The 144179-nt window shown below is 30.7% G+C and overlaps 14 protein-coding genes, 1 long non-coding RNA gene, 1 other non-coding gene and 1 pseudogene across 25 annotated transcripts in view; 3 read left to right on the top strand and 14 right to left on the bottom strand.

Moving 5' to 3' along the window:
* The window catches only part of LOC114390980 (spermidine hydroxycinnamoyl transferase-like), a 1798-nt gene extending 529 nt beyond the window's left edge, over positions 1 to 1269 (bottom strand). The window contains exon 1 of the mRNA XM_028351950.1: positions 1 to 1269. This exon is cut by the window's left edge and continues 529 nt beyond it. Coding sequence (XP_028207751.1) covers positions 1 to 1212 — 1212 coding nt within the window. The 5' untranslated portion in view covers positions 1213 to 1269.
* Positions 1270 to 2050: 781 nt separating this feature from the next.
* LOC114390976 (beta-glucosidase BoGH3B-like) lies at positions 2051 to 6202 on the bottom strand. Its single transcript, XM_028351943.1, has 10 exons — positions 6078 to 6202; positions 5576 to 5818; positions 5289 to 5493; positions 4440 to 4530; positions 4221 to 4366; positions 3604 to 3847; positions 3401 to 3505; positions 3115 to 3297; positions 2803 to 3007; positions 2051 to 2691 (listed from the first exon to the last, which is right to left on the bottom strand). Exons 2-10 carry the CDS (start codon positions 5808 to 5810, stop codon positions 2195 to 2197), a joined length of 1911 nt encoding a protein of 636 aa, XP_028207744.1. The 5' UTR covers positions 5811 to 5818; positions 6078 to 6202; the 3' UTR covers positions 2051 to 2194.
* A 3370-nt stretch (positions 6203 to 9572) lies between these two features.
* Positions 9573 to 14128, bottom strand: LOC114389097 (beta-glucosidase BoGH3B-like). Of its 5 annotated transcripts, XM_028349689.1 has the most exons (12): positions 14066 to 14084; positions 13813 to 13911; positions 13675 to 13714; positions 13221 to 13463; positions 12918 to 13122; positions 12258 to 12348; positions 12038 to 12183; positions 11106 to 11349; positions 10913 to 11017; positions 10639 to 10821; positions 10318 to 10522; positions 9573 to 10168 (listed from the first exon to the last, which is right to left on the bottom strand). In XM_028349689.1, the coding sequence occupies exons 4-12, from the start codon at positions 13438 to 13440 to the stop codon at positions 9672 to 9674; spliced, it is 1896 nt and encodes a 631-aa protein (XP_028205490.1). In that variant the 5' UTR covers positions 13441 to 13463; positions 13675 to 13714; positions 13813 to 13911; positions 14066 to 14084; the 3' UTR covers positions 9573 to 9671. The 5 variants fall into 5 exon arrangements, with proteins under 5 accessions (XP_028205490.1, XP_028205492.1, XP_028205491.1 ...); XM_028349691.1 differs by lacking the exon at positions 13813 to 13911 and having other exon boundaries at positions 14066 to 14128; XM_028349690.1 differs by lacking the exon at positions 14066 to 14084 and having other exon boundaries at positions 13813 to 13929.
* A 6371-nt stretch (positions 14129 to 20499) lies between these two features.
* On the bottom strand, positions 20500 to 23283 carry LOC114389703. The gene is made up of 2 exons (XR_003661798.1): positions 21304 to 23283; positions 20500 to 20718 (listed from the first exon to the last, which is right to left on the bottom strand). It is a non-coding gene; the product is annotated as an uncharacterized LOC114389703 (long non-coding RNA).
* A 9456-nt stretch (positions 23284 to 32739) lies between these two features.
* Positions 32740 to 41959, bottom strand: LOC114389047. Of its 3 annotated transcripts, none has more exons than XM_028349637.1 (11): positions 41787 to 41959; positions 40164 to 40860; positions 39377 to 39554; positions 39055 to 39283; positions 38131 to 38270; positions 37565 to 37854; positions 36795 to 37007; positions 36194 to 36685; positions 34964 to 35620; positions 33771 to 34313; positions 32740 to 33612 (listed from the first exon to the last, which is right to left on the bottom strand). In XM_028349637.1, the coding sequence occupies exons 2-11, from the start codon at positions 40437 to 40439 to the stop codon at positions 33388 to 33390; spliced, it is 3243 nt and encodes a 1080-aa protein (XP_028205438.1). In that variant the 5' UTR covers positions 40440 to 40860; positions 41787 to 41959; the 3' UTR covers positions 32740 to 33387. The 3 variants fall into 3 exon arrangements, with proteins under 3 accessions (XP_028205438.1, XP_028205440.1, XP_028205439.1); XM_028349639.1 differs by having other exon boundaries at positions 41792 to 41959; XM_028349638.1 differs by lacking the exon at positions 41787 to 41959 and adding an exon at positions 41610 to 41736.
* A 10000-nt stretch (positions 41960 to 51959) lies between these two features.
* On the bottom strand, positions 51960 to 55994 carry LOC114391208 (binding partner of ACD11 1-like). 2 transcript variants are annotated; one of them, XM_028352247.1, is made up of 8 exons: positions 55761 to 55994; positions 55526 to 55629; positions 54961 to 55036; positions 54037 to 54108; positions 53883 to 53957; positions 53128 to 53468; positions 52761 to 52884; positions 51960 to 52417 (listed from the first exon to the last, which is right to left on the bottom strand). In XM_028352247.1, the coding sequence occupies exons 1-8, from the start codon at positions 55764 to 55766 to the stop codon at positions 52394 to 52396; spliced, it is 822 nt and encodes a 273-aa protein (XP_028208048.1). In that variant the 5' UTR covers positions 55767 to 55994; the 3' UTR covers positions 51960 to 52393. The 2 variants fall into 2 exon arrangements, with proteins under 2 accessions (XP_028208048.1, XP_028208047.1); XM_028352246.1 differs by having other exon boundaries at positions 55752 to 55993.
* Positions 55995 to 59503: 3509 nt separating this feature from the next.
* LOC114391076 lies at positions 59504 to 62993 on the bottom strand (annotated as a pseudogene).
* A 4323-nt stretch (positions 62994 to 67316) lies between these two features.
* Positions 67317 to 68732, top strand: LOC114390297 (inactive protein RESTRICTED TEV MOVEMENT 2-like). The gene is made up of 2 exons (XM_028351005.1): positions 67317 to 67651; positions 68102 to 68732. The coding sequence occupies exons 1-2, from the start codon at positions 67549 to 67551 to the stop codon at positions 68590 to 68592; spliced, it is 594 nt and encodes a 197-aa protein (XP_028206806.1). The 5' UTR covers positions 67317 to 67548; the 3' UTR covers positions 68593 to 68732.
* Positions 68733 to 70732: 2000 nt separating this feature from the next.
* Positions 70733 to 72074, bottom strand: LOC114389093 (mavicyanin-like). The gene is made up of 2 exons (XM_028349684.1): positions 71789 to 72074; positions 70733 to 71170 (listed from the first exon to the last, which is right to left on the bottom strand). Exons 1-2 carry the CDS (start codon positions 71952 to 71954, stop codon positions 70869 to 70871), a joined length of 468 nt encoding a protein of 155 aa, XP_028205485.1. The 5' UTR covers positions 71955 to 72074; the 3' UTR covers positions 70733 to 70868.
* A 3095-nt stretch (positions 72075 to 75169) lies between these two features.
* Positions 75170 to 82989, top strand: LOC114391033 (nucleolar MIF4G domain-containing protein 1-like). The gene is made up of 13 exons (XM_028352031.1): positions 75170 to 75373; positions 75477 to 75571; positions 75671 to 76502; positions 76590 to 76657; positions 77391 to 77473; positions 78161 to 78260; positions 78419 to 78504; positions 78592 to 78674; positions 79779 to 79906; positions 79992 to 80093; positions 80805 to 81098; positions 81182 to 81304; positions 82357 to 82989. The coding sequence occupies exons 1-13, from the start codon at positions 75370 to 75372 to the stop codon at positions 82738 to 82740; spliced, it is 2382 nt and encodes a 793-aa protein (XP_028207832.1). The 5' UTR covers positions 75170 to 75369; the 3' UTR covers positions 82741 to 82989.
* Positions 82990 to 85318: 2329 nt separating this feature from the next.
* Positions 85319 to 85390, bottom strand: TRNAG-UCC. The gene has a single exon. It is a non-coding gene; the product is annotated as a tRNA-Gly (tRNA).
* Positions 85391 to 86425: 1035 nt separating this feature from the next.
* Positions 86426 to 91627, bottom strand: LOC114390651 (5-methyltetrahydropteroyltriglutamate--homocysteine methyltransferase 1). The gene is made up of 12 exons (XM_028351466.1): positions 91470 to 91627; positions 90218 to 90573; positions 90033 to 90120; positions 89573 to 89700; positions 89094 to 89485; positions 88837 to 89000; positions 88365 to 88445; positions 88103 to 88269; positions 87911 to 88016; positions 87493 to 87743; positions 87186 to 87387; positions 86426 to 87085 (listed from the first exon to the last, which is right to left on the bottom strand). Exons 2-12 carry the CDS (start codon positions 90565 to 90567, stop codon positions 86723 to 86725), a joined length of 2292 nt encoding a protein of 763 aa, XP_028207267.1. The 5' UTR covers positions 90568 to 90573; positions 91470 to 91627; the 3' UTR covers positions 86426 to 86722.
* Positions 91628 to 113485: 21858 nt separating this feature from the next.
* LOC114389654 (ankyrin-3-like) lies at positions 113486 to 115825 on the bottom strand. Its single transcript, XM_028350380.1, has one exon. The coding sequence runs from the start codon at positions 115196 to 115198 to the stop codon at positions 113648 to 113650; it is 1551 nt and encodes a 516-aa protein (XP_028206181.1). The 5' UTR covers positions 115199 to 115825; the 3' UTR covers positions 113486 to 113647.
* A 6089-nt stretch (positions 115826 to 121914) lies between these two features.
* LOC114390956 (protein SRC1-like) lies at positions 121915 to 123286 on the bottom strand. Its single transcript, XM_028351904.1, has 2 exons — positions 122734 to 123286; positions 121915 to 122121 (listed from the first exon to the last, which is right to left on the bottom strand). The coding sequence occupies exon 1, from the start codon at positions 123008 to 123010 to the stop codon at positions 122756 to 122758; it is 255 nt and encodes an 84-aa protein (XP_028207705.1). The 5' UTR covers positions 123011 to 123286; the 3' UTR covers positions 121915 to 122121; positions 122734 to 122755.
* A 257-nt stretch (positions 123287 to 123543) lies between these two features.
* Positions 123544 to 124761, bottom strand: LOC114390955 (protein SRC1-like). 2 transcript variants are annotated; one of them, XR_003662040.1, is made up of 3 exons: positions 124317 to 124761; positions 123684 to 123766; positions 123544 to 123649 (listed from the first exon to the last, which is right to left on the bottom strand). XR_003662040.1 is itself a non-coding variant. In XM_028351903.1 (2 exons), exon 1 carries the CDS (start codon positions 124692 to 124694, stop codon positions 124356 to 124358), a length of 339 nt encoding a protein of 112 aa, XP_028207704.1. In that variant the 5' UTR covers positions 124695 to 124761; the 3' UTR covers positions 123544 to 123766; positions 124317 to 124355. The 2 variants fall into 2 exon arrangements, 1 of the variants encoding a protein (XP_028207704.1); XM_028351903.1 differs by having other exon boundaries at positions 123544 to 123766.
* Positions 124762 to 127442: 2681 nt separating this feature from the next.
* On the bottom strand, positions 127443 to 133938 carry LOC114389574. 2 transcript variants are annotated; one of them, XM_028350272.1, is made up of 10 exons: positions 133781 to 133938; positions 133204 to 133429; positions 132576 to 132677; positions 132098 to 132267; positions 130828 to 130961; positions 130543 to 130720; positions 129447 to 130002; positions 128992 to 129104; positions 128621 to 128873; positions 127443 to 127841 (listed from the first exon to the last, which is right to left on the bottom strand). In XM_028350272.1, the coding sequence occupies exons 1-10, from the start codon at positions 133840 to 133842 to the stop codon at positions 127617 to 127619; spliced, it is 2019 nt and encodes a 672-aa protein (XP_028206073.1). In that variant the 5' UTR covers positions 133843 to 133938; the 3' UTR covers positions 127443 to 127616. The 2 variants fall into 2 exon arrangements, with proteins under 2 accessions (XP_028206073.1, XP_028206074.1); XM_028350273.1 differs by lacking the exon at positions 133781 to 133938 and having other exon boundaries at positions 132576 to 132699; positions 133204 to 133293.
* Positions 133939 to 138090: 4152 nt separating this feature from the next.
* Positions 138091 to 142104, top strand: LOC114390737 (U5 small nuclear ribonucleoprotein 40 kDa protein-like). Its single transcript, XM_028351606.1, has 2 exons — positions 138091 to 138223; positions 140688 to 142104. Exon 2 carries the CDS (start codon positions 140754 to 140756, stop codon positions 141789 to 141791), a length of 1038 nt encoding a protein of 345 aa, XP_028207407.1. The 5' UTR covers positions 138091 to 138223; positions 140688 to 140753; the 3' UTR covers positions 141792 to 142104.
* Positions 142105 to 144179: the final 2075 nt, after the last annotated feature.

Genomic DNA, 144179 nt, shown 5'->3' with positions numbered 1-144179 from the left:
TTTCCCCCACCCAAAATCCGTCTCAAAATACTTAAAATTCGTCCAACCAACCATATACAAATTAGGATCTCCCTTAAACTTCCCTTTCCCATCACCAGAACCATAAAACGTGTCCCTGAACAAATCGAAGTCCTCCACACTTGCTATGTAATCAAGCGCAGACCTCACATACTCATCACTCATCTTCCCAATCGCTTCCCTCACTTTCCCCACAGCATAGCTCAGAGGCTTGTGCATGATCTCATCAAAGGAACAAGTTGGTGTCACCGTGGGAAACGTTGCATTCCCAAAATAAGCCGTGGGGAGAGAAGGCCTTAAACGGTTTCTACAGTTAACCAAAGTGGTCAACCTCGTTGGTTGACCCAAATCACCACCCGCGTAACGCACCTTGCAAACACACCTCCACAAGTGACCAGTTATAACCTCAAAACTAGTATAAGGTCGTACGGAACCATTACCGTTATTAATACCATACCCACTTCCAAAGTCACTAGCTTTCTTCTTCAGTTTCTCAACTTGACCCTTTGTGAGTTCCAATATGGTCGAACCAAGTTGTTCTTCCATCTGGGTATGCTGTTGTGTCAAAAGGGGTGGTGGCAAAAACTCAGGGTGTTCAAAACGTGGTGGTTTATTGAGTTTAAATGAATCTAACTTGGTTCGATCAAGCAAAGGAATCAAGCTGGAATCTAAGTTCTCTCCTTTAGCAAGCTTGGCCCACGAGTTAACGAAGCTGCTAGCCGAATTTCCATCGAGGAGAGCGCGACAGAGGGAGAGACCGAGCGTGATGAAGCCGTTGGGGAACCTCGTGACCTGCGCCACCAGCAAGGGGACATCCTCAATGGGGACATCATCGTAGTTGATTTTGGGGACAGCGTGGACGGGAGCGAAATCGCGAAAATATTTGAAACTGAATTGACTTGAACATGTGGCTTCTATGAGGACAGCTCCACTGGCGTTGCAGAGGAGCTGGAAGCGGCCGCCGGGGATGCGGCGGAGGCGGCCAGCGAAGGGGTAGTAGTGAGTGAGTGCTTTACTGAGGGAGGCTGAGAGAGTGTGGATGAGATGATGGTGGGTGATGCTGGTGTTGCTGTAGAGGTAGAGCTGAGATCCGTGGTTTGGGAGCTTGATTTGGTCGCAGAGGGAGAGTGAGAGGGTTGAAGATGGCGTGGGCTCGGAGGGAACCACCAGGTGGGAACAGTGGATGGTTACCATTTTCAATTTGCTTCTTCTTTTTAGTGCCTCTGTCTGTAGTACTGATTTATAAGGTACACTGCTTATAGGTTGCGTATTTTAACTCAACTTTGAAAACCCTAAGATGAGTTTGACTGTATTTTTGTTATTTAGTTTTCAAAAATATTTTATTAATTAAATTTCAAAAATTGAGTTTTAGAAAGCACAAGTGAAGGATTAAAATGCAAAAGTATTAGGAAAAACTATAAGCAATATACGTGCATGAATTTAATTATAAAAAATAGTATAACAAATTAATATAATTTCACTCTAAAACATATTAGTTTGATTTTTATTATTTTCTTTTTTAGTTTATGATATTACATGTTTTGTTTTATTTAATTTATTTTACTATTATTATTTAGTTTATGTATTGAATATGTTTTAATTGATTTATTATTTTTGTTTGATTGTTGCTAAGTCTATTATTATAATTTATTGAGCTGAATTCTTGAGTTCAAGAACTCATTTTTAAGAGTTTTCCATATTGGAAGTTGAGATCTAGAAGAACTTCCAAGAATTCTTATTTTTCAAAAAAATATTGATTTTTAATGTTTGTTTTTCCAACAAATTTCAAATGTAAAAATCACAAAAAATAATCTATGAATCCAAATTAAAATATATCACTAAAGAAAAAAATGAAGAAAGTTTTTGCATCTTATGTGGCATTCTCACAAAAAGTGATTCAAGAACTCAAAATGAATTCTTCTGAAACTCTTAGGTGTGTTGCAATAGCTATGACAATCTGGATTGAAGGATAGTAAAATAGCAAATTGATAAAAAAAAAAAAAAAAAAGTTAGAAATGCTGCAAAAGTTATATAATTAAGGTAAATTGGTAACATTTGTTATTAAAAATGTTGCAAAAAATATGATAAATTAGTAACATTTTACCACATGTTTAGTAAAGAGGTCCTACCCTCATTGTTTATAGTTTTACATAAAAAGTATACATCAAAATGATAGCTACGAGGAGAAAAGGGCCTTAGAAGGTTTGGTAGAAAGGCCAAACCCAAACGGGAAGAGGGGATCATAGTGAGGATCTCCAGCATTCATTGGCAGTTGATCAACAGTTTTGAACCATGTCCTTGGAAGCTTTCCTGTGAAACCATAGTCACCAAATAAAACATCAGCAACACCTTGGCCTTCACTACCTGGAAGCCATGCAGCAACTAGTGCATCTATTGAACCAACATATGGTTCAATAACTACAGGACGACCAGAAATAATGATAACCACACATTTTATTGCTCCACAGACATTTGTTATGATCTCAGGACCAGGTTCTGGGATTGTCAAGTTCATGCTGTCACCATGCATTTCAGCATAAGGGTGCTCTCCTACTACAACTATGGCATAGGAAAATTCATTGGATTTGACAAATTCTACATCTGGGTTCTCCTTGTAGACCACTGTGGTTTCAGGATCAACAGTGTCTTTAACAGCAGCGAGAATTGTAGTCCCTGGTCATACAAAGGTTCACAAGAATAATAAGAACAAGAATTGCAATTTATAATTGACAATGATAGAGATATAATTAGATAAAAAAAAAAAATATATATATATATATATACCTTTGAGAAGATTGTTCCCACTGACTCCTTGCCATTCTATGGTCCAGCCACCACACTGATATCCTAGATTATCAGCATGGCTTCCAGCCACAAGTATTTTTGGCGCCTTTTTAGGAAGAGGCAGTAAAGGCTTGTCAGCAGATTCACCATTTTTCAGAAGGACCATTGATTTCCTTACTGCTTCCCTAGCCAAATTTCTGTGTTCCTGTTAAGAAAAAATGGTAAACATTGAAGAGTTACAAGGTGATCCCTATATCAATTTGTGAACTTGGGGAAGCTAAAGGAAACACTTGAGGAAACAAAATAGCCAACCTGGATTCCCAAATATTTGGCCAAACTGTAATCAGCAAAAGGATTCTCAAAAATACCCATCATGAACTTAACCCACAGAATTCTTCTCACCGCATCATCAATTCGACTCATGGGAATGTGCTTATTTTTCACCAACATGGTTAGAACATCTATGAATTCTGTGTAATGCTTTGGAACCATGAACTGCAAAACCAAGCAAAGTGTGTGATAAATGATAATATTAAATGTGCACTCATTGGATATACATCAATTCAGGCTATATCATGTACTTTTGGCCTAAACTAACCATGTCAATGCCAGCAGAAACTCCTGCTTCAATTGAATAAGTGATGTTTGCACGAGGTGGAGAGGTGATCCTATCAATACCCTCGAAATCTGAAATGACAAAGCCCTGATGAGATCCAAGAAAAGGCAAGGGGTTATTTAAAAATTTGCACATATAATGATAAACAGGTTTCAATGCTATATTCAACAAACAAATCATTTTACCTTGAAATGGAGAGTATTCTTGAGGTAGCCAGTAATAAGATCATGGTGAGCATGCATTTTAACTCCATTCCAACTGGAGTAAGAGGCCATAATGGTTGCCACACCCTTGCTGATTGAGCTTAAGTAGCCTGGCATGTGAATTTTCATCAATCCATCTCTATCTATAACAGTGTTGTGCTCATCAATCCCATTGGTTGTTCCACCATCACCCACGTAGTGCTTAGCACAACCTATAACTTTTTCTCTGTCCAGCAATACATGAGTATTTCAGAAACTAAATACTAACTACAAAATCAACAGAATACATAGGAATTTTATCCTGTCCTGAAGCATAGTAACTTTGTTTCTGAAGGTTAAAGTTAGATGTTAGAATTAGAACAAGTAAGTATTAGGGCATGGAGAAGATTTGTGAAAGCTTATTTATATATTTATCCAAGACCATTCAGATGCAAGCCACTTCAAGCAAAACCAATGACTAAAAGAATAACTCTTGTTCTATGGACCGTTTAACAATTCTATAGAATTAAGAGCAAGAATATCAACTACCAAGGTTCAAAACTAACTGATACTGGAACAATCATATCAAAATAAAGTTATTCAGTTTTCAAAATTCTTACTTTCCAGCAATAAAAGGGACACCCTTTGGTGAATCATTAGGGATGTCCCCTTGCAATCCTGGTATGATTTCAGTCATAGCTTGAACTAGTTCAGGATCTTCACTGTAGCTTTCATAACACCGACCCCATCTTGGATCTCTACAGACCTACAAAGATTATAAGCCTACGCTAAAAGATCTCTATAAGTTAAGAGCAAAAAATTTGGTCGTAATTACTTACTGCTATACAAGGTGAATAAACATATTGAATTCCTGTTGCTCTAACTTCAAGGGCAGTTGCAGCTCCAATTCTCCTAACTAATTCAGGGTCCCTAACCAGCAAAATGAAAATATCCAATATTACCCTTTGTAACAGTAAATGTATCGAGAATAACAATAGGATAATTTGTGCAAAGGGAAACCAGATAAAGCATATATTCAGTTTAGGACAATAACATACCAGGGTAAAGCATTTTTTGGGTACAAACCAGATAAAATAATTACATTCAGTTTCCAGACTAGGATGTGCAAGTCTGATACAAATCTATGCATGCCTGAGTTGCTTTAGAATCTGTGGTAATTAATGCCTGAATTGGTTCATGATCATGGTCCAAACTTCAAATTATAGGTCTACATAATATAATTTTTAAAAACAAATGGCTAAGACATATGGAATGCTGCTAAAGTCAATGGACTTTTATTTTTTCACATTCACTATCTTTTATGACAAATGTTAACCAGTGTCCTTGGAACATTGGTTAAGAAACTAAAAGGACAAAAAACATTACTGGGATGAGCAAATTACGCTGTCCATAACTTTTTTTATACTCCTATGTTCTCTACAATAAATATTTTCTCCTTTTAGTTTCTTAACCAATGTCCTAAGGGCACTAATTAGCAAGACCCTTCTTTTATATTCATTCTGCATCCCTTCTCTTCTACTATCTCTGTCTTTTTTTTTTTTTTATCATTTCTCACTTTTTCTCTCTTAACATTTTTCTTCTCTTCCAATTGCTCTCTTCCTTTTCAGCCATCTCATCTCACACACCTTACGACACAAAACATTATTGATATCAAATTATCAATATACCTGGTAGCTCCAAGGCCAATATTGTGAGGAAAAATAGTAGCATTGTGAATCGTGTTGTGTCCATGAACGGCATCAATCCCATAAAACATTGGAATTCCGAGCCGGGTTGATAAAGCACCCTTCTGAAATTCATTCACCATATCAATCCAGGTTTCAGCAGAAGCCTGTGGAGCCGGAATACTCCCTCCCTCACTCAATACACTCCCTACTCAGAAGAAAAAATAATTTCCATTATTAGCCAATTGAGTAAACATAACCACAAACAAAGAAAAGGGTCTGGTGATTACCAATAAAATACTTCTTAAGCAAATCAGCAGGCACATACTTGCGCTCAACCTGCAACATTTGGCCAATTTTCTCCTCAAGAGTCATCCTCCTAACAAGATCCTCAACCCGAGTATCAATTGACAGTTTAGGGTTCTTGTACTTCATGTATTTTGCATCCAACAACCCTGACCAGTTAACTAGTAGCCATAGCCCCACCAACAAGATGGAGATTTTAGCCATTCCCTCCAGATCCATTGAAGGGCCTGAGACAAATTCAACAGAATATGTAAAAGTCAATGTCCATAAAAACTTAAGTCCACTTTGCACATAACTCAAATGCATCAAATTAACCCTTCAATAATGAAGAACACGCAACCCAAATCTCTAGCGCAGAAACTAATAGGTACACAGTACACTACACACTCTTCATTAAGGCTAACAGAAAGCCAGCAATTCATTACTTTGAGACACATTTAAAAATTAAAATATCCTATGGCTAAACTTTTTTAAGTTGTATCGTACCTTGGGTTAGAAAGGGAAGTTTGCCTCAGGTGTCACAGCAGAAGAAGATGAAGCATCACCCTGCAACACATATATGCTTTACTAAAAGCACTTTTATTCTATTCTAGTTGAATAAGACTATTCACAGTCCAAGATTCCAATTTCCAAATCAAGATTAAACAATACGACATTTATTATTAAAGCATGAAATGATGAGTAAGATGAAATTATATATATATATATATATATATATATATATATATATATATATATATATTTAATTTTATGTTAAATATTTGATCATCCGTTTAGAATTATTTTTAGGATAAAATAGTTTTAAGTAATTTTTACATTACATAGAAAAAATGATAAATAGTTATTTTTGTTCTTCAATATGTAATTCCCTCATAAATGCGTCTCTAAAAGATGAAAATGCAAAATTTAATCCACAAAAGTAAAAAAAGTACAACAAATATACTCAGACGTTAATAATAGACTGAGACTAATTATTATTATTATGTGTTTGTAATTTATTACTCATATTCGTTTAATACTTATGGAATATATTTTTTAAATTACCTTTTAATATATATATTTTTATTATTTTGATTTTCTTGTCAAACCTTAATCTTTGATGTTAAAAAAACTTTATCTTATATCTTATAATTTTATCAAATTTTTATTAAATTTTTCACTTTTAATCTTTAAAATTATTTCATATCCCAATTCCAACTTAAGTACCTTTATATTTAGATTGAAGATAATACCTCAAGAGTTTTGAGTAGAAAAAATACAATGCTGGACCAAATTTATTTATTTATTTATTTTAAAAAAAGAATTTAATCAACTATTTTTTTTTTTGAAAAAAAAAGTCTCACAAAATTTAAACTAGATAAAGTTAAAATAAAATTATAAATCTTTTTTCTTTAATCAATAATATATATATATATATATATATATATATATATATATATATCAAATATGAAAGAATCCTTTACATAAACCTTATGTATTTTTACTCGAGAGAACATTTATTATACATAATATGAATGAAATGAAAACAGTTACTAACAAATAAAGAACCCAAATATATCTAAATAAAGAAAATACAATAATGTCCAAACCAATACAGAGGTTAACTTACAAAAAAAGAAATTAATACAGAGATATATACAATTCATTATTAACGTCTGGATGTATTTGTTGCACTTTTTATATTTTCGGGAACTAAATTTTGCATTTTCATCTTTCAACAACCCATTTGTCAGCGGAGTGGAAAGACGAAAAGTAAAAAGATTAAAGATGACTATGTTGACAAATTTGTCCCTTCGTCCCACTAGGCTATTCTATTAACGGTGACGGACATAAGTTAATGATTGAATATATTTGTCGCACTTTCTACACTTTGAGAGACTAAAAATTATATTTTCATCTTTTAGGGACCCATTTGTCAGAGAATATTTATACATTGAGGAACAAAAGTGGTTATTTATCCTAAAAAATTGTAATGAATTTTATTACTAACTTATTTTCAAAATAAAATATTGAAGTATGTATAAATCACTTTAAAATTACTTTTAACCAAAATTTATTGTTATAAAATAAATTTTATTCAAAAGTGAATTTTAACAAATTTTATTCTAATATCAACCTTTACAAGCATAGGGAAGTTATTTGTGACATTCGTGAGCTTTTGCTGCTGGGTTCACAACTCACAAGGAAGCTAATTTTGTTGCTGACATTTTAACTAAGTGGTGCCTTAGCTATCAGGATTGAGATAGGGAGTGGCAGTAGCCTCCTCCGGCTGTTTTAGAGGCTTTGCTTGGTGACTCAGTTGTGTTAATTAATTGAAATTTTCTTATAATATTTAAAATAAAGAAAAATATTTTTTTATATGAGACCATAAGAAACACATTGATTAAGAAATTAAAAATATTTTTTTAATTAGAGAGTGATCACACTTTTTCATAATTTTTAACACAATTTTTTAACCAATATTTTGAAAACTTTAGTTATCAACCAATAAATCATTGATTCAAATGGTGTTCATCTTAAATTTTTTTCGTAAGATCTCGAATTAAAAAATAAACATAAAATAATAATTGAGAAAAGGTATCATACTAATAGATTTTTCAAAAAAATTAGTTATTAAAAAAAACTAATCTATACCCTTGTAACAATTTTACGGATAAAAAAAACTTTGATCATCAAAACGACAAATCTACTCCTTTTTTTTTTTTATAGGGAATAAGATTTAATTTAAAATCTTATATATACTTGCTAAATTTCTCTATCAATATACTAACTTTAGTGGGTTAGTTGGGAAGGTGGACTAAGTGGACCCTAATAGGTTAGGAAAGTATTATTGCATTTATTATACAGGTAAAACTATATTTATATGAAAGATTGATAAATTATTTTCTTGTTATGCAAAATATCAAATAACTTTTTACTGTAATTACTCGGGGAAATTCACGTTTGGATATATTGTTTCTTTTAGCCAGAGAAGTAAGCTCATGAAAGAGTATAAATCAATATGTGATTGCTACCCCACCAGGGAAGCTGAATTCGTGGCGTGGATTTGAGTCTACAATTCAAGCATGGTGTTACAAAATTTTACCTTGGGCTTTCGAATTGTAGATAGTATGGTCAGGTTGCTAACTGCTAAGGATTTAATACTTTGAGTTGTAGTGTTGGAAGGATATTAAAGATTCAAATTACAGGAACAAGATGTGCCTTTGGAAGGATATTAAAGACTCAAATTACAGGTACAAGAAAGATACTCATTTTTCTCTTTGAAATGAAGCCACAAGAAAATCGCATCAAAGAAAGAAAGTGAAAGACACACTTCGTGTAAGGTTTAAGATGAAGTGAAAAAGCCAAATTAAGAGAACATATCTACATCATCATAAATACAAAGAAAGAAAGTCCAACAGGGGAACAAACTTTCAAGGAAATAATTAAAGATCAAAGTGTCATCAGGGATTCAGATAAGTTCTTGAAACCCTCTTGATAGATAACGAGGATCAACGAGAATGATGATATCTAAGATCCCAAGTGCTTTACAGTGTAATTTTAATTATTGTTGAACCTTAATAAATCTATATAGACAAGATTTGTCAAGACATGATAATAAGAAAAAAAACTTAAATATGATTTTCATCAATATACTTTTTGAGTTTACTATTTAAAAAATATTTTATTATCTCTAACATTCAGAGTTTACTTCTTTTGATACCTATTATTAGTTTAAATTTATTAAGTGATGATATAAATCATTTATTAACTAATCATATCATCACTTAATCAATAATACAACACGTTATCAGTTAACGAATCACAATTAAGAATAGGTATCAAAAATAAAAATTAAAAAATATCAGATAATAAAATAAAAAAAATATTTTTAGATAATAAATTAAAAAGATAATATATTATAAATATGAAAAATATATTTAAGAATAAAAAAGAGAACGGAAACAATTTTAGCTGAAGGAAGAAAAAAAATCCCAAACATAAAAAATATGTTTGCAACCTCACTATTTTATTGTTTTCATTTGTACATTAAATATATATATATATAGAGAGAGAGAGAGAGAGAGATGAAGATGATAACTACTCAGAATAAAAGCCCTTAGTTGGTTTGGTAGAAAGACCAAACCCAAATGGGAAGAGAGGATCATAGTGAGGATCTTCAACATTCATTGGGAGTTGATCAACAGTTTTGAACCATGTCCTTGGAAGCTTTCCTGTGAAACCATAGTCACCAAATAAAACATCAGCAACACCTTGGCCTTCACTACCTGGAAGCCATGCAGCAACTAGTGCATCTATTGAACCAACATATGGTTCAATAACGACAGGACGGCCAGAAATAATGATAACCACACATTTTATTGCTCCACAGACATTTGTTATGGTCTCAGGACCATGGTCTGGGATTGTCAAGTTCATGTTATCACCATGCATTTCAGCATACGGATGCTCTCCTACTACAACTATAGCATAGGAAAATCCGTTGGATTTTACAAATTCTGCATCAGGGTTGTCCTTGTAGACCACTGTGGTATCAGGATCAACAGTGTTTTTAACAGCAGCGAGAATTGTAGTCCCTGGGAATACAAAGGTTCACAAGAATAATAAGAAAATAAAGTTGCAATATATTACCTCTCGTCTTATTTATAAGAAACAAGTTGTGGTGTAAAATATATAATTGATACTGATATTGAGATATAATTAGAAAAGAAAAAAAAATATTTACCTTTGAGAAGATTGTTTCCACTAACTCCTTGCCATTTTATGGTCCAGCCACCACACTGATATCCTAAATTATCAGCATGGCTTCCAGCCACAAGTATTTTAGGCACCTTTTTAGGAAGTGGCAATAAAGGCTTGTCAGCAGATTCACCATTTTTCAGAAGGACCATTGATTTCCTTACAGCTTCCCTTGCCAATTGTCTATGTTTCTGTTAAGAATTTTGGGAAACATTGAAGAGTCACAGGGTGATCCCTATACCTAATTGTGAACTAAGGGAAGTTAAAGGAAATAGTTAAGGAACACAAAATACTGAAATTAGCTAACCTGGATCCCCAAATATCTGACCAAACTGTAATCAGCAAAAGGGGTCTCAAAAATACCCATCATGAACTTAACCCACAAAATTCTTCTCACCGCATCATCAATCCGACTCATAGGAATGAACTTGTTTTTCACCAACATTGTTAAATCTTCTATGAATTCTATGTAAAGCTTTGGATTCATGAACTGAAAAACCAAGCAAAGTGTGTAACAATATTAAAATTGTCCTTATTGGAACTATATATACATCAATTCAGGTACTTTTTGCCTAAATTACCATGTCAATGCCAGCAGAAACTCCTGCTTCAATTGAATAAGTGAAGTTTGCATGAGGTGGTGAGGTGATCCTATCAATACCCTCAAAATCTGAAATAACAAAGCCCTGGTGTAATCCAGGAAAAGTTAAGGGGTTATTTTAAATTGTGTCCATAGAATGATAAAGATTATATTCAACAAACAAATTATTTTACCTTGAAATGGAGAGTATTCTTGAGGTAGCCAGTAATAAGGTCCTGGTTAGCATGCATTTTTTCCCCGTTCCAACTGGAGTAAGAGACCATAATGGATGCCACACCCTTGCTGATTGAGTTGAAGTAGCCTGGCATGTGAATTCTCATCAATCCATCTCTATCTATAACAGTGTTGTTCTCATCAATCCCATTGATTGTTCCACCATCACCCACATAGTGCTTAGCACAAGCAAGAACTTTTTCTCTGTCCCACAACATGAGTATTTCAGAAACAAAATACTAACAGAACCAAAATCAATAGGATAACTCAAAATCAATAGCATGGCACGGCCAAACCTAAGCAGCATATTCATTTAGGTACAAAGTCTTTCATCCTTTGCTTTAGGGAAAAACTGTCTATTCCATTTTAACCCTTTGGCCTATTGCATCCTAGAGGCTTGTGTAAAAATAAGGAATGAAACAAAAATGAATAATAGGAGCAAAAAAGACAATCAAATTTACATATTCTTGTTCTGAAGCATAGCAACTTTGTTTCTAAAGGTTGAAGTTCCATGTTAGAACAGGTACAGCATTGGGATATGGAGAAATTTGTAGTCACAGTGGTGTTAGTTTTGTTCCAATTTTTATATTGTGGGGAAATTGCAAATAAATGAAGCCAATGTGGCTGCAATTGCGATCGTGATGTGGTCATGAAGACTCCAAAAACCTTGACGTCGCAACTGCAATCACGTTTGCAAACTGTTATTTAAAACCTTGCCCAAAACCATTTAGGTGCAAGTCACTTCAAGCAAAACCAATGACTAAAAGAATAACACTTTTCTTTTCTTTGGACCGTTTAACAATTCAACAGAATTAAGAGCAAGAATATCAACTACCAAGGTTTAAAACTAACTTATACTGAAACAACAATCTCAAAATTAAGTTATACTTACTTTCCAGTGATAAAAGGGACACCCTTTGGTAAATTGTCAGGGATTTCCCCTTGCAATCCTGGTATGATTTCAGTCATAGCTTGAACTAGTTTAGGATCTTCACTGTAGCTTTCGTAACAGCGACCCCATCTTGGATCTCTACATACCTAGAAAAAGTATAAGCCTGCGCTTAATGATCTCTATTAGTTGAGATCATAAAAATTTGGTTGTAATTACTCACTGCAATACAAGGTGCATAAGTATATTGAATTCCTGTTGCTCTAATTTCAAGGGCAGTTGCAGCTCCAATCCTCTTAACTAGTTCAGGGTCCCTAACCAGCAAAATAAGAATATCCATTATTATCTCTATAACATGAAATGTGTTAATTACAATAAGAATAGAATATTTGTGCTAAGGAAAAATCCTGAATGACTTACATATCTAAACTGTCCATCTATTAAAAAAATTATGACAATAACATACCAGAGGAAAGCAGGTTTTTGGGTATAAACCAGACAAAACAATTATATTCAGTTTCTACATTAGGCCGAATTAGGCCGTGCAAGTCCAATACTAACTTATGCATGTCCGAGTTACTTTACAATCTGTGATGACTAATGTCTGAATTGTTTCACATCATGGCTTAAATAACATAATCAGGAATAGGTCTACATTTTGTTTTAAGAAAAGCTAAGGCATATGAGTGCCTCTAATGTCAATGGGATTTTGATTTTTTTCGCACTCACTTTCTCTTATAGTCCTATATTAATTTTACATCTCTTCTCTCTTTCTATTTTTATTCTTCCATTTTATTTTTCACATCTATCAAATTTTCTCTCCCTTTCACCTATTTCACACCCCTTTAAGGGTGTGAGACAAACATGATTGACATCAATATACCTGGTGGCTCCAAGACCAATATTGTGAGGAAAAATAGTTGCTTTGTAAATAGTGTTGTGGCCATGAACAGCATCAATCCCATAAAACATTGGAATTCCAAGCCTGGTTGATACAGCACCCTTCTGAAATTCATTCACCATGTCAATCCAGGTTTCAGCAGAAGCCTGTGGAGCTGGAACACTCCCTCCCTCACTCATTACACTCCCTACTCAAAAGACAAACAATTTTTTTTTTCATTATTGACCAATTGAATGAATACACAATAGAAAAAAGGAGAAAGGAAAAAAAAAGTCTTATGGTTACCAATAAAATACTTCTTAACCAAATCAGCAGATGCATATTTTCGTTCAATCTGCAACATTTGGCCAATTTTCTCCTCAAGAGTCATCCTGCTAACAAGATCCTCAACGCGTGTGTCAATCGACTGTTTAGGGTCTTTGTATTTCATGTATTCTGCATCCAACAACCCTGTCGAGCTTCCTAGTACCCAAAGCCCCACCAACAAAATGGAGATTTTAGCCATTTCCTTCACACCTCCACTAGGCACTGAAAAACAAATTCAACACAATACGCAAAAGTCAATGTCCATAATAACTTGCTCCATTTTGCACATAATTCAAATGCACCACATTAACCCTTCAATAATGAAGAACACAATCTCAGCAATGCATTGCTTTGAGACTCATAGTCCGAGGCTTACAGAGAAACATTATAAAACTAATTATCTAAGCTGTATCATCTTATTCATTATTCATACCTTGAGTCTATGTGGACAGGGAAGCTTGTCCAAGATGTCACTGCATAAAATGAAGCAACAACCATCACTGAAAAGACATTTATTGTGAAAGCATGGAAAGAGGAATTTGTGGCACAGGTATAGAAACTGGATCATTACTATTAACGTATACATAAAGAAATCTTCCAACAAATACTCCATATGGGACCAACAAGCCCTTCTTAGGTATGGTCACTAAATGTGACAATGAACTCGTCTCTATAGTCACAAATTCGAAATGAAAAAAAAAAAAAAAAAAACTGATTAAAAGGAGAGAATTTTATTAAATATGATCAATCAGACAACACATATTAGTCGTTAACAAATAAAAAAATAAAACAGAAAAAGAGGAGGATGAATTTCAGCATGTTACCTTGAAGCAACAACTTTGTCAGGAGGCACTGGCTAGTGTCAGCAAACACTTGTATTATTAAAATAACACAAATATTAAATATATAATAGGCCGGCCAACACAAAACATATTTATAGGGAATTGTTTATGTTGTTGCGTGTTTTATAGGTAAACTATAATATACACGAAAGATAACAAAATTATTCTATGGTTATGCAAAAATACTAAATAATATTTTATCGTATTAAACGGTGAAAAGGACGACTTTCTTGTTACGGAATCGGTTAAAACTTATTAGGCTGGAGAACTCACGTGGTCAATTCATGATTCATGAATATAGTTTTGAAATTTTTAAAGATAATTTGTGCATGCATAAAGAATAGTACTTTTTGCGTAAGATATTGTAAAATTATACATTTCCACTCAGTAGCGAATCCACCTTAACAGGTGAGTAATTACCCCCACAATTTTTTTTATTTAAATATATTTTATTATTTTTTAGCTTCCATAAAAACATTGATATTTTTTGACAAATTTTAAAATATATAGAATTTGATTCTAATTTTCCATTAAGCAAGAGGTTAAGTTTAAGTATTGTGAATTGGAAAAAAAAAAACTTGATTGACAGAAAAAATTCCTAAATATATGATCGGTAAAAGTTTTCAACGAAAACTCATCGTTAATATACACCATCCCACTCAATTTGATGATAACTTGATGGATCAACTTAAATAATTCGATCACATGATGATTACTTCTTTTTTTTCATGCTCGGGTTAGCTGTGCTGGATCTAGCTCTCCACCTGATATTGTGCAAGCCCATAACTCGATATCTGATTGTAATTTTCAACTTTGAAGAATTGAAGCTTGTTTGACAATGAAATTATTTTCCTTATTATTACTATATTATTGATTGAAATCTATTGTGCAAATTTCTTAAATTATTTTATGACTGCATTTCTTAAATTTTATGACTAAACTTTTTTAAACATTAAATTTTTATTACATTTTAGGAAAACAAGTAAAAATGTTTGAGAGCTAATTGGCCCACACAACTTATAACCTGCAGAGGTGTTAGTCCGAAATATGACCAACTGTGTTTTGACGGCCCGAATATCACATTAAACTGTTTTTAAAGCTCTAATTTTACAAACGGTAAATTTTTTCAATTTTTACCTTAAAATTACAATAAAGAATTTTGATAGAAACCATTACAATTTACAATGCATAGATAGAAACCATTACAATTTACAATGCATAGATAAGATAGTTCAACAAGTTATTTGAAGACATGCATGGAAAGATAATCATTTTATACAATTTTGTACATGGGAATCTTATGTAAAATAATTTGAATATGTGGAAAGATTATCATGACATGTCAACCTTATGTAACTTCCATGACTTTTCTTATATACGTGTTTACAGAACGCACGTTTTTTTTTCTCTGCTTTGGAAAAAATAAAAGAAACAAAACAAAACCAGCTAAGCTCATAAATCATTGGTATACGTGATATTAAACTAGATTTTCTTAAAAATAAAAAACATAATTTGGAGGAAACATTAGCCTACAAGTTCTCCAACGAATTATTATTGATCAATAAAATTGATCCATACTTTTCACCAGAATATAAAAAAAAAAGTAACAGAAAAATTTCAGCCTAATTAAATTGCCACATAAGATAAGAGTCATAAGAACTTGAGTCCAGGAAGAGGATTAGGCTAGAGTCTAGACCCATAATTCTTTGTCTGAGTTTTCGGTGGATAATTGCACACTTTGTCTAGAATATAAGCCCATGTTGGATTGTTGTTGGCCTAGGAGTGAGCAAGATAGTGACGATCACGTGGAAGATCAAATAACTAAATATATATTTGGTAAATTTCTTATTCATTATATAATATTTTTAAATTAAAATAAATTTTAAAATATAAATTTATATATTATCAATATTAAATAATGATAAAATTATGTATTTTAAAAAGAAGAAAAATTCAACAAGAGATGTTCTTATAATTAAAATTGAAGATTTTATTTATTTATTTATTTTTGGTTTGATCTACACTATTTAGGTTTGATGAGGGTAGAACTATCAAGGACGACAGCGTTTTCCCCCTGTCAAGTTTTAATGCTGCCGTATTTTCAAGATTCAAAAGCGAATAATAATTTAAAGATTTTAATTAATTGAATAGTAATAAATTAAAGAAATAAGACATTAGAAGTTAAGTAAATTTATTCAGAAAAAATTAAGAAAATTTGAATATATATATATATATATATATATACTGATTATTAATTTGATATGTTATATAAAAAATTAAATTTGCAGATAAAACAATTATACCAATAACAAAAATAGTGAGATTTACTATATTTTAAAAAATGATAAAATGAAAAATGTGATATGCTTCAAGTTCAAGTAGGAAAAAAAAATTACGTGATGCATTGAGAGAAATTAGTTTAAAAAATATTAAGTACTCAAATTTAATATATAAGAGTTAAGTTAGTTAATAAATTACAAAACTACTTGTTTTGTATGAAAAATTCTATGTATTATTTTTTCGTAAAAAAAAAAAAAAGCATTGCATAAAAGATACGATAAAAAAAGAACTTATAATACAGACGTAAATTAACCACATAATTGAACACAACATTATGTCAAAAATGTTTACGAAAGAGAAATATGAGACCGTAACGTAGAGCGTAGACACTCTTCTCAAGTTTCTCCCATGCCTGTGGAAGAGTTGTTTGTATTTGATATATAAGGCAATTGATTCTTTATTTAATAAATAAATATAATAATATTTTAACAAATAATTTAAAAATGTCTACACTCAATTATAAAAAAAACATTTGACTTAAATTCTTTAGTCAAACAATTAATTCAAGCATACTCGTCATAAAATATAATAAAATGTTCTTTTCAAATTTGAACTATATACATAAATTAGCTAGTCAAGTAAGTTATTTGAAGATATGAAAAGTGGTTATCATTAAGTAAATGGCAACCTAGCTTATGTAATTCGAATACAGGAAAAACAATGAAGATTATCGCATCATGACATGTCAACCTTGTGTAATTAGAATACAGGGAAAGATTATCATGACATGTTAACCTTGTGTAACTTCCATGACTTCTCTAACATCTTGAATTCAAACTAAACTAAAAAAAACTTTTGAATCCCGAATCTTATTAATAAACATTAAAAAAATTCTAATAAAATGAACCCAGAACGCTGCAAAAGGGTTTTGAAGAGATAATCAATATTTATATGAGAAAAGATTATGTATTGTGATTCAATCACAATTATGAAAATTTTGTTGATATTTAAAATAATTACCATAAAAGTGATATAAATAAACAAAATTGATAACTAAATGACAGTGTAAAATCATGCATAATTATCAAACTTTATTTTGTATCTGAGCTTGTGTAAAGACTATCTTGGTGCATTAACTAAATGCATGTTTGTTCTATGTCGATACATCACTCTGCTTAATATCTTCCTTGAGTCGCATCTCTATAGTTGATTTTAGTAATCACATCATCTTTAGCGTAGGTAGAGCAAGTCTCATCACATGTGTAACAATGAGAAAGAGGTTGATCTGGATTACTGTCTCACTCTCTTCATTTCGATGGATCCTAGGAAGGATATTGGAATATTCTCTCCAAATAGAATCATAGACATAAAGTATTAATTCACTCTTAAATATTTTCTAGAACTTGGCATTTGTTTTGTTATTGTCTAATCCCTTAGACGCAGATACAATGTTATCATCTCTCAGCATAGTTTTTAAACTTAGTATTTATTTACATGAAATCAACATTATTAAGAATCTTGATTCATGACTCAACAGTTAGCGTAAATAAGGGCCTTGAGTAATATCTCTTTCTCTCAAGTCTTTCAATCTTTAATCTCCTTACCACCCTATGTACCATCCTAAACCACTTGAATACAACATTACGCAGAACAGTCGTGGCATCTCACTATTAATTTTGGTGTCTCATTCTCTCTAATCTCACAGTGGATCTTTGTTGTTTCACGACATGTGGAGCAATGATGAAGACATTTAATTATTTTCTAAAACATAACTATTCATATTATTGTTATATTTATAGGTTTGGTGTGGGACTTTGTTTGTGTGGAACTCATGGAACTTTTACACAAGCTAGAACCTTCATCTTTCCTGGTTTACTAGAACCGCGTGAGGCTGAAGATGGGAATTGCTAGAAGCGCTCAAGAGGACAAATTCCATGAACCTTGCGAATGTCACCTACGAGCTAGAGTGTAAATCAGTGGTGGATGAGATAAGACACAATTCAATAGGCTCTCTAGATTTTCATTGTATTTTATCAAAGTGTAGAGTTGTTCTTTTAACTACTACAAACTCATTGGTTAGTCTCTCTAGGAGGTAAGCCAATCACGTGGCTCATTCTCTAGTTAGGGCAGCCCAATTACATGCTCGCATCCAAACTTTTTTATTGTATTCCAAATTATATTCTATCCCTTATTATGAATGAAATGCATAACTTGATTTTTATAAAATAAAATAAAAAGGTTTTTCAAAATTAAAACTGTTAAAATTCTATTTGGAATCTTTGTCAGAAGATAAATTAAATAATTTTTCTTTGATATCTATTTCTTTTAAAGATTCTTGATTATGAATGTATTATATATTAATGATTTTCTAAGAGAAATACAAGAAGTATAATATTCAAATAATTTTGAGGGCATCACTTTTTCGCTTAGTTCTAGTCACCAAAAATCTCAGGCCGACTATCTAAAAAATAATAAAAGGAAAACTTAAAAGAATGAAATGTGGAGTAATATGTAGGGGTGTTGAGTAAATTTAAAGAATTTAGCATGCATTATAGGAATTTTAAAGTACTAAATCATATTAAAGCACTAAAGCATATTAAACAAAAACCTAAAACTCAGAAGGGTAAAAGTTGAAATTGCAAAGAATTTTATTATAGCTTTCTTCATGTTACAAGATATTCGTAACTTTCACAGCCTATAATTATGTATACTTGTTTCTAATAATAGAAATTATAAATTAATTAAAATAAAAGGGAAAATAAAGAATCTGTAAGGGAAAAAAATAATATTTGGGGACTATATACAGTGTTATATAGGAGTCACAGACGTTTCAAAAAAATTCATATGAATATAAATTTAAAATTAATAAAACAATATGCAGTGTTAGCATAACTTTTACAAATTACAACCCTTATTTACCATATAAGATTTTAATTATTGAAAAACATAACTTTTTAATCCTTATATTTTCATTGAATTTTATTTTTAATCTTTTAACTTTTATATTGTGTAATTTAATCTCTGAACTTTATAAAAAAATTATAAAAAAAAATTATGGACTAAAAATAAGATCCAACAAAAATATAAAAAAAAAACATATTTTATCCTTCTAATTATTAAACATATTGCTAGACATGGAGAACAGATTTGGATCCTCCTTTTGCTCATTAATATAAGGGTGTCCTTTTATGAGAAAGAAAAACATGAATTTTATTGTGGAGACTCATAACTTGTATATCGACTTAATTTCCTATTCACCCAGTCTATTAAAATACTTTTTCTATTAAATATTGTTACGTATATTTTTTTTCTCTCGAAAGTGACTTAAATATTTATGCTACTCTTTGTAACAGAAATTAATATGTACTATTTTAATTTTTTTTCTAAACGTTAAAATTTGTTTTTCTTGTAATAATATATATATATGTATGTAAACCTGTTTAATTTTTAATATTTTCTTCTTTCATTTTCTATTTTAAATTTTAGTTGAAGCTTAAAAAATCGTAGGTGATACTAAATGTACACTAATTCTTTATATAAAATTAATTTATGTTCGTAGTTTAGTGCCCTTTCTTGTTAGTAAATAAAACAAAATTCATATTCATGCTGGAAGAACCTCAGACATAAAATATACTGCTATTATATTAAAACTTATTAGTTTCGTATCCAAATTCATGTATCAACCTAAGCCAATAATTTACATCATGACAATAACGATGATGTACTTTATAATAGTATAAGGCGATAGATAGATTTTATTCTCACATCGTTTTCTTTCTGGCATGCAAAATTTCCAAGAGTTTGTTATGTGAAAAATTAAGAAAAGAAAAATATGTTTCCATACATACACCAAGAAAAGAAGAGTAAAGACAGGTTGATAAAAGTAGAAAACGAAGAATACTTTAAGTTCTACCAAGCTATTCAATTTATTTAACTGTGTAGAACATCAAATAAAACTTAATGTGCCACTTTCATGTGGTCTATCTTAAAAGTGACTTGCGTTTTTTACTCACTTCACGCCATAACTTTGCGATATAGTTCTTTGTCACGTGGTGTAGCTTTTGCCTCGCACTTAAAGAACAAGTTTTCGCAACCTAATGTTATATTCATATATACCAAGAAAGAAACACATAGAATTCAGTAAAATATTAATTTATCCATATCAAGCATGCATATAAGTTGCTAACCTTTGCCATAAAACAAATGTAATAGTATACTACACTATATTATATTATAATACATTATATTATATATATATATATATATTAGTATGATATATTCCAAGGAATCGGAATATCTCTCACAAACATAGAGCGCGCGTGAAGATAGTGAGATTCCGTGTACCCTATATACCCCTATGCAAAAATAAAATGAAATAAAATAAGTCCTAACATATATATATATAGATATTTTATAACAAAATATCTAATATAACAACGAGATAATTAAATTTAAATCGTTTAAATATATATCAAAGATTGAAATTTAATGCAAAAAAATTATATGACTTTTTAAAAAAATTCATATAATTTTTTAAGTAATTAAATGATATTAAATCTTAATCATTTATATTTAATTATACAATTTAAATTTAATTATTTTCCTTTTATATGAATTAACTTCCTCTGGTATATGATATCTCCTCATACATAAATATATACTACTAATGCTTCTAACTATAACTAACTTAGTTCCTACTCCTAGTAAACACTTCGGATCAATTGTTATTTGTTAACATAGAGTAATGTATGAAGATAAGTAAGTGTGTATGTATGTATGATGTTAATTTGATACCAGGATCTATATCTAATTAAGGCAAAATGAACATGTACATGAGTACATGTCTATTTAAGATAAGCTTTTAATTTCTCTGGCTACGGTTAATGGGAGAAAAGCAGGGGCAATATTGAACGATGGAGGGAATATCGAAATAAACTCACTTGTCTTGTTTGAGCAGCAGGATCGTACCAATAATTCCGCAAAGTGGATGTCAACCTTTTATGATATCATTCATCATATGAAAATGAGCTTCATTGATACAAAAGATGAACATGTGCTAGAAAGTCACAAAAAACTGGCTAGCTAGGGTTTCTTAGAATATATAGGTAGTAGTAGCTATGGTATAAGCATCTCTCAACGTGATAAAGACAAAGATGGCGGCGCCGTTGGGCGTGGGAGATGTATCAATCAACTAATAATATTGGATTACATATAATAAATTTGGTATTAGCCAGAAACTTATTAAGAAAACATGGAATATGGTGTGCTAATAGTTTCTATAGATTGAGATTCTCGGTGTTCATAATTTGCGGCTGATTTTCAGAAGCTGTATAAATAGTGAAGTGATTATTTCTTACTTGGATTTGATCACTCTCTTCCAGTTCAAATATGCGAGACGACAAAAAATAACAACATTTTCCAAATCATCAACTCTTAACGAAACTGGATTTATTATACTCAAATTAACTTGACCAGATTTAGCTAGAACAAATCCCATTCTAGCTGATCTAATGTTCGGTGTCATAAATGCATAAGTATTCTTCTTTTGTTGTTGCAAGCTCCTTACAAATACATAAGATTAAATATTGAAAATACATTAAATTTAAGTACTCCATCCTCATTCAAAGAGCAATAATAATAATAAATGAAAATAAACTGAATGTCACAATATCTGGATAAATTCTTTTTGGCTAGGTAGAACATAAAAGGACATAGAAAGCAGGAATTTATCTATTTAGATCTGATAGATAGACACATATGTGATTTTGGATCGGAGGGGAAAAAAGGATTACCTTTGTCTTGTTGTGGTTGATTGCTTCTACAAGGAAAGCTAGGTGTGAGGAATGAAGCCTGGTCCGAGATCAGTCCCATCCAATGCATGAATTAAGAGATGATAATAATAACAGTATATGTATGAAGGTAAGTAATTAAATCAAGAAGGAAAGGGAAATTGAAGAAGATATATATATATATATATATATATATATATATATATATATATATATATATATATATATATATATATGATGTGATGATCTTGGATCAAACCTCATTCCAAACACCCCCTTTCCTTCTCAGATCATGACAAATCTCTCTCTCTCTGACAACAAGCAAAGTTAAAATTAAATGAATGAAACTGAGACAATGATTTCGGATCAAACTTCATTCCAAACACCCTACTTTCCTTCTTCAATAACGATCGAGTCTGTTTTTCACAAGATGATTCAAATTCAACAAGTTAAAAAAGCAAATAAGCCTCACAAGAAATCTAAGCTCCAAACACCTAGCTAATTAAGTGCTTTAAATATTTGTCTCACTAAAGAATAGGAATGAATATAAGAGAAGAAAGGTTATATATAAATACTAAATAAAGGAATGATATATATATTGGGAGATAGAACTTAATTAGGTTGCTTCTTCCAACCATGTTATATATATATATATATATGAGTGAGGCTCTTGAATTCCTAGCAGGCTCCATCTTGTGTGTGTGCCTACCTATCTAGCTTTCTCAAGGTTCAAGAAGCAACAAAGGCCTGTAAGCACTCAAGTTCCCAATCAGTACACCACTAAATAATAAATGGAAAAGAGGGGACAGACAAGGGGATGGAGTAGATGGAACAAGAGAGAGAGAGAGAGAAAAGAGGTAAGTTAAAAAAGGAAGAAAGATGAAAGACAGGTCATTATAAGAATACAATAATGAAAAGGGTGGTGGGATTTTGGAGGGATGGAAGTTGTCTTGTTCTGAGGGCAGTAGCTTTATGACAAAGGAGGGAGTGACTAGAGATTGCTTAGAGCTGAGACTTTTACAGGCTCTCTCTCTCTATCTGGAAAAGGAGAGAGGGATGCACTGAAAATAACGAGGGGAGAGGACCAAAAGAAAAAGCATGGGAAGAAAGGGGACATGGGCCTCCACAAGGGATTATCAAATTAAAGTTGGGGTGGGTCGTTGGAGTCACGTATATATGATATGAAAAATGGAAAAGGGGTGTGTGCAACTACTGCTAATAAAATTGATTTGGTTTTCAAGAAAAAAAAACCTTATATTTAAAAAGAATGTAAAATTAATTTTTAATTTTAATTTAAGAATTTTGTTATTGAGTAATTTATAAATATTCTTATAAGTATTTTTTAGTCTTAGGATTTCTGATCATGATAAGTTTTCGGAATTTAACTTTCCTACATTTTTTGTACCATAAAAAATAGAGATATCCAGCTAAATTGTTCTAGCTTAATGAGCAATAGTATTTAGGTTTGAATTTTAGATATGTAGTTACTTAAATATTAAAAAAATATATTATTTACAATAATTTTATCTAACTTGAAAATAAGATTATCTCTAATAAAAATTTGGCTCATCCAAAATAAAGAAAAAAAAAACAATAGAAAGATCTACATCTTGAAGGAAAAGTGTGTCACCGCCACTGATCTTTGCTTTTAAGTACATACATGCCACTGTTATTTTTTCCTTTTCAATGAATGAATGAATGGAGTACATGTTACTGTTATCCTCACAACTAGTTCGCATATTCCAAAAATATTATTCTTTACTGATCAATTTTATTGATATTGATCATCTGCATTGTCAAATTGTACAGAAGTTGTGTGATATTTTAATAGATCTTTTACGCAAATAAACAGTGGAGATGGAGTAATGTATAAACTAATCCTGGAGGATGGAGTGAATATTAAAAAAATTACGCACACTAAAATATTAAATTAGTAAAAGTTATCTAAAAAGATTACATCGTATTCATTTTTAGAGTATATATACACAAGTGTGTGTATGCATGTGCATGTGTATATATATGCATTCATATTTAAGGAGTCTTTAATATATATGTTGATATATTTAACAATATGATCAAATAATTTCTTATACTTTTAAAATTTGTCCTATTTGATTTATTGAAAAATATAGTATGATCTCTAGTAAAAAAATAAAAATAGGAGCAGTGTTCATCAATATTGTTTTAATACCTTTTATTTATATATGTGAGCCAAATAAAATCATAACAATACGAGAAATATTAACCCTTATACAACGCATACAATCAGACCATTCAGATCGAGTCTCTCAGTCTCAGGTAGCTCCACATCTAATATTTTCAGGGTTATTACACCAAGTAAGAAAGGAAAGAGATTTGCTCAAATGAAAAGAAAACCACGCCCAAGATTTAATCATAATCAAATTCAGTAGTCCTAAAAGATCATATGGCTGGTTTCTAAATACCACCACATTACTTAAAAATCAAAGATAGACCAAATAATTTGGATACCGAAATAAAGTCCGACATATATATTTAGCCTTTTTTCCTGTGTGCTGCAAGTAGTGTTGCTGTTCTTGAATAGAGGCTGATATATAGAACAGAATAAAACTCAAGGCAAGCATGAACTTTACTGCAGACCAAGTGGAAACATTAATTAAGGAAAAAAAATGCACTGTTTTTTCTAACATTAGAACAAAACACAAAAACACAGACTTGCTCTTGTCCCAAATTAATATTGACCTTAATAAATATTAAATAGTAATTCTATATCATTATTATTTAGGGGACAACTATTTAAGGTTGTCATTTAGGGAAAAATGGAGTTGTTAGGCCAAATGGAATCTTTATTGAAGTTTAGAAAAATTTAGTAGAATAAGATATCATTTGACTTACTATGTTATTTAACGAGATTTTGAGATATAAGAAAATGTTAGATTTTTTTTGGTACAAGTAACAGTAATATTTTAGTCCCTATATTTAAGAACAAATTAAAGAGAGATTCAAAATTTTGTTAATTATAGAAGTTTATAAAACTTATGGATCAGACTATATATGAAACTATAGAAAAAAGATAGTCGAACAAAACTTGGTTTTGTATCGAGAAGTTTACTACAAAAGTAATTAAAAAAGAAAATAAATTATTAGTCTCAATGTAAAATTGTAAAGAATCAAAGATGTAGAGATGTTTCAGAATCTTGTAGAAGATCAATCAAAAGTCTAACTATGGTAGTTAAAAAATATAAATACTAAAAATTAAAACTTTTGAAATATTTTTTTACGAGTTCTTCTATTAAAACCTACCATTTAAAAATTGTTAATTTAGTAAATATAGGTCATTATGTAATGGTCTATATATGTACTAAACCTAACGGGGTTACCAAAAAAAAAATATGTACTAAACCAATTGCATAAAACAATAGGGGGAATCAACGTTAAGGTCTGATACTCGAATTCTTTCAGTAAAATTTTGGACTCAAAACACTTCATATCTATAACATATTAACAAGAGAGTGAGAATTCACAAAAAGAGAGAGAGAGAGAACAACCCGAGTCTAAAATGTCATTTACATTTTTTTTGTCTCTTGCCAAATTTTTTACTTACCCACACAAACTTATTTGTGGTCATCAAGGAATCCTATAGCAAAATATGACTTACACTAATGAGGATTGGTTTTAACAAAAGGAGCTAGACTCCTGTAAGATGACAAACAAAGGGTCAAATTTTCTTTAGAATAAATTTTTACATCTATGTTAGACCATGTCTCAAGCATATATTAATTGATTAACTCCGAAAGAAGATATATGTGAGAAACCATGAACATATACAACTTTAAAGATATTGCATATTTTAATTTTATTAAAAAAACATTTCATATAGATGTTAATCATGTTATATCCATAACATACGGTGAAAAGATAAACAAAGAAAATAATTATGTGTGGCTATATTTTTCTAAAAAGAAATTATCTTCTAAAAATTTAATCCACCGGTGCATTTTTTTTCTAAAAAAAAATAACTAATGGCTCTAAAAAGGATTAATCCATTATATTTTTACAAGATAATTTCTTCTTTTTTTAATATTTTTTCATTGTTGCCAGCCTATCAGAAGTATTGCTTCTTAAATTGAAAGATCTTAAAGGATTCAAAATTGAGCATCAAATCAAAATTACAATTTGTGGGGGTGATGACGTGGACTAAAAGTTTAAAACTATCAATTAGGTACTATTGGATGAGGATCATGAGGTTTCTAATTTTTCTTTTTTCTGCGTCGTAACGTGTTCAACAATTATCCAAATGCATCATGGCCTCTAGGAAGCAAGTTGGGAGAAGCAAGTAACTTCCTCCCAATTCATTGCATTTAGCAAGATCCTGCTGTACTATATCTATTATTGCTCGTTTTATCGTAATAAAATTATTAAATTTAAATGCAAGCGTTATTTTAAACATTAATTTTTACACGTTTTCACATAAAAATGAATTAGTTATAAGAGTTTTGAAATTTTAGTAAGATAATCTAAAAATTAGATGTATACTAAAAAAGACAATACTACTCCTTTCTTCCATCCTTAAATGTAAGATTTTTTTTATTTTTTTATCTTCTTGTAAGACTCATTTTAATATTACAACTCGTGTTACATCAATAATTATTAAGTAATAACAAGTAAAACATGAAAAAAAGGATAAATACAAAGCTAATTATAATTATTAATCTAATATGAGTTGTAATCTAAAGAGTCTTGCAAAAAGGTTAAACAATTTTTAAAAAAAAAATCTTATATTTAGAGATGAACAAAAGAAGTCCTATTATTTTTTTAGTATACATCTAATTTTTAGATTATCTAACTAATAATTCTCAAGTTAACAAGAGACCTTTTAAAAAAAATTGAAAACTCTAAAGCTAATGAATAGTTAAAAAGTAAAATCGTGAGACTAAAAAATAAAACACATTTAAGTCACTTTTTATCATTTGGTATAGATTCTTTATCAAACTAGCAATATGTTTCAAAATTATAATTATAACTTTTTTTGAAAAAAATTATATAGTTACAACTTACAAACTACTAACAATACTTTATCAAGCAAAAATAAATCATATTAATGTTAAACTAGTGATCACAACATTACTACTCACTACCAATAGTCTCATTGACTAGATGAACATGATTAGGGATGATATTGAATAGAGTCTGAATAAATATATGTATCTATCATATTCACGCGGGAATAATAACTTTAATTTTTATTTTTGTACTCATTTGATACCTATATATTTATGCCCACAATTATTACTTACACTTTCCTCAGGTAAACAAATCAATAAAAAATATCAATTAAAAATTATTATAAGTAAATTTAGAATTCATTCTTAAATCATTTAAATATAAACCATAACATTAAAAGCAACAAAGCATAACCTTCGGTCATTCAAACACATGTCATAATTAAACAACGTTATAAACGTAACCATCTAACATTAAATAATAAAAAACTACATATTCACTTACTTATAACAAATTAAAGAAGAAATTTATCAAATAAAATTAAATATGGAGTCTTGTAATTTGAAGCAGTACTAAAAAAATGTTAAACATTCTTTTATCATAGTCTTGTAAATCTGACCGAGTTTAGGCACTTGCAGGGAAATTGAAAGTGTGGGATTTGACAAATTAAGCAAGACAAAAAAAATTGCTAGCTGTGGGACTGAGTGACAAATTGGAAAGGTTGCGCCCTAAAGTGAATATTTTGAAGGGAGAAATGTTATTTACAGAAGATGGAAAAAGTGTATAACAAATTTTATAATTGGGAGAGAAAAGACAACGAATAATAAGATATAATAAATTATGTAATAAAAAAGAGAAAAAAGTGTTATTGGGAGAGACGTTATTTACAGAAGATGGAAAAAAGTGTATAACAAAATTTATAATTGGGAGTGAAAAAAAGAGAGAAAAGACAAAGAATAATAAGATATAATAAATGATGTAATAACAAAAATAAACACAAAATATTTTGCATAAATTGTTGCTTGATGAATAACAATTCTTTTCCCTCTCAAAAAAAAAAAAACAATTCTTTTGAACGTGATCATTAATAGTACACATTCAAAAGGAAAAAAAAAAACAAATTCCTCCTATTTGATAATTTTTTCATTTATTTTGAGAAATTATAGTTTCTTTTTTTTAATTATTTCAGAAACTCATAAAAAATAAGTAATTATTTCTTTAAAATTAGTTAAAAAATTTAATAAGCTCAAACATTCCTTGAATTAGTCATTGGAAAAGTTCACAATGCTTAGAGGGCGAATGCTTAGATTATATATAGTTAATTTACATTTTTCAAGCAATATTAGTTTAGAGACTGCAAAGTATATTTCATCAACAAATAGTGTTCAGTTGGCAAAGTCACCCCAAAACTTTGAGTTGGATTTTAATATGATTTTGAGTTGTATACTTCATACTTATAGTATGATAATAAAAAAAGACTGTAATTCAATCCCAATATTGGAAGTAGAAGGCACTATGCACATGAATCCGGTATGGTCGAACACCTCTTGTTATCTTCCAAAGGAAAACATAATAAACCCATATTGAGATTGATCATGTGGTTATTCAGGGATATGTTTTTAGAATCTTTAGCTTATGCTTTAGATGTCAATTTATCAAGGTTATGTTAAATATAAAAAGATGCATATAATATCTCAAGTTAAGAAAAATGAAATATACAGATATGTAACCCATTTTGGAACGGATTAGATGGTTTGATGGGTCTGATTTATCCTAGAACTTGGTAAATTATGGTGTGAAAACCGAATTCAAAGTCACAAATTACAATACTTTGGAAAAGTCAAAATTGGTCAAAACCAAAGTTGATTCTACTGGTTTCAGTGCTTTGTTTAATATAGATCGATAATCACTCAATAATACGTTACTTCTACTTTTCATGGATAAAGTTTAAGGTGACGAGGTGCTTTCTTAGTTTTAAAATCAAGGCAAAAAAGTTAGCTAACTACTTATTATTGAGATCTTGTATTCGATCTAAAGTCAAGTAGATCATAATAAAAAGTCATCTTCCCTTGACTAATATCCCAATATGGTGTGAAAGCTCACTAAATTATACCAAAATGTAATTACCTAACCATAAGACCATACTGAAACCTCCCACGAAATCCTAGTTAATGATTAATCTCAGCAAGACTCGTACCAAATATTCGACTCGTGGAACTCCCATTATTATACTATTATTGAAGTGTAAACCTTTATCTTCAACAATTAGAAGCATGGCATTAGACATCATCATTTGCGCACTAGTAAATTACAACTGAGTTGATCCATATAGGTGCATGATTGCTTCTAGTGTGATTGTTTAACCACTCAACCCTGTTTAGTTAGCATTGCATATAAAGAGTTCTTGAATGGCAAAGCTTTTCACCAACCAAATTAACCAAACCCGGCTTATAATTCAAAATTTGTATTATGAAGTTGTCAAATTTATCCTATATTTTAAGATGACTAGTTGGCATTGTCATGAAACTTGATCCGATCGAGGTACTGGATCAATAGGTCAATGGTCTAATTGGTGGATTAATAATTAGTTCGATTTGACCTGATATATATTAAAAATTTAAAATATATGTATCTATTATATATAAATATATAACTAACATTATTTAATAAAGAAAAGTGCATCCATACTTTAAAATTCAAAATAACAATTGATATTAATGAGACATTAAAAAGACATCGTAGAGGTAATTCATTTTTTTGTAAAACCCACGGAATTGGACCAATCCAATCAAGATCCAGTGACCTGACCCGTCAAATTTGATCAGATTATCCTGAATCAATTGTATGACTGATCCAATAATAAAATCGACTCGATTAAATCATTGGATCTCGGTTGAACCAATTTAACCGGTCAAGCCGAACCAAATTTCATAACATTGGTTACAAATATTAATTATATCAGTTAGATACAATTAAAAATTTAACCACATTTTTATTTGTGGTATGTTAAACAACTCTTTTAATTTCATATGTTTAATGTTTTTCCTTCATTAATACTGATGACCTTTGTGACAATATAGGATTTTCCTTTCTCCACAAATGGGATTATTATTTAGTAAACAAACTTGTTAGGCTTACAAGAAAGGTAATAATTCTAATCATAGATAAGATGATCTCATTAATTATTATTAATTAAACAAGAGTTTGTTTTATTTTTTAATCATATTATTAATATAAAATATTAATTTTATCAATGATTAATTTTTATTAAAAAATATGATCAATCATTTTTAATAAAATAAATTTAATTTGTTTTTATTCACAAAATTTAAATACCAAACATTTCTTAAAAGACCTAGTTCTTTGGCACACAATCCAAGATGATACTTTCTTCAATTTTGGCATTACAAACATTAACTATTGTCAGTGTAGGTGAAGTGGTTGAACATAATTGCAGATGGAAAGGACAAGAATAGTGAAGAAGTGGGTTTTCTCCCATGATTGTGCACATTTCCTATGTCATAAACAATCTTCTTGTCCTTTCTCATCTTGGTAGTTTCTTTTAAAACACTTTCATGCCGCGTCGGGAAACGTCACATCATCTACATCAAATAATTGGTATCTGTTCCCAGACACACTAAAAATTTCACAATGTTCATGGGGTTATCACATCATAATTTTTAGTGGATTTTTCACCTTTTGCTTTGTCTCGTTGAGACCTCCTTCCTCAAATTGCCACTTGCCCCCACTACATCTCCAATCACCCTTTATTTTCTTTTTCTCTTCATTGTCATTTTTGTTTCTTAATTTTCTTCTGACAAAATGTATGCTTTCTATGCAAAAGGAAAATAGAGCAAACGAGCAGCAAGCAATTTCTCATTGATCACAGGCTATTGATTGTTCATGTCTCCCCTCTTGTTTGGCTATAAAGACACAAAAGCTAGGATAATCTGTAACTGCATGTAAACATATCAATGAAAAGAATCATGCCACATTTGCCTGAAATTTAATTTATATAAACTCCTTATTGACATTAGTTGAGCATCAAATTGGTCTAATTATTTCAATGTTTACAATTAACCACTTGATAATGTAGTTAAAAGTTTTAGTAGTTTATAAATTTTCTATTTGGTACATTTAACCAATAAATACCTAAATCTATATAAATAGCAACTTTAATCTGAGAAAGAAATGTTTACCCTCAATACATCCACAACTAAGAACGAAAAGTAACACGTCCATGCCAGATCATTTGAAACAAATTTGTATTCGTATTGAATAGACTTAAATATTGGTATTCTCTATAGTTCTTATGGTGGATGTATAACAATTAACAAGAATCTTTCCGAGATCCTCTGAAAGAAAACAAGAGTGTTGGTGTGGTGGGAAAATTAACCATCTAGGTCCCACCAACAATTTATGTCCTATCACAGCGACAATCACATGATTTTCTGTGTAATATGTTTTTTTATAAGTATATAAAAAATTAAAAATAAACTTCTATTGCGTTGAATGAAGTGAAGAATCCAACGCAAGGGGAAATTAATTCACCAATCTTTATATAAAATACGTGTCACATAAGAATCAAGCCTGCTGAACTGTTTTTGTCTTGGCATAAGCATTTCAAAATGCTTGTAACTTTTACTAAAATTTTGGACATATAAACATTCGTATAAAAGGTGAAAACATTCACCGTATATGTACCTTATTAAAAAGTTGAGGAATGCTCTTTTCTCCTGGCAGAGTTTATGAAATTTAACAATAGTATTGTTGAATTTGATTAATGATAGGTTATATGATGCCGTAGAGTAAAAATTGTAGGGAAATGGTTTACATGGTAGAACTTCAACTGAAAGTATGCGCCGTCCAATTATAGCTTCTAAAGCTAAAATAGTTACCCTTGAATGTAAAAGGCTTTGGTAAGGGGATTGAAAGAAAATTTGAACTTTTGAAATAGAGGAGATATAATATGCCCAAAAAAAGAGTAAATACTAATTCGCAATAGGCTTTTACTCTATTGTTCAATAGAAAACGTAATAATAAATTTATTGACTTTATAACTTATATTTTAAAAATCATACCAATCATAATTTTTAACTAGTTAATAGTATTAAAAAAGCATAAAAATACTTATGAAAAAAAATACAATTATGAATAAATAATAAATATACCAACAGCACAAAAATGTAATGTTGCGTTGTTATCTAATTATACCGAGCATATTTTATTATTGATTGATTAATGATATAAATCCTTGATATACATTAATAATAATATATATCTGTTGAAATTTATTGCCCACAAGAATATTAAAAAAAAAAACATTGAGGAGCGTTTATTTCACAAAATAATATTATATTCTCAATAACTAAAAATGTTATTTGTTGGTATATTTAAAAATGCGTTTAGTTCTGTGAAAAAATAAAATACATGTTTAATTACATTTTAATATTCCTAAAATTATTTTTTAAACTGAAAAAGAATTTAAATTTAAAAGAAAAATAGAAGTTTGTACATTCGTTGGAAAATAATTTTCCATATTTCTATATAAAAAAAATATCACTTTCAGTTGTTAAAAAAAATTCAAACTAGACCCCATCCGAATCACCCTGATTTCAAACTTTCAATAATAATACAAAATATGGGTAATCTTTTCCTTTTCAACAACCCTTCATCCCACTATCTTTTCCTGCGGCCTAAAGTCTGCTGCTAAACCAAACCAAGGGAAAAGAGCATAAACCTTTGTTTAAAATAAATAAATGAACTTGACTTGCAAAGCTAAAAGGTTGATAGAGTCTACTAAGATTGATGCAATACCCCTAAGTATGGGACCATACAAAGGCCTTATTTGGAAAGAAGTTCCCTCTTATTCTGACATTCTTGAGCCTTGAAGCAACTTGAGTCAGGGAAATCTGTAACCGTGGCTGTCCTAGACATCAGGTTCAGGATCATTATTGACCAGTCTCTAACTTGAGACGGTTAAAAATGAGTACATAAAATAAATCTTGGGTCATGTACAGTGATAGTTTGGAAACACAGAAAATGGAAAAAGACCCAGATACTAAGAAACTAAAACTACAATTTTGATATGGAAAGAAAGGATGTACACTGCAACTATCTGTACAGATTAATTCAGTCATTGTACTAATAAGGAAAGTGAAAAAAGGATGAGAAAAAATGGTAATGCTCAAGGTAGAGGAGAACAGGAAAGAGCCCCTCTTGCTACTTTATTAGATAAATTATTAGATGGCATCAAGATTGCTTTCTGACAATCTTGACACTGCTATAGAAGCGCTTGAGATCTTTCATAGCCTTTTCCTCAATTTGAATAGAACGAATTGAGGACGGTGTTTCCACCTCAGGCTTGAACCAGCGACTCACACCGGTTGTTTCGGACGGCGAGCCTTGACAGGTAGGGATGGAAAATCCAGCTGTTGTAGTCTTTGGACTGTGCGAAAGGCTTTGTTGTTTCTTTCCCTGAATTTAAAACAACATCCTCAAATTGAACAACAGAAGTTACATAATACCAATAATGAGCTATCTATCACCCACTGATTCAAAGCAGACATTATTACACAATTACAACAGTTATATGAGGATAATAAGAACATGAAATGAAGCCTTAAATCACAAACCTGTTGCATTTGGATGTGCCTTAACGATGGCCGAGAAGGTTGGGGAGGAGTTCCGGAAGCAGCCCAAGGAGGGGTGCTTATTTCTCCATCAGATACCTGGGAACTTCGAGACGAGGTAACAGGTATTGGGCTGGAAGGAAGAAATGAACTCAACTTTATTTTGCCCCCACTGCCAAAATCAGAAAGATCTTCAACCTTATCTTTGCTCCCAGCCGGTTTGTTTACCTTTATTTTGCTTTGTTCATCCTGGATTTCACGAAGAGAAGCAGAACCCTTCGTGAACTTCGCCCCACCCCATGCAGGACCCTCGTGTTTTGGTGTTGGTGTTGGTGGAGGGGGAGCCACCTCCTTCGGGGCTTCATCAAGAGCGCCGCTCAGAAACATAGAAAGCCCACCCTTCTTGCTCCTCTTCTTCTTTGAAGCCTTTGGTGATGGACCCTTGGCTTTCAACAACTCTAAAGCATCTTTCTTCTGCACAACAAAAGCTAAATCTTTTCCACCCTCATCTGCGCTGATCTGTTCACACACGGCATCCTCTTCCACCTATCAAAAAAATTTCAGAATTTTAAGCAATACAAGGAACTATGCAACTAAGTCTTGTTGATAAAAGAAAGGAAAAGACAAAAAAACTACTTCGAGACTTATTCTTCAAAATATAATAATATTCATGTTAAGATGTTGGTGGTGTTGCTTCAATGTACAATCTCTTTAACAAGTGGGATTTCCTTGGAAGGGACAACTAGTTAAATCATATTTGTTAATGAAACGGACAACGACTTCTATATAAACATATCTTGAACAAACAACAATATGAAATTGCATATACACTCTTCTTAAATGAAAGCTCTACAGGCCTGAAAATAGGGCTCAAATCTAATAATGTTTTACTAAATGAATTACCCAAACCAGGAACTTTATAAGCAAACCCATAAAGACTATGGAGCAATCTGTGAATTAGCAGTACTTCAGACTGCATATCTAAGATTTTCATCAATGGCAAATACTCTCAATAAGGGTCCAATCCAAAACTATGCGTGATCAGTCTATAACTGGCTTTATCTAGTCTAGTACAGATTACTTCATGCTGGAATCCTTTAAACAGGAAAATATAAGCAAGAAAAGAAATTAAATGAAAATATGATTTTTCAACCAATATTTTCAAATATTAAGAACAGCACATCGAAGAAACTAACCTTTGAATCAGGAATCCCCATGATGTCAATGTCCAACAGGTCCTCAGATTTGGGAATGGCTTCACTTTTAGAGTAAACAGATTCTATTTCTGTCTGCTCTATGTTTGAATTGCCACTCTTTCTCCTTTGTTTTTTCGATAGTTTACCCTTCTTACTACCTTTCCCTTCTGGTAACATAGAAGATGATTCTTTATACCGTGATGTCTCAACAGGAACACCTAGCTCTGCAAGTGAGCTCTCAAGTGCTGACTTAGATTGAAGCTTTGCAATCTGCTGGTCATCAAGAAGATGCCCATTAGACTGCTTATCTTCAAGCATCTCAATCTGCTGCAACTTCTTCCTTATAGCTCGGACTACTTTGGAGATTTCTTTATTAGGATCATCCTTTGGCTGTAGAAAAGAATCTAGCCTGAGGACTTTCTCCAATTTCATGGGTTTGTCACGAGTCCTCTGAAACTCTATCTCACTATCATCCTCTTCACTGTTGATGATGGCAGGGAAAGTAGCAGTTGGAGTAGGGAGCCGACGGTGACTCCATGGCTCAGATGATCTCTGGTCGAACAACCTCTCGAGGTTAGCCAGAATATCTAGTGAGGCACTTGCTACAGTATGTGATGATACTGCAAATATAAAATCAAGGTTGCGCATGACAATCTCCTGTAACCAGTGAATAATAACAGCTTTAGTATAATAAACCACTGTACCATGTAAGGGATATATATCCAACTAAATATATCAGCAAAGATAAATAAAATTATAAGGACGATTGCCTGATGGTAGAATAATACGATCATTGTAATCTATCATGAAGATAATACTAAAGCTAATGTTAAATCTATCATGAAGAAAACTAGAACAAAAACACTTGTTCATTGTATGGAATACAAAAAATGAAAATATATATATATATATTATTTTTTCATAAAATACAGCATAGGAGGGGAAAAAAACTCTTGATAGTGGAGGTCCAAATAAAAAAAAAAAAGATGCAAGAAATCCTTTCATATTCAAAATACACAGCAACTTTTTCCCTTATTTCTATATTTTAGTGATTCATACAAATATATAGTGGAAGTACTTTCATGTGTATGTTTACATGTGATGGATGACATATCACAAAAATTAAGAAGAAATAAATTATATAATGAATCTGAACAAGAAACAAAAGAGCACAGCTCCTACTTGATACATTATAATTCAAATACTTTGAACAGTAGTCAAAACCAGTACCTCACAATATTTCTTCAAATCATCAGCTCCAAGAGAATCAGCAATCTCAAGCAGTTGTACAGCATTTCGTGGCTCTACTAGACACTCGGCAGCTACTTTTTCACAAAGGCTTTTTAAGCTGGGTATAGATCTCTGGCTTAAAGTATCATTTTGCACATTAGATATTATGTTACTGGAATCGATATCTTCAAATAAAATGTCTTCATTTAACTCTTCCACATCATCCTTGTTATTCAGCTTGGATTTCTGAGAATTCTCAATCATGTTGGGAGGGTAGACAGGATGATACAGTGAAGCCACAATAAGTAAATGTGTTTCACCAACTGAAACTGATGTAGCCTTCTTTACACCATGCAACCGAGTTGCAACAAGGGGCTTATCCTTACCTTTCTTCCCATCCCACATGTAAACATCACCTGTAGCTGTAACTGCTGCAGTCCAGTACTTTCCAGCTGATATGCTCACCATATTCCTTCCACACATAGCATACAACTGTTAAAAAAAAATAAACAAAAAGGGGGGAAGTGTTTTTAATCAACATGTTTTGTCTCGGGAAAAATAAAATACATGTGAAGAGAAAAATTCAGAGCATAATAAGAACCTGTTGGCATCTAAGATCAGGATCAGAAGAGACCCAATAAAATAATGCACCATCATCTGTAAGAGCCATGCTGTGTACCATTCCAGCAGCTATAGAAACCACATTAAGTCGTTCCTTGCGGTGAAATTTTAAAGGAGTGCTTCCACTTTTCTTTAAGTTTCTACTAACTACTACACGTTTTGGAGTAACAAGTCGATGACCCCAGGTAAATACCTGCAAAATATGGAAAATTTGAACTTAAAGATGAAAACTAGAAAGTACTTTTATTTCCAAAAAAAATGGAAAATAAAGTACTAACAAGTTGAAGACCCCAGGTATATGCTCGTGATAAAACTAATAATGGAAAAAATGCTATGTTTCATATCCATGTACCTTAAAAAATAAAGCAGTTGAACTTGAACATAATTTTAGGAAAGAACAATAATACTATAATAGAACTCAAACTTAGGTCTTATCCCCCTCTGTAAAATGTATATATTCCAAAACTATGTAATACAGGAGCAGTAGAAAAGAAAAATAATTAAAATTGCAGTTAGCTTTTATAATTTCAAGATATTTTAATTCATTTTGTGGCTTCAGTTTATGAGTAAAATTTTAGTCCAGATTTATGCATAGTGTTTAGGTGTGCCTTATTTGCAAGGCCCAAGGAATCTTCATGCCCTTTGGTTAGCCTTTAACTGAGGCTCAAATATGAAGATGGTAACTAGAGTTTCTTAAAATTAAAAGAACTTGAACTTTTAACAAAATGACAATAATCTGCAATTAGTTACCTCTCCGTCAGATCCTAATACAATTGTGTGATATTTTGCAGCAGAAACTCTGGTCAAAGTCTTCCCCTTCAAGGATTCAACCACATGTGGGGTGTAATTAGATGCTGAGTTTGAGGTGCCATAACCAAGCTGACCCTCCCTGTTGCAACCCCAAGTAAAAACTTCGCCCAAATCAGAAACTACAGCAGTGTGTTTGTTTGCGGCAGCAACAGCAACAATTCTTGACCTCAAAGAAGATACTCTACGAGGTGTGGGTTGTGTATCAACGGAAGGGTATCCAAGCTGTCCCTCTGCACAACAATGAAACAAGAAAATAGACATGCCAATTATGTGTCATTCTCATTTTTCAAAAAATGCAGAATAAAGCATAAAGAAAAACTAATTCTTTCTCAATTAATCAGTGATGATTGGTAGAAACTAGAAAACCATAAGTATACTTGATAAAACAAAAAGTAGGGAAGGGATGCAGGGGAAAAGATTATTTGATTGCAATTTAGTTAAGTAGTTTACAGTAACAACTCACAAGACTCACAACTTATACAAACATGAATATCGTCAAGTTTTACCTCTATTGGATCCCCAGGTGAACACTTCCCCACCCTGGGTAGAAATAACCGTATGATGCTTAGCTGCAGCAATTGCCATCACTCTGCGGGAACCCAGACCAGAAGTCACCTGGCGGGGAGTGATGACAGCAGCTTGGCCACTGCAATGAGTATAACAAACTCTGATTGACAATTGTCCAAAAGCATGAACAGATGACAATGATAACCCCCCCCCCCCCTTCCTTTCTCATCCAAAAAAAGTTCAAGAAAGCAATTTTGTACAAATGAAACTACTGTTAAAACACTAGCAAGCAGTTCAACTGAAAAAAGTTCCCATTTGCTATTTCTGTGAAATTTCTAACCCGACAAGTTAATAAAAATCACTATTTTGAAAAAATAAAAAAGCTGGCTTTTGCTACTAATTTGTCCTTTTAAAAGAAAGCTGAGTAACTGCTTCTTTTTGACAGGTATAATGCCACAGTAAACCAATTTAGGTTCCCAGAAAACACCATTAAAAATTAGTTCAACACCATGAACAAAATGTTTGAGACTAGGTACTTAAAATGTAACCATGCACAAAAATTTTCTACATCAGAAGCAATCAATACAATTATGAGCTTTATTGAGGGTTTTTTTATATTTTAAATGAGCATTTAGTTAGACCGTCAATTGGATTCTCATCCAAGGAATTCTAAAAAAGGAAAGTGAAGAAACCCAAGGAACTGTTTGGTTTGAGTAAACATTAGTTTTCATAGTAATTACAAAAATATCACCTTATTTTCACAATCTCAAATTTTTAAGAATTAGTACAGAAAATGGTGAAAAGGCAAACACAATGTTTTTCAAACCAAATTCTCTATATTCAATCTTCATAATCAATAAATATAATACCAATAAATATAAAAATCATGTTAATATGGATTCACACAGAAACAGACCACATACCTGTGTATATCAAAATCAGGATGCCCTAGACGGCCACCCCTCCCAAATCCCCAAGTATACACTTCTCCACGAGCAGTGAGTGCCACACTATGGAATTTCCCAGCAGAAATTAGTTTTATGAATGAACCACCAAGTGAATCAACTTTGCATGGTAACTTCTGAATATGCGCATTTCCAGTTCCAAGCTGATAATTTGCACCACTGCCCCAACTAAAAACCTCAGTAGCCACTAAAGATGAACCAAGAGTCAGAATGTCATCCTATATAATCACTTTGTACTGGTGACAACAATACAATGCATTCCAAGTACAGAAATATATACCTGAACTGTGTTCATCTCCAAGAACCTGAAATACAGAGCCAGATAAGAGATCTACAGGTATTCGAGATTTAGAGTCCTCCAGTGTAATAGAGGCACCATGCTGAAGAAGAATGCTTGCCGCGGCAAGATAACCAAAATGCAGAGCCCTGTGAAGGCTACTCCATCCTGACTCTCCATCCTAAAAAACAACACAAGTTTCAGAATTAATGGATTCAAAGAGATAAAGCACTAGTTAATGAATATTATTAATTGGCATCGTATAACATTGATTCCACTAATTCACCATAAAATAATAAATAACAAGAATAAAATTATAAGGACATTTCATTTCCTTACTAGTTAGGGTTGAAGGTTTTATGACAAGAAGATTATTTTCATCACTAAGTTTTGCATCTCAAAAAATCAAGGAGATATCCATCACATCAATGCAATAAAAGTTAAACATTAGAAAACTCAAAATATTAACCATGAACTGCCTTCCTAGGGAAGTTAAAAATTCATCTTAATTTATGTAGAGATATTTCCACCATTTTCTGAATTCAGCTAAGGACAGATCATGGCAAAGTAGTTCAACAATCATCTAACAACCATTCACCATTTGATGTGCAGAGGTGATTAGTATAAACATAGAGTGATCATCACAAGGTATAACAAATAAACAACCATCCCTATGGTCTTGACTCTTGAGAACAAAATACAAATGAAGTAGCAGAACCAATGCCTCAAATGGATAAGGGTAAGCAAATAAATGCCCAACTAGAAAATGCAGAAAAGAGAATTGTCATACTCGGGCATCAGGATCTGCACCAGCAGCAAGAAGCCTCCCTACAATGGGAATGTGGTTTCTCCAAGTTGCAATATGAAGGGGAGTCAGCCCAAAAGTGTTTCTCAAATTGATATTGCCCCCACTCTTCTTCAATGATGCCAAGGCCAGCTCTACATCGCTTAGAGATCCTTCTCTAACAACATGCCACAGATCCTTCTGAGATCCAGTACATGAAATCTTGCGACCTGTTGTCTGCAAATTCGGCTTTTGTACTTGAGGGGAAAGAGCTACTTCCATTATTACGAAATGTGAACTCCAAGTATCTTTAGCTATCTTTAACAATATTATTATTATGATTATGATTATGATATCATAGATCAGAAATATGACTCCAATGGCTCAGCAGTTATATTACATTAATCCACCACCGGATAACATCAAGACCTGGATTCTCAAAAACTATTTCATCTCCAGACTACACTGGAACATCTAACAAAAATATCCCTGAACCTTTAGTCCATCAGTTGATTCTCACTGATCCATGGTAATGTAAAATAGTAATGAAAACATCAACTAGAGATATCCACTTATACAAGGAATTGTCCCTTTGCTAATCTACCACCAACATCAACATCATTGCAGCCACCATCTTTACCATATTGTCAACTGGCAGCAACCATTGGTAAATCCCAGTATGGTTCACGGGCTACAGAGAAATCTGTCATAAACAGAAACCCTGATATAGGTAAGAAAAACATTACAGGGAAAATAATAATTTTGGGGGAAGAAAGACATAAAAGCATGCACATGCAACTAAAGTCTACACAGTTTCAGTCTCTCAAACCATACAAGCTGCTAAGAACCAACAAAACACAAATCAAACAGGTCTTGAAAAGAAATCAGACACTAAATTGACCCTGTGAAGTGTATAAAAAGGCATGACGCCAAAATGTACTATAAATATAACTTCACAACAAAATCACACCATCACAACAAGGTCAAAATGTAACGAATTCTAAATTGAAACCAGTGAGATTGGTGGAAATACAAGATCCATCGGTTCAGCAGTTCACAAAACTAAAAACCATCATCTAGATTATTAGAATTGAAACAACAAAAATTCAGACATTGATGCAACCCCTTGGCGAGGAAAAAGATACATATTTTGAAAGGAAAATAGCGAAGAATGCAAAAAAAAAAAATGCCATGAATCTATACAATTGATCTATGCACTCAAAACCTAATTCATCACTCTCCCACCCAACCACCATTTCCAAACTCAATAATTAGTCCAAAAAAAAAATTGAATCAATAAATGACAACAATCTCAAAAGAAAAAACCACCAAAGAGTACATCTCGAAAATCACAACAAGATCAAGACAAAGTGAAAAAACACAGCCTTTCAACGAAAATCAATGGACACCCAAAACCATAACAACGACAACAACAATGTAACACCAACCCACATAAAACATTTCGCTGGATCACCCAAACCATAGCCAGAAAAACATTTCCCACAGTGAAAAATGAAAAATGAAAAATTGAAGAGACCCAGATGGCAAAACATCGAGTAAAGTCAAGAACAGAAACAGAAGTGAAGAAAAAACGGTATAAAAGAATGCAAAGGTGAAAGGTCATCTTACCTTACCCGATGACGTGGTGAGAAACGAACCCAAAACTGAGCAAAGAATATATAAGAAGAGAAAGTACGCCACAATAGTTAAGCAGAAAAGAGTTATAAATGGTGACGATTTTTCGTTACCAAAAGAGTATCGAAACCCAGAATATACCCTTCTCTCTCACCAGACCAAAAAATGGCACAATAAAAATTTTATTTTATTTTATCTTTAAAAAAAATGATTTCTTTTTCTTTCGTTATGTGAGAGAGGAGGGAAGACAGGGAGAGAGGAGAACTAAGAAACGGTCCCATCTAGGAGGGGTAGTTTCGGAATTGCGGGTGGTCTTTACGCTTGGACAGAAAGGCCCATGACTCGCGAGTCGCCAGACTTTGGTTCCAAACCACTTCTTCCGCTAAACAAGTGTTCCAATATGACACGTGGCTGATTCTTCATCTGACGCGTGGTTAGAAGACCTGGGCTGTAGGACCACACAAGAAAAAATAATTTTTTTCGTTTTTACATAAAATAAAGGAAATTTTTCTTTTACAGAAACGAGTCATGAATCATGTATGAATAAAAGAATAAATCATGAATAGGAAAAACGAGAGACATGCATCCTTTTTTTTTTTATCGGGTGCATGCTACTTTAAATCGATTTAATTATAAAATATATTTATGGAAATAATTTAATTACAAATTATCATATGCATATATAATAAAATTATTATATATTATGATAATAATTATTATTATTTTAAAATTAAACTTTATTAAACTTTTAATTTTTATAAGAGATTAAAAATATAATTAAATTATAATATATATATATATATATATATATATATATATATCAAATCACACATCAATATTAAGTTAACATATATATATCAAATCACACATCAATATTAAGTTAACATATATATATATATATATGACCTTCATAAAATTTATTAGATGTTTAACAAAAAGAAACTGATAAAAAGACTAAAATTTCACAATTATAATATTTTTTAAAAATTTAATTTACAAAACTAAAATATAAAAATAAAAATATAATTATTGCATTAAAAATGTACAAATTAATAAATATTATTTTTAGGTATTTAATCTTATTTTATTATTTCAGTTTACAATAACTGTTTTAAAGGAATTAATTAAAAATTTAACAAAAATTAATGAAAATCATAAGAAGAGTATATACAATTCATAGTAAAAATGCATTAATAATTTTTTTATATAAATCTGACTTTTTATTTCCTAATTTATGTCTTAAAATATTTATTAGCACTCTCCTTTAATAAACACTAAAAAATATTCTCAAACTATTGTTAAAAATGCAAATAATATTTATAAAATATATTTAATTAATTCTTTTTTAAAAATATTAATTTTGTATATTTGAACATATTTTATGATATATGTAAATATTTTTTTAAAAAAAAATAAATATATAAATATTATTAGGACATTTGTTATCATGTCATTAATTATAAACATATATATAATACAGTTATAAAAAAATATACATATATAATATTAATATTAAGCCAAATTCTCATATGTTTTTAGGGTTAATCTTGTAGTCAAGGTTACTCTTATAGTCACTAGTGAATCCACATATGAATGAAGAAGTATATTAGTACTTTCTCACTTTTAAAAGATTACATATAAATATTTGAATCCCTTGTTCATAATTTTTTACTTATTTTGTAATAATAATTATTAATTTTATTTTTTAAATAAATTGTCTAGATATCTTGCTTTCGGGAAGGGGAAAAAATATATACTGTGATGACACATTATTTTTTTTTGTATATTAAGGCTAAAATACTTTTTTTGTCCCTATAAAATTATCAAAATTTGAATTATTTCATTTAAAATTTTGGTCCTATAAAATTATAATGTGTTACTTTTTGACTCAAAGCAAAGATTGGGTGATTCTGAACCTATGTGTTTGATATCTATCCATTAAAATCTGGACATGTGTATTTCAATTTTGATCCCAACCATTATCATCCTCCCTATTGACCCCAACCACTCTCCATCTCACTCCCAATCATGCCTTTATTGTCGTCGTTAGAGAAGACAAATATGTGACCCATCATCACATGCATGCATCACCTCCCAACCCCATTATGTACCTTCATGTCATCATCATTACCTCTGACACCACCACCATCAACCAAAACCCCAAATCACAAAGGTTTCAAACAATCTTGTTCTCTTCAAGACCTAATCTCTTCACCTTTGTTGCCATGGGCTTCTCAAAGAAGTGAAAAATTGAAAAGAACGGTGTGGTATGCAAAGAAACCAGATATGAACATGAGAAATGACATTGTATATTCAAATCTGAACATGAGAAACGAAAAGAGCATGAGAAAAGACCCAAGAACCACATGCAAAAAGTCCAGAAGCAAAATTGTGAGCTACTCTGTAATTTCAACAAGGAACCAAATTGAAATTTTGGCTAAAACATCACCAACTTTCTCCATTTCGAGGCTCATCTAAAATGGAGAACTTAGGCCATAATTTGACTATTCTTTCTTCATGGTTTTTCTCTCTAAATTACAAGTCATTCTTGTCACCAAACACCAATCTTGAAGAGCCATTCTCTTGGCATTTTTTTGTTGAAGACAAAAACCTATTGGGCATTGCTGAAGATTCACACAATTATCTAAAGGTTGCACTCAAATTAAAGACTACCACCCATTGTAAAAGATGAACAAGAAACAATCATTGTTGAAGACTACCTCTATTAAAGTTCGTCAATCTCTCTTATTTTAATGTCTTTTATTATGGGATAAAGTCGATGATAATTTAGTTGTATGACAAGATGTTTGGCGGTGTTTGTCTTGTTGGGTTTGTAGTTGAGAGTTTGTCTTTGTCCCTAACAAGAGGTTGAATGAGAGATTCATAATTAAGTACTAAAGTGAAAAAAATACCACAAGAATGGGGTTGAATTTGGGTTTTGTAAACTTTTAAATCCTTTTCGAAAGATAACAAGTTTCTGATATAAGTTTAGACTGAATAATTGTTCTAAGCTCATAAAGAAAATGTAAGTAGTCCGGGAAAAAAGGTTTAGTTTAGAACTCTTGTTTCAAAAAGATTGTTTGTTTGAAAAGACTTCAACAAAAAATTTAGTTTTAGGTGTTTTTGTGAAAACTTTTTTTGTCTTAAGGATTTACAAAAATTAGTTAACAATTAGTTACTAAAACTAGTTCAAAGAGAGAGAAGAAAGTGCACAATGGATTTTTACATTAGTTCACCCTAACCTTAGGTTACGTCCAGCCCTTACCCTTAAAAATGATATTTCATTGACACAATCAATCATTGTTAGACCAATAACACCATTGGATTTTAACTAGACTTCCAACCTAGCCTCAACTAGATCAACAACACCATTGGATTTTAACAATGCATTCACTACTAAACTTTCAACACCAAAAGGATTTTTGTGTTTTGGGACTGCATAAACACAAATTTTCACCTCGCAAAGGGTTTCCACTCAATCAAATACATTTTCTCATTTCTATCTTGGACCTATTATAGATTACAAGCTCAATAAAGAAATAGGTCACTTTCAACAAAGAGGGTTGAAACAAAAAATACATATTTCTCACACATATATCAAACTCAAGTTTTTATAACTGGAATGTTTCAACTTGTCTTCAAGATGCTTTTCAATATCCTCTTAAAGCCCCAAAGATGACTGTTGAAGTGAAGCTCACTCAATTAACATGCTTGTGGAGCAAGTAGACAAACTTGACTGTTGTCATGACAAGACAACTTAAAGAGCCATTCCAAGGTGGTCATTACGAGGTTCATTCTGAGGAACTTTTTTATGAGCATTTTGAGGTATCATTAGAATATTCATTTTGATATTTGTTGAGAAAAATCTATACTTGTAGTAGATTCCTTTTATAATAATTATTAATTGATATATTTTTTAGAAGTAGAAAATTTTCATCAATCCTTAACACATTTTCCCAGCACACAACATTCTAAAGTTGATTGCTCCATAAAATCAATGTGAAGATACAATTGTTGGTGTGTTAGTGTTCTGTCCAAGGTTAGATTGTGTAGTATCTTCAATTTTGTACTATGATGACATCATACTTCTTATAGACAAATTTAACTTTCAATAAGTTTGCATCTTCCAATGTTGTTAGCATTCACTTTTCTGGTGTACCCTCAATGTGTGTGGTAGCATATGAAAAACATGATTTGTCCTTGAGATGCATTATGAACCATTTTGGACTCCATTATGAGGTTCAATACTTTAGAATCAAACTCTTCAACATTATGATGTTCATAAGTCTTTTTTACGTAAGACATTGTTGTTCAGTACTTTGTCAAAAACCCAAGTACTTAGAGGGAAACATTATTCATCATGTAGATGGACTTTAAGAAATCTTTTGAGTTCTCAACTCTTTATAGTTGTTCTAAGACAATTTTTTTAGCTACATTCTAAGCACCTAAGAATGAATGAACATATTTGTTTCTTAAAACATTTAACACAAATACTTAAGGAGAATGTTAGTCATCACCAAAACTCATCACCCTTATCATTTTTACATTATTAATGGTTTGTCATAATTAAAACTAGAGATGTGCATTTAACAAGTACAAGAGAGTAATTTAGCAAACCGAGCCTTGTATTTTTGTGTGTTTAGTTTGTGGCAATTTTAATCGCTAGAAATCATATTTTGATTATTGTATTTTTTTTTAATTTTTTAAATAATTTGTGACAGTTTTTAACTTTCATAAATTATATTTTTAAATTTAAATTAAAAAAATGTAAGTTCATATAGATTTAGAACCATCCAAACTTAATTTGGAGACAAAAGAACAGCACATTATAATTTTTTTTATAGGAATGAAAAACAGATAAAAAATAAACTTTCATATATTTATAAGGAAGAAAAAAACCTATTTTAGCCGTATACCAAAGTCCACTTTTCTTTTGGCAGGCTAAGAACTGCTGAAACCACGGAAAGGTTGAAACTTTGATAGCCAATGAAAGATCAATTCATTACGGTGAGAATTATTTTAGAAAATTAAATGTGAATTATCTCCCTTCATTTTCTTTCATTTGCAATCCGTATGCCTATATTCAAAGAAAATTAATGTATGTTTGGTAATTTGGTCATGGGATGCAACAGTTATTGTGCGTCTGGATTTTTCTTTAGATATTTAATATTGAATGAAGCAAAGTAAAATAGAATAAAATAAAGGAAAGATGTTATTATATTATTTGAATATTAATTGTAGAATTAAATAAAATTCATGTTTTAATGTTGTGTTTGTACATTAAATAATTTTTTTGGTACATATTCATATTTAATGTTTAAAAGAAAAATATAACTAATGTTTAAAAAAAAAACAGAATAGAATGACATAATATAAATTATAATTTTATTGTTCCAAAAAAATATTATATTTGTACTTGTTCACTTTCTACATTAACTTTATTTTTATTTACACATTATTATTTTTGGTCATATGATAGATTACAATGTATCATATATCAAATACTTGAATAAAAAAACAATGTATCATATGTCATTTCCATATGTTTCTGCTGTTGTTTTTAATAGGAATCATTAAGGAGGTGATACTATATAGTGACATATTAAAGATGAAATGTTTTATAAAACTCAAGAAAATGATATGCGCAAAGTATTAATTGAAAAAATGGTACAGTCACTCCATTTTGATAGAAAAATAAAGAAAAATCAATTGGCAATGGAATTATTTTACAAGCAATGTTTTGTTTTTTGGCTACGTTTTACAAGTAATACTTTAAGTGCAGAACAAGTAGTTGAATAGATTGCAAAAGACGTTGTGAAAAGACAACAAATATGTAAGGATATGAATTAAAAGGGATAAAAATGTAACGAGATAAAATACTAAAATTAAGATGGAGCAAAATAAGACTTTTTTATTATATAAAAGCAAAATAAGACTTAGATGTGATAGAATGAGTTGAAGCTTTGAGATTATTATTAGATGAGTTTGTTTAAATTTATTTTTTTTTGAAAAAATACTTTTTTAATAAAATAAATATTTTTTATTTTCTTAATAAGTTCGTCTAATAAACTGATTCTGCGTAAAAAAATTATTATTTTTATTTATTCAGAGAAGTAAATCTGCTTATTAAAAAGCATTATTTTTAAGTTTACATAAACCATCCTATTATCATTGCATCCCTATCACAATGGCATATTTAAATAACGAAAGTTGAAACAAACAAAAACACACACACACACACATATATATATATATATATATTTATTGATATCTCACATTTAACGTATGTTTGACATGAATATAGTTATTGCTTCAAAGTGTTGGTCGATCACAACTAAAGAAAATACCCTTGGCATTGTTGAAAAAAAGAAAGCTACCAAATTATTATCTTTCCAGGAACACACATATGAATTAATTAACATACGTACACTCATTTTTTTTTTTTAAAAATGTGTTAACAAGTTATAATTATAGTTATCTTAAAATATATCTAAAGTATAATTTACTAACATACTCTTCTAAAAAATGAGTGTATGTTGGCAAGTATTTGTGGAGATTTACTAACACACATTTAAAATGAATGTGTTAACAAGATATATAACTACAATTTTCTTAAATATGCCCTCTTAATTCCTCATATATATATATATATATATATATATATATATATATATATTTTTTTTTTTTTCATATGTTCATAAAACATAAAATAAATCTTAAAAAAGTAAAATTCAAATAAAATTAAGGTTTAAGACATCACTTGTGTGATTCTGACATTTTAGAAGGTCCACTTATATAAGCCATAAATTCATGAAATAGATACTCTATTTAAAGTATATTTAAAATGGATACTTGGATTTATTTTATGTATGGGATTGATTGGTCTCACATGCATTCCACATGGTTCTCCAACTTCACTGATTTTATTTTTTTTCCTTTTGTTTCTATACATATTTCGCGTTGGCAAATGTATTGAAAGCCAAAAAGAATCCTTTCGGCTTCTTCTTTAATAAATTAAGGGCCTATGGGTACTGAACACAATTGATAGGTACTTTCTCAACTTGAATTTCCCCTTTTTTTACAAAGTAAAGAAAAATGAAAACTTGTTCCTTACCTAATTTGAGATAAACTATTAAATTTATGTTTAATTAATCTGTCTATATCTTGTGGTTGAAACTAAAGTGCACATGTATTCTTGCTTGTTTTATTATAAATAATAATGCAACTGGAATGCGTTTATTCTATAAGAATTAATGTATGATGACAGTCTATTTATTGAAGGATGTAGAGAGCACACTAACTCACTAAGTCAAGAACACAAAAAGAAATTAAAATAGCCAATAGTTTAGTTCAAGTAAAGTAAAATTGTTTTATTCTATTCCAATTCCAATATTGAATCCAATTCAATCGTTTTACAACCGCGTTGATAATTATCTTTAAATTGCTCACTTTACCTTCTATCAGTTGGTTCCATTCGCATACACACAGTAGATAGATACTCTTTTAAAGATGTAAAAGCATTAATTTGAGGAGTCATGTAGTCCATTTTCTGAGTAAAAAACAAAAAGTTGAAGTATGATTTCCCAAAATAATTAAAATTGGAAACGTAAATTTTATTGCTTTTATCTGAAAAGAAGTAGAATGGTAAATGGTAAGTGAATTTTTCTTGAGCCAACTCCCCATTTCCAAATCAGATCAAGAAGGAAAAGGAGAACTATCATAATCAACTTTCAGGAACTGGGCCATTGAATTGTTGTGGTCTGTTTTGAAAGGCACGGTATACTTTTCCATTTACACATTCTTCATATACCGTTACTGAACACCAAGTACATTGTGTAGGATTTTAAATTTGAGTCCTAGATACCTAGTTATGTTAAATATTTGGAAAAAAAATTATTGTTTATAATAATTTTATCCTATTCAAATAAAACTCTTTTTAATAAAAAAAACAATTGTGGTCTAGAAAAAAAAAGTCTTTTATTGAATGGTGAAGAATATATACTACACTCAATTAGAACAGTTATTTATATTTTTTTTTTTTGTTTCATAAGACAGTTATGTTTATACAACTCAACTACTTACCCTCTCCTTTCTTTCCTATAAAAAAAAAACATTTTTGTTTGGGCTGACATGTGCCCGTGTATAAGTGTCCTTTTAGCTATCTACCCAAATCAGGTTGATGCCCTCCAAATAGATTTTGATTGGTAACATTTTCAAAATTAATTCCTCTTAAATCAATCCCTTCAAAACTAATATTACTAAAATCTAAAACAAAGAATCCTGTAATGTATTTTTATAAAAAAAAAAAAATGGTTTGAATTGACTGGTTAAACCGGTTCAATTGATAACCACTGGTTATATTACAGAACCGGTATAATTCAATGTGACTTGACTGATTTTCCTGTTAACTGATCCGAATGAATTAGTGACCCAAGAACTTTATAAATGAATCAATATTGTGAATATTGTAGATTTTTTTAATGTATAAAATGGACTCTTTTTTTTTTAAAAAAAAAATGAATTTTTTAATAATTTTTTAAGTAAGAAACTATAGGTTATAAATGTTGATTTTTTTTAATATATATCAGTTCATTCAATTGGCCCAATAAGTCATTGCCCTTAACCCAATTGATCACGGAACTGAACTCATAGTATCCACAGTTAACTTTTCATGTTTCACACATTTATAATCAATAGATTTTTTTTTCCACTAAAGAAAACATCTTTACGGACACACATTTAAAAATTATACTCATTAGATGAAGATTGATCAACTCAAATTTTAAATGTTTTCAAATCCAATTTATTGAGATATAAGTTATAACTACTTATTATTATTTTAAACTTTAAACGTAAATTAATATTATAAGTCACGCCTATGTGTAATCATTAGACTAATATATTTGACAAATTACACTAGATTTTTTTTTCTTTTCTTAACAGTACTACACTCCTAGGAATACAGTATTATACGACCAAAATGACCTTTTGCTTGCTTTGTTTCGTTTTGAATTATAAAATATTTTTTAGAAATTTATTTATTAATTTTTATAAGACTTTTTTTTAATATCTATATGCATTAATTATTTTTTCCTATATATCCTATTAAATTATTATCTTTTCAAACATTAATCATAAACAATTGAGTAGATAAAAAAATAAGAAAAGAATAATTTTCAAATAATAATACAATTAATTGATAGATTTAATGTGATTAATTAATCTAATTACTTTTCTTTAAGAGACATAAATTAGTTGAAAAAAATCTTATAATTAAAAAAAAATGAATACAAAAATTAGGATCGGATGATCTCCAAATCAATAACATTGTTATAAACATTGATTTACTATTCCTAAGTTGTAAGAAATTAACATAAAATTGACTTAATAGTTGAAGGGAAAAAAAGAAAAAAAAATTAGTGAATTTAAATCTCTTTCACTAAAAAAAAATTAACAAATTAAGAATTAATATTAGAGGACCACAATAATAATAATAATAATAATAATAAGAAGCTATTGCTACAGCTGTGTCTTATCATAATTCCTGATGTTGACTAATGGGACATATATAAACCAATTGACCTCTTGACCTATCCTATTAGGCGCCTCCAGATGAGGCTGAAGACCAGTAGCCATCAATATGAGCCGAGTTATTAGGTGCATAAAAAAAACCTCATTAATTAGATACTTTTACTCTTGCTCATGTAATAAGATGCAGTCAATCCAAGTCCTGTGCACAAGAATTTTTGTTTTTACAGAATGTGAACACTTTGGAGCACCCAAATGCGATGTAACATGTTTAAAGAAATGTATTTTATTAGAGATATTGACAGAGAAAGACCTTTGACAAAAGATAAAAATGAGGACATAGCTAGCACGTGAAACGACAATTGATGACTGCACAAATTCAAAAAATTTATCCAATAGTTCAAAACTATAGTATTATTCAAATTTTTGTCTGTATGCTGAGGAGTAAGGAACACTTTGATTAGCCGACAAGACCGCCACCATATTGATCAAAAGTGAAGTGCACTAATATAAATTCATCAAATTATTACGCCTGCTAGGATCCTAATAATTGTGATTATTAGAGCATGGTCAAAAGTATATGCTTGACTTGTTATTTTTCATCCATGTTACAGTTTGAAACACACAAATTAGACCGAATTGGAGCTAACACAACACAATTCTTTACAATTTCAATCAATAGCATCAGCTAAGAAATGAAATTTTGTAGTCTGCAAGATGATAATTTCCCACAGAAATCTTTGGAACAATATGTCAAGTTATACATGCACAACAATTTTTCTGAACTTTGACAAAAGAAATGCAGTAGCATCACACCTATAAATTTCCTTTTCACAAAAGGGAAAAAAAGAAGAAACCAAAATCACTCTTGCTAAATTATATGGAAGTAACAACTAAAACACCAGAGTGACAAAAGAATACAAAAAATAGGATTAAATTGAATCACCGCACTTGCCACATGCATCTAACCGTTGGAGAGGAAGCAAGCAGCACATGCTCAGAAAGACCAAATAGTTTCAAACACGTGTTCTGAATGTCCTGATGAAGTGACTTTGATTACCAAAAATTGTGGCCTATGCAGCAGCCACTGACGGTTCCTGCATCAATAAATGAAACCATGTTACCAACTCATAATATGTTTCTCTTCCACTCATTATATGTTTTCCTTAACAAAATAAAAAATTATAGGTTTAAAATTTGGAATAAACTTAGATATAGTTCTTTAGGTACTTAGTGTTAGTGTTGTTTTCCAAATCAGAATTAGAGTTTCACCTAAGTAATCTATATAGTAAAGGTTTGCATTAAAGATTAACATAAATTATTGCAATGAAACTCCTTTTCTAATTGGAAAACAACACCAAAAACAATTACGGAACTATATCTAAGTTTTTCCTTAAAATTTCTTGTCTTTATGACTGACATTGCAAGAGCATATCAAACCTTTGATGTCAAGTTTGAAACAGCCAAATGAAATTTTTCTCTAGTTTTAGAACTTGCAACATGTCCAGCCTTTGCCACCTTGCTAAAAGCACCATTGAACCATGCTGTTCCAGCAGTCACATATCTGCAGCAGACAAGGACATACCATTAGCAAGCATATCTTTTATAATCATCATCCAAATAACATACAACCTTAGGGTCCAATTAAGTCATAAGGATCATCATGCATATTTAATTTCTCCCCAACACGTAGTTAATCCAGGTAATAGACTTTGTATTTCCCTGTTGGATCTTACCACAAATCATAACAATTTCATGGAGAAATCCAAGTGCAGAAATGGAGATCATGTATTGTATTCAACCATACCTGCTTGTTTTGACAGCTGATCCAGTGTCATTTATCTTCCTCTCAGCTGCAATTATTGCTGCCATTGTTTTATCTGACACCTGAAGCCTCTGATCCACAGACTTGACTTTCTGGTTCATTGCAGCGATGCCTACTGTCAATTTCTCCGTCAGTCCAACTCTCTTGTCAAAAGAAATGACCTTTGCAGATGCATTGGCAGTCAATTGATGCTTTTCATCAAATGCTTTAGCTTTGTTCACTGCATCTTGTCTTATTGCTGAACCTTTCGCCAGCATATTTGTAACTGCATCTTGTGCTCTACTAAGGTAGATTCTTCTATTGGTGGGGCTGGCTATCCCCTCCTGAAAGAGAAATAGTATAGCAGACCATGAGCTCAATCAGAAAAACAAAATGTGAACAGTTTATAATTGTTGCCTAGCTACAAAATCAAAAGAATGCACTGCTTAAGATTATAAGCATGTGATGCAGGATTGACACAATGGCAAGAAGCCCCAAAAAGTAGTTAAGATTGTTATTGACATAACTTGCTTAAAACAAAATATCATGATTGAAACTTTCTTTTTTAACAGTTTTCAGAATTGCAATGCTAAAGTAATAATCCAATATATTCAAAACACACTCAAATTTACTAACAAAGCCATGGGTATAATAAAAATAATTTCAACTACTTTTTAGCCAACTGAAAATTCCCATGAAGAACAGCTCATCAAGAGAAATGGATCATGCAAATTCTTAATCTGGATTTTGGGTTTTACCTCAATATTTGAGGAGACGTTCTCAGAATTCTCAGAAGGAACAACATTTATAGCATTTTCCACCACTCTTACTTCCTGCATTAATTGCTTCTGATAAGCTCTAAATTTTACATCAATATGTGTACCATGATATAAGAGTTCTTGCTATACTTACCTGCATCTCACGATTTGGTACATAGTTCTCAGCTGGAGTTATCTTCACAACCTGGTCTACTATTGTTGCTCCCTGAGAAAAAGACAACAAAAGTTTTACTCCCACAAGCCAAAAAGTGCAAAGGCTTAAATAAGATCTATAAGTTCTCAATTCAATATCAAGACCAAAATGTTATCATGTCAAAGGATAACAAGCCAGAGAGGGAACGGAATTGACTCAAACATTAGTAAAGATATCCAAATAGACATTGCTAGAGAAATATAGACCTTTCTGATGTGAAAAAAGATTAGGCTCTGTAATTTGTAATTCTAATTGCAACAAAACAGTACTTTCAAATTAAAATGCTATGATGCTAACTTAAAGCCTAATTCTAATATATTAAAAAATACAACAGAACTTCTACATACTTGCAATCTACTTAACATAAGTTATATAATGGCATCTTGATTCTCAAGGATTTCAATGTTAAGGTTTCCTTCAGGAGTTGAAGCCTATCTCACTTGCACCAGAATCTGATACACATCATTCATCAGAAGTCAAGTCAAGTCACTTTCCTTCCCTTTCTTTGAAGTGAGCTGCATTAAGTGAAAGATATATCCTTAAGAAACCTAGTTACTCCATAGTACCAATGTACCATGTAAGTCATGTTTTCTTTTTTCTTAACTACCTATAGCAAGATGTGCAATCCTACAACACATCTCAGTACCTAGTACCTACCGTGGCAACATGAAAAGTTACTCAAATCCACAATGTGCACCATTCAGAAACCATAATATTCTCAACGATCTGTTTGTGCTTCTCAGCACATCCAAGTCCAATTCCAAACAACAAGGGACCATCAAAATTGAACATAAAACAAACAGAACCAACTTATATCCTTCCAGAGCTCCATTAACAAAATCATAAAAGGAAAAGAGGTATTACCGATAATAATAATGCAATTTCAAGTGCTTTGGGATCTTTAAATGTCACATATGCAGTCTTTGATTTCCCATCTTCACTGCAACAAACAGACACACAAAATGCAATCATATTGAATTTGACTTCTCTCAGCAAAAAGGAAAAGGAAAAATACACAAGAGTTCAAATCCTAAAGCAGAAGACTTCAAGTTTATCTTCAATTACTTTGCTTGACTAAGATAAGGTAAAAAAAAAAAAAGGAAAGTAGATTAATGCACCGTGAGTCCGTGACAGCACAATTTCCACTAACAGCTGAACTTATTAAAAAATTATACCCTGACCTGTCCTTCTTTGTTTTATTTTGATTTAATTAATACAACTTCAAAAAAAATCATTAAAATTTAAAACCAAAATTAAGAACACCCCATATTTCTTCTCAGTATTTTCCAACGCCCACCCCCTTTTTTCCGTTCTGAGCACCCTTCAATCAAAGTTGTGAAGATTGGAACTTACAAAAACTGAATCCAAGCAACAAAAACATGTACCCCCGCCCCCCAAAAAAATGCATTTTGGCATAGAAAGTACCCACCTCAGGATCTCAACATGCTCGATTTCTCCAGAAAAGGAGAAGAACTCGTGAATCTCTCTTACACCAGCTAGATCTGAAAGCTGCTTAACTTGAACAGTCCTCGTCTGAAATAATCAACAGAGAGAGAGAGACCCAGAAACAGAAAATCAAATAATGCTCCAATTACAACGAGAAAAGGGTAAAAAGATGGAGTCTTGAATTCAAAGAAGAAGTGAGAGCTTATTACCTCAGTTACCTGCATTGCGATTTACTCAGTGGAAACTGTATCTGTTCTGAGAGCAGAGTTGTTGAAGAGAGAGAGAGAGAAAGAAAGGGGCCACGCGTGCTATGTTCTTCAGAGTGATGTATGTTGTGTCACCGAACAGAATAGAGTTGCATTGAAGAAGAAGAAGAAGAATAAGAAAACAAAGATAAAGAAATAACAGAGGAATGTGTGGTGTTAGAATGTAATAATGTCCTCAGGTACCTCGTAAAGACCAGGAACAATGCAGTGATTCTCACGTAAATTCCACAATTGCCCCTTTTAAAGTTTCGGATATTTTTTTTCTTTCTTTTAATAAAATAAAAAAGATACTGGATCTATGAATTAAAATTGGAAGAGCCTAAATTAAAGGTATTTTTATTTCGAAGCAACATTCTTCTTCTTTATTTGGTGCATTTAAATTCTTTTCTTTGTATTGGAATTTGTAAAATATTTTCTAAACTTTAATTGAAAAATAATTTCTTGATTAAAAACTGGTTTTGAATATATATAAAAAGTAATAATCCTTATTTAGGCTCATTTTTTGGGGTGATTTTTAGTTATAAGTTTAAAAGGTTATAAAAACAAAAAAAAAATAGAAAAAAATTACAACTTTCAAAAATCTTAAAAATATAATTTTTGTCAAGAGATTGGACGTGAAAATAGTAAAAATTATTAAATTTGATTGGTGTATGAAATATTTTTTTATCAAAATAAAAATAAAGTGTTTTTTGTACAAATAATACGTATGGCTGATTAAATATATCATCAATAAAAAAATTTCAACAAACAATAAACAGCACAAGGAATCTAGTCCACCAAGTGGCTGCTTATAGACCAAATAACCAACACCATTAAATCATTGCAATAATGCTACTGTAGAACAAGAAAGCATTCGTTGTAGTCATATATATTGGCCTATTGGCCACTATTACCTATTAAGATAGTAGCAAAAAACACTATGTTAACACCATCAATGTCCTTGTCTAGAAGAAAAAATCAATAATAGAGTCGTGCGAGTTGGGAAGTCATAGAGAATGATGTTATACATACGAAAAATGTTAATAACCACACCTTTTTAATATTTATTAAGTGAAATTTTATGATAATCTCTTTAATAAAGAGTGATATAAGATTGTATTTAATAATAAAAAGTTCTAAAAACTTTAAATATGTGTATGTTTATTGTAATAACTCACATAATTTTTTATGTGCTCAAATAATTAATTTTTTTTTCACAATTCTTTTATTAAAATCAATTCTATTACAGACAAAGTTAAATACTAAAGGTAGACATCTCTTTAATCGAAAATTCTAACCTTAATTCATATGTTAACTAGAAGTGTTTAAATCTAAATTGATCTAAAATAAAAATAAAAAACTACTAAAAAAAATCAAAAATTGAAACAAATTTATTTTTTTGGATTTGTTTGAATAATTTTTGTTTCTCATACGATTGATTTGATTTGGATTGCATATTTGTGTTTTTGGAACCTAATCAAATCACAACTCTTATAGTGTTTTTTAATGTTATGTATATTAAATTTATCTAGTATATACCATTTTCTTTTTTAGACATTTTTTGAGATATATTTAGTTGTACCGGTTATTATGTTCTCAAAATTTTATCAATTTAGTCAATTAATTATAATTTATATTGATTTAATTGTGTTCTTTTTACATTTTATCAAAATTAAGCAACTATAAATATATAGTAAAAAGTTCTTATATTTATATTTTTTTTAAATATATATTATTTCAATTTTGACGTATATCAAAGAATGAGACTACTTTAAGTTAATATAAAATTTAACAAAGAGACTAATCGCTATTGAGATAATGAGATTAATTTAAGGAGTTAACTTTCATAATAAATATTTTTTTAAAAAAAAATTAAACTCTTGACCATATTTTTAAATAACAAGACTAATAGTTTTTATTTGAAGAATATGAAAATTTTAAATTTTGGAGCATTATTATATATGTTTAAAAGTTTAAACTAGTTTAAATTTGAACATTATTTAATAATCAAGTATTCACTTTTAAAAAATCATAATTTTCTTTTAATTTTAATTATTTAAATAAAATCTAATAGTGTATATTTATAATTCTCATTTGTTAACCATAAATATTGTTGTTTGTTATGTGTGTGCCAACTCATTGTGCCACCTTCTTTGATTATCACGGGACCCTAGGAATAAACCGTTTATTGTTCACAGACTTTGTAATTATTTTATTATAAGAAATAGATCAAAGTAAAAATCAGTTCCGGCAAACCGGCTTATATAATGCTAGGCCAGGGGTTTGTAAATACTAAATAGACATTTTATTATGTGAAACACTTTCAAGTATTGATTAAATTTTTTTATAAAAATATATTTATTGTGGAGATTATAAAAAAACATAAAAAAATTCATGAATAATATAATTTTATATAAAAACATTTTCACTATTACTAAATTAACCAATATCTCAACAAACATTTTCCTCTTATATTTATATTTTCTTCTCTCTAAAAGTTAAGTAGTATTTACATTTCATTAACTATTTTATATATCTATACAAATAATACGAAGAGAATTGACTAATATTATTTTAAAAGTAATTGTTAAATGATTTTTTTATATTTATGGTATAATAAATATTATTTTAAATATTTTTTATCATATGTCTAAAAATATACATCTTTGAAAAATTCTTGAATTAATTATACTTAATAATGAGTACCTCGTCCCTGCCATAATAGTTATTTCTAAGTATTTAAGGCAAGTCATAATTTGAGGTCTTTATTCAAATAGTACAATTTAAGTGATAACACATGTTGAATTTGTAAAAAAGATCCTTACATAATACATCTTGAGAAGAGTAAGAAACTTTAAGTATAATTAAGTCACGCACACTTTAAGTATAATTAAGTCACGCACAGAAGATTAATTTCATAATCATGCCAAAGGATTGAAGTTTGTAGTAATACCTAATGACAAGTGATGGAAAAAAAATAGGTTATCCTTTTGACTTTTCAATCCAAGTCCCTTTGACAAAACAAATTCATAAAATATTTTATTTATTTATATCCTTTTTAATTTAATGTTTTTGGACTAATTATTGAGATAAAATAAAGTTAAATCTAGGTTAAAAAAACTAAAAAATAGACTTTGTTTTTGTTTTATCTAAATAAAAATTGGATGCTCAGACACAACCTATGTTGTACATAGCATTTCTAAATGGGATTAATATAAAACTCGCATGATACATATGTTACAAGCTAGTCTAAATTAAATCTAAAACATTAAGCATGTTTGGTTCTCACATCACTTTTTTGTTTAAAAAACTATTTTCTATAACAATTCTACACTACTCCGAATCAATTTCCCATAAAAAAATCTATAAAATTTGAAATTATTTCTAAAATAAGTGGTTTTAAAAAAAATCAGAAACAACTAAAGATATGTTTTTTTTCTATTTTTTTTTGTTTTTCATATGTCTCTTTCTTTGAAAATATTGGTTCGAAGCATGACCTAATCCTAAATATAAACACCTCTTAAATCTTAGTTCAGATATTAACCCTTTCTATTAAACTCAACTCCAATTGGTCCCTTTTTCTATTTTTAAGTGCTCTTTTCAATCGTTCATGTGATAAATTTTCAAAAAGCAAGATTAGAAACAAATACTTTCAGATGTACTTAAGAGGCAAATAAATTATATAAATTTTTTAAAAACAGTGAACAAATAAGATCTTAGCAATAAACAAAATGACAGATTTATATCTACCCATATATATTAACAGTGGGGAAAGTTCTATGAAACATCAAGATTAAAAAGTTCATGAACTTAGTCCCAAGTACAAGCCTCGTGACAGATCCCTTTCTTGAGACATGCGAAAATAATGAATTGTTAAACAATTCAATTCAAAAGATGAAATCCAATCATCTTAGACTTCCGGGATTTTTGTTCCAAGACAAGTATGATGCATCCCCAAGTGACCTGCATATACAACAATAAAGCAATGTCATCATCTATTTGCCAGGGTCAAACATTACTTAAAACACTTTAATTTAAATTAAACAATGTAAGCAAGAAAGACAAATAATGAGTCATCTTAAGATATTATTTAAAAAATAAAAAAATATTATTAAAATACGTAAAATTATATTTTTTAAGATTTTTTTTAGATTTTCTTATGATTTTTTACGTACAATAAATATTTATTTCTTTTAATTCTTTAAGTAATGTGGTAAGGATTCTAGTTAGGAAGATCCCAAAAGAAAAATCAATCTTAAAGAAAAAATCATGGCCAATTTGTTAATGTTTTTAACCATAAAATTAACAGCACCATGAAATATGTAGTAGTTCGTCACCTTGTCTGCATCACATATAGAAGTAGGAAAGCTGCAGCAAATAGCAAGGAAATCCCACCAACGAGAATATATGTCATCCCCAAGAAGTGATTTCTTCCATCAACCCTAGTTGTGGTGGAAAGAACAAAGCTCTTTCTGCCTCCAAACTCGTATGTATTATAATTGTTTTCTATTACAAGCATTACTTCATCATTAACTTCAATATTGCCAGTCTCAATCTTTCCATACAGTTTTTTGAAAGTAGGCAGTGCTGCTGTCCGCATTCAAACAATGAGATCCTCTTGTTCACTCAACTGGCGCATGCCACATGTTGATCATGATAAAGATTAATTTCTCAAAATATCAAAAGGTAAAGAGGAATTAAGGCCCCATTTCTTTTGTTTTCATTTCGTGCATTTACTTTTAATTTACAAGTTACAACATTGTCACCTTTTGTTTTCAATATCAAGATATAAGTGGGTTGGATAATTAAGGTAAAAAGAAAGAGGATAGATGGTCAATATCGCAAGCTGGATCCTCTCTGCTACCAAAAATAAATAATACTAATAATTAACATTTAGACAACAAAAATAAAATGTTGTTTTCACTTTTTGTGTATAAATATTCAAAAACAAGAAACTGATTGAAAACAAGTTGACAATTTGGTAAATTAAAAATGAAACTAAAAAATGAAGATACAAATAAGGGGGCAAATTTTCTCAAAATAAAAAAAAAGTGAACATAAATACAAATTATTCAGCAATGAAGATTTATTTACCGGTAAGCTCTGGTTAAGTCTAGCACCCCCAATCAAACCTCCAGCCTGAAAATTCTTTGGACCCAAATTTCCCTTTTGGTCACTCGTCCATGCTATGTTCTTTTTGTTGATCATCAAATCCTTGTTATTGCTTGAAAGTTTGTATGTGTCATTAAATAGACTCCATGCAATAAGGCCACATGGAACAATTGGTTTATGGCCCATGTCATTTGGTGTATAGTCTTCGGGACTACATGTGCCTACATCATTCTCAGATGCTTTACTCCTCAGTTGTCTATCATCTCTACTTTTAACATATCTGAAAATATCATCCAAAATTCAGGTAGGGAAAGATCATTTCAACATTTAGCATAAAATGATTTTTTTCCCCTTTAATCTGATATATTGAATTTTGTACAACATGAAGTCCATGAAAATTAAGATGTTCTATAGATAGATGTGTACACCTGTATGCAGAAAGGGACATGGCACAAAACCAGAAGAGTAAATATAGAACTAATTTTTGAAGTTGAATTAGATTCAGTTGAAATTCAAGAACACGTCAGAAACAAAACACTATTATTGAAGATGAAAAAGTACAAAACTCGAATCTAACGAGGAGGCCTTTCTACTAAAAAGTGAAATGAAATGCCAAATCAAAAGCACTGATGCAAAGGAAAAAGGGAAAAAAAGATTTTGCTAGTTAATTGTGCATACCGGCGATGGTTTTGGTAAAAGTTCTTAAGCTGATAATAGACATAAACAGGGGCCTTCAATTCATTCTTAACCTGCAAAATTTGCAGCAAATTATCTTTTATAAAAGTGGCAGCCTAAACTATCATATTATAACAAACAAGGAGAAGTAAATTCCCCAAAGCAATGCAGAACTTCATTTTTCAATCATATCAGTGATAAGCAATTGTACTACAGTCAATTTCATGGTGCAAGTTTTGTTTGACCCGAAGTCTTTAATATATGCCACTGCATCATTTTTATGATCAGGTGGAAGGCATTCATCATCATATCGGAATGGAACTTCCACCACCTGCATCACAAGATCTTGTTCAATACACATTCAATTTGACTACCAAAATTCTACTATTTGATACCATGAAATATACTAAAATGTGAGAGATATAAGGTGTCTAGTGGTGAAAGGAGAAGAGAATGGGAGAGAGATCGTGGTTTTGAATTCTTCCGCTAATAAAAACCAACAATTCTAACAATATTTATTGATAAAAAAAATAATTTAGTAAGACAATTTCTTACACTCCCTGATGCAAACATGAAGCAAGACCAACAGGAATGAAGATGAGTTCTATAACCGTAAATATTGAAATGGCCTGGAAAACAAAAAATAAAATCATTGAGAAAATCTAGAAGAGACAAACAATGTTTCCATACTATGATTCTGTTGTAAAACTACAAAAGTTACATTGGAAGTTGTACCCAACTAGGTGTTAGAATTGGTTGCCATGCATGAAGTTCTTGCTGTGAGAATCTAGAATCTACCACAAATAAAAAAAATAATTAATGAGTCACAAATGCTATAGAAAACACAGAGACTCCATCATGTAAAAAATAAAAATAAAAGTCCTTCAGATTTAATAATTGAGAAACAAAAGAGCCGTAAGAATAACACAATAAAAAAGGTAACATTTTGTTTAACAAAGAAACCATAAGACAATGAAAATAATGATGTTTATTCTCGTGATGCAATATGATAGCTAGATATATATCCTGTAATCATTCTATAAAGAGAAATCAATAGAATTCAATGGATAATCTCATTAATACAAATGTTTATATGACAATAGAATCAATCTCATGGGATTCAAACATTTTTCAAGATCCTAAATGAACCAAAGTTTTGCAAATCCAAACATTTTAACAAGCACCCCTAAACATCATGTTTATAGTAAAAAATCCATGTTAATCATCAAAACCCTGCATCATTGTTATGCATGGACATTTCAGGCACCTCAATGAAATTCACCTAAAATCCAAAAATTAATTAATTTGTAAATATAACAAAATTGGTGGGAAGAAGAAAAAGTTACATTTGGGCTTCATGGCATTCTTTGATCGTCCTTCTGCGACGGCCACCGAGTTGGATGGAGGTTCTACAGACATAGCCACGATATTCAACGTGACTAAAAATGGACGAAGCAATTAGGAGAATGTGATTGAAAATAACATGCAAATGCAAAGTGCGAGATTTTGGGAAGAATTTTTTTTTTAAAAAAAAGGAAAAAAAAGAAAGCTTGGCATTAATTTTCCCCCTCTCTCTATTATATATTTACATCCATAATACCTTTTAAAAAAAAAAAAATTACATCCATAATATTTAGGTGTATGCTGTATCTACCTGTCTGTTATGTTTCGGATATTTGAGGATGGTAGTGATAGCTCTTGAATCTCAAAGCAGCACACACATTTGGAGTATATTATTCACAAAGTGTAAATTATTTTCTAGCTCAATTTCATTTTCAGTGGAAAAAATACTACCAACCACTCAAAACTTAATTATTATTGATATGATTAGTAAATAATTGTTTTAAAATACCAATAGAACTAATTCATATATACATATATATGTGATAATGATAATATATCAATACATATAATATTTACTCAAAATTTTCAACTTTTTAAAATTATTTTTTAGGCTAAATTATTAATTTAGTCTCTTTATTTATAGTTCATTTTAGTCTCTTTATTATTAAAAATTTTAAATTGCTTCCCTTAGTTTTAAAACTGATGTAATGTTGCTCTTTTCGTTAGGGCCATTGAAATGCAATTGGTCGAAAATAGTAACGTTGCACCAAATTTCAAAATTAAATATCTGATTAATCTTTTTAATAATAAAATGATCAAATTGAATTAATTAAAATAATCTAAAATCAAATAAGTAATTTAGTTTTTTTTTGCACTTATTTTACAACACCCTTCTTCATTTTCTTTTTTATTTATAAATTGTTGTACCAAGTAAAAAACTCTCACTCCTCAATTGGTTTTGAAGATGGGACTACAAGGTGGCTTTTTCACGTGTGCAACAAACAGCATCAATGAATGAGCATCATCTCTCCTAGCTAATTGTCTAGTCCTAAAAGTGAAGACCGTGCACCTATTTATATGTACACCTTTAACGGGTCTGTTTTGTTTTGTTGTCCGAATTTGGAACTTGCTACACTAAACCCACTTTTAAGTTTTCTCCATCATCGAACCTACAATTCCCTTAAATTCTTTTTTTTTTTTTATTCCATTCTTTCTTCATTTTCCACACCGCCAATTGATGAAATTAAATGCAGTCTCAAAGACAAAGTTGGGCATACATACACAAGGTGCGAGATGCATTTTTTAATGCTAAAAAGTAATATGACGTAAAAGTTGTTTTAGCATAACTACCGAATGAAACGAGAGAACAGACGTATAAAAAAAATCAAATGAAAAAAGAGAATTTGGGGAAAAAAATTATAAATGAGCATTCAATATGTAAATGAATATCTAATGAGAGAAAGATAAAAACGAAAAAATATGGATGTCCATATCACTTTTTGGAAAACGTTCAAGAATAAAAGGCTACCAAATTTGTCTAGAAGGTTGATCATGTTCATGAACTCTTTACATTTGCTTCTTAGTTAACTAGCATTGCACTCTTCGAAGTTATAGAAGTACAGAGAAAAAATGTTTTTAAAACTTTTTTTGTTAAATTTATTCTTGGTTCATGTATTTTTAAATTAATGAATTCAAGTCTTTCATTTTTATTTTTAAATATGTGAACTTAATCCTTTTTTATTATTATTTTTTATTGAAAGTAGAATATCTTCGTAACCAAGAAGTCATCAGACTAATGTTTCTGTTAGATAAAGAAATTGTGAGTTTTATCTCTTCACACAAATCTTGTTTGAATGCACTGTCAAAAATCAAACCCAAATTGTCTACCACTTATGCTGAACCTCGTTGATGTAACAAACAATTTGGTTTAAAGTTTGTGGCGATCTAAAATACAGCTGTTAGCGATTTAAAACTCTAAAACTTGCATGTACAAATTTTTAAACTGAGCATTTTGTGACAGTTTTATACTGCTGCAAACAGAGAAGTTAGACTCACTTGCACCATAACTAAACCCCATCCCATCAGCCCCACAAGCCATGGACCAACCAATCGAGAACCATCACTCAGAGCATCCAAATTCCAAACCCATAACCATCACAAAACCTTCAAATCCAAAACAAGAAAAAAAAAAGTGAACGAGATAGAGTAAAAGGAAAAAAAAAAGGATTCCTTTTTCCTTTCGCGTTTGCTGACTACTCCAACATTTCGACCAAATGGACTTGTTGGGTTGAGTGACCAACCTCTCTGAAGGTGCTTATAGGGACATGGAGTCTGGGTGTAGGCCACAGTGAAGATTTATAACCACTTCCTTGCCGCTTTGCTTGGTGGAAATAGTTTTTACATTATTTGTGATCCTTAAACTAAAAGTTGCATCAGATTTTGTAATTAGGTCTTTAGAATTGTCAAAACTGCTACAAATTATATTTTTTTCACTTTACTGTACATGTTTATAGCCATCGTAAACTAACTCTAATGACTTAATTATAAGAAAATTACAAGAGCAAAGATTCAATTATATATATATATATATATATATATATATATATATTTTTTTTTTTTTTTAAAAAAAATTTAAGGCCTAAATAAAATCCTCAATTAATTTACTCAATAACTTAATTGATAATACACAATAAATTTGTGAAGAACACTTGAATTTGATTTTCTGAATCAAAAGATTAATCTCACATCAATCTAAAAGGAGTAAAGAATAAAAAATTAAAAGAATAATCCTAAAAGGGACAAAGAATCTAATTATGGTGATTAAAAAAAATGTTCAATTAATTTATATTATTTGATCTATGCATGTTTAATTTATCACTCAACTTATGGACGAATTATGAGACAAAAACCAATGGGTGAATTAAAAGAAGGATGTAGATACTTTTATTAACCTCATTTTCCTACAAACGTCCGTCCGTTTGTATGGCTGAGACAAACATACCGCAAACATACCCTCTATAGGTTGTGAAAAAACAATTACCGCAATGTATTATACCATACTGCATAATGTTGTGGCACCCTTATATTAGGGACTTTATTTTTTCGTTTGACAATACTGTACCCTTTGATAGGCTCCATTGTAGCACTCCTTTTTCTTTATTAGTCATAAAAAATTGCTTTGCCTAACAATAAAAAAAAATGAAAACAAAAAACTGGCATAGAGACTCTGAAGTTGATAATTTGGTGCCTGTGTTAGGCCATAATAGGCTTGCATGCATGACAAACAATCCTCTTCTTTGATTTCATTAGGGCTTCTTTGTGGAAGTGTTCAACGACAATAGAGATAATCAAGTATTTGCAGAGGACACAGCATTCGGCGGCGAATCCAGCCGGTGGCCGTGGCTCCTTCTTGTCATCGTTTTCGCCGTATTTTATTGGTACATTCACATTCCTCCGTTCGGGCAATTTCGTCGTTGTTTCAGCCTCACCAGGTACTGCTACATTGCGTGCAATGGATCGACAGGTAGGATAAGCACACACATATATTGATTATTAAAATTTATTTTTTTGTTTGTGATATTGAACAATATTCATCGAAAAATATTAATATCTTAAATAGATTTAATCTTTGATTACCGAGAGATATCCCAAGGTCACCCAAAATACAATATTATTAAATCTACTTTTATTCAATCTAATTAGAGAATGATTTGAATTTAATTAAGTAATCTAGTTTTTATATTTTTTTTAAAATGCATCAAGTTTTTGTTAGTAATATATGTTTCAGAATACGATCATGGCTGACCTAATAAGAGTAAAATAAAATTTATTCTTAATTTTTATAACACAATAACTACATATATTAATAAAAAAAAAGTCACAAATGCTAGCAAAAAAGGTTCAAATGTAAATTTTATTTAAAATAATAAATTTCTCTTTAAAATTTTCTTTAAGCCTCATTTATTATTGGGTCAGGCTTGATAGATAAATGTTCAAAATTTGAATTACATGTCATTGATATGAGATCAGTAATTCAACACATAAAATAATTATAATCATTATACTAATGTTAATAGTAACCATGTTAAAGATTTTTATTGTTATAATATTTTTAAACATTGATTATTACAATTAATACTTTTCATTGTATGCTTAATGATATATATATATATATATATATATATATATATGAGAATTTATTTTAATTAAACTAAAAACTTAGAGTACATGGAACTTTTTTATTTGTAAAATATTAACTAATTCTCATGGCTTGCTTCGTCGTATAGTATTCGCATGCGTTGTTATCACGAATGGTACAACTTGAATGATCCCAATATTCCTATTTCTTAGAGAAATATATATATAACGAAGGAAGAGTATTTGTTTATAAATATAAACAATATATAGAAATTACTAACCCTCAAGCTGACGAGACTTGGAAAGGTTAACAAGGGATAATTCTAGTTCATGATCGACGAACCCAAAAGGCAACCTTGAAGCCCTTTTTATTTTACCTTACCAGTCTCTTCTATACGTTCTATATGTAAAAGAAGCTACGGAGACACACCAACATATATTAATTGGTTCCTCTTCAACCTAAAAGCAACTCACACACCAAACTTCTGGAATAATGGAAATTACCAAGCATGCTAATCGGTCTTATGAAGATTTTGATCCTTTGTTTATGTGGCGCAGAGAAGAGGGCCGTGACACCCTTGAACTTCACCTTCCAGGCATGTTAAATTGCATGTATCTAAAGTTATATATATAAAAGAGTTCAATAAGTTTTTAATCTTTGATCAATTTTAAATTTTGAGTTATAATCTTTCTATTTTATTTTTTTTAGATTTATTTCTTGTTTATTTTTATTGTTTATAATTAGTACTTATAAGGTTAACTTTTTGCCCTTTTATTGTCCATTTTTGTCTCTCCTAGGGATTAGTTATCAACAATAAAAATTAATAAAAACTAAAAAGAAACAAATAATTTTGGAGCAACCAAACACAAAATTCGAAATGACAAAAAAACGTATATAATCCTATAAAGAATAAATAGCATATTTCATGAATGGTTCCACCTCTTCATAAAAATAGCATATATATATATATTTAATTTATGCATACTCATATAAACATTTTATACAAACTAGACCACACATATTTCATATTTGTTTTTTTTTTCAGGTTTTAGGAGAGACCAAATAAGAATTCAGATAAACCATGTTGGTTTGTTGGTAATAAGTGGGGAGCGTCATTTCGAAGGAAATAGATGGAAACGTTTCAAGAAAGAATTCGAAATTCCATCACACTGCAATGACGATGCAATTCATGGCAACATGATGCAGAGCATTCTTTCGGTGGTGATGCCAAAGAAAAGTCCTCAAATTAACCAAGAGGATCAGCAAGAACACAAGAAAGAGAAAAGGGCAAATAAAAAAGAAGAAGCTGAAACCTCAACCAAAGAGGCAATAGCTGAAGAAGATATGGCTCATGCAGAAGAGTACCAGCAGTTTGAAGAAAATTATAATCACGTGGGGCCGTTACCACAGGAAACTACTAGAGAAGTTGCCCTAAAATTCATGCTTGTGATGGTTCTGATATTGGTTATAGCAAGTTACCTAGCAGATGTAAGCAAAAGCCTCATGGCCCAAGGTGCTTCATATTTTCACAATTAGAGACCAGGATCTTTGGTTCTGGTTTAATTAAGGTGATTGCGTTGTAAATTTTAATGATGCGAACAAGGAGAAAGTTGTTGTGTCAGAATAATTTATTTGGCGGAATTGAAGTTTGGCGTGGCCTATTATTGCTTGTTTAATTTACTTTTGAAATAATGGATATCCAAAATGATGCAAATTAATTCAATGTGCAATTGCTGCGGTTGATCATGGGTTTTTACGCGCGTTTTTCAATTCAGCATTATTCCTGTTTTGGGTGAAACAAATCCTCTAACTACGTGCCTGATCATTATTTTCCTTCAAAAATAGTATATATATCGACAAAAAGAAAGAGTATATATAACTTACACTAACGAAAAATAAACTACAGTGTCAAATTTTTTTTAATATTTAATTATTCATTTAATTCTTATACTTGTATCAATTTTAACTTTTAACCTTTATACTTAAAAATCGTTTCTTTTTATTCTTTTACATATTATTTTAAATTTCTTTCAGACGACTGAAACCAAAAAAGATAAAAATGAGAAGTATAAAATCTAAAATAAATTAAAAATAATAACACGTATATGAACTAGAGTGAATCATTTTTAAGTATAATAACTGAAAAGTAAAATTTGTATTGTTATAAGTACTTAACAAGTAATAAAACTTTTTTTTAATTTGTGAGACAAGACAAAATCACTAAATGATGGAAACAACATTTGGTAACCACCAACAATGATTAAGTGATGGGAGTTTGGACTTCTTAAGTGATAAACACATTTGATTATATTTTTTATGTGATATTCATATATTTTGATATATTTTATTTGACAAAACACATAATTTGATATAAGTTTGTGAAAAGCAAATGCTTAAGAAGTTTTATGTGAAAAAAAATTAAAAATCTTAGAATTTTGATGTAAATCAAAAGATCAAAATTATGATAATTTTCTATCACTGCCTTAATTATGTATGTCTATGGTTTGTCATCTCTTAATTATAGATTACAATAATCACCTATCAAATTTAAACCCTAATTAATTGATAAGATTAAGAGATAATTAATTATTTAATTAAGAAAAAAATTGAAGAATGATCTCCGAAGAATATTACAAATAAGGAATGATAACCTCTTTTTAGTATCTTTTGTTCTATGAGTTTTGAGAGAGAATAGTTGTGTGAGAGTCTTTTAGTTGCGGAAGAGAGTAAAGATCAACATTGTGATGAATTCTTGTCAAATCTCCTTTTCTTTTGGTATATTTGTGTTATTAATTGGGATTTTTAGTTTTGTCATGGTAGTGAGCCACTAATCTCCTTAATCATTCTAGTATTGTTTCCTTTTTTTTTTCTGATTTTAATGAAACACTCAACGTTTTCTAGTCAATTAATTTTTTTTTATTGTTAATTTAGAATTCATCACTCTGAATTTTAATCTATTGTATAAAGTGATCATATGTGTAATTGATTGACCTAAGAAGAGATTATCTCTATGTAACTTGCATGATCAAACTAGTCATAAGAAATTTCGATAGATTAATTAATTGAATTGATCACCCTTGTTTTAAATTTAATCCTTTGACCTAATATGATATTTTTATAATCAAATGAGTATTAATTAGGACAATGAGTTTTATTAAACCATGACCAAAGCTTAATAATTGAAAACATTGATAATTGACAATATTTGTAGTTTGATTAGAATTAGAATTGGGGAAAATTAGGGTAAGTATGAAATTATAATCCTAGATTGTTTATTATAAATGCGTTTAGATCCACTCTTCTATTTTGATTCTTATTTATTAAATTAAATAATTTGACCACAATTATCTTTCATTTAATTTAACCATAATTGATTAGTTTTATAAGATTAATTGTTTGAAAAAATAATTGATCCGTTGAGTTCCATATGAAACTTTTGATCTAGTGTTATTATTGTGTAAGATACATTTATCTTGTACAAGTATTATTTATACGTATTCATGTAGTTAAGAATTTGACTTTTCATCCATGCATATGAAATAATAATTGTTGAAAAAAATAACACAATTATGAGTGTCAACAGATATTCTAGTGATTTATAGAGATATTCTTTTACGATCACATGCATGCAGAAGGAAAAAGAAAAATCAACAACCACGCAAATAAGACATTTATCTTCTAGTCCAAATCAAATTAGACATGTATTATTAAGATCAGCTAGCGTACAACAACAAAATAAGTCATGATAATAATTCATTCATTCAACAAGCAGGGAAAATCAAACAAAAAAGAACACACATAAAGAAAGATGCTCAAGCAAAGATGGCTGCGATGGCAAGGAAGAGGAGTCCAAATAGAGATGAAACTAGAGAAGGAGCAGAAGAAGTGGGAGCAGGAGCAGGACCCTGGGCTTCAACGTTGATAACAAACTTCATTTGATGAGCAGCGCAGTGGTTTCCTACGCCACAAACGTACCACTTCTTCCCTTCCGTTTTCAGCACTATGCTGTCCTTTCCGCTCGAAAGTACCTCGTTGTTTGCCGTGAAGCTGCACTCCTGGAATTCTGTCCCATTCACTTTCACCACGTTGTGCTTCGTCTTGTCGTAATTGAACCCTGCCCATTCATATATTAACATCAACACACAGTCTTCATCTTAATTAGGGATCCAACAAAGTCTTACTTACTACACACTATTCAAACAAATACTTAGAATTGGATCCTAATTCTCGATCTGCGGTTGGAAATTAAATCGCGCATTCACGTAGTCACTCAATTAAAATCGTCTGATAAAAGATTTAACAGTTCATAAATCATTCAGTAAATTCAACTAAAAAACACCTTTATAATCATGACTGCAAATAATCCAATTTCGTTAGAGTTTTATAAGCTTGAATTTTGACTAATTAATTATCATGATTTTTGTCATTAAAATTATAAGATTGATTTGCCAGTTAGAGGAAAAAATATAAGAAGAAATCATGGATATAAGTTTTTCCGCTAATAAAAACTAATTATCACAGTTTTCATCTTAGGAGAAAAAGGGAGAAACGTGTTACTATACACTAATCAAACAAATAATTAGAATTTTATAAGCTTGAATTCTGACTAAGTAATATGATTTTTATAGTTGGAGTTATAAAATTAACTTAAATAGTTGAACGGAAAAAGAGAATTTTTTTTTCATACTCTAATCCTATCCAATGAAAAAAATGAATTTTTTTTGGAACTTACAAAGGGTGTCACCAACACGGAAAAGTTTGGCCTGTGCCCACGCTGTGTAGTTGAAGTCAAGAGTCCAGCCAGTCCCATCACCCACAGTGAAGTCAGTTGCTATGGCAACTGAAGAAAGCAAAACCATGGAAACGGCAAAGAAGGTCAAGCGAGCTGCAGAAGCCATTTGATCTGAACTAATGAGTTAAATTAAAATATATGAAACGAGACTTGGACTAGCTAACAAATTAATGTCTATCTATGCAAATATGTTATTGCTTAGATGAATTAATTGTTAGCCCACATCAATTTGCATTTCAATGTTGACTATATATAGGACTTTGTTATGTATTGATTTTATCGACATACATGGAACAAGCTTCCTACCAAGACAAGGGTACCGGATCAGGCCGGCTTTTACCATATAACTTGTATTTACACGCAGGGATATAATTTTTCTTGACTTAATCATAAAGTGGATAATTATTTTTATTCATAAATATTAATTCTTAAAGGGTACAATTGTAAATTGTAATAGTCTGAATAAAATTATACTTAATCTATAGTGATAATAAGTAATAACATATATATCTCTTAATCAAATGGTGTATGATTTAAATTATGATATTGAATATGAAATAAATTATGTTAAAAAATAAATATAAATTTTATGTGTCCTTATGATCTTAAATAAAATTAGTAATTACTTCTAATAATAGATACTTTTGTATTAATATTATGATAAAAAAAAAGAATTATACATTTTTTTGTTTAAGGTTTTTCTCGGTTAAAAGTTAGAAAATATGTTGAGATACAAAAATCTATTTAAAAGCTGACATATCTTAGTAAGTATTTGCTTAATAATAATAATTATCTGTCAATTATATAAGACATAAGATATATTTATTCCTTTGTTTCGGAATGGTGAGTTCTTCAATATATGCCATGTGGAACGTGTCAAATGGATATTCATTGGAAAAGAGTTATTTGTTTCCCGCGGCCTGCCTTCCATGTCGTATTATTAGCTTGCAGACTTACATGTGTAAAATGTATAGATGCCAAAACAATAGTTACCGTTGTGATGATTAATGTTTTGGTGACTATAATACATTTTAATCACCACTTTCTAAGTCAATTACTAGTGTAAAAATATTAATACGCACAAAATAGTATACATCTAGCATTTTGACTAAGAAAAAACAGATTATTTAAATTTTAAATGCAGAAAAAAGATTGAAAATCTTTTGTAATTAAAATAAAATTAAGAATATTGGAACTTGTAGAGAACTAGAGAGATTAAAATTAAAGAAGGGAAATTACAATAAAATTCATAAAAGAGAATGTCTATGTGAAATTCTTAAACAATCTCATCTATAACCGGATTCATTTAAAATTACATCTGTTACTCTTAATCTATTCTATTTGTTCTGAATAAAAAAAAAAGTTTTGTTAGGCACATGTGAATACTAAATGAAAAATTTTCCCTCTAAAACTGAAAAAGAGTAAATTTGTTCTCATGGCTGACCATCTGCACTGTTTAAAAATATGATAATTTACATGAATTAGGATTTGGATAGCAAAATATAGAATGGTAATTTGTTCTCACTTCTTTCACTACAAGAATAAAAGTTATTCACAACTATTTTTTTTCAAAATGCCAGTGCCTGTGGAATCATTTCAAAAACAAATAAAATTAAAAAATTTTGTACCATTGGATTAACCTAAGTCAAACTTAGAAATATGATTCCATTTGATTCATACATTCATTCATTCACTTATAAATATAAAGGGGGAAATTTTATCAAACAGTTTGTAAGTAAATATAAAGGAATGCGAAAAGACACAAAAACAAAGATGAAGAAACAAAACAGAACAAGAACATAATACAAGTCAAGTTTAATATCATCAATCCAATTCACCAAATCAATGTAAATCGAAATATCATAGTTTCTACGAATGATGTTCAATCAAATGCACTAGAGATAGTTCAATCAAATTAATCTCTAAATTGTTTGAAATCGCAAATTAGGTTGAAAAATCATTCAAACAATCTATGATTAAATTTCAAAATTAGGAAATGAATCCATAACCTTATCCATTTTCAATCTTAAGCATAATCATAATCATGAAAATAAAAAATAAGATTGGAGAGAAAGATGAACATTCATAAAGATTAGAAATACTAAACTAGAAGTCAAATTCAATTTTGTTTGGAGTGGATCCTTGAATTGATTAATTATTTAGTCTTCCATGATCATCAACAATGGAAAAACCATGAAATTTTGTGCAAGAAATGGAAGAACATAAGTGAAAATAAGAAGAAGAATGAAGAAAAGTTGAGAGAAGAAGAGAGAAAAGAAAAAACTTGCATAACAAATAACTAATTCAGTTTTTTATAAAATGAAGTAACTAACTGACATTATTATATAGAGTGACTACTCAAAAGGAATGGATGAGCCTTGACTAGGCCCATCTAATTTCCCTAATTAAACTAATAACACAAAACAAAGCCCAAACTCACAATCCAATTATTCAAGTATAGAGGTTCTGACTTCAAAACTTAATTTGATCCTCGAGATGACAAGATTGACCAAAACTTATTTGTGACAAATATGAAGATATTTTTCTTATATTTTTAGGGATTACTCACACGTTTCATTTGGAGTTCTGAAATGTCCTCTAAGCCCTGTATAAAACAGATAGGTCGAGTACACACAAAATCTAAAAATTAGCTATAAACTCAATCTTTTTCTTATCTTTCTAGGGATTACTCACACGCACTAACTATATTTTGTTTTTTTTACCTATACAATGCAAATATATAAGATTGAATTATAATTCATTCTAAGTGTAATTTATACTTTAGTAAAAAAAAAAGTGTAATTTGAACTTAACTATATTTGTGTGTGTTGACTAGATCATTAATTTCTACTTCATATAACTTATTAAGTCAAAACACGATAAATTTTTAAATGTATATGAATTTATTAGGTAAAGTTGGGTGATAATGTCTAAATAAAATTTTGAATGTTTGATAGTGTTAATGTCATTTTTTAGTTAAATTAAATATTTTAAAAAACTACCTAAAGATAAAATTAAAAATATTAAAAATCGCTAAATCAATCCAAACGAAACTAGAAAAGATTGATTTGGATATAATTTTTTCAAATCGAATTATATATAATTTTTTTATTTTTTATGTTTAGTTCAAATGATTTATTAAAAGAAAACCCAAACCAAATCAAATAGCATCACAAACATAGCATTTATATCCTGCACTCCTACTATTGCATCGGACACCTCATAGCATTCTAGAAAGCTCATTCAATTTATATTCTGGAATGAACTTTCCGAAATTTCCCAAATGTAATGAGAGGTGTAGGATGCAATAATATGTGTGCAGTATACAATAGCCCACAAACCCCGCCTTAATGAATGGGCCTTTAATTTTCAGGCCGATGAAGTGACCTATTGCCCAAATTTCAAACCCAGCAACAATCGTCTTCTTCCTCAGGTTCGTTCTCGCCGTTCTGCGTCTTCACCGGCACCATTATTCCTCTAACCTTCACACCCTTTTCTCAGCTTCACTTCCGAAGCAAAGCATGGGTAACCCTCTTTCCTTTAAACTTTAAAATTTATTATTTTTCAGTTTTGCATTTCAATTTCTTTCTTTTTTATTGGGTGTGTTTTTGAATAAACTACATTTCAGAGAAGCAAACCTTGGAGAAATCGCGCCGGGAACGAAGGAAAGAATCCCGCTTGGCAAAGAATGCATCAAAACATCACTCCTGGCTCCTCCACCAGGTAACTCTATCATAGCTTCTTTTTTTTTTAGTTTTATTTGTATGTATTGTTTTCTTATCAAAACAATGAAATTTTTTTTTTTAATTTCTTGTTGTATAGAAATCTCGAGCTTTGAAAAAACATGGCAACAATTCAGATTCAGAGTTAGAAACTAAAAGCAAATCCGACACATCAGTTAGTCCTAGTGTCAAGGAAACACAAATTGAGAAGTTGGAATCTTACTCTAGGAAACATGAGACAGATGAAGAATACATGTTGTCAGAGGAAGAACATGGTGGTTCTGTTGCAAAGAAAAAGAAGAAAACAAAGAAGGGTTTTTCTAACAAATGTTCCAGGAAGAGCATGGTGGAGATGATGGGCCTGCAGGATGTTTCTATAGCTGCCAAAAAGGATCTAGAACTTGAAAGGAAGCTTTCCAAGAAGCTCAAGGTGAAGGAAGGAAAATTGAGGGGACTGGATGATGGGCTGAACATAATACTCGATGGAATGTCGTCAGCTTTTGATTTCATGGGAGAAGGGGGGGTTCTTGGTACTGGTGAATTGTCCACGAAGAGATTGAAGAAGAGCTCATCGACTAAGAAGGACAAGTTTTCAAAGAAAAGAATGAAAGTGGAAGCAATGGATGATGTATCACGGCATGTAGAAACTTCTGAAGAAGACGTAGAATCGGATGATGTTCCTGATAGTGCACCTTCAAGGAAGAAAATTAAGAAAAGGAAATTGTCGGGTCAACAGCAGGAAGACAATGCGGAGGATGATGGTGTTGGCATATCCAAGCCTATGAAATCTTGTGGAATGGAAGCGGAATTGGGGGATGCTCCTGCTGAAGTTCCGGAAAAGAAAGCCAAAGAAAAATATATAGCGCCTCACTTGAGAGCTCGTGCAGGCAATGAACCTGAAGAGCATACTCAAATTCGAAGACGTGTGCGTGGTAAGTAGGATAGGCTTTGTTTTGAATTGGCATTTTTAATTGTATACCATTAATTGCTTTTCTTTCTACTTGAACTTTTTTCTTCAGGCCTTCTTAATAGACTTTCTGAATCTAATGTTGAGTCAATTACTGGGGAATTGTCCTTGATCTTTCAGGTATGTCGCTCATATAGCAGTCTTGCAAATTAATGTTTGTTTGATTTCTTGTAACAAAATTATGAGTTTGTTTTGAAATGGATAAAAGGAGAGGTGAGCAAGAGGATGAAGATGATTCTAGGAAGGCTTAAAACTTAGTCTCCCCCCCATTCCTTTTATTCCGCTATTGCACTTAACATTTTTTAATTGAAAAGAGCTTATCTTTTTAAATTATTTGTGAGGTTGTGCCCATTTCTAAAGATAAAGTGATTAATCTTATTCCACTGTTGCCTTGTCAAAGTTTAATTAGTTTGGAAGAAATAAAGTACGAAGACCTTTTGCTAACTCCAGCATGGAGGTTGAAGTCACTTTAGGGCATAGATTGATAACTTTTATGAATTAGAACAAGTTTGGTAGAACATTTTTTTTTTGTTGAATCATCTTGGTTATCTTCTCCACGTAAAGAATGAGTGATCATTGTAAAATCGTTTGTGCTGCTACTCTTCCCCTGCTGTTTATGCTTTAAATTGAATCATATAGGATCATATTAACTATTGGGAACTTCTGGTGCAATGATTTTTCAAAGGATAGTTACTATTCCAACTAATTGATTTGTCCACTCAACATACATACTTATATGCCTATGTTTCTTATGTTTTATTTTTCCATACTAGTAGCTTCTTTGAAACAAAAGCAGTTTTGTTCCTCTGGAGTTTTAATAGTTACTTAACTTCTATGATGTAATCCGTTGCAGTCTGTTGCTCGTAGTGTTGCTACACAGATCTTGACTGAGGAAGTTTTGGCATCATGTTCTAGTGGTCCTCGTGGAAATCAACAGTTAAGGATTTTTGCCTTACTACTCTTACCTCCCTCAGTGAAGTTGCTAAATCCTTGATTTTTTGTTTTTTTATGTTGGAGGCAATTTGTTGAGCTCTATTTTGGTTTTAGGGGAAGGTCAGAAAATAAATGAAGATATTCAATCGAATTTAGTTGTAGTCTTAAATGATAGGATAAGATGAATTTAAGCTTTTAAAGATTGATTGTATAAGGATTCTGTCAGATTTAGTTTTAGCCTTAAGCCTTATATTCAGATGCTCCAACCAGGAAATGTGAAAACATACAACATTAATGGCATAGGAAAAGGAAGAGGTTGAGGATATTCTTTGTCCATATGAGAAGGTAAAACATGGTTAAAAAAGCTTGTTTGACAGTGATATCTAAGATATGATTGAATCACTCTAGATACTCTGGTGCAGGAATCTGTATAGTTTAGAATAATTAATCTTGGGTGTCGAGATTGAGGCCATTGTTATTATTGTAAACATTGTGTAGGGATTCAGAAAGTTTTATTTGGTCTTTGGAGATGTCAGATTCTTCGTCCTTTATCCTGTGTTAAATACTATGTTTGTCCCTGTGGCAATCCTAATTCCTGTAATTTTTCCTGGTGGCTGTTCCTGCTGTCTATCTTTCTAGCCTTTTTATGTTGTTGTGTTCATTGTAACTGACATTTTTTTTCTTGTGAAGGTATGCTGCTGTTTTTGCTGCATTTGTTGCTGGGATGGCATGCTTGGTCGGTGTTGACTTCAGTGCAAAGTTTATGGCTTCCTTTGCAAAATGCTTTGAGGTATATCATGCAAACAAATAAATTAAAAACCGATTTGCTGATATGTTTTTAACTCATTTCCCTTTTCAGTTTTAGTTTCTTCTCCAGACCACCTTTTGCTCTCATTACAGTGTTTTAGAGATTACAAAAGTTATAATCTTCATATATTTTCTGCTCAGGATGAGTACAATAAAGAAGACAATCTCTCCTTGCGGAATCTTACTCTTCTCTTATCCTATTTATGCATATTTGGAGTCTGTTCTAGGTGGGTAAACTGTACTGCACCAAACACTTTATATTAACTTTTTGTTAACTACATTTTTCTAAAATATATCTTGTAATGCTTTTTCAGTGATTTAATATATGACTTTTTGGTCATGCTGAGCAAGCGTTTAACTGAGGCAGATGTATCTATCATTTTGGCATTGTTACAATGTAAGTGTTCTGTCTTTTTAGTTTTTGGTTTGTGTTCAGTTCTAGTTAGAGCTTCCATGTATGTAAATGGTAGAGGTTTATATAAAAGTTTCCTAGTAATCCTTATCTCTAGCAGACTGCTATATCATCATATGCTTAAGCATTTAATGGAAGTACCCCATTGAAGTGATTACTGGTGAAATGGATTCTTTTCCTTTAAAGGCTTTTTGTGTTTGTTGATACCATATCCATTTTGTTTTGTTGGGTTTGCATGGGACTACTTTGACAAACTTAAGATTGTCAGATAGCTATAGTCATACAGTGCAACCTTTGGTTTGTTCATAGATCTAACCAAGCTTGGTTGTGGTATCTTCACTGAAAAATTCTGATAGTGTATCAAGCACTATGGGTATTCTTACATTCCTCATTTTTTATATCTGCAAGACAGATCTCTTCTGTTTGCTTTATTTTAATCATTTCTACCACTTGAGTTTCAACCATAAGATTTTGATGCTGTATGGACTATGGAGCAGAATGTTGGGCTATAAAGACAGTCACTAGGAGCATAAGCTATTAAACTTAGTGTTGCAGAGATAATAATGCTGTGGTAGATGAGTGTACATACAAGATAGAGGATAAAAAATGCATACATTAGAGAGAAAGTAGGGTAGCATCTGTTGAGGAAAGGATGGTATAATCTTGCCTAAGGTGGTTTGGCCTTGTGAGAAGAAGGCTAATAAAAACACAGTATGGACTACGGAGTGAACCAGATGCTGGATAGCCATATAATTAGATGTAGGACTAGGAGACCAAGAAAGGTCTAGGTGAAACCATTAAAAATAAATCTATAAATGGATTTTCTAAGGATTCATGATAGAACACATGGCATCATTTGATTTCTGTAGCTGGCACAACCTAGTGGGAAAAAGGCTTTGGTGGTGGTGGTTGTAAATTTATGTATGTGGTTTTTACCTCTTTCCTCTCTTCACTCATACATTTATCCCCTTAATTATCTGAACTGATGATTCCATGTAATATACAGTGGCTACTTCTCTGTATAATTTACACGGAACTTGATCAATTAGTGAACCATCTGATTTATTTTTATTTTATTTGTCTGAATAGGTTGTGGGATGAAAATAAGGGCTGATGATCCAGCTGCCATGAAAGATTTCATTCTTAGTATTCAGAATACATCAAATAAGTTGAAGGCTTCCTCTGGAGATGACAATGAAAAGCAAAATAGTAAAAGAGTGAGCATGCTTTGTTTTATCATAAAAGGGAAAAAACTATTTTTTCTACACACATTCAGTACTGATTACTTGGTAACACTTGTAGATGGAGTTCATGCTTGAAATCGTATGTGACATCAAGAATAACAAAAGAAAGCCAAATGAGGACTCTGCACATCACACTCGGATTAAGAAGTGGTTACAAAAGGTACCCTGTCTCTAATTTGTGTTTTGTGGCATTGTTTGTTGTTGAAGTTTCTTTTTGCAAAGATATTACCTGTTATGTTCCATTATATTTTTTTTCTCAAAAATAAAATAAAACATTACCTTGTACTTTGCTAAAAAGAAAGCTAAGTTATATGTTGGTTGTGCTTTGCTAAGGCAATCCCTTTATTTCTGGATAACTTACTTGGTCATCTAAGAAATGATGTTCCTGTGGCCGAGCATCCTTGCTGCAAATGCTACTGTTCATAAGACCAAATAATGTACTTTCTTTAGAGCTATTCAAACATATATAATTGAAGATCCAAGCTTAGGTATTATGGTTTAGGGAGTGTCTTTGACAGTTGAAATTCTTGGCATGTTGAAAGACAGTGTTGAGTTCCATTCTTACGATGCGAGTAGTTTCAGAACAGATGATCTTGTAAAATTTTCAAAGGTTTTAAATTTCTTCACAATATCAGCCTCAATTTTTTTTGCTCTCTTTGTTAAAAGAAGATTCATACTCTTGTTTACTAACTTTCCAGACTTCATCTGCTTGGTAGCTCTCAAGTTGATTGATTTCTGCATCTTTTAGTTGTTTTGTCTTTTGCACAGCATATGTATTGTGAAAAAGATACTTGTGATCATCATTTGAATTGTTGTTATTCAAAAGACATTCATATGTCCTTCAAATTCTTAATTTAAATTTTGTTTTCAGTTGAGAGTTGATGACATTTTGATTAGAGGGTTTAAATGGAGCAAGTTACTTGATCCTGACAAGAAGGGCCAATGGTGGTTGTCTGGGGATGTGGCTTCTTCAACAGGTAATGTTGAAGAAGTTGCCAACAGAATAGACAAGGATGTTCATGAAACCCAAAGAATGCTTCAGCTCGCCGCTGCTCAAAAGATGAACACAGATGCCCGAAGGGCAATCTTTTGTATAATAATGAGTGGGGAGGACTATCTTGATGCATTTGAGAAGCTTCTAAGATTGGAGTTACCAGGCAAGCAGGTAAGCCTTTCATTTCCTTCATTTTTTTAAACTTTAGAAATGTTTTATTTCAATTCTGCAGCCTTCTATCTTGTGATATACAGGACAGAGATATCATGCGGGTTCTTGTGGAGTGTTGCTTGCAAGAGAAAGTTTTTAACAAGTATTATACAGTGCTGGCTTCCAAGTTATGCGAGCATGACAAAAATCACAAGTTTACTCTACAGGTATTGATTTTCTCTCCTTGTAGGATTTAGATAAGAACTAAATTGTAGAATTGTGTAGTATTTGCTTCATGAGTCAAAACAGTTACATTTTATAACTACTTACATAGAGGAAAAATATGACAAGAGGAGCATTTGTTATGAAAAATATGAGGAGTGCATCATAATTGTTGAATTGTGAATTGATAGATGCACCTTATGCAAGGGTTTGCATGTCCAGTACCAAAAGAAAAAGCACTTTTCTCCCTCCTGCCAAAACAGCAAAACCTTTAAAATGAATTGGATGAAAATCATCCAAAGTGGATCAAACTGTCTCGTAAAATGTGCACAGCTTTTGTCTCCTTACTCCAAAAGTGCATGTCGAGTTGAATCAACAACCAACAAAATCTCCTTTTATATCTATTTTGGGCATATTGTATTGAGGTGCAATCTGAAAAATTAGGATGCAAATCCCAATAAGAAACAATTAAACTGAATACTTCAGGTTTTTTTTAGGGAATATTATCAGATAGCTTAAATTGTTTGCATTGAGATTGTCTAATGAATTTCTTAAGCAAAATGAATTTGATAAACAAATTTATTTATTTTTAACAGCTAACAAATTATTTGCACTCCATGAGGCCTTCCGGTGGTAATGGTACATTTTTAGTTTCATGGATTTAGATGTTTTGTTAATAAATTTTCTAAATCTATTTACTACTTTCTAAATCTCTACTCTCTCTGAAACATTTACTTTTTTCTAAAAAAGAAAAAAAATGAGCCTACTAATAGCTAGACTTTCTCAAAGATTTTCTTATACCTTAGAAATTGATGATATTGCTTGCAATAACAAGAGCAAGTTAACATGTTCTAGTTTTTTTTTCATATATACATATAGGCATATTGACTTTCAACTTCTCTTAAAATTGGTGAACCATGGCTAAGAGGATTGGTTTACAACAATCCATGCTTAGGAATTGGAATCTGAATCGCGTTATTTTACTAGATATTTTTATAATAATACATTACTGTATGAACCGTTTTCATATGTTCTTTTCCAATGATTTTATTTGCAGTTTTGCCTGTGGGACCAGTTTAAGGACCTGGAGTCAATGCCGCTAATGAGATCAATGCACCTTGCAAAATTTGTGGCTGAAATGGTTTCCTCTTTCACTCTCTCCCTTTCTGTTTTGAAGACTGTGGATCTGAATGATATCACCCTATTGACACCAAAAAGGATCATGCATTTCCGCATTCTGTTTGAGTCCATTTTAGAGTATCCTGAAAACCTGGTATGGAATATCTTCACACGTGCAGCAGTGACCCCTGAACTTGAAAGTTTTAGGCAAGGCCTTGAGTTTTTCATAAAGGAGTATATTGTGAAAAACAATAAAGATCTAAGTCAAAAGTTTAAGTTAGCAAAAAGGGCCCTTAATAATGTGGAAGGAATTTTGATGTGAAAGTAAATTTTGGATTCTACCCAATTTTGTAGCTTAAAATTTGTATCCATTTTTATGGCAAGTACAGGTTGGCACATTAATGATGTCTCTAGAGAGGAACTGTTAAGCTTTAGCGGATAATTTGGAAAATTTTGATTATCATTGCCTTGATTAAATGCTGTAAAGTATTTTTTTATTGAAAGTGGAGTTCAAAGCTTGTCAAGTATTACAAACTTTAAGGACAAGTGCCAAAGGTTTGAAGCTGAGGTTTAGGATTTGTAAACGGTTTAGAAAATGGGTAATGTAATCTCTTATATATTCTTCCATTAGTTTTCTAATATTTTATAAAGAAAGAATTAAATGAAACACAAGTGAATATATTATTCAATGTTTGGAAACATAAAAACATTCAATATTTACTTTATTTAGAAAGAGGTGATTGAGGAAAATCCTTTTAAAAGTCATCATAGAGATGCAGAATATGAGAATAGGCTATGGACTTTATTCTCAAGATGTCATGGAATCTCCAAGAATGTTGGAGTGTCTATCTCGGCAACTATCACAGTAGCTGATGGTAACATGTCATCATTCACTGTTGTTGAAATCACTTAGGGTGTGTTTGGAAAACTGTTTCAACCACGTTGAACATAAGTTTTCCACTTTCCCATGTAAAAACGGAGAAGCATGGGGACCTTGGATTGGCGTTTAGGTGGACTGAACATAGATACAAACACGCACTGAATAACCATACTAGTGTACTTGTATTGTGAAGGAGAATACTGGTTGTTTCACCACATATATTTGTACTATAATCACGTTAACAAAACCATACCCTCCCAATCAATTATTTCAAATGATTAATTTATACTCTTGAAATTTGTACAAAATCATATGATTAAGAGAAGCACCACAAAAAGAAGCGTTTAGGTAGACATAATAATAAAATTATCTAAATAGCTAAAGGTGTTTCAGACTAGCCACTTGTGCTATTGCATGCTTTCACGCATTAATTTACGGGAAACACCTAGTCCTGTCTTTGTTTAATTTGGAAAAAATATATTTTTTCTGTATTTTTAATAACAAAACTCAATGAAAAGAAAGATTTTATTATTAGTATAGTTTTGATACAAATCTTTAACCATGTGTTTGGATAGAGAATTTTTAAAATGCCAAAAAAATTTGAAATGCAAGTAATTCAATTGAAAGCAATTAAATTTCATTCAATTACAAAAATAACTTGTTTGGATTATTTAAATTTTGAATCTATTTTCACATAAATTCAAAATTGTTATTAATTATTAATTTTAAATAAGTTTTTTTTTGTCGCTCCTCACTTTCTCTCTGCAACACAGCACACTCAAACAGTGAGCATTGCTATAGTTGCAGTGTTGCACCAGCACCATTGTACTACAAAACACTCCACCATAGTGATTTCTGGTTGGTGGTGATCTTTAAGCCCAAGTGGAGGTTCGCTGGTTAATCTTCTCTCTTTATCGGTGATTTGGTTCAACTCTTCCTGCCGCTGATTTGGATTCTATGTTGGAGAGTGTGGAAATGATCATCAACGGGTTGGGGCTCTGGCAAAGATGATCATTGACGGGTTGGGATTCCAGTGAGGAAGGTTCGCTAGAGAAAAATAATCATGGATGCACAATTGGGAGGGATAGGAAAGAAAATACACATACAAGAGAAAAATATCATTGAGTTTGAGACACTCTTATGTCTGCAAATGAATGATTTTAAAAATTCCAACTCTTTCAACGGAATTTCAAATTTTTAATTTTAACAAAGATTATCCAAACACTAAATTTAAAATGATAGATATTCAATATCCCATTTAAAATAAATTACTTTCTTAAAAATATTCATCCAAACACAAGGTAAGGGAAATTTGATAGGAAAGAAATTTTTTCATTCCTGAAAATCATAAATCTTAAGAATCATATTTCCTAAAATGAATAAAATTTATTTGGTTAATCATTTTGATTGATTATTTTAATTATTTACCACATTATATAATTTAAGTAAGAATATAAATTTTTTTATTTTAGTAAAAAAAAAAATCAGAAGATCATCTTTCAAAATTTTCGTGAGAAACTGATTAAAAACATTTTTGAGAAATCTCTTTATCCAGGAATGTTATTCTTTTAAAATGCATACTAAACATGAAAAATTAAAATTTTCAACCTATAATTCCCAGAAAACTAAGAATTCGTCTCCTATCAAACATCCCCTGAAAATAAAACAAATAGAATAATTTTGTATGAAAATAAGAAATAACGTTAAGGACGGCCCACCCACTTGGAATAAATACGTAGACTAAAGTTTTTCGTTTGGGCATAGCATTGAAATTGGTTATTGTACAGATGTTGCGTGTGTCTATGACAAAATTGAATGCTTAAGTCAACTTACAACATGTAAGGACAAATATATCCATCGTCAAGGGATTTTGTCACATACATTGATGAATTATTAGTATTGACTCTGCAAGATAATTAATGAAAGATACATTAAATCATTAAGTCTAATTTAACTACAAATTGAAAAAAAAAAAAAAACTCATTACACAAGCTACTTTTTGGTACAAAAAATATGACATTGCGTTTGCCGGGAGTCGAACCCGGGTCTATTGCTTGGAAGGCAATTATCCTAACCGTTGGACTACAAACGCTTCACAAGCTACTAAATTAAAAGTAATTATATAAAACCTCTAATCTGGCTAATTTTGGAAAAAAAAGATTAACTATATTTTGGATCTGCATATTTTTTAGTTTTCATTTTTAGTTCCTGAATTAAATTTTGATTGATCTTAATCTCTAAAATTTTATTTTGTTAATAATTTTAGTTTTTACCATCAAATACAATTGTTAAATGATGATGTGATATTATTTTTATTATTATTTAATTATGTTTTGTGACGATTTTCTTTTTTAAATTACTTTGTAATGCCATAGGAACAGAGACTAGTCAAAAATTAATTTAGAGATTAAGAGTGAAAACTAAAAAAAAATCAAGACCAAAAACATAATAAAAAAATGTATTAAATTCTTATTACAAAGTGAATTCATATGGCATTTAAAATCATATCGTTGGCCAACAAAAGTGAACTCATATTATAACTTTAATACACTTTGATTGGAAATCTTGTTAGCCTTAATCTTATTCCCTTATAAGGCTGACAAGATTTCAAGAACAAATGTATTAAGGCACTTAAGACTCCTAGGTGAGCTCAATGATGTCTTGGTCCATGGGGAAACCGCGGATAATCTTCTACATACACAATAGAAAAACAATATTACTCAAATGTGATCCAATTTGACACTTCTTGCTCCCCTTCATCTTTGCTGTGTCAATATCAGCTTCTTCGTGCCACATTTGCTGCCTTTTCCCTTTCAGGGTAAAATGCCCTCAGTTACAGAATCTCAAGTGTACAATGATTAGAATTACTCCCAGAGAACATTGTTATCACATCTCAGTGAACTTATAAAAAAAAACTACTCTTTAGTATGTGAAAAAATATTGACGAGCTTAGCCAAATGTTTGTTTTCCCATTATAAGTGTGGTTACATCCGTAAATTTAGGTTATATAAGAATGTTTACGATAATGTAATCCAAATAGCTATAGCTTATTAATTAGTCAAGGAATTAATTAGTTTGTTTTTAAGAAAAAAGAAATACTCTGAAACCTTTTTTTCTTAAGCATGTATTTTGAAATACTCGATATAGATGCTCATAGTTATTTGCACAAAACTGGTAAAATTCCAGATCAATAAGGATTGCGGCGAAGCCGCAAAGATACAACATTCATTAGGGAAAACAGGAGTGGGGAAAAATAAGGGGGGAGGGGTTGAGGAAGAATCAATTGCTCACAGAGCATGCTAAGACACCTAAATATTCCACACACAGTTATTGAAACAACCCAATATAGAGAAAATTTTTCTTTGGTGTATTATAATATAAAGCAGAACCAAATGACTTGGAAGATTCTACTTTCTTATACCATTCACTTGGCAAGTTCGTTGCGGATGAGTTTTGCTGCGGCAACCATGTTTGTGAGGGCTGGCTTCACCTCAGTGTACTTACGGGTCTTGAGCCCACAGTCAGGGTTCACCCACAAGATGTTCTTCTCGAGCACTGCCAGCATCTTGTTGATTCTGTCAGCAATTTCTTCAGTTGGTGGTATTCTTGGGGAGTGGATGTCATAGACACCAGGGCCAATTCCAGCACCATACTTCACACCTTCGCGGAAGACTGACAGAAGCTTCTCGTCGGAGCGAGAGTTCTCAATGGTGATAACATCGGCGTCCATGTCGATGATGGAGTGGATGATGTCGTTGAAGTTCGAGTAGCACATGTGAGTGTGGATCTGTCAATATGAAAAGTTGATTATTACAACATATGTGAAAATGAGGATGAACAAAAAAAATTTCTAATCCAGTGATTTGCGATGATCCAAAAGAGTGTACCTGGGTGGTATCCTGGACACCAACATTGGTGATTCTGAAGGCATGGACAGCCCAGTCCAAGTAGTGAGCTTGCTCTGATTTCCTCAGTGGAAGACCCTCTCTCAAAGCAGCTTCATCAATTTGGATAACAGTGATGCCAGCCTTTTCAAGGTCTTCCACTTCGTCCTTGATAGCCAAAGCAATCTGGTAGGTGGTCTCAGATCTGCAGATGGATTCATACACTAAAGTTAGAAACAGCAACGTGGTGAATAATTGTTAACTTCACGTTACCCTCCTTGATGTTCATTTTTCGGTGTGGAGTTTATACCTAGGTTGGTCATTTCTAACAAAGGACCAGTTGAGAATGGTAACAGGACCGGTAAGCATTCCCTTCATTGGGCGCTTGGTAAAGCTCTGAGCCAGAGATGACCAGAAGACGGTCATTGGCTTTGGGCGGCTCACATCACCATAGATGATCGGTGGCTTCACGCAACGGGAACCATAGGATTGCACCCACCCATTAACGGTGAAGGCAAAGCCTGACAATTGTTCACCGAAGTACTCAACCATATCATTTCTCTGCAGTGAAATGCATATACAATTAGTTGGAGGTGCTGCAATTTTGGAATCAGCAATCTAACAATAAGGAAAGAAAATATGCAAAGAGTAGTTGCTCTTCAGAAAGAAAGAAGCTATCTTCAATTCAAAAGACTAATATTTAGTCATGTTATGAAATGAGAGCGGACCTCTGGTTCTCCATGAACAAGAACATCAATATCAAGCTCTTCTTGAAGCTCAACAACTTTGCGAATTTCCTCCTTAATTGACTTTACATACTCTTCCTCGGAGATCCTGAAGAAAACAGCATAATGATCAGTAAAAGAAAGGCACATGATCAATGAAAACAAGGCAGAGATCAGCAGTCTCAGCATTCTCACTTGTTAGCCTTGAATTCACGGCGTACCCTCCTCAGTTCTACAGTCTGAGGGAAGGATCCAATAGTGGTGGTTGGAAGGATTGGAAGGTTGAGCTTCTTTTGTTGAGAATCCAGTCTGGCACTGACATTTGTTGCACGGCGATGATCTGAACCCTTCAATGCAGCAGCCTGAGAGGAAAGAAAAGAAGCCATGAGTAACAGCAGAATAAATATTACAACATATCCAAGTTAACAAAAAGGGCAGTTGAAATAAAAGCACTCACAGCCTTCTGAACAGCCTCGTTGGTCACTCTTGGAGAAGACTTCCTTGAAGCCAGAGCAGCAGCATTACCAGAGAAGAAGGCCTGAGAATGAAACCACAAGATATTTTTCATTAGTGAATTGTGTGATGAAACAAATAGGAATTTGCATAATATTTTTTTTCTCATGGTTCCAAAATTAATCATGAATTTTCTTAATTCTAATTCTTGTGATATACTTTTTTTTGCTTCTCTTTATTCATTTAATTTGTTTCTCTTTCCATTGCACTATTCCACTCTTTCAACTCTTTGTATAAAAATAAGAAATCTTATTCGCCAATTTATGAAATTATATAATATTTATATTAAAATATGATCTTATTTTAACTTAATATTTTTAATGAAAACCTTCTAGTTGTGTGTAGTTATATTTGGCCCCAATAAATAGCATGTTGCATTGTTTTAAGGAAACAGATATATAATCAGATTATATTACCTCATCCTTGTGGCCAGACAATGCTTTAGCCAATGCGTTAACTTCAACAATTTTTTGGGCAGCAAAAGCTAGCCATGACTTGATCTCATCATCCAACTTGGTCTCGTTAACTAGATCAACAGCAGTGTGAAGAAGGGAGGAGGAGGTGGACACAACAAGCTTATCTGCATACAGTTTAAATAATAGATACATCAGGTAACTATAATAACTGTAAAAGTCTCCCAAAATTTACTCTGAAACACATGTTTAATAAATACCTTTGCCCACAATGCCCTCAAGACCCTGCAAGGTAGTGAGAGAAGCAGCAAGGTCATTGGCCCAGATGTTCCTTCCATCAACCACTCCAGCAAAGAGGTATTTTCCGCTGGGAAATCCACCCTTGATCAAATCAAGAGTGTTGGTTCCACGGACCAAATCAAATCCATATGCAGTGACGCCATTCAGAGATGTGAGGGTCTTGTATGCCTCAGCAGGGATGTCGGCAAAGTAGGTCTCAACAAGAACATTCAAACCAGACAAAGCAGGCGCAAGTTCTGCATATGCGTCAGTGAATGCTTGCAACTTGTGAGACTCAAGGTCCAAGACAAGGGTAGGCTCATCAAACTGAATCCATGAAGCACCAGCTGCCTTAAGGTCAGCAATAACTTCCCTGTGTTTATAGTTATAAGCAAGTTAGACAAATGACATGAATATACAGAGAAAATTACAACAACACTCAACAAGTTAAAATTCTTACTTGTAGACAGCAAGAACCTTGGGAAGGAGAGAGAGGAGAGAAAAGGATTTCTCAACTCCCTTGGCAGGCTTGGAGAGCAACAGGTATGTAACAGGGCCAACGAGGACCGGAACGGTATCCACTCCAAGCTGCAAGACAAATAAATATACATTCAATGACAATGTTGATACATACAAGCATACAAAAGGGCTAAGAAATCAACTTTTTTATCACAATGACCCACACAGGACAACATGTGAACACAACAACTGCCAACAAAACAATTCCCTGTCACGCACTTGCTCTTGGCCACAATAAATGAGAAATTCACAACAAGTGGTAATTAACACAATCATTTCTCATATTTCACCCTTATCTAAATGAAGTGTTGCACACAGCAATGCTTCTCAATTATATTCAGCTAAGCTATTGCAATTGGCTTTTAAGTTTTGACACAATTATAGAAAAAAAAAACACATACCGCCTTGGCCTCCTTGTATTCATCAACAGCCTTGTGAGAAGCATAGGTGAAGTTCACATCAGGGCCCAATTCAGGGACAATAAAGTGGCTGGATCAACACAAAAATAACAATTCAGGAATCAGATCATTACACCACAACAACACACCATTAATAGAAGACAGCATTAGGAGGCATCATCACTTACTAGTTGGTGTCGAACCACTTGGTCATCTCCATAGCTGGCACGGTAGCATTACCTCTGGCCATGGAGAAGTAGGTATCAAACCCAATCTCGCCGCCGGTCCAGCCGTACCTTGGTGGAACGGCACCGAGGGTGGCGGTGGCGTCGAGAACCTGGTCATAGTGAGAGAAAGTGTTGCTGGGGATGTACTTGATCCCAGCATCAGCCATCTGCTTCCAGATGGATGCCCTGAGATCAGAAGACACCTTCTGCAAATCCTCGGCGCTGCTCTTGCCATCCCAGAAAGACTCGAGAGCGAACTTGAGCTCTCTCTTGGGACCCATACGGGGGTATCCAACGATGTGAGATGCCATTTTTTTCTGTCGCAACAGATCAAAATCCCAAATCAGTTCACAACGAATAACACATGCAACAAAATTCATAGATCATGGCAATAATATCCGCATTAACACATGCAACAATATTCAATAATCATTACAATAATCTCTCATATCCAGGAGTGCAAGCAGCTCACTCTCTAGCTAACTCCTACTAAAACACTCTTCACTCTCCACTCTCCACCATTAGTTTAAAATTCATTGAAAAATACAAAAATCATAAGTGAAACTCATTGATTAAATAAGATTCCAATAAATTTCAAACAACATCAGAGAACAGAGAGTAAGATGCTAACATTTCTCATTTCCATAATAACACGTGCAACAATATTCAGAGATAATGACAAATTAACAACAACACATATATCAAGAAAGACTACATAGCGAGATTCGTATTCCCTATGTTGCATGAAAGGTCACACTTGTCATTTCCAATCCGTTGAGCAGAAGCACGTGAAAACACACACACACACACACAAAGTATAAACTAATGACTACATAGCAGTTTTAGCTACTAAGATAAGTTCACACGATTTAGTAGAAGAATGATTCTCATATCAAGAAATACTAGATTTGAATAGTGTTATAGAAAACGAGCGAAATAAGAGCAAAATCGATTCAGATCCAGAGCAGATCTACATATTACAACGACAAATAGCAACAGATCTAGAACCGTCACAATCATTCACAGAAGTTGAGCATTACGTTTTAAGTGTAGATCTGAGGAAAATTACGGAGTGAAATTGAAGTGTTGAAAGAAGAAAGAAGAGTAAGGGAAAATGAGAATTGTGGAACGGATCGTGAAACTTAAGAAAACAAAGGAAGGAGGAAGTGAGAGAGAGAGAGAGGGAGAGAAAGCCGGTGAGAGAGTCTCGTACCTTGCGGGTGAGAGTAGGAGACTAGTTCTCTGTGGCTTCTTCTTCGCTTCTGAGGGAGCAAGTTGAAGCAGAGAAGAGAGTGCGAGGTATTAGGAGTGGTTTACGGGTTATTTATAGCCGTTTTCAGCCCCAGATCTGAGTAGCTCCCTTTTCTCTTCACATTTTCTTCATTCTTGCTATTAATGACTTATTAATTAAAAGAAAATTCCTACTTTTTTTTTATTTCTATGGCCATGAATTTGTGGGTGCAGGGGTTTTACATCTACGCGCGCTTCTGTGGCCCCTAATGGCTGCCAGTCGGTGTAAATTTAACCACACTTCTGATTTTTATACCCCTAATTCACACTCTTATTTATACTTTATCATTTCTTTTCTATTAAATCATACTACTTATTATATTTATACTTTTTATTCTTCTCACTCAAATATCAAATATCATATAAATAATGTTTATACATCTTCATTCATTTGAGAAATGCGCAGCACAATCATATGAACATGTTTATTGTAGTAACAGTTAAAATTTATTAGAAATTAGTATACATTTTTGTGTATCTTATATTTTATATAATAAAGTTTTTACAATTTTTATTAACTTGTGATTAATAAAAAATATTGTTAATATTTGTTTGTTGTGGAAATATATGCTGTGATCTTACGTGGAGCTGTAACATGACTTTCTGTCACCGAGTGAAGGACACGTGTATTCAACTATTACGCCACATTGCCCAATGAGAAGATTTTTTTTTTATATAAAAAATATATAAAAGTTTCCTTTACTCTTTTTTTTTTAATGTATAGATAATTAAGTTTGAGATCTCGTGTAAACTAAGATTAAATCTAGTGGATTAAAAAAATTTATTTTTTATCCTTAGGAAATTAAAAACTTCCTTTACATCATGTAGTAATAAATTAAATGATGGGAGACATATGTTGAAATTAAAATTAAATTATTTGGATATTATTTGAATTTAATCTTTGATAGAAATTATTTTTAATTAAATTTTATTTATCTTTTGACTAAATTCTAGATTAGCTTGATTAAATTTTATTTATCCTTTGACTGAATTTTGGATTAACTAGGTTTCTTTCCCTGATAAATTAAAGGGCTAAGAAAAAAAATAATCTAGTAGTGATATTTTTATATTAAAAAATAAAAAATATATAAAAGTTTCCTTTACTCTCTTTTTTTTAATGTATAGATAATTAAGTTTGAGATCTCGTGTAAACTGAGATTAAATCTAGTGGATTAAAAAAAATTATTTTTTATCCTTAGGAAATTAAAAACTTCCTTTACATCATGTAGTAATAAATTAAGTGATGGATTAATATATTAAAATTAAGATTGAATTTTTTGGATATTATTTGAATTTGATCTTTAATAGAAATTATTTTTGATCAAATTTTATTTACCTTCTGACTAAATTCTAGATTAGCTTGATTAAATTTTATTTACCTTTTGACTGAATCCTGGATTAATCAAGTTTCTTCCCTGATAAATCAAAGGATTAAGATAAAAAAATCATTTAATAGTGATATTTTTATATTAAAAAATAAAAAATATTGGTTTTGTTTACTAAAATTGGTTTTTTCTATTCTTCTAAAAGTTATCATTTCAAGTTATTGTTCTGATGACTTGTTATATAATTTTTATATCATTCAAACAAAGTATATTATTTTTAAATCAATTTTAATTAGTGTAAAATTATATGAAATTAACTTTGTCACAACTAAATTTTAAGGCCTTAAAAAACCTAGTTTTCAAGAAAATCGAATCGTATAAAACATCATTGATACTTTTACAAATACTTACTTATCTTTAAAATCTTTGATATCATAAATTATTTTTGAGCCTCGATTATTTTGAAAAATAAAGTTCAGTGAACTTAAGTTAAGAGAGCAATGCTCTTTCATCGCTTTTCCCATTCACAATTCAAATTTTGGTTTAAAACAAATTAAACTCGTTATTACTTAAATACATTCAAGTTAGGAAAAACCATCAATTTCAACCCGCGTTATATTATAAAATAATATACTGTATTTTTTTTATCAACAAATTATCTCGAAATCAAAGTCAAAATTCCAACTTTATACGAGAAAGACTAATGATGTGCTAACAGACGTTTGTTAATCAATTAATAATAAAAAAAGACGTTTGTTAATCAGTAGGCATTGATTTAAAAATAGTTTTATTTTTAACCTAAATATAGTTTTGTTTTTTTATATTCTGATCCTTATAAATCTTTATTCGTAAATTCATATGTTTTTTTAATTTTAATTCCTTAATACACAAAATTACAAAAACTAAAAATGAAAAAAAAACTTAAAGAAACTAAAATTGTAAAATCGTTAATTTACAAAAGACTAAAAAAGAAAAAAACATATAGAAACCAAAATTTTAAAAAACAACACAAAATTATAAAAACTAAAAATATAAAAAAAAAAAACTTACACAGATCAAAAAAAAAAAAAAAAAAACATCAACGTACATGAATTAGGTTTATATTTAAGCCTTTTGTTTTTTTTGGTACGTTTAATAGTATTTGGTACAAGATTTATGAAATTGCTTAAATATACACACAGAATATTCTCGGTACTTTATAAAAAAGAAAAAGTCACATTACTCTGACATATAACAGCCTGTATTCTTCTTATTTTAAATTTTATCTGTCTGTTGCTTATACTATCATGTAGGACTGAAAACTCTTCTCTGTTTTGAATTGTATTGTTCTGTTAATAAAATAGCCAAGTCTAAAACTAACTTGGATATGGAAAATATTTTAACTGTATATACCACCAAAAGCTAAACATGTAAATTAAAATAATTTATAGATGGACTATTGCTAATCAATAAAAAAATATTATATATGAAAAGTTTATTAATTTTTATAATAATTACTTTAATTCACTATCCATATTAAAGCTAATTAAATTCTATAGACTATACGCATTTTCAAACAATGCATCTGAAATGTCTTTATGTACTCTCGGACATGCCATTAAAAAGAATCATTTACTCTGACAAGAGAAGGTAAAGATTGTTCTTGGCTTTTATTGTCATTACCATATAATAGGTTGTTCATTAGGTTAGACTTAGCACACAATAAACATTCGTGGCTGACATTGAAAACAAAAGCAAGATATTTATTTACAACAAATTATTTGGTTTGGTGATACATAGGTCAAAAGCCTGAGTGTTTATCACCAATAATAATACTGTAACACTTTTGTCATTTGTTACACACGGCTCAACCAGAAACACTCACCTTATCAAGTTACTTTCTTACTTAGCTTCCTCTGCTACCAGCATGACAAGTGTGAAGCCACACTTTACACTTCATTTTCCTCCAAGGCACTTTTCAAACATATTTCCAACAACAACCCAATGCGATCCCCTGCACTTCATCTCAAAACTGCAGGATGTGCCGTTCACAATCCACCATTAATTGTTTCATAAAAAAATATTAGCTTAATTCAAATTTTAGTTTCTTAAACATTATAATTATGTGATTTTATTCCATGCTTATTTTATTGTGGACAGAATGAGATTTACAAACGTATTCAGACCTTTTCTTTTACAAAACAATTAGATTTACTTTAAAATGCATGCATCATGTTTTAAACGGACAACTAAACATATTAGTCTCCTCAATTTTAATTATACTCTCTCTAAATTCATATATAAACAAAAATAATTAATTTCATATTAATTGAAAAATCAATTAATATCATTTAATTTTATTAATCTTAAAGTAAAAAATAAAACTATTTTTGAAATGTCTTTTATAAAACTTTAGCATCATAAATAGAAAGAATCGTTAAGAATAGAGTTATAAATAAAGGATGTCGATAAGGATAAATAAGAAAAATTAGTTATTTATTTACATTTAAGTTCAACGTATAATATTACTTTTTTTTTTATAGATACTAGTCCAAAAAGAGTATCAATCAAGTCTTTTAGATATTGGAAATGTTCAATTTTAATCTCCAAATAATGTGGTCAAGTATTATAACTGTATGATTTTTTCTTATATTTTATAATTATGCCATTGAAATTATTTTTTTAGAATAAAAATTACACTTTGAGGACTAAAATTATAAGTTTGCAAAATTTAAAGGACTCAATTATATAATTCAAACCTAAAAAATTAAAATTATACAATTATAATATATAAGGGAGAAAATTGTAATTAAGCCTTTTTTTTTTTTTTGCAAACACTATTTTAGAACCTGTGGACTGTTAGAGTGTTAGATACAAACAGAACACCGTGCCACATATATATTTAAACTGTAGAAGATCTGCATCCAACAACAACACGTTCATCCACGACCGTCACGCGCCACATAAACGACACCTCCGAATCTCAGCAACAAAATTATGGAGAATAATGCAACACTTGTTTGAGGAATGCTAATACTACACTATCTAACATATTCTTTTTAACATACATTTTGTTTTTATTAAAATTTAATAAAACAAATTAAAAAGAAAAGAAAAGAAAGATTCATTAAATGGAAAATGAAATCCACTAACATTATCATTTTCTATAAATTTCAATTAATTGCGGAGAGTGTAATAGAAAGTGTTGTTAAAATTTATCTGTTTTTATTTACTAAATTACTAATTTTAACATACTTTTTATGACTAAATAACTTATGTGTGAAGTATAGAAATTAATTTGTTTTATCAAAGGAAATTTATATGTAATTTCTAATAAAAATATATTTAAACATGGTGTATAAATATATATATTAAATAGTGTTTTTTTTTTCAGTTTTGCAATATTGGGGGAGAAAAATATACTGGCAGAAACTGTAATTAATAAATTTACTTATGTTAATGTAGGAGTATTTGGGAAATCAGTGGGTGGGGTAGAGGGGGGTTGGTAATGGTAATGGAAGTTGGTGGGGAATTGGTGGTGGGCCCCACGGTTCGAACTAGTTTGCACGATGAGTTTTAAGATTATTGTTTTTTAAATGTTGCTAATAATTATTTAATTGGCATCCTATAATGGAATACCCATATTGCCCTACGCTTAGTGCTAAAATGACGACTTTAGCCTTCGGTAGGTGTGTAACGTGCCTTTTGTTTTGTCGTGTACATGCAGGGGTTGGTGGAATTACAAAGCCTCGTAATCTCAGTATAAAAAGCTGGGAGGGAGTCACAAATTTTTAGGGTAAAATCAAATTTAGATGTCTCATTTATATTTTAAATTTTAGTTTGGTTCTTTAAATTTAAAAAACTTCATTTTGCTTCTTTAAAAATTCTTGATACCATAAAAAATTCAAACATATAATTCTCAGTTAAAGTAATAAAATATCTTTTAAAAATTTGTTTCAGGTTACATTCAACCTTGATTCGACCAATATGTAAGTCAAAGTTAACAATGTTAATGTAAAAAACTGACAAAATAACTATATGGTCTAATAGAGATACAATAAATATTATAAAAGGCTATAGTAAAAAAATTTAAACTTAAAAAACCAAACTGAAACATAAAATTAATGTAAGTAATAGACAAATTTTATTTTTGCTTAATTTTAGTATTATGAGTTTTATTTTTAACTCAAGTCATTTTCTAATTGAGAGTTAACAGACTAATTTTTTATGTACTCAGATTTATATAAAGTGTTAAATATCTTTCAATTTTTTATTCATACATTAAGGTGTGATTTACTGTCTATGATTTTACATACATGGTATAAAAGTTAGCTTGTAATTGTATAAAATTTTATTATTACTTAAGAGTTGAAAATTGTTATATTAGTTTATTAAACGTTAAATTAATTTATAGGTCTTGAATTATTTAGTATTTTTTTTCAATTAGAGAACTTCTTTTTAGTCACGTCCTTTCGTCTAACTATTATAATAAAAGATTAACCAAAAACAATTAATTTTTCTGTGATTTTAGTATGTCAACTTTTACATGTTTGCATTAAGTATTTTTATATCTCCAAGTCAATATTTTTACCTCAGGTTGTGAACCCAATATTTTCAATTGGATTCTTCAACAAGTACTCTTATTTCTTCATGTCCAATCAACCCAATTATTCTATGACAAGCCTCTCCAAATTTCACCCCACATCAATCTTATGGTAAACTCACACAATTGACTCAAAGAATTAATTTTTCATAACAATACTTAGACAAAATAATTTAATTAAAAATAAATACAAGTGTCACAAGGATCTAAATGAAAGAAAGAGAATAGTTCAAAAACCGAATTAAAATTATCATAATAATTCAGACAACTACAAACTAATTTAACCTTTATTAAATTATAAATATTTATTATAATTTTTTTAAAAGTAATTGATAAATATAAAAAAGATAAATGAACATATTTTATGTTATTTTGTATAATTTTTAATTTTATTTTATAGATAAATATATTTATAAATAATTATATTTTTAGTTGTTTTAATGAATTTTGAACTCTTACAAATTTGTGTTTACGGATAAATTATTTTAATTATAATTTTTAATTTCAATTATTTGGATTTTAATTTTGAACTCTTGTACTATTATTTTTATATTATAGCTTAAAATATTTTTAACTAATTTTAAAATAAAATAAAATAAAAGGATACATTTAATTAGTATATGTCATATTTTTATTATGTTAATTAATATGATAATATCATTGTATTTTTTAAATATCATTGTTTATTAGTATTGTCGAATTAATTAATTATCACTATCTTGAAGTACGATTCTAAAATAATAATAGAAAAAATGAAAATAGTGTAATGATTTAAAAAATAAATACAAAAAATATAAAAAAAAGTAACAGGGAGAGTAAAGTAAAATAAATTTGCCATGTATCACTCAACAATATATAAGGATAAAAGTAAAGTAAAAGATAAGAAAGTAAAGCTAAATATTACTTTAAATAATGTTTTAAAAATAACTCTATATACTATTAAAAAAATTATCAAATTATGTTAATATCACATATAAGAGACATTTGGTACATCCTAATATATATTTTTTTTAAAAAAAAAATGAAAGAGAGAGGGAATGAAAATTAAGGTTATGGTTGACAAAATTAGTTGAAAAGTTAGTTGGAAGTGAAAAACTGGAAGTTGAAAAATTAGATTATTAAATTAGAAGTGTTTGATAAAATTAGTTATTAGAGTAGTTGAAAAATATAAGATGACAAAATAATAATAATACCAAGATTTATTTCTAAAAAGGTAACAAAGAAAACAATAAATATATCAAAGATAAAAGAGTTGAAAACATATAAAAAGTTAGGAGTTAATATTTTAAAAAATGTTACTTCAAATAACGTTTTAAAATATGCTAGAAATTACTAAGCTACTAAAAAAAGTTTGATTGCCAAACGACCAAATAATTTTTTCAGCTAATAAAAAAGATAGAAACTAACTCAACTATTAGAATGTACTAATATATTAAAATTAGACTTTATATATAATTAGTAAGATGATAGTGGTTAAAGACATAATATTGTATTTTATCCTTCTCATAATAAATGTCATTTTTAATTTTTTTACACAAATTTAAAAAATAATAAATAGAAGAAAAAGAATAATAATTTCATGAAACTAACCTTATTAATATTATATTGAGAAATTAATATGATACTTACAAGGAGTGGTAGTGAAAAAAATAATTAATATTAAATTAAAAATCTAAAAATGACACTTATTTTGATTTTTTTTTCTTCTTACATGACACTTATGATGAGATGAAGGAAATATAATTTATGTGAAACAGTGAAAGGATTAAGTTAATTCAAGTGTAACTTTAAAAGAGTTATTTCTTAATTCATCTCACTTTTCATTTTCTCTTAATCTAAACTAAACGTTAAAGTTAAATTACTTGTTAGAACCATTAAATTAAGAAAAAAATAAAAGATGAAAAATGAAAAATAGCTTTTAGAGTAAAAGATTAATTTAATCTCTTCTTATATTGTAATTTTAGGTAAGGGACAACTTAGTTAAAAAAATATAGAGATGAAAAGTAGATATCACCATTATGATAATTTTTTTTTAGAGGTGCCATTATAATAGTTATAAATTATATAGATGATCAAATAAGTTTATCAATTACTAAAAACAACTAAAAAGTAACTGAAAGTGTAAACTTATATGTGTAATGTTGTTTTGATTTGAATTTTTGTTTTTTTTATCAAACATGATATTAATATGGAATATTACACAAAGTGAGTATTTTCTTTTCAATGTTATTTATTTCATATCTAATATTAGAATTCATATTTTGGATCACTTAAAAAGGAAATATAAATTATTATTATTTGTGTCAACAAGTGTGTGGGTGGGTTGAATTTTGTTGTTTTTTAATCCTTGGATAACAATTTTATTTGCAACATTGTCTGTTTATCAGCTTAAATTGTGAGTATAGACGAAGTGAATATTTTCTTTTTAACATGATTTGCTATATATCCTGGAACACTTACAAAGGAAATAAGAAAATACAAGCTATTATTAAGTGTGTCAAGGGTTGAATTTTGTTGTTTTGAATCTTTGGATAACAATTTTGTTTGCAAGTTGTTTTTTTTTTTGCCTGCTTGAATCATGCGTCAGTAAATTCTCTTTTTGAGAGATAAAGCTAATAGTTAAATCGTACAACTTGATATTATTTTTTAGTTATTGAGGATTGCTCGATAGCCTTGCATATGTGGTATTCATGTGTGCGGTGGTTGCATAATAAGGATAAGGCAAACTTTGTGCAGTTTCAGAGTTGGAATGTAACACCCGGAAGACGAAACGACAGTCGTTTTGGATTTCCAATCCCTTCGAATGTCTTAGCAAGATCAAGGAAAGCTTACCCATTTCTGCATATATAATACGGTTGAATGGGTTCATGATGGTGTGATCACATTCTTTTGTATTATGCTTTAAGTGTTGTCATACATATTATAGTTTTCGGGCCCTTCATAGGAGATAAACTTTTAGATTTTGGGAAATATTAAATTTTCATGTTTATGTTTGATATTCATAAGAAATGATATTTTTTAAATAAATTTTTACGAAGATTTTTCATGAAAAGGTAATTTTTTTTATTGTATGATATTTTTATTACATTAACTTAAATGATAAAATATCACATAATTTTTCTATGATTTTAAAAAACTTATCTAAATATTTATAATGATAAACTAAATAAATTTTATTTATTTTTAGAATTTATATGGTTCCCAGACATCATGATTATCAAACGTAAAAAATTTCTTTCCTAACAAATATTCTTTAGAATTTAGTTTTTTTTTTTTGTATGACACTTGTTTACGTGATAGTCAGACTTATATTGGTATTGCTGAGCTAATTGATATATATATATATATAAGATAAGGACTACAAGAAGAGGATAAAGGGTCTTATGTCAAATGTTTGAAAGTCAAAGGAAAAGTTTGTAAGCAAAGTAATGTTAAATAATTTATTAAAGTTTATTCGATCAAATAGTTCAATCATGACAATACAAAAATTCATTTAGTTTGATATTCAATTGGCAGTTTGGCACAGTCAAATTTTCCTAACGAAACGATCGAACTGTTAAAAAAATTGTTGAGGAGGGTTATATATTATTTTCTTTTAACAAATAATTTATTATTGATTAAAATTTATAAAAAATTATATAAGAAAAACTTATTAAATATTAAATGAAACTTACTAAAATTTATAATTTTTAAAAGATTTCAGTTAATAAAAAGGAGAGTATTAAAAAAAAAGGTGTTGTTGACATTTCTCAAAATCTGTTTTTTGAGACGAGATATCCCAAGATAAGAAAGGTGCATGACGCAAAGTTATATATTTCACGTTCAAACATTCCAATTTTTTTCAACATATTTTAGTAATAAATTAGGTAGAATACTACTGGTGTAGTTTGAAAAGGCAACACGAACATTTGTATCGTTGATTGGTTTAGAGAAAAAAAAAAAATCCTATTTGTAAGTCTGTGAGGGGTTGGACATAGCTAGAGAAATATTTGGATGAACCAGATAAAACTTTTGTGAAGTAGTGTAGTTTTGATTATTATAAAAGGCATAGTATCATAAATAATAATCTTTGTATTTGGTTCAGGAATTTCAAACTTTTAAAGAATTTGAAATATCTAAAATTTAAATTATTTTAATTTTAATTTTCTTTATTTTTTAAATACTTTAATTTTTAAGGAATTCTCATAAATTTTCTTTATTTTTCAAATCCTTTATTTTTCAAATTTCCTTTGAAATATCTAAAAAATCCTATTTTTAAGGAATTCTCATAAATAACAATCTTGTATTTGGTTCCATTTTAAATTCTTTGTTTGGATAGAACAATTTAATTTCTTTTATATGCAAAATTTTAATTTTATATTTTAAATAGATGAAATTTTAATATTAAACTTTATAAAAAATAAACACAATCTAATTTTTGAAATATTAATTAAAAAATATTTTCAATTTTTAATAATTTATAAATACAAAATATTGATAATTTTAACTAGGGTTGTTTTGTCTTATCATAGTCAGTCATGTTTTTAAACCAACATCAACCAAGACTATTTTTCGGTCGACATCAAATAGGGTTTTCTTTTTGTCAAAGTATGTCGAAAATATTTGTCAGCTGATGTCAGTTGAAGCTATTTTTTGGCTAACGTTAGTTGAATCTATTTTTCAATCAATGTTGACTAGATTTTTTTACCAACTTCGACTAGGATTTGTTTGGCCGACACCAACTAGGGTCTTTTCGAACAACATTGACCAAAGCTATTTTTAACCAACATCGGCCTGAAAAATCCTAGCAGGCGTTGACAATAAAATCTACCCAATATAGGTTAAAAAATAGCTTGGTTGATGCCGACCAATAGAACCTACCCAATGTCAACTGAAAAACATCATTGGTCAATGTTGGCCGAAAAATCCCTAGTTGAAGTTGGCTAAAAAATAGCCCTGACCAATGTCGAACAAAAAACCCTACCCAACATCAGCTATAAAATAGTTTTGGCAGATGTTGGCTAAAAAATAACTCTGACCGATGTCAACCGAAAAAACTTTAGTGGATGTTGACTATAAGAACCTAGTCGATGTCGACTAAAAATAGTCATGTCTGATGTCGGTAAACAATACCTAGATGGTGTTAGCAGAAAAAAATTATAACCAACATCAACCAAAAAACCTAGTTAATGTGGTTAAGAAATAGCTCTGGCTGATGTCAGCCAGAAAACCCTAGTCGATGCCAGCAAAAAAATCCTAACCAACATCGGCTAAGAAAATCTAGTTGACATAAGCCAAAACACCCTAGCTAACATTGGCTAAAAACTAACCCTAGCCGATATTGGCTAAAATATAGCTTTGACTGATGTTGGCTGGAAAACCTAGCTGGCGTTAGCTGAAAAACCCTAATAGGTGTCTACTCAAAAGTTAATCATGATCGATGTCAGTAGAAAAAATCTAGCCAATGTCGACCAAAAAAATAATTGATCAACATCAACTGAAAAAACCTGGATGACAACGACAAAAAAAAAAAAATCATTGGCCGACGTTAGCAAAAATTTTCCATGACTGACGTTAGTGAGAAAATAACCCTAACCAACATCATCTAAAAAAAATTTTAGTTGATATCGGCAAAAAATAATATGGTTGACATCATATAAAAAATTTCTGACTGAAAAAACCTCGGCCAACGTTAATGAAAAATAACTTATGTCGATATCGGCCATAAAAATCTTGGTCACCCATAGTTGTGAGTGTTGAACGAGAAAGAATTGCAAGCAAGAACGTAAGTTAGAGTGAACATATCCGAAAAAAAATTTTCAAATTTTATATTTTTTGAGAGAATTTAAAATCCCACTGTTTTAATCAATCAAAATAATTCATAAAAATACCAAAAATTAAATCTCTTTTTAAATACTCTATCCAAACAAGTTATTTTATCACGGATTATTTTAAATTCCTTAAAAAATAAATTTCCCTATTAAATTATTGTATCCAAACTCACTATTAGTTGATTTGTTTATCATCAACCCGAGTGATATGAGTTTTCAAAATGACTAACAACAAATTGAAACCTCTAGCACATGCATGAGTTTAGACCACCTGGACATGTCGTGATACAAATCCACTAGATTTTCTTAATTTCAAATTATTGGACCATTTTTATTATTAATGTGTTTAATTGTCAGTTTAATTCTCTGATTATTTTTTTCATTTTCCTGTTCCCCTTCACTCTATCAATACAATTTCTCAGTCCTTGTTTAAAGCACACCAAAAACACTTATCCTCTTCTTTTTTTGTTTTTAATGCTCTGGACCTAAGTTTGAGTTTTCCTCCTTGTCAATTCTATAGCCTCAGGCTGAAAAATTCATGTTATATCCTCAGAGTTGCGTGAGATACCACGTATAAGTCCGACAATGACAAATCACGTCTTAAAAAACAATCATATTTCATGTCCAACAAAGTTTCCAACATAAAGTACACATGAATCTTCTTTTCCTACTTATTTAGTCTCTGAAATCATCAAGTTTGCTGCATATATAATATATATCAAATAATTTTAGAAAACTAAGGATCTTATTATTCAAGTGATTACTATACCAAGTATTTTAATTTGTATTTACTTACTATTACTATTTGTTTCACCTAAATTGTTTAATACTAAGTCAACCAGAAAGTTGATTTAGAATATATATTTGTAATTTTCTAAGCTGCATAATCTGATTAATTAGAATCTCTTAAAAGATTTGCTTATAAACCTTTAATTAATTATTCTTTTTATTTTAATCCTTCGTAAGAAAAAAGGGACTCTAACTAATCTAGATTTAAACGGAAAAATAAAAAAAAATCTGATTAAAAATTATTTTCATCAAGAATTAAACTCAAATAATACTCAAATGAGTTAATTTGTACTACTTGAATTATTACATATAAAAACTTACATATGTTATTATTGTTGCTTATTGTAGAAGACCAACAATATATTTGTTTTAGCATTATTAAGTATATTTCTACTTGATTTAGCTTGTAAGAAGCTTCAATCTTTTAATTATAACAATTAAAAGCAAACACCTCGTCAAAAACTAATCAAAGGCTTCAGTCTTTTAATAATAACAATTTTGATGTGAACACACCAAGAACAAGGGGTTAATTTAAATGGTACAGAACTTAATTCTTAATTTCTTAAATAAGATCTTATGTTTAATTTTTGTGAATGAAAAAATGCAATTAAAAAAAAAACTAATTCTATTAAAAGTAATCAGTTAAGTTTTCTAACAAAAGATAACATGAACACTTAACGTATACCATGTCCCAACATGCTTATAAGCTAAACCTGAAAATAAAGCCTTATTCAACCTAATTTATTTCCATTGCTCTTTCATTCAGATTCCCTCTTTCGCAGTAAAAGCTAAACTGGCTAAATTGTGTGCTGACAGTATTTCCTTTGCTCTTCTTAAAAGCTAAACTTAGGCACGCAGTATATCATTAATATATAGCAAACACTTCAAATTCAATATATTAATTTGTGTTGGAAGCAGTATATCGTTAATATACCAAACATTTCAAATTCGTCAATGTCATGTCATTTTTATAAGTAATATGCAACCAAACTCTTATTAGCAGTTAACTAGCCACTTCTTCATAATTATATATATTTTGAAGTGCCCATATAATTTTGGGGTCAGCCTTGTTTTGACCTCCAAAAAATCATCTTATGCATTTTCAAACGTGTACGCTCTAACTGAATGATACATGCCATTGATATTGCACAGACACATGCCTTTATTTGACTGATTCACTAGAGACATGTAGCAAGACCTCTTTTGTTTTGGAACAAAAATGTCTTTACCTTTTAGACATGTCATTGTGCAGTTGTGCCGATTTTTAAAATATATAATATATATTTTAACATATTAAAAGTATTTAAGAGTATTATGTAATGTCGCTTAACTTATGTATAAAAAAAATGTGGCTTAACTTAATTATGCATCAAAGACAAGATTGATTAATTTTATCCATATATTTAATAAAAAAATCTCTTTTGAAGTATTTAATTATTTGTGATAAGTTAAAAAATGATTTTTCCAACAATATCACTTTATTAATTTTTCGGTTACCATATTATTATATCAAATTTTCATTAATTTTATCGATAATTAATTTTCATCAAAATATTTAATTGACTGCACTCTTAGTAGGATCTTTTAAGTATATTTTTTTTTTCTATTTAAGTTCAAACATAATATCTTATGAACCAGTACTATATTAAGGATTCATATCTAGTTTGATATGCAACCAATGCTTTTTTGGTTGAGCTTTAATAGTTTTATAATGCAATTCATATTTTTCAATTTTGAATAATGCAAGTGTGATTTTATTTTGGAATCTATTTTGAAATGTTTATATTTTTAAGTAATATTCTATGAATAAATTTTTTAAACTATAATATTAGCGAACATATAGTTTAATAAACCTTTTATTCAAAATTTAATATTTTATTAATTATTTTAAAAAAAATGATTTTCATTTAATAAAAAAAACACCTTCTCAATTAAATATTTAAAGTTAAAAAAGTATAAAAGATGTCTAATATATTATCATTAATATATTTATATTTTTTTAAAATATAAAATAAATATATTATTTATTAAAATTTAAATAAAATAAATACTATTAAAGAATTTTTAATATAATTTGTTAAAATTTGATTAAAGATAATACAACTTATGAATATTATACTATAATAAAAATTATATTAATTATCCACCGAAGATATTTTAAAATATTGATGAACATACTTTTTTACTATTTAATTCATTATTTTCCTACTTAAATAAAATTTTGGAAAATATTTTTTCACCTTTTTAAAGTTTGTATATTTTGAAAACAAAATAAAAAGTGAAAAAAATTAATAAATATAATGAGTAATATTGTTAAAAGAAAACCATATATACTTCAAAAAATATTTAGAAAGTAAGAGAATTATGATAAATATTAAGTCATAAGTTAATGTTGTGATTTCACAACCAGAATTAAAAAGTAAAAACATTACAAAAATTAAAATCAAAACAAAATTTCTTAAAGTGTTAAAATTAAAATCCTATTAGATATAAAAACTAAAAAGTTATTTAAGTTAAGCCTTAGGAAATGATACAGCTAAAAAAAGGTCACATGAGAAAATATTTGTCAATTTATATTTTATAGAATAAAATGAATAAGTGATGCAAAAGAGGCTAGAATCAGTTGCGGTTTAATATTGTGTAGTGTCGGCACCACGATAACTGTCGGTGGTACCACGGCAAATCTGAGGTGCTCAGCACTCACGTGACGTGGCCCCCATCCCAAGTAAGAAAACAGTCGGTGATCATATCAATATTTATATATAAATACTAAGAGTATTATTTAATAATATTCACATATTTATCATATCATTTATTTATGTATAAGAAATAAGCTTTCTTCTTCTTGGTACAGGAAATTACAAGCGATTAAAAACCACGGGAAAATCAAACCTTGGACTGAATTTTTCCAAGCTATTTACAAGTTAGTTGGCTTCTATTCTAACATGCTTGAAGTGAATATGTTGACTATACTGAATAAATACTACTTAGCATCTTCAATTGTTTGTAAGTATTAAGATCTATTTTCCTGTTCCTTTTGTTTCTATATTATAAATTATATATACTATTTAATTTAGAGAATGAAATTCTTATATATTCTCTTCAATCTCTTAATTCGAAATTGTTAATACTTTTTCTCTCTTTTATTGAAAGATATATTAAACACATATATAATTTCCCCAACTAATAAATAAGTATTTCTTACAATCATTTCAAATACATTTATTTTCTTAATCGTCCATCCTTTTCAATATAAAATAATATTACATTACCATTTTAATTATCATTATAAATTTAAAATATATTTATATATTTAAAAATATTTTATTAATTTATTTCGAATTTAATTATAATATAAATTTAAAAATAATATTATAATTATTTAAAAAATATTTTTCATGTGTAATGCACATACTAAAATATTAGTTAAAAAACAAATTTGAAACTTATAAATATTTTAAATTATGTTCCAGCCAACACCAAGCTCATTAGATGAATTTCAAAGTTAGAGATTGTCTAGTCTATAGTTGTGTGTTGTCTTTTTCCAATGGTGGATGAATTTATTGTAAGAGAAAGTCATTATTTTAACGAGAGATGATATTAGGGATCAATGGACGAGAATTTTGGCTCCATGTGTACATTTATCCATCTTATGGTGTGATTTTTGTGGCGGTGTTTGTTAGTTTGATCCATGGTAATTGTGGATTTGAGCTAATTAAGTACTGAAGCTAAAATTTGGGAGTGCCCACATCATCTTTAATATGAAGTTGAAGGTGAAGGCATTGTTGGCGAATGATATATCATATATAACAAATTGTAGATTAGATGTGAGAAAGACCATTTTTACTTGAGCTCCTGAAGTCATCAGTTAAATGCAGAGTGGGTTGACAAATCAAATTGAATAGAAGAAGATTCAAGAGTGTGATCAGTTGACGTATATATCAAATTAACTGTGTTAAAACTTCCATGGATGTAATGTTTATGTGCTGTGACAAAACGAAATGCGTTAAACATTTTTTTTATTAACAAATGTTTGTTAGAAAGATAGTTTTGTTAGTAAAAGAAATTAAACTCATGATTTTTTTTTTCTTTCTCTCTTAATCATCTAATCCATCTTGGGATCAAAATCACCAGTACCTTATGTTTCATTCTGTGTCTCATCCAATAAAATATTACCACACCATTTAATGATTACAACTCACTCACAACATATGATTAACAATATTTTCTTCTTTTCATTATTCCCCATCTCAAATCTAAACCACACTCTTTCTTCCTCTTTGCTAAAATGCCGTTGAAAAACACTCCAAAACATCACCATGCAACTCCCATCACACCACCGTGCCTCATTGACAACAGCACTCTACTTTTTTTTTTCCTTCTCGGTGGCTGACATTAAGGTTGTCATTAAGGGATCAATGAGAATAATTTTGGGGGCGTTGGTTATCACTAAGCAATGAAGGTTTTCTCATGGGATAGGATGAAGGATTTTACCACGGTCAAGACTTGAGATGGAGAATAACAAAAAAAAAAAAAAAATATTGTTAAACATGGGTGAGCTGAAATCAATAGATGACTCACAACATTTTATTGGATGAAACAGAAAATGTGACACAAGGTGAGACTCATGATTTTGATCCCCAATCTTGTATCTTCAAGCGTGCTAATAATCAAAAAGCGCAAATGTGATGTTAATGCATATTTACATAACGATATGCGAGGATGTAATCTCAATAGTGACTGCAAATTAAAATGTTGAAGCGTGCAAATATAATTGTTGAGAACTTTAATGCAATGTTAAATGGATTCAAATAGTGTTTTCCTAATCAGTATTTTGTTACCTGGGGTAGGATTGTTATTGATTGGAGTGATGTTTCCAAACTTAAGTTGGCAGTGCTTTCAAACAGTTGTGTTATCAATGGTAGGATTTAGTAGTTTTAAAATAGTAGTACGTAGTTGATTTCCCCACCTGGTCACAAACTTTCATATTTTTTTTCCCAGGGAGATTAAGCTTAATTAGGAGTAGTGCCGAAATATATATATATATATATATATATATATATATATATATATATATATATATAGATCACAATTTTTATAATTGCTTATAGGAGGATCGAATTCTCACAAGTGCCAAATGAATATTGTATTCTATTAATGTTTATTTATTGATAAATGTTAATTATTAATTTTTGTTAGAAAAAATTTGAATATGCGACTTATTTCTCTTTCTCTTCTCATTTAGTGATCAGATGAACCTTATATCTACTATTAATGTTTATTGGTGGAGTATTCACCAAATTTATTTTAAATTATAAATTATCAAGGGAAAGAAAGGAACATGAATATACTTAATAATTTAATTAATAAGCACCGTTGGTAATTAAAATATTGTAATTGTGGTAAATGATAAGAGAAGATAAAGTAATAAAGTATTAGAGAAAATTAAAGAAAAAATAATAGAAATTAAAATAACAATAGAAAATTAAGGTAATAAAGTATTAGAGAAAATGAAGCATTAAAGTAATTTTTCTTTGAAATCGTAGCATTAAAGTAAATTTTAAAACATCAACACCATAAAGTATTTGATTATGTTTAATATGGTTAAGCATTAATACCAATCTAAGAAATGCACAATTAACTTTATTTGAGTTATTGAGTATGCTGAAGCTAGAAAAACATCTTCAACCATATACTTCTTATCCTTAAAAAAACCCACATACATCTTAAATAGTAGTAATAAATAGGGGGAAAATTAGAATTACGAAAATATTCAGTGTAAAACGGTACGGATTGACATGTAAGGATTTTGGGGGATAAAAAAAACATTTTCCTCTCACCTATATCATTAGAATTTTGATTATCTAACAATTTTGATTATTCGTACAAAATAGCAATTATGTAATAAATATAGTCAGATTCTTTATATAAGTAAACTAGTAAAGAAAGGGTCTATCTATGAAGAAAAATCCTTAAATCATTTTATTTATTGGAAACTGAAAATCAAGCTTGAAAATGGATGTTCAACAAACCCTCTTACTCATATGGTTGTAGTTAGGTGCTCCTACTGGAAACCGTTGATGCACGTTACAGTAAAAAGTGAGCATTTTCTTAAGCAAGTTTAAATGGGTGGATATCAACCAAAATAAAAGATTGAATGGTGGATGAAGAAAATCATGTACAATTTACTAGTTTATAGAGGAGAGAATTCGTACCCTTAGATCTAAATGTTGTTGAAACACCCTTGCATTTGCCTGAAGCGATATATAAATTGGAACAAAAATGATAGAATATCCTATAAGGGCTTTATTGATTAATCGCCTCCTCAATTGGGTGGTTCAGCACGTGGTTTACCTGGTTGAGATTTGAGAGAGGTTTGGGTGGGATACTCAACACTCAATGAAACTCCAAGGTTGATGGCTTGATGCAAATTAAAATTGTAGAAAAAGAAAAAAGTACATGCAATATTATTTATATTCTAATTAAAATGAAATTTTGACCAACCCTTTTAAAAAAAACAACTTTTATTATTATTACTTTTCCTTTTATTATCATCATAAAAGATAGAATATCATTCTCATCTTTTGCTTTATGATATCTTGAAGTACTTGAGTGGAAATGACACTTACCTTGTCAAAACGACATCCATGTATAGTAAGTTTTGATAACGTTTGAGTGAAAAGGAAAGTGACCAAAATAATACGCTTGAGGCTAATGTCACACAACCCACCATGATCTTCTTGAATAAGACTTGGGTTTATTTGGAAGTTCAATTTCAATTGTGACTGGTAGGCCAAACAAAAAAAAAATTTCATTTGAGACTGGAGAGTAGGTATACACAAAAATTCAAGTAAAAACTTCAAAGTGTTGGTTTACATTCCACATAATCTGGGGTATCTAAATTCTAAAGTGATCACCAACCCAACCTTTGAATAAAATTTAATTTCCTTCACTCCTAGCGCGGTTGGTGATCTTCTACATGTCAATTTTCATGGTGGCTTAGCTAGCTATTCACAGTTTATACCAACCATTGAGTGTTACGTTTTACAACCAACATGAAAAGTCCTCTTATATGGTACACATCATTTTTTTAGTATAAAAAAAATACGAGACTAATGTTGTTGTCATTTTTCAGCCATCTAAACTCTTGATGCCATTTTTGTCTCTTCCCACATAGATTGCAAAAATGAGATTTTAGTCATTTGACTATGGTTTGTTTGCTCGTCAAGTTGATACAACAGTTATAGCGACACACCGAGAAAAAAATGGAGAAAATTGAAGGCTAGAAATGAGTGTTATTTCCCCCTCCCCCCACCTCGGAAAAAGTCAAATTACACGTATAAAGAATTATAGATTTTAGTAGTATTCTTGGTCTCTAATTTATTTGAGTTGATTGAAAACAAATAAATCATTTAAAAAATTATAACGTGTACGTAAGCTAGAAATTAAGTTGCGAGCCATTAGTTTTTTGGAATGTCATAAAGCCCAACAAGTGCATCTGTTGCAGTCAGTATTCATTGGCCTCCCAAGAACAATAAATAGGTCTTTAATTGGGTGTAAAACTTTTTTGGGGTCAAATTACAAATTAACTATTTCAACAATAAAAAAACATTTTTTTTTCCATAAGTTATCGCATACTATACATAAATCACCACTCACTTGGTCCTTATGCATTTAGTGATACTGTAGGCATTTTATAGCATGTTTATTTCAACTTAAATTTAGAAAAATAACTATATTTTTTTTCGAAACTCTCTCATAATGCTAGAAAAATTAATATATGATTATTGTCATACTAAGCATGCCTTATTATTTATTAACTATTTTTCTTACTTGGTTAATGCTAAATACACCATTTTTTTATTTCATTTTCCTAATAAAAATCCTTTAAGCATTGAAAATAATCCATCCAAACGCATGCTGGTTGAGAGGCATGTAGATTTCTTTTGGTGAGCATTATGGGTTGATAAACAAAATTAGATAAAGGGTTTAATGAACTTATTTGTCAACAACACTTAAATTTATCTTTTTTTTTTCATTTTATTTAATCTTAACTCAATTCTCAAACCAAGACAAAAAAAATAAATGTAAAATAATAAAGCCCATGATTCAAATTGGTATTTTCTTTTCTAAGTACTCCCCTTATTAGAATAAATACTCATTACAGTTAAAATATCCTTATATCATCAATCAGGAGTACATTCCAAAATTGATGTTTACTTTTTTGTATTTTGGAAAGTACTTTCTGACCTACAAAGATTTAAACATCATTTGAAAACATACAAAAATTAAACATCAATTTTGAAATGTACTTTTTGAAATATATAATTATAGGTTTTGGAAAATACTTTTTGAAATACAATTTTAATTTTTTATTCCAAAAAGTACTTTCCAAAATTTAATGAAAAAACATATTGCATTTGTTTCAAAATCCAAAAAAATGATCATTTGAGTAAAGTGATAGACAAAGAAATTATTTTAATGTGTCTATACTTCACCACTTAAACTTCTAACCAAATTATACAACATGTGCAAACCATGTAGGGAAATTCAAAACTTGTAAACATTTTTCCTAGTTTGTAACAAGATAATAAAACTATCAAATAATTAAAACCAAGAAAGTGAGAAAGAAATGAATGTTTTATTGCCATGGACGTAAAAATTGGAGTAAAACAAAGAGGAGTCTTATTTCAAACCTTATACTTTCCTTCACATGACCGCACACTCCCTCTCTCCCCCCAACAATGCATTCCTTCCATGACAACAAAACATTTCTTATCTCTTTCATTAGAATTCTTCCTTTGTTTCATCCTATTTTTTACTTCCATGGCAATAAAACATTCTTTTTTACTTCATGTTTTTGGTTTAGTTATCTAATATAATAGATTTATTATCTAGCTACAAACTAGGAAAAGTGCTTACAAGCTTTGAATTTTCATACATGATTTAAATGTGTGTAATTTGATTAGAGGTTCAGATGGTGAAGTATAAACATATTAGAATATTTTCTTTATCTGTCACTTTATTGAAATGACCATTTTTTTTAAAAAAAATTTGAAACAAATACAACATGTTTTTTTTATTAAATTTTGAAAAATACTTTCCAAAAAATATTTGGCTTATGAAAAGTACTTTCTAGAATTCAAAATCAAAATTGTATTCTAAATAGTATTTTCCAAAACCTATAATTATGGGTTCTGAAAAAAATATATTCTAAAATGATATTTAAATTTTTGTATTTCAAAAAAAGAATAATTTTCATAACGTACTTTCTTGAATGACGATATATGAGTATTTTTTTTGAAAAAAAGTGGAATGAATGTAGTAAATGTCATCTTCAAAATAAGGAGTTGATTTGTTTTGCCCAAGAATTCTCTTCATTTTGAGAGTATTCTCTTTAAAAAAATTTATCATCAATTTACCACCCGTAGGATCGCATCGAATAATAATTTTCATAAACTCAGTTTAATATTATTACAATAAGTAATGAAAATTAAGCAGAAGAAGAAGACGTTTGATAAAATGAACAAATTTCCTGCACAAATTACAACAATAATCTCAGTGATTTGACGAAGCAGAGAGCAAATTTTAGCAGCTAGAGAACAGCCAAAGGCATTGACCGGTCAAAGCTAGCCCGAATCTCCCTCTCCCTCCTCCTTGCAACCTTCTTCATCCCTTCCGCCACGTGTCCCGCAGCACCACCAACAAGCACCCTGGCAATCCCACCATACCCCAACGCCTCCGCGATCTGCAACGCACTCACACCCTTACTCGTCCTCGCCTCCACATCCACGCCCCTCTTCACCAGCACCTCCGCCACGTCCCCATGCCCCGCCTCCACCGCGCAATGCAGCGCCGTGTACCCCTCCTCATCCCTCGCGTCCACCTCAACCCCTCTCTCCAACAACAGCGCCCTCACCGCCTCCACGCGCCCCTTAAAACACGCCCTGTGCAACGCCGTCCACCCGTGCTGGTCCCTCCCGTCCACCGCCGCTCCTCCCTCAATCAGCCTCTTGATACTCCTCACCTCCCCTTTCCTCGCCGCCACACACAACCCATCCCCCAGCCTCAGCGCGTCGAACACGCTCGCCTTTCCTTTCTCCACAGCAACATCATACGCAGTCTCTCCCTTAAAATTCCTCACTTCCTTATTAGCTCCCTTATTCAACAAAAGCTTCACCATGCTCTCGTCCCCCACACCCGCCGCCACGTGCAGACACGTGTCACCGTCTCTTGAATCTCTAATGTCTGTCCTCCCCTCGTTCGCCAGTAACAGCCTCACGCAATCTCTCAAACCTTCTCTAACCGCAAGGTGCAACGCGGTGTAACCGTCTTTGGTCAACGAGTCAACTCTGGCTCCTTTCATCAACAGTAATCTTAATACCTCCACGTGTCCTTCTCTCGCCGATAGATGTATCGCTCCCAATGAAGAAGATTCCGTTCTCTCTGTGTTTGCCTTGTGAGCTAAGAGAAGCTCCACGATTAGTTCCTCTCCGGAGGAACACGCTGATTCTAACGCGGTCTCGCCTGAACGGTTTTTTGATTCCACGTCGGCGTTGAATTCGAGGAGGAGCTGCACGAGGTCGGGTCTTCTTTTAGAAATCGCCACGTGGAGGAGCGTGTCTCCGTTTTGATCAACGGAGTCAACGGCTTTCTTCCACGTGTGTTCACTGTGTTCCAGCACTTGTCTGATTTCATCGATGGACCCGTCGTGGACTAACTGTGCCAGGATCAACGAGCCGACGAAGATGATCTTGATGCCGCTGTCGATGAAGACTTGTTTCTTCTTCGTGGTGAACCAGTCGCTGGGAACGGATTCGAACATGGAGGAAGGTTCTTTCACGGTGGCGCCGGGAACCACCACGCTGTGGATGAGGAAGGAATCTTCGGAGTGTGGAAATGAGTGTGGTAGAGTGGATCCTTGTGGAAGATTGTAGAGTATTTCTATTGTTACCGTGGCTAACGGAGATATGATTCCCGATTGTGGCTTCACCGTGTAACGCGTTTTGATCAACGGTTGAAGCCTGAATGCTACGGGCATGGTGTACATGACGTTGCGTAGGGTTATTTGGCCATGACATTTTTGGCCTGGCTCCATCCTTATTGTGACCGTGTTTGTTGGATCAACTTTTATCAGCCTGTCCATCTGATTGTTGAGAGTCAAGGTATTAAATATCCGTCGTGTTGCTGTTTTGTCAGGTTTTTTTTGTTGATATGGTGACAAATTACAGACAAATGCGATTAATACAATCCTAATTGTGGTCGCAAACAGTTAAACAAACTTTGATATTAGGACCCAAATGACGATCGTGGACAAATGTTGCGGTTCAGATCATGGTCGCGGAGGATTGTTTTTGAAAAACCTTGAGTTGAGTTACTGGTACGTACTCTTTGTTGTTGTTGTTGTTGTTTCTCAGTTCTCTCAGTTTAGGGTTTTGAAGAAGAAGGGAATTATGTGGATGAATGGCCGTGTGCCTTTAAATTTTAAGGGAAGGGGTAATGGGAGAAACTATATGTGTGAGGGGCCGGCTTGGTTTACTAAGAAAATGCCAAGTGGTGCTGTAAAAAACAATGGTGACTTGTTCTATTCGGCGTCTCTAATGAACTACGAAGTAAAGCACGGTTGTGTAAGTTAAAAGGATGATAACCAATCTCTGTCTTCTTCCTGCGAGTTACTATCGTTGTAAAGGCCAATTTGTTGTTTAATGGTGCCTTTTGTCTTTAACTAATTAGGAATTGTGACGTTTGGTTATGGTATTGTACATGGATGCATGTTGCCCCAAGAATGAGTATAGATTTCTAATGCTGCTAAGATGCTTTTTTATTTTATTTTCTCTCCTTTGTTTTCTATGTAATTATGTACGTATTATGAGAAAGTCACGTTTGAAAATACGATTGTTTATGACAGGTAATGAGTTATCAGACAGTATTGTTTCTGTTACTTTATTATTAGGTTTGGTCGTTTGGGAAAACATTCTGGGGGTGATCAACAAGAAATGTAAATTTTATATATTAATCAATCTGAATGATCAAGGTACCGGTTTGGCGGCATACTCGATTACTTGGCCAACTAAGGTGACATGGTTTAATTATTAAATACTGTAATGTTGTTTTCTTCTTTCAGTGTTACTGGTTGGTTTTTGCCTTTTACTATAGTGGCCGAGCATGCAGCCTAAAATCTCACTCCTTGTTGCCATTTGCAATCACACCCTCGTTTATTTCAATTTTAAAATTAATATGGGCAGGTCAAATATTCACCCCTAAAAGTGTGTTAAGAGATAATTTTGTTATTTTGCAAATTAAAGGATCAACATCATAAGAAAATATGGACTTTAGTGTATTAAGAGATCCTTTTTTACACTTTTTTTTTTGTCTTAAAGAGATTACAAATGTTGATTCCAATTAATTAGATCAAAAATTATAATTATCGTTGATTTAAGAAAATTTTACACTAAAAAAATTATATTCAAATTCTCATATTAAATAAATAATTCCTTTACATGTAAATATAATAAAATCTTATATGACTGTACTGCGTCAATAATGTGAGTTCTTCTTTACACTGTTTTGTACATGCATGAATGCACACTTTGGGCAGTACATTATCCTACAAAATAATGTTTTTCCCTTCATCTTTTTGAATGGTTAGTTGGATAATTTTTTTGTGTCTTTCGAAAGCAAACGTTCATGACTCCCAAATTTCAACAACTTATAATGCGGGTAACAGGCAATTTAGCAAACTATATAATATGTTTTCTCAATCTCCGTGAAATGTTGAAAATTCAGACATTGGCTTAATAGAATAATAGTTTATCTATTGCCTTTCCTAAAACTTTTTTGGGTTTGTATTATTGGCTGATAAGATATAAAAGGCCATTCTCTCTCTGTCACCAACACAGTCGCTCTCTATATTTACTGGAAACTGCTGCATGCAAAATCCATTTCATTGTTGTGAGAGTGATACTATATGTAGCTGTTTCGGTTTGATTAGTAGTTTTTGTTTTGACGTATTGTATGGCATTGTGAGTTATGGTGAATGGCAAAAAAACGCTATAAGAAACAGATCATATCTTCTTGTCGAGGAAAATATTTGAAAAATAGAATATTCCTGGGATCTAATATATTATTGTCTTACCAACGAGCAAAACAATGGCCATAAAAGGACAATTGGAAAATGGATAAATCACTTATATTTCGTCCTTAAATATATCAGCACTGTGAGACCTTAATTCTTGAAATTAAGAAAATTAACACAAAAAATCTTACAAACAGTCAATCAATTACATTAGTCATTACATACAACATTAACTTAAGTGATAATATATATATATATATATATATATATATATATATATATATATTACTTATAAATAAAAATGATAAAATTATTAAGTTTAGAAACTTAAGTTGAACATCAAGGATCTTGTTTTAATAAGATGCGTAATTTATTATAAATTTGTTAATTTTATTTTCAATTTCTACCTATAAAAAACTAAAAAAACTTAAAGTTGAATAATTTGCAATTTTAAGACTGCCACCTAATCATCCAAACCAGCCATAATAAACAACTAATCTATTTATACTTGCAACTTTAAATAAAGACTTTATTTTACATTTTGGGATATTTTACAATGTAAATAAGGTGATACCACAACCACACTATAGGTGCTTCAATCAATGTTTGGCTATAAAGGCACATTACGTGTGCTTTTTTTTTTCCTAACACAAACTTAAATGAAACAACATAAATGAAGTTTCAGTACTGATGTAAATGCACCGCTTAGGGACCTTTTCTTACTAGATGTACTTGGACACCTTTTGGTACTTAAATAAATTCACTAAGTTTTTGTTAGATAAATTCAGTAAGCAAAAATTCTAACGGTTTCTTGCATCAACAAAGTTTGGCGGTAAATAAAAAAGGTTTGTTTTTTGTGCAACAATTATTAGTAGATCAAATTGATTTATTTTTTAAAATTTGAGAATTAAATGAAATCTTTTAAAAATTGAACATCAGATTAATTCATTTTAAGAACTTGAAGATTAAATTAAATTTTTTTAAAAATTAAATTAAACCATTTAGTATAATATAGGTCCAAATTACTAATTAAGCTTTTTTTAGGTGTCGCATCCAGTAGTTATCTGAAATTGCACAACGAATGTGAATTTTACGCGTCAAAAACAACTTCAAGTAAATTATTTTGATAAACTATTATTTTATTTTGGATTATTTTAGTTTAAAAGTCATGATCAGTGGCTTATAATAAAATCTCAAGAATAAAATGTGATTTCAATCTTTCTACGTTTTGAAAGGGGCCTCTTTCTTTGTTTCTCACAAGATGCATTACTAAAGTAAAAAGAACAGAGCAAAATTGTGACGAGTTCAACTTTCATCATCTAATAAAGGCGAACAAAATTTACAAAGAAAAATTAAAAGGTATAATGTAATGTAAAGACCAATAAAAATTTACAATAACACAGCAAATCAGTTTTCTAACAAAAAGAAGTTACAATATTTACAATGTAGAGGACACATGAGAGTAACCAAAGATTCAAGGCCAAACGAGATCCACACACACCCTCGACTCTAATGGATTTTCCACCACTATATCTTCGGTTTTCTGGGTGTTCTTCTGCATGAAACCTTCATCTTTTAATGTTTTTTTCGCAGCAACAGCACAAGATGATGAGGTTATGGTAAAATTAGAAGAAGGGTATGCTGCTAAGAGAGCTTCAGCATCCCACTCGTGATTGTGAACGAGTTCTGAAAAGAGAAGCACGAGAGAAGCCATTGAAATTCAAGATCAAGAAGAATCTAGATTAGAGTTGTGTATGTAAAATATTGGTTGTAGGGGTGAGAAGAAAAATGTCAAAAGTTATATATAGAGGAACTAAGACAGGAGTTAAGTCAAATTAAAGAGGACACACACAGATTCATGTTGTTTGTGTTGGCCAGTTGTTTTGTTTGTGACACGGATTCATTCATAAACAGTGGCTCTGATTGCCGCTGATTTCCTCTCTCTCTTCTTCTCGTACCTCGAGGTAAATCTTTTTGTTTTTGTTTTTACAAGGATATTGTTATCAAATAATTAATTTTTATTAGAGATCTCATACATACATAAAATAAATATTCTTTTATATAATTTATTTTATAATTAAAATTTAAATCTTATATAATCGTTATTAGTTCGACATAAATCTTTTTTAGGTTACTTTATTTAATAGTATTTCTTTGATTTCTTTTTATAAAAATAAAGTTACATAAACCTAGTTTACATGTACATAGATAATGTGATTTGATGGGAGAGAAAACAAAATTTTCAAATAAATATATACTATATATAGGTGTTTAATATTCATATATAATTACTCTTTTTATAAACACTAACTTTCATTATTTTTTTGAAATGGATAGTTTCATTAATCTAAATTTTATTTAATTAAAACTTTTCATGGAGTAGCAACATATTCCAACTTTTAATACCAAGAAAAAAATGTTCGATTTTTTTTCAAGAACGTAGTGTTAAATTCCTTAAAATTCATGTATAAAAGAACCACTGTTTTCTAAAATCTCTCTAAAAAGTATTTAATGTGTAATATAACTTTGAAATATAAAACTATATACTGTACTTGAGAACATTTGATTTATTTTAAATGATACATATATAAAAAAATTATAAAATTTAACAGTTAAATTATTACGGTTATGTTTTTTTTTAAATATTAAATGAAATTAAAAAAAAATCAGAATAAATATTTTTTTTTGTCGGTAACGGTGCAAGAGGTGAATAAAAGACGTATATTACAAATACGTTTTTTTATTCGATTATAATAACGCATTGTAGAAGTCGTCGTTTTATTGTTTATTTTATTTCTTAACATGTATTAATTTATTAAATAAATTATACTGACATTTATATTTTTTTCTTATATTATGCAGGACATTTTTCATTTTTCTATTCTTACATCAACTTCTTAATTACTTAAAAAAAATACATTAATACTCCTTATACATTACACTGATTTTTCTTAATTATTTTAAAAAAATTATATCTTGTATCCTTATAAAAAGAACTTGTTGTTAACATTAAAAAAGTAAGAAAATTATATGCAATGTTGATTAAGTTTGTGAAATTATTTCAGCTAATTTTTAACTTTTTTTTTATAAGTTAGAAAATTTTGTTTGAATATTTATTAAATAATTTTTAATATTTTTGAAAATACTACTTGAAATAATACTTTTTAAAATATTAGTCTCTAATTTATAAATTTTTATATTTTATTATTTTTTACCCTTAAAATATTTATTTAATTTTCTTATTATATTTTTTAATATATCATTTTATATTTTTTAGTTATTAATTAATTTTTCAGCTTTTTAGTTATTTTTAACTAATTTTTATCAAATATAACCATAAATAATATAAAAAAATAAGAAAAAAATTATATTATATATAATAAATTTATTAACTTTTATAATAATTAAAATTATTCTTAAAAATAATTTATATAAAATAATTTTAGACTATCACATCATCATAAAACTCTTATTATAGAGCATGCTGCAAAAGTTATTAGAATGAAGATTGTTCGAATTTTAGAATGATCTCTGAAGTGTGAGGATCTCTAAATCGTTACGGCAAAAGAAGTCTAATAGTCGGCAACACTAAAACAACTCGCCTACAAATACAAACCAACGAAACCACTGATGGTTTTTTAGGGTTTTTGTGGGCAAAAAGTCAAGGCTTTATCCCAACACTAAGATATTTGCTTTATAGGTGCTGATCACCTAAGTGGCTTCTTCTTTTTGAGTGCTCTTCACTCTCTTCTCAACATTATGGGTTATGTGATTATTTATTTTTTAGAGCTTTTTCAGATAGGAGATTATGAGTTTCTTGTAATTTATTAGGTTATAGATTAATTTTTCTCTTCATGTGTAGTTATAGAAATTTTACATATCATAAAAATTAAATATGAATTCTCTCGTTAAATAAATTATTTTTAATTATGTGAAGACAATAATCTATACTTTATACAGTTTAATTTCACGCTTATAATTATTTAAAAAAATGTTATGTTTCCACTGTGATTTAAAATATAAAGTCGAATCTTTACAAATACGATCATAGTAATTTAAAAATGTTCGTATAATTATAATTTCCCCCTAACAGCACCGTTTATGGGACACGTATTATTTTTTTAAAAGTTAAAAAATTGAACCTCAACACACCATTAGTTTTTAAGAAAAAAGAAATTGTGCTCTGGATCAGGCCTGGTTCAACAATGACCCATGAGGATACTTAAAAGGCCAGCCAAAGTTCCAAGAGTTCTAAAGATATTTTTCAGTTTTTGGAGCTTAAACACGATAGGCATTTTTCTCACCCTCACTTTTTTCTATTATCACCCTCTATTTTATTTTTTTAAAATTATGAATTTATCTTTCTATCCTTAGGACTTGTTTAAGTAAGCTTATTTAAAAAGACTTCTACGAGAAAAATAAAATAAAAAATAAACATTTTCATTAGTTCAAATTAATTTATAAAAATTCTCTCATCTTTCAGAAAAATTATACAAGAGAACCTCCATAGATTAATTTATGAAAAAATTCCTTTTTTTTTCTTCTTGTTTTCTTCTCAGAGTTTAAACACATTTTAAACTCTTCTCGACTCTTATCCCTCTCATCACTTTTTGCCTCCCAAACACTCCCTCTATTCTAACTTAATTTTCCAACCCGGTTCCGTTGCGGTTACATTGTGGTATTTCATGTGATTGAAAACCACATTGCAATTGTTGGCCGATGTGGTTGCAGACAAAACAACAATATTAAGGTTGCGGATCACTATTTAAAATCATGCTATCATGTCATACTAATAATACTGATAATTTAAATTTTTATTTCTTTACGAATATATACAATCAAACATAACCAAAGCAGTGGGGTTACAAACCAACCAAACCGCAGACTATTAGCACTCGAATTAGCAACCAGAAACACGCACAAATATAGATTAAAATTCACAAGAAAGAAATAAGAAAAGGCACAACCATCACTACTATATATGCTCCATACACCTGCAACCGACAAGGAGGAAAATAAATCAGAACATATGCTAGCAAACGTTAGTCACTATTTTAAAAAAATCCTAATTGGTGTATTTTATATTTCATTTTTTTTCTATCACATCATTTGATTCATTACATTTGCCCCCTTTCTTTTTATCTTTATTTTTCCTTTACTTTTTACGTCTCAATTTTTTTCTCTTTCTTTCACTTCTTATGTGTCAATTAATTAGAATGCAGTGTACACTTATCATTGTCCATTTTAAATTTGAAGATACATGCAGGAGCAGAAAGCGATGATCATAATGCTCTCCAATTATAGAAAATAAAATTTCACGAATAATCCCATGATTATAAAATCTTAAGTCACCCCAAAAATGATAATAAAATAAGATCTCAACACACATGGTGCTATGTGTGACTTGTGTCAAAAGGTATAATTTGCTACTGTTAACTCAAAAATCATAGATGAAAATAAGATCATAAATTTCCTAACTCATTATCATCCATGTGTGTAAAGATCAATGTTGAATTAAAATCTATGACGAAAAATAATGTTGAATTAAAATCGTAGAGAATTTTGATAAGGCATAATAGAACAAGATAAAACAATTTAAAGTTCACCTTATCTTATAACACAGATCATCTAATCACTATCACTGCCACTGCTACTGTCATGGCCATCCTCATGGCCATGTTCACGCTTCTTTTTCTCCTTCTTCTTCTTCTCGCCCTCGCCATGAATTTTGTCCTTGATCTTGTCTGCGAAACCCTCTTTGTGCTCTTCCCCATGATGCTCCCCTTTGTGTTCTCCACCATGGTGTTCACCCTTGTGCTCCTCCTCTTTCTTGTGCCCTCCCACATGAAGGGTTTCCTCAATCTTGTGAATGATCCCTGACATTGTCTCTGTTTTTTTCTCTCTTTCACTTAGCTAATTCTCTCTTGTTTTTGTTTTTGGTATGGTATATACTATTGAATGGTATTTTATAGGCACAAAAGTGAGGGATAAAGCGGAAGCGTTGTTAATTTGTTAGAGAAAAAAAATGTTATCCACCACTTGTGATGAAATTATGGGAACGACCATGAGCATGTTCTTTACGAGTGGGTGTAGTCGTTTATACTAATTTTGTTTTAAAAAAATATACAAATCTGAAAATCACAAATATTAAATATTTGTAACAATTATAAAGTTATACTATAATTAAATTGATCACAAGTAAAAAAAATTAAGTTTATCAACATTTTTTGGTGGAAATGATCAAAGGTTTTAAAAAATAATTTGCGGACCATAATTTCAATCATAATATCATTGTTTTTGGAATCACGGTGATCATAATTATAGTCACATCAATTGCGTTATGTTGGAACTTGGAATAACAATGTAATCACAATAGAATTTTTTTTTTTGCTGATCTAACCACAATAGATACCATGTAATACTACTAATACGCACTGATAATTTAATCTTTTATTTCTTTAAGGATAATATACAATCCAGCATAACCAAAGCAGAGGGGTTACAAATCAACGAAACCACAGACTAATAGCACTCGAATTAGCAACCAGATACACGCACTATTTCTCTCGCTCATAAATATAAATGACAAGTAGGAAAAAAAGAGAAAGACACAGCCCTCACTACTATGGTCCCATACACCTGCATCAGACAAGGAGGAAAAAAAAAATTAGAACATATGCTAGCAAACGTTAGTCATTATTTATTTAGAAAAAAAATCCTAATTTTATATACTTCTTTCTTATATTTCAATTTTCATGTTTTTCTAATCTTTTTTCCATCACAATTTTTTTATCATCTTTCTTTACCTTTTACTTCTTCCTCATTTCGTCTTGTTTTTCTTTTCTTTTTTCTTATCTCTCAAAAATGCAGTATACACTTAACATTATCCATTTTAATATAGAAGATATACATGCAGGAGCAGAGATTGATGAATTATATATATATATAGAAAAGAAAGTTTGACGAATATTCCATGAATATAAAATCTTCAGTCGGTTATATTAGGCTAAAAATGAGATCTCAACGAGCAGGGGTGCCATTGTGCCAAAATGCATAATTTGATTTGTTAGCTCAAGTGTGATAGAAGAAAATAAGATCATAAATTTCGTGATTCATCACCCATGTTGTAATAGAAAAATGTGGAGAATTTGGATAGAGCATAACATAACAATGCAAAACACAAGTATACCTTATAAGATATATAGGTGATGCAGCAGTGGGAGATAATCTAATCACTGTCACTGCTGCTGCTGCTGTCATGGCCATGTTCATGCTTCTTCTTCTCCTTCTTCTTCTTCTTCTTCTCGCCCTCGGCGGTGGCGCCACCCTCCTCGCCGTGGATCTTGTCCTTGATCTTGTCTAGGAACCCCTCTTTGTGCTCTTCTCCTCCATGGTGCTCCGGCTTGTGCTCACCAACATGATGCTCTCCTTTGTATTCAGTACTGTGTTCACCATGATGCTCCCCTTTGTATTCTCCACCATGGTGCTGCTCACCCTTGTGCTCCTCCTCCTTCTTGTGGCCTCCCACATGAAGGGTCTCCTCAATCTTGTGAATGATCCCTGACATTGTCTTTGACTTTTCTTCTCTCTTTCACTTGGCTTGTTTTGTTTTTGGTATGATCTGACCCCATGGGATGAATGGTATTTATAGGGAGAGAAGCTAGGTATAAAGTGGAAACATTAATGGATTTGTTACGAATTAAATAAAAATAGTGTAAATAACTAAATTCTTCTCATAATTTGTCACATTTTTTTTATTAAATTTATATTTTTTTATCTTTTTATAATTAGTTTTTTAATGCATCACATACTTTTAGAGGGGACAAATTTAAGTATTTATCCAGATGAAATTATGGGAATCACCATGGGCGTGTTCTTTGCGTGTAATCATTTATAATTATTTTGCTTCCAGAATATATCCAATCTGATGCATGATGATACGATTTTCCTTTTTAAATATTTCTTGTAACAATTATAATAATGTTATATTATTTAAAGATTTGAAATTTCATTGACATTTTTGTCATTCAAGTGTTTTATAAAATAAAATAAAAATGATTAGTTTTTGACATTTTTAATTCATCAACGTTTATTGGTGCAAATGATCAAAGTTTTAAAAAGATTTGTGACTGTTATTTTAATTGTAACGTTAAGATTTCTGGAGTGGCCATAATTGTAATGGTACATTTATCTATAATGTATATATTTTTTTGCTTGGTAACGAATTGAGAGGTACCAAATTAAAGTATGAATAATCAATTAATTAGACAATGACCTAGGTGAGGCTTTAAGCTTAAAGGCAAACAGGTGTCGAGTGGTTAAGGCGCAAGCAATTGAGTCGTTAAAATTTGAGCATTTGGAACCTAATTGTAGCTTTTCCTGTGTATTACGGAACCTATTGAGAGAATGAGACAATGCTTACGAATTGCAAAGACAAAGAGAGAATCTTTTAAGTTGGGATATGGCCATGTATTATGCAAATCATGACAATGTCTGTCCAAATTGTTAGGTCCCTTTAGTCAGATAAGAAATGCATTTTATAAAGTTAACTATCCTGCATTATAGATACTACTTTGGGATATAGTTCATTTTCATTTCATATTTTCTTTCCTTATTTCAAAACTAAAGGAGAAGTAGAAATTCTATGATAGATATTAGCCAACTCTAGAGAAAAAGAATAAGTCATGGGAAGAAGGTATGAGGACATAATCATGTCCAAATCCATCACATGCTTTCTCTCCTTTACTTTTTAGTCTCTCTTATTTTAAAATAAAAAAATTAATTAGGAAGGAGGGTAAAAGAGTAAAGAACAAATAAAGAAAGAAAAATGATGGTATTATTTTGAAAAATATTCTAAAGCAGAATGAATGAAATAGGGTAGCGTGGAATGAGGGGGAAGATGACCGACTGACCGACCATTATGGGCCACAAATAAAAAATCCAAAAGAGGATAAGAAGGGCCCATTGAAAACTAAATAGGGCCCACTTTCCGTATCTGAGGAAATTAAAGCTGGAAAGAACGTTATTCTTGAACGCTTTTCTTTTTGTTACCGACCTGAATTTAAAAGATGATCGTTGAATTAAATGAAGATGGAAGAAGTAAGAACCACTTGTTTATTTTTGAAAAGAAAAAAAAACATGTCAAAGTATTTTAATAAACTAGTATATAGTAATCTCGTTATTTAATAACAATTTTGTTAGCATTTTTTCAAATGCTCTAAACACACCTGCTAAGAGTAAAGACCACTCATTAAGGAATCACTTGTCAATTTTATTTAATGGAATTATAGATACTCGCTATTAAAAATAATAGCTAATAAAAAAATAAAATATTTCATAACTTGATTATCTTCACATGCCTGCAGCGCATCGTTTGATAACTTTCTTAAATGAGGACTCATCCTTTGTTTCATTCATATCATGACACGTGGATGGTCTTAAACTTGCCGACAGCCTCACTGACCGTACAAGAAAAACTTTTTTTTCTTTCTTTTTTTGTTACACAAAGTGACAAGAAAAATTTAACAAATGGTGTATGTATATTTCCTAGCTTTACTCTTAAGTCAAAAACTTTAACTGGTTATGTTTAGTGGAAACTCCTATCTTCTTTTTTCATTTCCAATGCAAGAGGATCGAATATGATATTATTAAGATCACGTAGCAAGAGGATCGAATCTGATATTATTAAGATCAATAACTTGTTAGTAGTGTATGTACATTTTTTTTTTAAAATAAATTTTTTAAAGTAAATCATACCCAACTGTCATGGCGGTATCGGATATTTTATTTTATGAGAGCCAAAAATGTCAAATATTACTGAAAAAGTATTATAGAAGAACTTGACTGAGTATAAGGGAAATAAATCATTAAATTTTGAAATGAATGTCAAGCTGACAAATTAGTTGTTTTTAAAACAAGAAGAAGTTCATTATTTGCTGAGAAATTTTTGGACATTTATGTCATCTACATTGAAATTTTTATTGGCTAATACTCCTCTTTCTAGGAGTACATAGCTTAGAAGTTGTGCAAGACCATTATTTATTGGCATGAATATGAAATGTGATATCAAAAAACCGAATGATGCATTTTTGTTACATAAGAAATCAACCATAATATAGTGTTTTAAGCCCCACAGCAGCAAGATAAAAAGCTAAATTGATTGGATGAGGAAATTGATTACAAAATTAACAATATTTGATTAGATAGCTAGCTAACTTATTGACTCCGCAAAACTAGTTCAGATCTTATTAAATTAGCATGGTGATACTTATTTCATTTTCATCCGCTATAGGAGTTTATTAAACCGAAACAGTTGAAGCAAGAAATGCAATCAAACAAGGCACAACTATTTATACATGTATTTTCAGTGTCTTCTCTATATATTGCTTTGTACACTAACCAGTTCCCATTATACCAAAGTCAGTTATGGGGCAAAGGCTACATACATTAAACCTATATACTAGAAAATCTAATAAGGGTGAATAAAAAGTTATTTGGCATCAACAGTGTTAGGATCATCTACTACACGGATAGGAACAATTGGTATTGAATCCCACCATTCCCTTAACCGTCTATTCCCTGTTCCACTTCCAGAGGACTTTCCTAATGTCATAGTGAAGCTTTGGAGAATGAGAGCCATAAGGAAGAATTTGAATGGAATTACTGCCAATAAGATTGCCAATCCACTCATTGCCACCATCACTAAATTTGCATGCTGCCACGGGAACAATAATGACTTGTATTTATTAGTAAATAAAAGCAACCATAAATTGTAACACACAGCATTATAGGATAGAAGGAGCAAAAAAACAAAACTATCAATTGCGATGCAGAAATGAAGAAGCATAACATATATGAAGACTAGAAGAAGAAAAAACTCATAGTTATCACATTCAACTAAAATCTAATTCCAGCCTAGAAGAATTAGAACAATCTCATAACTAAACAAAAGAACAAAAGTTTTATTGATATGGTCTCTGGATGTTACATTTTCTCCCCACTCTTGATCTCAAGTCTTATAGTAGAACTCACATAAAGTTCACCTAATAATGGAAAATGTGTTGGAATGAGTGTGTCAAATGGTATCTTGCTAAGTGCATTATTCATTTCTATACACCTGTATCTAAAAGTATATAGTTTTTTAATGGAAGCAGAAGCAAATAAAAGTAAATTTAATACCGCTGGTCCCTTTGTCTTTTAGGCAATATTCATTTTGTGAAGAAATCATAATTACAAAAAAAAAATCGGCCTATTTATTTTAAATCACATTCTCTATTACAGGTAATATATCTGTGACTGCTGCTGTTACACCCCTGAAGGCTTTCATATACATCACTGGCACAAGGTACAACATGTGCTGTTATATCAAATTCAAGGGTGAAGGATGACTGATCAATGAAATATGACTCCATTCTAAAACAAGCACTCATTATTTGTTAGAATCAATCTTCACTGACATCATGATAACTGCTGAAAAAAAAATCTTACAAGTACCTTATCAGCCTTTGAAATAAGTATTGACCATATCTTTAGCATTGCTATGTTTGCTATCTGCATCATGTCATGAACAGTATACAATCCATGCTGGGCTGAGACAATGCTCTCCATCGTAGATTGATCAGAAGCCATACTGGATCTACTGATTACTATCTCGTTACTTTTATCATGAATCTTTTTCTGTCTTGCATCAAGCATCTTTATTATTGCCCAAATCAAGAAAACTGCAAATGTCTTGCCAACCCATTCCCTGCGTTATCCACGTGATGTTTACATACATTTTAGCAAAACTCACTCATGGTCATGGAAAAAATTTATGAGTCTAACACAATTTGACCATTAAAACGAGTAAAGAAATGAGAACTTACATATAGGTGATCATCAAGGATGCAGCAAGAACAGCAAGAGTAATTATTGGCCTTTCCCATGTGAAGATTTCTTGAAACCAAGGGACTGCATTTTTAAGTGGCTTCAGTAGTTCCTATACAATGAAAAATTAGCAAACTATGATTAAGTCTCAACTTCAAACATGCCAATGACGCCATGCTTTCTTTCCATTTTAGGGCAATCCTGGAATCTTGTTCTCAATTGAAGTGTTAATTGAAAAACATCTTAAGGCACTTTAGCATACCATGACCTACAATTATTTGTCATGTAGACCATGAACTTCCCATTCTCCAAAGTATAAAAGAAATTTATAGAAAGGCATAAAATATACTTTTCGCTTCAAAGAAACAACCCCATCTTGCACCATCATGTGCTACTCCTTACTAGAGTTCAGCAATGAGGATACTTATAAGCTTTGTTATGGTTAAACCCTTACCGTTATAACCAAAACACTGTCAGTGACTCCTTCCTCCTTTAATTCATCAGTGGTAGCTTTAGCAATGAGAATTTCCTTTTCTTCCTCCCTAGATTGTTTGATAGCAGCCTCCAATGAGGGACTATCGTCTACAACATTAACACTTCCATCTGCTTGACTTGCCTCATCTATTATTATATCAGAATCTACACTTTTGGAAATGTTCATACTCCTAAGGATAGAACTTGCACTACATGACTGTCCATTATTGCCCTTTTTGAGGCTATCCGCGAGCTCTTCTAGCACATAATCTCCCTTTGGTATCTCGTTGTATAAGGAAAATATTAAGAATTTTGTTGGGACAGGAGGTGATATTCTTAGCATTTCTCTTGCTGCATGCAGCCTTACGATTCCCAAGATTGTCCTTGAATGCAGCTCCCATGTTTGTATTAGACAATTTATCTGGTTCTTAGATAAAAATTGGTGGAGAAACATTATTTCCCTTACTAGTGCAAGCCAATGATCACGTCTCGTGGAACTCGTAAGCTCTGGAAACTCCAGTACAACTGTCTCCGATCTAGAAAATTGAGAAGAAAAATTTACTCATTGATATTAATGACAGAAGTGGGAAAAAAAACCCTTAAAGACAGAAGTGATCAGATTATATATATTTCTATATTTGATATTACATTGAGATGGTACTAGCAAACTTAATCAGAACCGATATATGATTATGTCAAAGCCATAAAAAATAACAAATAACACTCAAAATATTAGAGAGCAACATATTGATTTCTCCCATTCATAAGCTTTTCGGTCAGACCTGACCATTTTGATACACATCGGATGTAGAATTCCGCAAATTCTATGATTTTTCAGGAATCGTGTTCATTTAAAAGATTGCAGTGGTAAGTCTGAGGTTTGAGCTTCACCAAAAACTTAAAAGGGGTTACCTTGATGAAATCTTAGAAGCCTAGTGCTTCTGTAAATATACAAGCATGCACATATACTTTATGAAGATTAAATCCCTACTGGATATTTCAATGGGCATTTTTAACATACATAACCCCAGAGTAGGTATTGATGATAATAAAAGCTGTTATGCTACTGTCCTTACAAATCAGTTGAATCATAGATTATGGCTTTGTCATAAAGTTGAGCTCCCCATGGACCTGTGGCAGCAGGTTTAACACTCTGCTCAACATTCTTGGAGAGGTCTATTTTGAGAGCATCTTCATACCTTATTACTCCGGAAGCCTCAAAGTAAAGAGAGTAATTGGTCAGTGTAAGCCTACCTGGCAATTAAAAGCAAAGCAACATTTACATTTTTATAAGAGAAAATTAATTTTATAGATTCTAATGCATTGATAAAATTAACGATCAGAGAGACGAAGCGGCTGACCAGGCCAACTTGTTGTTCCAATGTGCCGAACTACTCTCTGTGTGCTGGCTGTTCCATCTACATGTAATATATATTCATCCTCAGCCAGTTCAACCCCATTTGGTGTTGCATGTTTCTGCAAATGTCGTATGCACCTATGGAATCATAAATTAAAAAATAAAGGATATTAAGAAATTGGACTCCATCTATTGCATATGAATTTTTATTTATACTAACAGGCATGTTCTGGTTATAGTATTATAGTATTAATTAAAGTCAACCCCATCCAAGAGGCTGAAAGTAGTTCCTACTTTTTCTAAATGTCAAATTTCTTGGAAGGAATCCTACCCTTTAATAGACTACAAACTTTAATTTATTGTTTCATCCACCATAGAATCATTAGGAAGTTCTATGAGTTCAGAGTTTTATATTATCCACAAAAGCCAAGTGGTTATAATCAACAATTCAACATTAGCATAACCATTACAGTGGCATGTGTTGTTTAGTTCATCTACTAGCCAGGGAAAGAGATAAAAACAGATCTATTCCTCTCCATGGAAATTGCCCTTTAGCCAATGTTATAATTTAATGCATCTATTATTCCAGAAAAAATAAAATCTTCCCATTTTTTCTAATGAAACCAATCCCCACTCACAATATTCTCTTTTAGTATAAGGAAATAGAGGCAATCACAACATGTCAAGAATCCACACTATAGATAAGCTTTAAACGTTTAAGTAAAGGCACATCATTTGTTTTATATATATAATTGGCCGGCTCAACAAAGAGCCTGAAGGGGCTTAAAGCAAGGATAATGCATAGGCTAACTATACCTTGTGAAATTGAAATTTTATCCGGAAATTGAAGGAGGTAAGGATCAAATTCTTAAACGTCCAAAAATCAATTCTCTCAAAAGCTTAAATTGTCAGGTAAAGACACCAGATTGGTTTTATAAATCTTAACAATATTAAACAGTTCCCCAATCAAAATTATGTTATTATCTCTCTTTTATATCTTTTATTCTACCAAAAAAACTAATGTGTAGATTCTAATGCTTTGTTGACCTTCTAGATCTCCATACAACTTGGATAATTCATTCTGCATATATTATATGTTCAACTATCAAATAATCCAAGATAGTCATCATATTCTAAATCAGAGATATTGTTAAACAATAAACAGCATTCCAACGAAGCCTAAAATAGGAGGATTTTCCTAGCTATTATACTTATGAACTCCAAATGCATGCAAATAGACCAGGAAAAAATCTTTCATCAGATGAATGCATTACTTGTCCATTTCTTTTAAGAACATGTCGTATGCTGGAAAATGTAGTCGGTTGCCTGTTGGTGCTGTCAGAGATTCAAAAGTAAACCTTCCATTTGATACATCTGCAACTAAAGGTACTAATGATCCCAACCATACAAATGCATCTTCTCCAACATTGGGCTCATTATTAACCTGGCAGGACAGTTTATGAATTATATGATTAGAAAAGAAAATGCACAAAGTAAGTGTGACCAGCTACAATTGAAAATATCTACACCTAAAACCATAAAAATTTTGTGTACTTCTATCAAACTGGCTTGGTTCAAATGGAAGTCAAGAGATTGAATTGGTCTTTGAACCAAGTCTTGTTTGATAGACTTGCAAAAGGCTGGAAGTCAAACTTTTATGATAAGTTAAAACTAAAAATAAAAGGATCAGCTTAAACACATCATTTGTATTCTGTAATATCATAACAAAATAAGGGGAAAAGATGCTCTAACAAGGAGGGGCATGATGTCTGAATAAAAAAGAGGGATATCATCCAGTTCTTGAGTGGTATTCAAAGTTATCTTCCTTTCTTCTTTCTCCTTTGCTACAGTCTCCTGCAAACCTCAGAAGCCTCATCTGATTAATAACAGCAGTAGACACAAAAACAATAAGCTTTAGATCAAAATCTTATTTAGATGTGGAAGGTGATAATGCTGAAGTTCAGATTAAACAGGAACAGATCTTAGGCTAATGTTCAATGACCAATAATTTCAAGCCATGCAGAGCCAACTTCATCAGTTCCTAAATGTAATCTCACTCTTGTCAACAGAATTTGTTAAGCAGAAATAGGTTCTTAAACTGAGCCAATTCAACTAAACATCATTACTTAAAAATCTGAAGAATAAAACCATGGTCAATCACTGCAAAAGAATCTCGGTTCCTAATAGATTCATCAAATATCTCAAATACATTGTTGGCAATGCTTTGGTCTTGGTAACTAAAATTACCAGCTATTATCAAAATGAAATGCCAATTCTTATTTTGATTGGAGTTGGTAACATGATATTAGATTATATCTAACTTCATTTTTGTCCCAAAAATATAAAGTGTGTTCGTCAGAGAGAGAAATAATATGCACACCATTGGTTCTTCATCGTAGTAGCTAGGTCTCTCCCAAGCAAGCATCATGTCATATGTCAACCTGCTAAATGAGCTATCATTGATGTTTCCCTCTATGTTGTGGCACATTTCATTCACACCCTTCCCACTGCAAAATTCAACTAATTTTCTGCAATAGTTTCCCATTTCAGGGTTCCATCCTCCTTCAAAATCTTCCACCAATTTCTCTACTGAAGTGTCCAGTTTCCTAAGTAACAAAAATAAGCAAAGGCAAAGTAAATTTAATAGTTAACTACCATGTTTGCATTTCATGATCTAGTTCCTATAAACATATATATGCATAGGCATAATACCACAAGATTAGAACATGAAATTGACTCCATTTTCTATAGGTTTTTCCAGGCTCTAGGAAAGCAACTACACCAACATGGATAAAATTAAAAGTAACAAATTAAAATACAAAAGCTGCTTTCTCCAAAGAAAATAACACTATATACATGTGTTATAATTTTATAATTCTAACATCCTTGCATAATAAGATTATTGTTATCATTTATTATTATCAGAAAATGGCTATAAGAGTGGAAAGAGAGATTACTGTGAACATCTCTTGATGACATCCTCGGCAATGGAAGACAGATACTTGAGTTTCATCGCCATAATAACCGTACGTACGGTCTGGTTTCTTCCTCTATGGTTCTCTCTCTGTTTTAGTGAGTAAAATAAAATACTAAATACTGATTAAAATGCAATGGGGCACCGAAAATCGAAAGGGTTTGGTCTAATAGTAATAGATGAGAGGGTGATACGTGGGAAGGTTCATTAGTCGCCACGTCGTAATGGCCATGCAACGCATGCATGCAACACTTGGTTCTCCTCTCTATCCGTCTTCATTCCCCATAGCGGTTCGAGCCTGTTTTCTTTCGCTAGAATTATCCGGTACCAAATAGAAATTCTTATATGTTCTTTATTTTAATCTGCATTTAAGCTTGATATACTATATTGTAAAAATTTAACTGAAATTGAAAGTCGGATAAATAAAATTTATATTTTTCATCCTTATAAAATATTTTTTTATGCAAAAAAAATTATTCATTATTTATCCTTGTAAAATGGAAATGCTAATTGATTTTTTTTTTTTGCCTGAAATTAGGTTTGAACGAACCTACGTGTTATTTTTTAGTTTAAATTTTATAATATAATTTTTAGGACTAAAAACTGTCATAAATTAAAAAGAAAATCAAACCACCAAATTCCACCATCAAACCAAACTTACGCCTGAGTAAAAAATTAACACATTATAATTTTAGAAAAATAAAGAATATATAATTTTTTTTATAGAGATTAAATCCAAATTTTACTAATTTTAGATATTAAGGAAAAAAAATCATATTTTAACAAAAAAAAGTTGATATATTTTATATTTCATTTTTAAAGTGGATCTAATTCAATTCAAATTGAGCTTACGTATATAAATATTTTTTATTTATATTATATTAACTTTGTACTTGTGCTTAAATATTTGGAGATTAGTTATACAATATGATAGAGAAATTAGTGAAAATATCATGTCACACATATGATATAAGTAAAATGATTTAAATGAAGGAAGAAATCGAATTTAAAAGTTATTTATTGTTGTCTGAAAATAAAAAGTTTGCCGGCTATACCTTTGAAAATAAATAAAAATCTCATATTAACTTATTTAATTCTTTTAATTTTGAATAAAAAAATAATAGCACTCTTCTTTGATCCTATAAATATGAATATGTCTCTTTGAGTTTGTAACTATTTTGGCATTTTTATCAAATAACAATCCCTTGAATTCAATCCAAAAAGTAGAGCAAGATTTTTAAAGAAAATCGCCATCGGAATCGATAAGTCGTCTTCACCAATAGTCGTTGCTAATACAATATATCTATATTTGTTCACTCTTATTCAATTAGGTTTTTTTGTTATAACCTCTCTCTTTAAAGTTGATTTATAGTCATTGTTTTATTTTAAAATATATAAATGTAAACTCGAAAATATGAATTTGGTCATTTGAAACAAAAAAAAAAGGAAACACATTGAAGCTTTAATTGAATCACAAAAAGGGACTATAGATAAATTTATCATAACAAGCAAGAAAAGTAAATTTGAAAATATAGGTAATTGTTCATTGAATGAACATGTAAACAATGCAGACTTAGATGAAAATAAAAATAGAGAATAAATATTAGTTAATGAACAAGACTACATTGATTCACATACTCATAATGAATTAGAAAAATCCACTACTAAAAATATATAGGATCCAAGTCATTGGAGAAATATTGATACAAGTTTGAGAGATTTATTAGTAGAAAAATGCCCTATTAGAATTACTGATATAGATTTTCCTAAGATTGAATTATCAAGACACTTTTCTTCATCACTTTACATTTTAAAGTTACCTAATGGAGAAAAACATGAAAGAAGATGGTTGATTTATTCTCAAGACTTAGATAAAGTATTTTGTTTTTATTGTAAATTGTTTGATATTATTCCTAGTACAAGTAAATTAGTTAGTGAAGGTAGTAGGGATTGGAGAAATATTAGTTCTAAGTTAAAGAGTCATGAGATAAGTAATGAGCATATTGTTAACATGAGTTCATGGATTGATTTAGAAACGTGATTGCTAAAAAATAAAACAATTAACAAGCATATTCAAGAACAAATAAATAGAAATAGAGAACATTGGAGAAATGTATTATTTAGAATTATTGTCGTTGTTAAAACACTTGGAAAAAATAACAGCCTTTCGTGTAGGAACAAACGAAAAAATTTACGAGGAAAACAATGGAATTTTTTTAAGTCTAATTGAAATTATTGCAGAATTTGATCCTACAATGCAAGAACACATTCGTTGAATCAAAGATAACTAAATTAATAGTCATTACCTCGGTCATAGAATACAAAATGAGTTGATAAATTTACTTGCAAATGAAATCAAAACAAAAATTATAAAAAAATTATGAAAGCAAAATATTTTTCTATCATACTTGATTGTACTCCTGATATAAGTCACCAAGAGCAAATGTCTTTTGTTTTACGATGTGTGGATATTTCCTCAACCTCAATACAAAATTTTGAATATTTTTTAGAGCTTTTAAAATTAGATGATACAACTAGAAAAGACCTTTTTGATGTTATTATGAATGAAATAAATACAATTGGACTTGATATTAGTAACCTAAGAGGACAAGGTTATGATAATGGATTTAATATGAAAGAAAAAAAATCAAGGAGTGCAAAAAAGGTTTTTAGACATTAATCCTTGAGCATTTTATACTCTGTGTGGTTGTCATAGTCTAAATTTGATACTTTGTGACATGACTAATTATTGTCCTAAAGCTATACCTTTTTTTTGGGTGTTACAACGTATATATACACTATTTGCTTATTCTACTAAGAGGTGGAGAGTTTTACAAGATTATATCTCTAGCCTAACTCTTAAACTGTTATCACAAACACGTTGGAAAAGTCGTATTAAAAGTGTAAAAGCTTTAAGATTTCAAGCTTCACATATAAGAGATGCTTTATTGAAATTAAGTGAAGTTAGTGATGATCCTAAAAAAAAGTGAAGCTAATTGTTTAGCAACTTATGAGCTTGAAAATTTTGAGTTTGTGTTGGACATGACTTTATGATATGACATATTATTTGGAGTAAACTCAGTTCGTAGAAATTTGCAATCAAAAGATAAGTGTATCGATGTTGCTATAGAACAATTACAAGGTCTTATTTCATTTTTTCAAAAAATATAGGAAAGATGGATTTGAAAATTCTTTAATGTCTACCAAAGAACTTACTATTGAAATGAATATAGAACTTAAGTTTCGTGAAAAACATATTATGCATAAAAAGAACACAATTTGATGAAATTATGGACAATGAAGTTGTAAGATCTCCAAAAGAATTATTTAAAATTGATTATTTCTTGTACATAATAGATCAAACAATTACTGCATTTCAAAGTAGATTTGAACAATTTAAAATGTATGAAGATATTTTTTGTTTTTTATTTTGCATTAAGAAATTAAAGTCATTGGATGCTGATTATTTAAAAAAATGTTATCTTAACCTTAAATATTAATTAAAACATAATGATAGCTTATATATTGATGGATCACATTTATTTACATAATTAAAATTTTTCGGACATTATAACAAAGAAAAATGAAACACCTATTGAAATACTTAAGTATATTAGAAGGCTTGATTATTTACCAAATGCCAATATTGCTTATGGAATAATGTTAATAATTTCGGTAACTATTGCTTTCAGTAAAAATGAGTTTTTCAAAATTAAAATTAATAAAATCTTATCTAAGATTAATAATATCCTAACAAAGATTAAATCAATTGACTTTATTATCAATTGAAAAAGAAATATTACATGAAATTGATTACAATAAGTTAATAAATGATTTTGCGTCCCAAAAACCTAAAAAATTAATTTTAAATAAAATATGAATAATTTTATTAAATATTTTATTAGTTTAGAAAAAACCTAATTTCTTTTGTCAATGAAAAAGTCTCATTTCGAAATTGACTTTAGGCCTATCAATGTGTTGGACCGACCCTTGTTATTTGATATCTATAAAAAACTTACCTTTTCTTCTTTATTCCTTTGACATAGAATTAGGACTATTCCAAATAAGGATTTATAGTACTTTTTAAATAGTTATTTATTATTATTATTATTATTATTTAGTTTGATTCAGTGAGACACATTCATGCAGTCAATACTCAATACTTATAACCGTATAATGAAGATCTGATGGCTAATATCTTAAACGTGTGCTTCTGATATGATCCATCGTCCATCGTCCATCGTCCTCCAACGGTTACGAACTAACGATCGCGTAAACGCGTGTTTACACCGACTGCAGGAAATCCGTTTGGAGGGTGGTAAAAAATTAAAGATTGATCTATGGTGTTGGAGGCGAACCGAACGAGTGTTTTCAAGCTGCGGCGTGTGGTCTTTCTCTCCGTGACACAGCACAAACAAATTCTCAGGTATTTTTCTCCTCTTTCTTCCTTCTTTTCTCTCCAACACCTCAAATCCATTCATTTTCACTCTCTTTTTACACTTATCCTTCGCAATTAGCCTCTGCTTCGTTGAAACCCCTTTTCTCTTTCTATGCAAAGTCGTTTTCACTTTTGTTTTTTCCCCCACACGCTCAACTAAGTAAACCCTAATACTTACTCGCATAAAGTATCGGGTATATTCAGTTATGAACTCCAACAAGTTGTTGCTGCTTTCATATTTCCTTGTAATTTATTTTGCACGCGCTGCCGTTAGGTTTTTTAGGCATCAAATATGTTGCACGTTTGCTATTGGATGATAATGTATGCAATATTTTCTCAGCTTTGATAGTTTTCAATTAAAAAAAACTTATTTGATTTGTGCTCTGGATTTGTTTTTTGTTTGTCTACTATGAAGCACCGACACGGACACCGGACACGACACGGATACACCTGTAATGTCCAAAATATAAAATGTAGTACGGGTGTCGTGTCGGTGTCGGACACTGAGACAGATGCGTGTCGGACACCGGACACGGCAAGGAGTTGGGGTGTCCGTGCTTCATAGATCAAAACCAAATCTGTGTGCTGTTTTCTTCTTGAGATACTCTTTGAAAGTTGATATGGAAGCCCCTGTTAATGCCAATAAAAGTATTGGTTGTTCTATAGGGATGGGGGATAATTGAGTGAATCTGTGGTCACACCTAGATAGAGGTGTGTGTTGAAAGTTCCACATGATTGGTAAACATGAGGAAAAATGGGGCATGTTGAAGTCCCACATCAAATAAAGATAGTGCCGAGATAAACTATATAAGTGAGGAGCAATCCTCACCTTACAAGCCGATTTTGTAGGGTTGAGTTAAGCCTGATTGCTCCCCACTTATATAATTTATCTCGGTACTATCTTTATTCAATGTGGGACTTCAACATGTCTTATTTTTCCTCATAGTCATGTGGGACTTTCAACATACCCCTCTATCTAGGTGTGACCACAGAATCGAATTAGGCGTTCGAGCTAAACTGAATTGAAACACGTATACCCTAATCCTTTAGAACCGGTTGTTTTTTGTCCAGTTTTTATAACCACTGTTTGATACTGTGTTTTTGGTCTTAATCCTTGGGTTCATTAGGGGAAATGGACCCTGACTAATCTGGAGTTTGTCGAGGAGGTAATTAAAGTCCGACCAAGAATTATTTCTGCCAAGAATCGAACTTGGTTAATACCCGAATGATTAAACCTTAACTTCAACACATTAACCGCTTGTGCCCAATTACTTGGTTACTGTTCGATACTGTTTGTTTGTTACATGTGCAGTTCAATGATTTTTTATTTTTAAAAACCAAACCAAACCTTTTGATTTAAGAAAAAAAACTTTGAAAATTCAGAGCTTTAACCTTCTCCAATTGGGCTCAAACTTGAACCATTGTAGTACAACCTACCTTAGCTTGCATCGCATTCTCTCTCTCAGTTTTTGGGTTTCATCCTCCAATGGTGTTCTTCCTAGTTTATGAATTGTCTTCTGGTTATGCCTAATTCAAAACTTGGTACCCTGATGAAATCAAGCAGAAAGTGGTTTTGAAATTGTGTGTAACTTCAATCTGTGCAAGTCATAGTGGAATTGCAAATTTGCCTCTTTGTGAAGTAGGTAGACCGTAGGACTTCAAGGATATGAAAAAAGAAAGAGAAGCTTTAACCCAAGATTTAGATGATGTTGTTTCAGTTGGTAGTCTGCTTTAATACCAGTGTTGTTCCTGACATGAGGTGTTAAAAAAAAGTGGGATGAGAAATAATCACATGAAAGGAAAACAGTGTGTCAGTCATAAAGCAGTGGTTAAACAATTCTCGTGTGCCTTTGACTGTCCAGTAACTGAAGTAGACAAATCCCTATACATAATTTTCATTTTTCCTTGCAAGTCAATAACAATTATGGTTTAGTCACATTTGCAGTTCATCAGCTTAATTTAGTATTTTAGCCAGAACTGAACGATGCTTGGCACGATTTTTTGATACATCATGTCCGCTTAGTAGTTTACTGTTATTATTGAGACCGATAATTTCCTGCTCTTCTATGACAAATATCTTTTATATTTGAGTTTATATATGATGTATATCAAGTGATCAACTAAAATATAGGTTCCCCCTTCTCTGTGTTTTTGTCAAATTGACATCTTAATATCTGAATTTAATGTACCCTGTTGTTAATGTGAAGCACATTTCCTTTTCAGTGGATTACTTTGCTTTATCAAATGTTGACTTATAATTTTATCTTTTGCATTTGTGTTTTTTTGGAGGGGTTTGGGGAGATCATTTTCTAATCATATTATTATAATTGCATTGGAAGATGAGGATATGGAATTAATGTAAAACCCTAGAGTAGTCTAACTATGTAACTACTGTTATTCAGTTTCTAGTCTTTTTGAGATCTTACTTCTAATTCTTCTGATTCTGATTCAGTGTTGGAGACTTGAGCTCATAGAGAAATCATAGTTTGTTTAATTTCAATTCTGAGCAAAGGTCAACATGCAAGTTTTTTCCATTGAAGGCGAAAGTGCTTTGTCAGTTGTTGGTCCAAGGCCAATGGAATGGTCTACTGTTCCATACAATGCCCCTCAAGCTCCTGGGCCAAATGGAAAGCAGCGGACCTCAAGTTTGGAATCACCGATCATGTTGCTGTCAGGTCACCAGAGTGCTATATATACCATGAAGTTCAATCCAGCAGGATCAGTCATTGCATCTGGATCTCATGACAGGGAAATTTTCCTCTGGAATGTGCATGGGGATTGCAAGAACTTCATGGTTCTGAAAGGTCACAAGAATGCTGTTTTAGATCTCCACTGGACTACTGATGGGACACAAATAGTCTCTGCCAGCCCCGACAAAACAGTGAGGGCATGGGATGTGGAAACAGGAAAACAAATCAAAAAGATGGTAGAACATCTCTCTTATGTTAATTCATGTTGTCCTTCTCGAAGGGGACCACCTCTTGTTGTTAGTGGCTCTGATGATGGAACTGCTAAATTATGGGATATGCGTCAAAGGGGTTCCATCCAAACATTCCCAGATAAATACCAGATTACCGCTGTTGGCTTCTCAGATGCATCAGATAAGATCTTCACTGGTGGTATTGACAATGATGTCAAGATTTGGGATTTGCGTAAAGGTGAAGTTACCATGACACTTCAAGGTCATCAAGACATGATTACTGATATGCAGCTGAGTCCTGATGGGTCCTACCTTCTTACAAATGGCATGGATTGCAAACTTTGCATTTGGGATATGCGTCCGTATGCTCCGCAAAATCGCTGTGTGAAGGTGTTGGAAGGGCATCAACACAACTTTGAAAAGAACTTATTGAAGTGCGGTTGGTCTCCTGATGGAAGCAAGGTAACAGCTGGTAGTTCTGATCGAATGGTTTACATCTGGGATACCACTTCTCGCCGCATCTTGTATAAGCTTCCCGGTCACAATGGATCTGTTAACGAGTGTGTTTTTCATCCCAATGAGCCTATTATTGGATCTTGTAGCAGTGACAAGCAGATTTATCTAGGGGAGATATGAAGCTCAACGTTTAGGAACTTGCCAAATGAAATGACCATGTTGGTGCTTTTGATGACAACCATTAGGGAGTGGTAAACTTTAGAGATGCTGAATTCCTTCAGTTGTTCCCTGGTCGATCAATTCTGTATAATGTTCTTGCAAAAATATTATATCCTACCCTTTGTTTGTAATATGTGATTTGACGTTGGTGAGAATGGCTTCATAATTTCATTGTGAACTTCGAGACATTTTGCTTAGGAAGGTGTTTCGAAATTTTTCCCCTGCAGAATTGGATTAAATTTAAAAATGAAAAATGTTAGTGATACATTCTTGATGTATGTATTTTTTTAAAGTATTATTATTATTATTATTATTATTATTATTATTATTATTCACGTATATCTTATTAAATGATTCATTATATAAAAAAGATTAAAATATGTTTTTTTCTTTATAAATATTGAAATGTTTAGAATTTATCTAAGTAAAATTTTGAGTCTTTTTCCATTTTTGAAAAATTGAAATATGTTATTTTTGGCTCAAATGTAGGTTTGGATAAATTCGAATGTGTTACTCTTTCATTGGTTATATTGACGACTATGAGAGTGGATAACTTAGATGATTAAAAATCGCACAAGATGCAAAAAAAAAAGGTTGATGCTAGGTGCATCCAACATTACAGTTGTTGCACCTAACATTTTGTAAAAATGTCAAAACTATCCTTGCGTTTTCTTCTCATTTTAAAAGTTTTTTTTTAAAATTGCCCCAGCCATTTTTGTGCAGTGCTTCTTCTTCGTTTTCTCTCTTGGGTGTGTAGTGCTTCGCCGTATTTTCTTCGTTTTCTTGCGATTGGTTAGCTTCGGTGAAGGTGAAGGTGAAGGTGCTGGTGTTCATTGTTGCGGTGGTTGGTTCGTCGTCGACGACATACGAGGTACGCATTTGTGCTGGGTGTGCGTGAGGATGATCTGTAAATCGTACGGATCAAGTTAATTCGTAAGGTTGATACGGATCAAGTTGATCCGTATGTTGATATTAAGCATACGGATCAAGTTGATAAGTAAAAGGCTCACGGATCAACTTGAAGAAGAAGAAGACACCACCACGTGCACAAAATCAACGGGGCTGAAGAAGAACGGTGCAAGGGCTCGAAGGAGAAGGGTTGCTGAAGAAGAACGGGCGAAAGAAGGAGAAAGCACAATCACGGCATGAAAAAGGGTTGTTAGGTGCGCAAAAGTTTTTTAAAAAAACTGAGGGGCACTTTTGTCTTTTACTTTTAAGTGCTGGGTGCACCGGCAATAATGCTGGGTGCACCTAGCATCTCCCAAAAAAATCACAAATTTGTAAATCCATTTTCTTTAATTTTTTTCATCTTCTTTGTCCATCAGGCTAATCAAAGAGAGAGAGGTGAATTCGGAAACCAAGTTATTGAGTTTATCAGCGATGTTTGATTTTGATTGAACATTGGAATTGGTGTCTGTAACTTTGAGTTTGAGAGTAAATATATTAAGTTTTTAAAAAGAAAAGAAATTCAAAGAAGAAAAAGATGACAAGGTGAGTAAAGAAGAAGTTTGATTTAAAATAACATTTGTTTTATTTTAAATCATACCTAAAACAACCTTTATAACTTTTTAATTTCCTGTTTACAATTTAAAGCAGTAAAGTGTGTTTATCCTTTCAACTTCTATCTTTGAATTTCACTGTAACCTTTGTTTTCAGTGCAACCATTTATTCAATATGTGTTAATTGTAATTCCAAATTGTAATTCCAAAAATACCCTAAGAATGAGTGGAAAGAAAAACTTTAGTGAATAACCAACTTTTAATTAACCTAAGTAACTCTTCAATTCTATGACGATTAATACTTCAATGCAACCTATTAATGTGTCTTTGTCATTTCAATTTCTTCCCTTTAAATTTTACCACAGCATTTATTTTTGGCTTATAACTCTCCGTTTTATTCGATGAATGACAACCTTTGCACTCTTTAAAATCACACATTTGTAACTCTTAAATTCCATGGTTCACATTTGTTTACAATTCAACAACTTAAATATAAGTAAATTCAACGGGATGCACATGAATTAAGGAATTTACTTAATAATATTTGATTTAAAAAATCTTCTTAAAATATCTTTCATATTAGTGTTTGTAGGATAAAAATAAATGATTTACAAGAAATAAGATTTTATTAAATAAAATGCATAATAAAAATATTATCATTAAATGAGATAAAAATTAGTTAGTATTTATTTATATTTAGGTCTAAAATTATTTTGTTGTTATTTATATATAGGCGCAGAGGAAATACTTAGGAGAGTGTGTTTATCTTTTTAACTTGTATTCTTTAAATTTTAAAGTAACCTTTATTTTTAACCCAACACATTTATCTATTGTTATTGTATTCTAAACA

This window comes from Glycine soja, chromosome 16 (genome assembly GCF_004193775.1).
Source record: "Glycine soja cultivar W05 chromosome 16, ASM419377v2, whole genome shotgun sequence".
Classification (NCBI taxonomy): domain Eukaryota; kingdom Viridiplantae; phylum Streptophyta; class Magnoliopsida; order Fabales; family Fabaceae; genus Glycine; species Glycine soja.
The sequence above is the reverse complement of the archived record's forward strand: the minus strand, read 5'-3'. Positions and strand labels throughout refer to the sequence as shown.

Bases quoted from the DNA above. Each gene is read 5' to 3' on its own strand.
- LOC114389574 (XM_028350272.1), bottom strand. From the start codon at position 133,842: ATGGCGATGAAACTCAAGTATCTGTCTTCCATTGCCGAGGATGTCATC. The intron at 130,962-132,097 runs GTAATGCATTCA...ATGATTCCATAG, and splicing joins TTCTTAAAAGAAATGGACAA to GTGCATACGACATTTGCAGA. The intron at 129,105-129,446 runs GTAAGGGTTTAA...TTCATTGTATAG, and splicing joins ACAGTGTTTTGGTTATAACG to GAACTACTGAAGCCACTTAA.
- LOC114390651 (XM_028351466.1), bottom strand. From the start codon at position 90,567: ATGGCATCTCACATCGTTGGATACCCCCGTATGGGTCCCAAGAGAGAG. The intron at 88,017-88,102 runs GTGAGAATGCTG...TGTTTTCTTCAG, and splicing joins CGTGAATTCAAGGCTAACAA to GATCTCCGAGGAAGAGTATG. The intron at 87,388-87,492 runs GTATAAACTCCA...ATCCATCTGCAG, and splicing joins GTTAGAAATGACCAACCTAG to ATCTGAGACCACCTACCAGA.
- LOC114391033 (XM_028352031.1), top strand. The intron at 76,503-76,589 runs GTAAGTAGGATA...TTTTTTCTTCAG, and splicing joins AATTCGAAGACGTGTGCGTG to GCCTTCTTAATAGACTTTCT. The intron at 78,505-78,591 runs GTGGGTAAACTG...ATGCTTTTTCAG, and splicing joins ATATTTGGAGTCTGTTCTAG to TGATTTAATATATGACTTTT.
- LOC114390956 (XM_028351904.1), bottom strand. From the start codon at position 123,010: ATGTCAGGGATCATTCACAAGATTGAGGAAACCCTTCATGTGGGAGGG.
- LOC114390737 (XM_028351606.1), top strand. From the start codon at position 140,754: ATGCAAGTTTTTTCCATTGAAGGCGAAAGTGCTTTGTCAGTTGTTGGT.
- LOC114389093 (XM_028349684.1), bottom strand. From the start codon at position 71,954: ATGGCTTCTGCAGCTCGCTTGACCTTCTTTGCCGTTTCCATGGTTTTG. The intron at 71,171-71,788 runs GTAAGTTCCAAA...ATGAATGGGCAG, and splicing joins CCGTGTTGGTGACACCCTTT to GGTTCAATTACGACAAGACG.
- LOC114390955 (XM_028351903.1), bottom strand. From the start codon at position 124,694: ATGTCAGGGATCATTCACAAGATTGAGGAGACCCTTCATGTGGGAGGC.
- LOC114389654 (XM_028350380.1), bottom strand. From the start codon at position 115,198: ATGGACAGGCTGATAAAAGTTGATCCAACAAACACGGTCACAATAAGG.
- LOC114390297 (XM_028351005.1), top strand. From the start codon at position 67,549: ATGGAAATTACCAAGCATGCTAATCGGTCTTATGAAGATTTTGATCCT. The intron at 67,652-68,101 runs GCATGTTAAATT...TTTTTTTTTCAG, and splicing joins CCTTGAACTTCACCTTCCAG to GTTTTAGGAGAGACCAAATA.
- LOC114390976 (XM_028351943.1), bottom strand. From the start codon at position 5,810: ATGGATCTGGAGGGAATGGCTAAAATCTCCATCTTGTTGGTGGGGCTA. The intron at 4,367-4,439 runs GTAAGTAATTAC...TAATCTTTGTAG, and splicing joins TTTATTCACCTTGTATAGCA to GTCTGTAGAGATCCAAGATG. The intron at 3,848-4,220 runs GTAAGAATTTTG...ATTGCTGGACAG, and splicing joins GTCCCTTTTATTGCTGGAAA to AGAAAAAGTTATAGGTTGTG.
- LOC114391208 (XM_028352246.1), bottom strand. The intron at 55,037-55,525 runs GTGGGTACTTTC...TGTTTGTTGCAG, and splicing joins GAGCATGTTGAGATCCTGAG to TGAAGATGGGAAATCAAAGA. The intron at 53,469-53,882 runs GTAAAACCCAAA...TTTCTCTTTCAG, and splicing joins ACGTCTCCTCAAATATTGAG to GAGGGGATAGCCAGCCCCAC.
- LOC114389097 (XM_028349691.1), bottom strand. From the start codon at position 13,440: ATGGCTAAAATCTCCATTTTGTTGGTGGGGCTTTGGGTACTAGGAAGC. The intron at 13,123-13,220 runs GTAACCATAAGA...TCTTTTGAGTAG, and splicing joins GGTTAAGAAGTATTTTATTG to GGAGTGTAATGAGTGAGGGA. The intron at 10,169-10,317 runs GTAAATATTTTT...TTGTATTCCCAG, and splicing joins TGGAAACAATCTTCTCAAAG to GGACTACAATTCTCGCTGCT.
- LOC114389047 (XM_028349637.1), bottom strand. From the start codon at position 40,439: ATGGAAGTAGCTCTTTCCCCTCAAGTACAAAAGCCGAATTTGCAGACA. The intron at 36,686-36,794 runs GTTCTTATTATG...TTTTTTTAACAG, and splicing joins CTGATCTTAGATGCCAACAG to TTGTATGCTATGTGTGGAAG. The intron at 35,621-36,193 runs GTACTGGTTTTG...CACTGGTTACAG, and splicing joins ATTTGAAGAAATATTGTGAG to GAGATTGTCATGCGCAACCT.